This window comes from Staurois parvus, unplaced genomic scaffold (genome assembly GCF_062004578.1).
Source record: "Staurois parvus isolate SC_StPar_1 unplaced genomic scaffold, SC_StPar_1.0 ptg000422l, whole genome shotgun sequence".
NCBI classification, from domain to species: domain Eukaryota; kingdom Metazoa; phylum Chordata; class Amphibia; order Anura; family Ranidae; genus Staurois; species Staurois parvus.
The window spans coordinates 11,505,049-11,640,729 of record NW_028318218.1 but is presented as its reverse complement, the minus strand read 5'-3'; the positions used below and the strand labels follow the sequence as shown (position 1 = coordinate 11,640,729).

Sequence of the window (135,681 nt, the reverse complement as noted above, 5' to 3'; positions counted from 1 at the left end):
GCTTCTCTCGAACGGGCATGCTGGAAAACCAGCATCCGACCCGCGCCTTCACGCTATATGCAGTGACAGATTTTTTTGTCACATGGTAAAACGTCTGTCATCACAGGGACATACAGGAAACAATTGTTTGTGTCCCATTCACACTGCAACACACTGTAGCACTGTACTGCAGTGTGCAGCTTTAAAATGCAGATATGCTGCATTTTATTGCAGAGCACCGGGCCAAATCGCACTGCAGTGTCATGCAGCGAATGCGTGTCCATTTTGTACGCTTTGAATAAAGCTTGTACAAAACAAGAAAAGGAGTGATATGATGCACTGAATTGTGCACCACACTGCCACTAGTGCACCTGGCAATGCAGAGCAGCCGGAGCGGTCAATCACTCCTGGTGATCTGTGTACTCAGTGTGAATTGGCCCTAAGAAAGTGAAGGAAAGAGGAGTATATTGTGGTGCTGGGGAGGCTCTTTCCAGAGACCCTGTCTTTTTCCCTGCATGGGAAAGGTGACAGTGCCTCTTTAATGGGGGAAATTCCAGGGATAATATCCTGTTGCTGGCTAGTAAAGTCTGCAAGATTTGCATGTCCCACCTGCATACTTGTTCTATCTTGCTAGATTACTTAATAGTGAAGCCAGGATCAGGATGACAGCCTCAGAGCCTGCACACCTAGAAGGGTGCAGTTGTGCTTATTTTGTAAACACCCCCCAGCCCCTCCTCCCAGCATTATACTCACCTGTGTATGATCTGCGAAATGTCATCCGTGTGGCATCTTTTTTGCCAGACCTGTGTGTGTGTGTACTGCATTCTCCATGTAGGCTTTGGTCTGGAGTATGATATTGTACGCTGGACTAACTCTCTATAGAATTAACTGAGGGATGCAGAGTCAGGGGTGTGGAAATTTTTAAAAAACGGACGAAATCGGTGCCCCAATCTACTTGTCCCTCATGATTTGTCCACATAAAAAAAAATTATTTTGAACCAAAACCATATTTAAATCTGAGGTGCTTTTAGGAATGTCTGGGGCTTTTAAAATCAAAAGGGGCTTTATGGCGACTTAAATGTGTAATAATTTTAACATTACGCTGTTTATCTCCTCCTCACCTCCCTGCCTGTCTCCAGCACCGCACCTGGGAACTAGCAGGGAGGGGAGAGACCTTGCAGTGTAATGAGCACCGATTGGATGCGCATTAGGAAAGGGGAGTGTCTGGCTTATCCTTTATCCCTTTCACTGCCAGAGCTGTTTTTGCGTTTTTTGCACACGTTTAAAAAATCATTTAAGGCCTGAAGATTACACAAAACCCCCAAAGATATATTTTCTGAAAGCAGAGACCCTAGAGAATAAAATAGTGGTAGTTCCATATTACTGCAAAATTTCAGTAAAAAATATAAGTTAATTTTATGGCCCAAAAAAAGCAATAAACGACGCAATTTTTTTGTAAAATATAAAAGACGTGGTTACACTGAGTAAATAGATATCCAACATATCAAACCTTACATTTGTGTGCACTCGTGAAGTGGTGACGATCATTAGTACCCCATATTTTCTATAGGCGACACTTTTAAAGCCCCTTCTAGATCATCACTATAGTGTTACAGGGCGTGGCGTGTGCGGCGATATGCAACATGTGTATCGCAATCAACGTTTTCATTCGTAGGCTCCCCAGCAAGTGCTTTTACGTTTGTACTTGTGAATATGGAGGGAGGGATGTTATGTGCTTGGGTGTAACTTTGATGTTTTACAATGAAAAAAAAAAAAATTAAGTAAAAAGAAGAAAAGTTTGTGTGTGGGTTTTTTTTTATCATCACATAGGGGACAAAGTCCTCTGTGATGATTTTTGATGACAGGTTTTCTTTATCGAGACATCTGGGGTCTAAAACACCCTAGATGCCTCCCCTGAATGTAATGCAGTGCACATTGCACTACATTGCATTCTTTCCCAGCTTCGATAGCAGGAAATGTTTGCATGGGGACCCGGAAGTGACATCATAACGTCACTTCCGGAACAGGACAAGAAGGGGAGGGGTGCGGATGTGTCTGTCTCCTCCCTCCCCTCTATCTGATGGTAGTGAGCCAGTCCCGGGCCTGCAGATGGGCAAGCAGAGCCCAAGAGACTGTGGGTGGTTAAAGCAGGGCGGGGGGGACAGAGGCTGGCACTGTGTGGAAGCAATTGGCGGCAGCACACCCAGAACATTTTTTTACCTTAATGCATAGAATGTGTTAAGGTAAAAAAAAACAAAACACCTGCCTTTAGAACCACTTTAATTCTACAAAGAAGGGCTCTAGGGTTGAAGATATTGAGTTAGTAAGCTGTAAATTATATTTACTCACAGTACATATATGGAGGGGTATCTCCATTTTCAGCTGTAAGTATATTGTTTGCATGATATCGGATGGACAAAGGTTGTGTTTTGTGGCATTTTACTAGGAAAAGGGAGAAAAGGTTGTCGTTATCAGTAAGAATGCCGTATACATACATACATACCTACCTAGATGGCTACAGGATCATGATTGGACACAGCTGATCACATGGTAAAGAGATGCTGAGACTGGCCCTTCACCTCTGTCTGTATCCAAAGAGCACTTCTGATGCGCGCCTGGTTCTTGGAGGACATCCATAGACGCCCTCCCAGAACCAGCCGACCACGCTATAGCCGTCTTTTGGCTATAGCCCAGTCGGAAAGGGGTTAATCATTTCTAAAGGCCCATAGAATCTGTTGTATTTTTATTGTCATATCAGACATTTGGCTTTGCCAGCATTCGGTTCTTCGTTCTGTCCAATTGACGTTATTTGAAAGAGAGCCATAAAAAATTTGTTTTATTAGCGTTTAAGAGCATTTAGTGTGTGTGGTTTTTTTTTTCTGTCGGAAAAATGCCCCCAAAAACTCTACAAAAACAATTTTTATTTTTTTGCTCCCAAACTCTGACATTTGAAAAACACTGCTAGCCTATAAGTGTGCATGGGCATATAGGGTAAATCTATTTAGCTTCTAGAAGCAAAAAAAAATACTGATAACAGCTTCTAGGCGCTTAAAAAAATGCTAGTGTGTGCATGGAGCCTCAGTGCAATCTAGAGCTTGATTTTAGAAAATTCTTAATTAGAAAATGTTTTTCCTGAATTCAGGTATGTCTCCCAAGTACAGAAATCTCACCTTGAGACAAATTTACTAGTCAGAGTTCAGTTATGTAAATTTTGTTACCAAATATGTCATCTTATCAGCTATATTATAAAAAATAAGATGATGGCCTTTGTGCTGAAATGTCTCTTTTAACTACCAACACACTGACTGTCGCTGTGCAAGGTTTTACCACGCCCATCTTGTGATAGTCATGGTTTTGGTATGGCAAAAATGATGCAAATTCCCTTTCCGGGTATTTTAGTAATTTATGCAAAGGGCAGCAATAAAGTACAGTAACAACTATACACCATTCAGATTACATGGGGTTATTCACACTTCAGTCTATTATTATAGGGCAGCACAGTGGCTAAATGGTTAGCACTTCCGCCTGGCAGTAATAGGGTCGTTGGTTCGAATCACAGCCATGGCACCACCTGCCTGGAGTTTGCATGTTCTCCCTGTGCCTGCGTGGGTTTCCTCCGGGTACTCCGATTTCCTCCTACACTCCAAGGACATGCTGGTAGGTTAATTGGATCCTGTCTAAATTGTCTCTAGTATGTGTATGTATGAATGTAAGTTAGAGACTTTAGATTGTACACCCCTTGAGGGTTAGGGACTGATGTGAATGTACAATATATATGTAAAGTGCTGCGTAAATTGACAGTGCTATATAAGTACCTATAATAAATAAATTATTAATATACAAGAATTGTATAGCTCCAGCAGTTTACACAGCTCCTTACAATATGAGGTCAGACAGTACAGTTGCAATACAATTTAATACTGGAGGAATCAGAGGGCTCTGCTCCTTAGAGCTTACAATCTAGGAGGGAGGGCCAAGAAATACAAAAGGTCATAACTGTGGGTGATGAACTGATGGAGAAAGTTGTTAGCTGGGGGCAGGATAGCCTTTTCTAAAGAGAAGGGTTTTCAGGGATTGTCTAAACGAAGACAGAGTAGGACATAGTTGGACAGATTGGGGTGAGGAATTCCAAAGGATGGGAGAGGCTCGGAAGAAGTCCAGGAGGTGAGTATGGGAGGAGGTGACAAGGGAGCTAGAAAGCAGATGGTCTTGGGAGGAACGGAGAGGACGATTAGGTTGGTATTTTGAGACTAGGTTAAAGGTGTAGTCGGGGGCAGAGATGTGCATTGCTGCGTAAGTTGTTGCAGTGTATGCATTAGTGGATCAATAAGAAGCAGAGGCTGGCGTTCATTTTTTAATGACCCTTCCCCCCCCCCCCTTTTCTCCTTCTGTGCTTTTACCATGTACTGTGGCGTCTAATGCACTGTATATAAATGCAGTCTCTACAGTTCGTTTTTTTTTAGATTACACACAAACCTGATTCATTGGTGTGGACTAAAACCATAGAAAATAAGCCCATTTTCCCTGTCCTTGCAGAAAGACAGCGTTAGGCAATGCCGCGTAACACTGCTAAATGAGTCTTTTATCTAGTCATGTCTGTGAAAGATGAAACCTGATTCATTTGCTTATTTATCCTTTATTTCTGAAGAGGACATCTGTTCTGCATCAGAAGAAAATATGCAGGCATGGCGTCAATTTTTCACATAAACTTAGAATACTAAAGATAAAAAAAATCTTCTTGCAGGGGATGCCTTTGATTTGATCTCAAGCTCTTTGCAGATGTCTAGAGAAAGCAGTGAGCAGGAAGACTGGTTATCTGGGAATGTCTGGAGACACAGACTAGAGTTGCCATGGTTGCTGGGATCAACATTATGAACAATTTTAGAAAATCTTGGTTGTCTGCAGGTTGAATTGGAAAGGTCCATTTATTAAATGAATTGTAAAGGCTCCTGTTTCTTTTTTTTTCCTCTTCAAAATAACCTGTGTGCTGTGATGAAAGGTGTGTAGGTGATGAAAGGTGTAGCAATTATATATTCTGATTTGGTTTTATTAGCAAGGGAGCCTGTGGTTCTCTATTCTTGAGCAGCACAGTTGTTTTCTGAGCAATCTGTGATAAGGAGCCATATGTCGGGTTTTGCTGCTACCTGTAGGATAAAGAGCTAGCATATGGGGTAACTGTCAGTCATCAGTGACCGTCCTCTGGGGGGTATCTCTGTCATTTTCTTCCCCCTTGTGTAATCTCAGTGCTTTTCACGGGAGAGAATTGGCAGAGGTCTAAGTGCTGTTTTTGAACACTGTGTAATAGGCTGTCTGTCTTTTTTAAAAAATATATTTTTTGTGATTTTCTTTGTTTTGACAATTCTTGCGAACACCTGTGATTGTCTGTTCTTTCCTTCTTTCAGTCCCTGGGTGAAACGTATTCATTAGCGCTCATGGCTTAGTTACACTGAGATATCTTTGTGAGGGATTTGTTTACAATCCGCTGTCTTAGATTTCATCCTGTACCTGCTAGAGATCTCCTGTCTTCTAACACTTACATCCACTCCAGCCAGCACTATTGCTGATAAGCGAAGGCCTTCAGTTTAATGCTGTGCCAGTTGAGCTCTTCATCCTCACTTCAGACACTTAAAGTCAAATGATGTGTGTTCTGTACTACAAGTATCGGACACACTTCATTCTAATGTACTGAAAAACTAAAACGTTGTTTTGGAGCAAGCACAGCTATGTAATCATGTTCCTTGTTTGTTATAATCCACAAATAACAGGAATATAAAGGGTTTTCTTTTATATATGTCTGTGGTAGCAACACCTCGGCTTATTGCTTCGATTACATGGTTTTCATGCAGATTTTTTTCATGCTTTACATATACATCATCTTTGTGTCCTTCACTGATCCAGATCAATGTTAAAAAGATGTCACCTTGCCAGCACTTCCTTGCTGAGCTAAGGTGTTTGGTGGGGGTTGACATCACTTCCCAATCCTGTGAGGCTATTGTAGTCAGCCATGATGAAGGGAGAAGAGGGGGTGTGCTGGTGAAGTGAATATCAGGAATTCAGGAGGGCACTTTAGGCTAGATTAACATTTGGTAATAAGGGGTTCAGTGAGCGCTAACTGATACAGCAGCTGATACACTAAAAACGAAAAACCATAAACCTTCAAATTGACAATATAACATAAATAGTGCAGCGCTAGATGATATATGACTGCACCAGTATTTATAAGATGGTGCAAAATCCCTTGGATTAATATCAAATAGTATAGGCCACATATATTGTATGTGACCTTCCCAAAAGGTGAAGTAATGACATGTACCCCACACGGCTTCACTTCACAATAGAAACGCACAATAAGAATGCACAGTAAAAAGTCCAATAATAGTCTAGTAGTCAAAAAAAAGCCACAGATAGATGTATTTTGATAAGATCCCTGTGACGCATATAGTCCGGCGTTGTGCGGAAAAAATGAATAAATTGCGCACTCACTGGAAGCACAATTTAATTGTGCGTTTATATCTCATACACCAAGGATCACTCCAGCTGTAGATGGAACGAAGCTCTGAACAGGTGATTCCGTGATGGGGGGTGCCACATCTGGGGGTCCCTTATGGTATCTGTGCTTATCTAAGATAAGCACAGACAAACACATGAGAAGGGAACAGGATTGCAGCAAGAAGCATTTAATCCCTCAGGACCACAAGGTGACTACCCCAGGGCCCAGAGTAATATTCAGCTGATCCTGTTTGGAGCCAGGTCTACCATAAGGGACCCCCAGATGTGGCACCCCCATCACGGAATCACCTGTTCAGAGCTTCGTTGCATCTACAGCTGGAGTGATCCTTGGTGTATGAGATATAAACGCACAATTAAATTGTGCTTCCGGTGAGTACGCAATTTATTCATTTTTTCCGCACAACGCCGGACTATATGCGTCACAGGGATCTTATCAAAATACATCTATCTGTGGCTTTTTTTTGACTACTAGACTATTATTGGACTATCTTTTTACTGTGCATTCTTATTGTGCGTTTCTATTGTGAAGTGAAGCCGTGTGGGGTACACGTTTATTACTTCATTTCTTCACCTTTTGGGAAGGTCACATACAATACAGTATATGTGGCCTATACTATTTGATATTAATCCAAGGGATTTTGCACCATCTTATAAATACTGGTGCAGTCATAGATTCACATTTGGGCGTTGTGGGAAAGTGTGCAATAGTTTAGTGGTGTACCCCAAGGTTAAGTGTTGGGACCCTTACTTTTTAATATATTTATAAATCCCATTTCAGTCTTTGCAGATGTCACCAAGCTTTGCAGTGGAATAACCTCCTTACAGGATGTCTCCAACTTACAAGTCGATCTCAATGCACTCTTTAATTGGGCAACTATGTGGCAAATGAGGTTTAATGTTGATAAATATAAGGTTCTGCACTTGGGGGCTAAGAATATGCATGCATCATACATACCGTATTTTCCAGCGTATAAGACGACCCCCTACTTTTCCTGTTTAAAATGTAGTGTTTGGGCTATACTCACCGTATAAGACTACCCCTCTTCCAATGCACACCAGTGGGAAGAATCGTGCCCCATCATTGGTATCAGTGGGAGGAATAGTGCCCCATCATTGGTGTCAGTGGGAGGAATAATGCCCCATCATTGGTGTTAGTGGGAGGAATAGTGCCCCATCATTGGTGTCAGTGGGAGGAATAGTGCCCCATCATTGGTGTCAGTGGGAGGAATAGTGCCCCATCATTGGTGTCAGTGGGAGGAATAGTGCCCCATCATTGGTGTCAGTGGGAGGAATAGTGCCCCATCATTGGTGTCAGTGGGAGGAATAGTGCCCCATCATTGGTGTCAGTGGGAGGAATAGTGCCCCATCATTGGTGTCAGTGGGAGGAATAGTGCCCCATCATTGGTGTCAGTGGGAGGAATAGTGCCCCATCATTGGTGTCAGTGGGAGGAATAGTGCCCCATCATTGGTGTCAGTGGGAGGAATAGTGCCCCATCATTGGTGTCAGTGGGAGGAATAGTGCCCCATCATTGGTGTCAGTGGGAGGAATAGTGCCCCATCATTGGTGTCAGTGGGAGGAATAGTGCCCCATCATTGGTGTCAGTGGGAGGAATAGTGCCCCATCATTGGTGTCAGTGGGAGGAATAGTGCCCCATCATTGGTGTCAGTGGGAGGAATAGTGCCCCATCATTGGTGTCAGTGGCAGGAATAGTGCCCCATCATTAGTATCAGTGGCAGGAATAGTGCCCCATCATTGGTGTCAGTGGGAGGAATAGCGCCCCATCATTAGTATCAGTGGCAGGAATAGCGCCCCATCATTCGTGTCAGTGGCAGGAATAGTGCCCCATCATTGGTATCAGTGGGAGGAATAGTGCCCCATCATTGGTATCAGTGGGAGGGATAGTGCCCCATCATTGGTGTCAGTGGGAGGGATAGTGCCCCATCATTGGTGTCAGTGGGAGGGATAGTGCCCCATCATTGGTGTCAGTGGGAGGAATAGTGCCCCATCATTGGTATCAGTGGCAGGAATAGTGCCCCATCATTAGTATCATTGGGGGGAATAGCACCCCATCATTGGTGTCAGTGGAATAGTGCCCCATCTTTGGTGTCAGTGGGAGGAATAGTATCCCATCATTGCTGTCAGTGGGGGGGGGGGGGAATAGTGCCCCATCGTTGGTGTCAGTGGGGGGGGGGAGGAATAGTGCCCCATCATTGGTGTCAGTGGGGGGGGGGGGAGGAATAGTGCCCCATCATTGGTGTCAGTGGGGGGGGGGGAGGAATAGTGCCCAATCGTTGGTGTCAGTGGGGGGGGGGAGGAATAGTGCCCCATCGTTGGTGTCAGTGGGGGGGAGGAAAAGTGCCCCATCGTTAGTGTCAGTGGGAGGAATAATGCCCCATCATTGGTATCAGTGACACCAACGATGGGGCACTATTCCTCCCACTGACACTTGCTGACCCCTGTTCCAGTACGGTGCTGCTGCAGCCAGCATATGTGGTTGCAGCAGCACCTAAGCACGGCACACTTACCTGCATCTCCACTCGATTTTCGCGGGGCCGCTCAGCTCCACCTCCTTGCCGGTGATTGGCCGCCTGTGTGCCTTTCCTGAGCTACAGTTCTGGCGGCCAATCACCGGTGAGGAGGCGGAGCCGAGCAGCCGCGCGAACATCCAGTGGACGAACCGAAGGAAGGAGCAGCCGCGCTTCCTGGACCGGATCGTCGTGGGACCGGAGCCAGGTAAGAGACAGCAGCCCCTGCCCACCCCTGTACTTAGTTTCCCTTCTGTTGGAAGGGGGGGGGCGGCGGCACCGCGCCGCCCCCCTAAAAAGTGTCAGCATGCCGTTACCGGCGTATAAGACGACCCCCGACTTTTGAGAAGATTTTCAAGGGGTAAAAAGTTGTCTTATACGCCAGAAAATACGGTACTAGGGGGCGAACAACTGGGGGAATCAATGGTGGTGAAGGGTCTGGGGGTTCTGGTTGATCACAAGCTTAATAATGGCATGCAATGCCAAGCTGCGGTTTCTAAAGCGAGCAAAATCCTCTCTTGTATTAAGAGGTATAGACTCCAGAGAGAGAGATATCATATTACCCCGGTACAAATCATTAGTAAGACCTCATCTGGAATATGCAGTTCAGTTTTGGACAGCAATTCACATAAAGAACATTGGGGAACTGGAGAAAGTACAGCGAATGGCAACCAAACTGATAAGAGGCATGGAGGAGATCAGCTATGAGGAAAGATTAGAGGAACTGAATTTATTCTCTCTTGAGAAGAGGAGATTAAGGGGGGATATGATCAACATGTATAAATACATCAGTGGTTCATATAGTGAACTCTGAGGTCATCAGAGGACAAGGGGGCACTCTTTGCGTCTGGAGGAAAAGAGATTTAATCTCCAAATATGGAAAGGTTTCTTCACAGTAAGAGCTGTGAACATGTGGAATACACTCCCTCAAGAGTTGGTTTTGGCCAGCTCAGTGGATTGCTTTAAAACGGAACTCCACTCAAAAGGGGAGGTTCCGCTTTAAGCCTTTGTCCCCCGCTCCCCTTTAAGCATTGGCACCTTTGGGAAGCGGGTACCTGAATTTGACATGTACCCTCTCCCACTTAGGCGAGGCGATTGGAAGCGGAAGTTGTCCTCTCTCGCTGTAGTCTTCTGGGACACGTGACAGGTGCCAGAAGCCTATGGGGCCCTTCACAAAGCACAGCGTCAGAGAAATACACAGCAGCATATCCGTGCTGGCAGGAGAGAGACCTGTTTTGTTTACACACAGGTCTCTCCCCTGTTAGTTCTACACAGCGATTGCCGGGTGCTGGCAGAGAATTTCTGGCCGGGACCTGGTGATTGACATGCCTAGCCTGCAATGGCAGCGTGCGCGCCCCCTATCCGGAAATGCAAATCACGTGTGAATATATACGTGATTTTGCGCAGCCCTTCCATCCTGTAGCAGTAGTTCTAGAATAGGGCAGTGGGCAAGCGGTTAAGGTAAAAAAAAAAAAATTACTACAAAGGCACCTTTAGAAATGTTTAGTAATGGCAGCAGTTAATTACAGATAATTGCAAGCTTTTTTTCTTCACATGCCTTTTTTTTGTTTTCCTCTTTTCATCACAGTGGCTATATTTTTCTATGGGCAGGAACAATTTGAGTACTGTCCGTGATACTTTTTTTATTTGCACTAACATACAGTTTTGAGGACAAGCTTTCGGGGAATGTCCCCTTCTTCAGGTCTAAGCAGTACTGCACATAAAGGTCCATGGGCAGGAGAATCCATCTCCCTTTTACTTTCTGGAACACTGGGTCTGCCTCCTGGAGTGACAGGAACCTCTCAGCTGCATCTCTGAGGCCAGGGTTACATCACCAGTGCCTCAAGATGTCAGGAAGTTGAAAAATAGCAACTGTAATTAAGACCTAGTTTACCCTTGCAGTTGAGGCAGGGTAAAAATAGTCCATTAAGTCGTGTTTTTACCACTCCTCAATCAAGCTCTTAGGGTGTAAAGGCAGCCGGATGAGGTTGTACACATGTCTCGATGCTTTCATTGCAGCATTGAAAAGTGATCCCCCTTCTCATGGTCAGTGGGCAGTATCACCTTTTGAATGCGAACTACTCAAGCGAATGGGGCTGTGCTGTGAGTGCAAAGCCAACATTAGGCTCGTGGTTCGCGGCATGATATTCCTATGGAAAAATGGTGTTCATTTATACAGAAAAAAAGGAGAATGCCTGTCAGCCGCGCCTGCATGCTCGGTGAAAAACGATCCACTGTTGATTGCTTTTCACAAACCGACACAGGTGTAAGAGAGGCTTGAAAGCAAACAATGTTAAAGTCTAACTAATGCAGGCCATACATGGTTCAAATTCCGAAAGATTTTTCGTCCGAAAATTGGAATCGTCGTTCGCTCGGTAATCTGATGGTGCCATCGTTGATTTAGAAAATTGGCCGACTAAGTCATAAAGTTCACCCCATATAACAGGCAAAACTTCTGTTCCTTCCAGGTCATGGCTTATGCGCATATTCTTTTCGGAAAAACGATCGTACGATTTGACCATCATTGAGTCAAAAATCAGTTGTTTTTCACGAATTTTCCAACATGCCTGATCACCGAAAAGGGGAGGAACCACAAAACTTGTCCGGTGTCATTGACCCACTAACAGAGTGAAAATTGGACGATTATTCTTCGGACAAAAAAATCGGTCGATTTTCGACCCATGTATGGCCGGCGTTATCCCTGTTGACACTGAATGCGGCTTCGAAATTGTTCTACTTCACTTAGTAGCGCTATTTCAAAGCCGGTGGCCAGTGCAATTTAATGTGCAGCTTGCCTGACATCTGAGCACAGATATCTATACAAGTTGCACATGAAATCCCCAAAAATAGTGCAGGAGCATGTTTTCAAAATCTGTGCCGCACCACAAAGTTGGAGTCACACCGATTTGAATGGTTCCATAGGCACACAAAGGGTGCAACTTGTCATGTTATTTTTGAACTGTCAAATCACATGATAAATTGCATTGGTGTGATTGGGGGCTAAAAGCAGAACTTTGTTTTTGGATAGAGTGGAGAGGGATTTGAACACCTGTCAGGTTTTTATTGCTGTCTATGCCCCTCTTAGGGAGATTCGCCCTCCCTATTTGTCCTGTTTACTATAATTCGAATTGTCCTCAGAACAGTAATAAAGGAGAACTCTTCCAATGGGGGCCCTAGTTCTGGGGACAACCAGGGATTTGTTTGACGGACTTCTCACTTTCTGGTTTGACTATGGGACAGGAAGGTCGAGGAAATTTCACCAATGCAACACAGATGGTAAAAACCAGGAGTTGTAACCTTCCCTTACCCAATCCAAAATGTAAAACAATTGCCTTTAGTTTACTTTAATGAATAGAATATGATTTCACATCGGTATTCAGAACTTTATGCTGATGTGTTTTTTAGTGAAAAGGGGGAAATGCCTTTTTATCTCTGAATAGTTTAGCAGCAGAAGCTGGTCATGATGTTTTATCTCAAACTAGTTCGGCTTTGTATATGTGAGCTCTGGCTGCCAACATGCAGCTGGCATTTGTTAGAGAGAAAAACGAATTGGATCATGCTGTAGCAGACATGCCAGAAAGCACTTGAGAACGTGCTTTTGAGTATTTGGTCTGGGTGTGAAAAAAAACCTTTTTTTTTTATCCTAAGAAAAAACACATTGAATTTAAATGCTGCATTCCGACAGAACAGCCCAACCTTGGAAGCCTGAGGCGGGTGTGTCGGGGCTTGTGGGTGCCTCCAGGATATGGTCAGCTTTTAGTTATTTTGGATTTTTTCTGGGAATTTCAGGACGTCAGTCATGGAGCAAATATGTGTAATGCAGTACTGCCGCTCAGTCATACATTTTTTTCATTTTTTTATTCTGGCAATGTTTAATGCCTCACAAAATAAATAATTAGAAATCCTTGCTCATGTGTTTTCTGCCCTAGCTGGGCAATTGGTCTGACTACATGCTCATAGTTACACTGCAGGCTTTTGTAATCTGCATTCATTTTACATAAACACAATCAAAGATCAGACATCACCAAAGCAGAGAATAAATCATAATTAGCAATGTGTCAGTAACTTAAAGTGGTTGTAAAGGCAGAATTTTTTTTTTTTTTTTACCTTTTATGCATTTTATGCAAACCTGAGTGCAGCTGCACAGGGGCTGTTCAGGAGTGAGCCTGCACTAGTGACCACAATAGGAAGCAGCTTGCTATGGTGCACATTCAGCATGGGGAGGGGCCAGGAGCGCAGGTGGGGGACCTGAGAAGAGGAGGATCGGGGCTGCTCTGTGCATAACCATAACACAGAGCATGTAAGTATGACCTGTTTAGGGGAACAAAGAAACTTTGCAATCCTTAATAGAACTTAGAATATTGTGTAAAACGGAGTAGTATGTAGGAAGACTCAAGCCTCTGCCTCATATAAACCCTTATATAGGGTATTGGTAAATGGTTGTGACATTCTATGAACCGTTTTCATATTTAAAGTGTAATGTCACGTTCACACAAACACTGAAAAGGTAGACAAACATCCCCTTCCCCCCCACAAGCCCCAGTCCCTGCTACACTTACATCAGTGGGTCATTACCTGTCACTGCCCACGCAGCTGGTGCAGGATTTTGACATTTCTTTCCCTGGAGCTACCAGGATGGATCAGACTAATTCTGATTGGTCATGTGCAGGCACCTGAATACAAATTGTTTTATTCACTTGATTTTTATATTTTAAAAAAAATATATAATTTTTAGCATTGCCCATAAATAACACAGTCATGTGATGAGATAAATACAGTTCATAGAACGATGAAGACTTATCAAATTTTGGTGAGATACAGTAGGCATTTACCGCACACAGTATTTCAGAAGGACTTCATAACAATTGTTAAGCTTGGTGGTAGAATGTCATGGGTTGGGGTTGCTTTGCTGCCTTGGGCCTGGCAAGTCGACTATACATTCTGCATCATATCAAAGTGTGCTTGATGAGAATGTCCGGCCATCTGTCCAAAAGGGAATGAGCCTTTTAAAACCATAATGATCTGAATCATGCTGGCACATCCAGCAAAGAATGGCTGAAAAACTAGAAATAGATGGTTATGGGCTGCACTAGTCAATGCCCTGATTTGGTTCCCCATGAAGTTTTATAAGGAGATTTTGAAAAGAGGCAGTTCATGTAAGAAGACCCACAAGCCTCTGATGGCAGCCTATAACAGCCTATTGCACAGAGAAGTAGGGAAAATATTTCACCGAGATGATGTCAGAAACAGGTAGGCAGCTATAAAAGCCTAAAGAAGTAATTTCTGCTAAAGGGGGATGTCAGCTTTTGATGCCAAGGGTGTACTTTTTCAAAAGTTCATCTTTTTCTATTGATAGTTTTGTTAAATAATCGAATTGGCACATTTTCTTATTTTTATTCAGTGATATCTCCTTTTTCCTGTAGGCACGGTCTAAATAAACATTGAAAGTTTGCCTTTTTTAAATATGTTGACTTTAAAAAAAAAAAAAAAGTCAGTTTCCATGGGGTGTACTTAATTTTGCACATGTAAACAGTAAAAATAAATATATATATAAGTTTAAACCAGACTTGTCAGGAAGGGTAAATAATTCAAATTACTTTTTTTTACAATAGTTTTTACACGTACATGTGTGCATAAATGATTCAGAGTGACGTTTTCTTTTATTCTGCACATAGCTATCCAGGAAATCCCGAACACAAGAACTTGCATTGGTACTTGGGGACTGGAATTGAAAAACATCCAGGATCTGTGAGTCAGCAGATGGATGTATTACAATGCCAGGGGAAGCTGCACCCTGTGTGTTTCGATCCCTTGTTTATTTAGAGCATGTTAACTTGCATTGACAGGTGCATGTTTTATTTAGCTTTTCCGTGGAATGGATGGGCTAATATTGACTGTAGCCTATAGCTGAGTCTGTACAATGGTTCGTTGCATAACCCTTGCTCAAAAAGCTGAAGAGGTGTTGGCACACAAAATATTGTTAGCACACACAAGTTGTATATTCGTAGTAATAGACAGGAACTGGAAATTTTAGTCAGTGATCAAGAAAGGATCAGCCTAATATAACTGGTATGCTGTTTACTGAACAGCCAATATCTTTTCTTTAAATCCTAACTCCAGGATTTCAGCCACTTTAAAAGCTATTTTCATCTTAGAAAAGTGCATTTATTTATTATTTTTTTTTTACATTGCAGCTTGTAAAGCATTGCACCCTTGATCACCTGATCACGAGTGCAATGCCTGGATCCAGCTGAGTCGTAATCAGCTGCCTGCCTATACCTCCCATATAAGCAGGCAGTTATTGAATGGCAGGAAGAATCGATGAACTACGAGAGTGCTCACCAGTGCCCTCAGTTTAGTGAGAACTACAAGCCATCTGTTGCAATGGCAGATGGTACTTGTAGTCCATTCACAGGAAACTGTGAATGAATGACACGGCCTTGTGGGCGGATTCCCACACCGCTGTGTTGTTTGAATTGTGACAGTGGGTGTGTGGAGAAGAACTCCTGCCTGCTGTCAGAGAGGAGCTCTGGTGGTGGGAGGTGGGTGTATGTTACAAATATGGGTGTAACATGCTCCTAAAGCTTAACTTATCCTTTTAAATAATTTGTTTGGGTCAAGCTGGCCCAAGTGATCTATTTCCTTTTACTAAGGAATGTGTCTGCTGTCAGCACTGTATAAACCTTATGTAGTATCATCTATGTACAGTATACTGCACTGTTTTGTCAGCGTCTCGGGAGACTTCTAATAGACCACAGATCTCTCAGTAAAGAGTACCTGTCCATGTTACTGCCCATGTTTTCACATGGTAACAGTTGTTTATCCCTTGTGATAGGAATGAAGTTGATAAAAAAAAATGTAAAGAGACGGTGTAAAAAAAAAAAAAAATTAAGAGAAAAAAATGTTTTAAAGGGCCCTGTTCCTCTGTGTTCACGTGCAGGGGCAAACACACCCATACATGAACAGCGATCTCACCACACATGTGAGTTATCGCCACAAATGTTAGATCGAGATAAATAATTTAGCACCAGACATCCTGTGTAAATCTAAAGTGGTAACCTGTAAAGGCTTTAAAAAATGTCCATATGGATAATTTAATGTACCATAGTTTTGCGGACATGCACAATTTTAAAGCATGACATGTCTGGTATCTATTTAGTTTGTGTAACATCTTTTATATTTTACCAAAAAATTGGGAGTTGTATTGTTTATGTGCACTAAAATTCATTAAATTGTATTTTTTCCCAAACATTTGGGTTTGAAAAACTGCTGTGCAAATACCGCATAACATAAAAAATTGCATCACCCACCATTTTATTCTCTAGGGCCTGTGCTTAAATGATATTTTACATATTATTATTATTACATCTATGTGAGAAATGTCAGAATAGGTCTGGTCTCACAAGAGGAATATGGAAATTTCACGGATGTGTTGGAGAGGTTGTGGGGAGGTGGGCACGTGGTATCATATGTGGTGGGAGTGTCCAGAAATACAGGTGTTCTGGCGAAGGATAGTTTATTTGATAGGGAAAATTACTAAAATCAAAATAGGATTGGATCCGGAAATATGTCTCCTCCGTATCTCAGAACTCTCAGTGAAAGCATATAAGAGTTCGGGGATATGGCATTACTTGACCGCAGCAAAAAGCCCGATACCCAGGTTCTGGAAGAAAAGAGGTGCCAACTGAGGAGGATTGGATGGGTAGAGTAAATCAGATTTCAGGGACAGAAAGATTGTACTATACGCATGAGGACAAGTTGGAGATGTATAATAAAAAATGGAAAGGCTGGGAGGAATACAGAGAAAAGGTGAAATATATGAAGAGATAATATCCCTGGAAGTGGGTTTAGAAACGGGTTTAGGAACAACAGAATAATATGGACTTAATCAGAGAAGAGAAAATGTGGAGTGGGGGAGGGAGGAGGGGAGGGGATAGGGGGATAGAGGGGGGGGGGGTCCGGGTGGGGGGAATGGTAAGAAAAGGAAGTTAAATTATGAGGAGAAAATACGGGTTTGATAACTATTTTAATAGAAATGTTGAATTGTTTTGTATATGACTTGAAAAATTAATAAATATTTATAAAAAAAAAAAAAAAGAATAGGTCTGGTCTTAGAGTGGTTAAAAATGTGATGTGTCGATAGAAGCAGGCCCATGGACACTGTATGCACCTTTGGAGATGTGAATCTTGTATGGCTCCACCAACTGACTCAGTTCAAGTATCAGCAAGTTGCAAGGGGAAGCATATGGTCTTTTCAGTAAACACATTTGTTTTTGCAGTGTTTACCTTTCAAAGTAATTCCGTCAGATCCTTTAAAAAGAAAAAATGAAGCGTGGGCAGCCTGTAAAAAGAAGCAGATTAGTGGCCTGTGTCAGCGGGCTTTGATAGACAAATGCAGCATGCTTGCATCAGTCTAGGATCATTCAGAACTAATTGCAGATACAATTGACCTGCTTTTGCATTCCCATAGACTTGTAAGGGGAGAAAAGCAGTTGATATGAAGAAAGGCTTGTTGACATCATCCATTATACCCACCTGACTGATGGGTGACAACTCACTTCTTCATTTTCTTCTAAAGATACTGGCACCAATATTTGATACCTCCAGGTTTGTTGGGTAGTGTGTCCCTGTGGCATTCTGTGATCCTTGTACAGGGTATAGTAGTGATGTAGGAGCCAGCAGAATGAACAAGATGGGGACCAAGAAATAAACAGTCCTGGATTCTGCATAATCCTCAGCTGTCTCTTTTGTTTTACTACACTGAGAGATCAGCAACACAGGCAGCAGGAGAGGCAAGTAGCCATGACTTTTTTTTTATAGGGAACAATTGTTTGGAACATTTTTTTTTTTAAGCTATAGAATCACATTTAAAAACTGTTGAGTTATGAGATTGTCCACAACAAAGCAATAAGCAATCATGGCAGCCACAGAGTACTACTTGAATATCAAAGAGGGGACTAGATCCCTAAAAGCTTGTCTGGGAAGATTAAAATAGAAAATATCATGGACTCTGCTCAGCTGTTTTGTTGCAAGTGCACAATACGGCTGCAATATCCTTATGCCTTAAAGCCTAACTCAAGGTTTCATTTAACTTTAAATCGTTTGCTGTAATGAAGTGTCCAGCTGTGTAAGTGCATTATGGTGTTGAGGGTCAAGCACAGGGCTCAGGGCTTAGGTATATGGGGCAAGCTTGGGTATATGGAGAGTGACCTTTTATACAAAGTACTGCCTCTGAGATGTGGAAGTTTGCCTGAAATATTAGGCGCTAGTAGTAAAATATTCTACTCCATGGCTGCTTGGTTTTAGGGATTTACCTGCTGGCATTTCTGCTGGAATAGGTGGAGGAGTGTTTGTAGGGGCCATTATACCGAATACTTGGGCTTGAGACCATGATGGCAAACTACTACTGCTACTACTACTACTTCATTAAAAACAAAAACAGGTCCCATTGTCATGTTGTGCTTCTTGTTCTCTGGATAAGGTATACAGACCATTCTCCTAAATACTGTCCAATCTGGACAATTCCAGCAGCTCTGAAGTCCTTATGAAGGTGTCCACATACTTTTAGCCAAGTTTGTGTATAATCTAGGTGCTTGGACTTTCTATCTGCAGCATATTTTGTTTTTTTTTAGAATGACAGGGTCTCTTTAACGTGAACTAAGATAATTATTTAAGAGGTTATTGGATAAATTAGCGTGTCACCCAATGTATGGTCTCCATTCAGTAGCCAAAAGAGGCATACCAAAAAAGAGGGTTGTGAAAAGAGATTCACAGAAAAGCGGCTACATAATGAACAGAATGTGACACTCAGGAAATAATTTCCAAAAATTATGCTTTATTACACATATATAGATATGACATATGGGCATTTGCCCTGGTTTACCATCACCTCAGTATGAGACAATACACACAGACCTAAAACCATTTAAAATGACACCAGAACCGGTCTAAATGTGTGTGTACAGCAGGGAAAATGGCTACATGAGTCTAGTGTCCCTGTAGCACAAACACATAGGTGAACACTTCCCTAGGGAGGTGTATCCAAAAATTATGCCATGGGCATACCAAAATGGAGGATATAAGGGATTAAGCAGTAACCATTATGGCAAATCCCTATCAAGGAATCCAAAAATTATGCTATAATGTGTATATCACATGTATGCAATTGAGCAAGCACAATATGCGTCAAAAAGGAGAGTAGCAGGCCTCAGGCCTGTATGAAGAAAGACATAAATGTCAAATATATTATACAATACATTCCTGTGCCGGCACAAGTGGTTGGGGCCCATTCATCTGTAATATAGATAGCTGTTTCCTAAAGCTCTTAGATGGAAATATGCCCCATTTATTTCCAGGATGGAAATACGTCAGATACGTCACTTCCGGTCATGCGCACTAGGTGGAACGCACGCTGACCCATAGGGAGGAAGCCATGAGGCAAGCTTAAGCATCACAAGCGCCGAGAAGGGGCTGGAACCCGCGGTATATCGGCGGATGTCAGCGGTGGTTCCTTGGCCGCCTTGGCCCTGTATGGCAGTACCTATGAAGGACTTTTCTTTCATTCCTGTTATCCATAGCACAGGTGGTGAGTGGATCGTTACAGGACATTAGATATATGGTCCTCTGTGATCTATATGACCTATATACCTTCCATAGAGTGTTAGCTCTGTCAGTGACTTCCCACATATTGTTTGTTTCACTACAGGATGGGGACATCATGGTGCTATGTATAGGAAACAAGATATACCATCATATATATCTCAACAGGCAGAAGAGTCTTTGGGATGTGTCGTATCTTTTCCTACAAAAAGAGGTGTATAGTCCACATGCAGTGGTGAAGAAACCATTTCAAGCAGAATGCTGCTGTGTGCATCTTTTCCTCCATCCTGGAAATAAATGGGGCATATTTCCATCTAAGAGCTTTAGGAAACAGCTATCTATATTACAGATGAATGGGCCCCAACCACTTGTGCCGGCACAGGAATGTATTGTATAATATATTTGACATTTATGTCTTTCTTCATACAGGCCTGAGGCCTGCTACTCTCCTTTTTGACGCATATTGTGCTTGCTCAATTGCATACATGTGATATACACATTATAGCATAATTTTTGGATTCCTTGATAGGGATTTGCCATAATGGTTACTGCTTAATCCCTTATATCCTCCATTTTGGTATGCCCATGGCATAATTTTTGGATACACCTCCCTAGGGAAGTGTTCACCTATGTGTTTGTGCTACAGGGACACTAGACTCATGTAGCCATTTTCCCTGCTGTACACACACATTTAGACCGGTTCTGGTGTCATTTTAAATGGTTTTAGGTCTGTGTGTATTGTCTCATACTGAGGTGATGGTAAACCAGGGCAAATGCCCATATGTCATATCTATATATGTGTAATAAAGCATAATTTTTGGAAATTATTTCCTGAGTGTCACGTTCTGTTCATTATGTAGCCGCTTTTCTGTGAATCTCTTTTCACAACCCTCTTTTTTTGTATGTCTCTTTAACGTAAGCCTACTGTTGCCTTACTACCCCGCTGACCTTTTTGAGTTAGAATTTTGAGTCACTGACCCAGAGCAAGCATTGTAGATCAGGACTGTCATTTTGTGGGTATTTGGGTCATGTTGTGACCCTGAAAATATTAAAGCTCCTTCACACGGCCATTTAGCTGTATACGTCGGATTCCACAGCAAGAATCTGGGGATTTTTGTGGCTGGAATGATGAATGCTTGTGAATAGCAGTTCTGCTCAGCCTGTACAATTTGAAAGGCTGACAGCAGCTGTCGCTGTACACATGTAGCTGTACACTAAGCGGCTACATGTGGTTGGAATGGGTGTCCAAGACTGGACGCATCTGATTCTTGCCACTGGAGTTTTGCGTATGCAGCTAAACAGTCATGTGCAGGAGGCCTGGGGTCATCCTTACAGCCTGGCAACTGGCATATACTGAAAGAGGGCAACCCCTTTAATTCTGTCAATTTTAATCAAGGAACTTCTATTGCTGACATAGTTCTCAGACATTTGTAGAGGCGAGAGAGTGCGAATAGTGTGGAAATGGTTAGCAGCTCTGTCAGATTTTATAGCGCTTAGATTCACCATTGAAGATTTCCCTAGTTTTTCTACCCCAATTATAGTGGTCACCAAGACTGCACGTGAATAAACTCACACGGGGATACATACAAATATAAAAATGCTTGATTAGTTAAAACCCCTGTAGGGTGTTTCCCGTTGTCTCCATCCCTTCTGAAGAGATTCTCCCTCCTCCAACACACACTTCTATACAGTTCCCTCTGCCTAGCAGACAGCAGTGAAAACCCAGCAGAGTTTCTAATAATTTCCCTTTCTGTCTAGAACAGGGGTGTGCAAACGTTCTAAACAAAGGGCCTGTTCACTGTTCTTCAGACTTTAGGGGGGCTGGACAGAATGGTACACAAGTGGGGGTAGAAAATATCCCAGCATCGGTGAAGTAAACAGTGCCCCTGGCTTGGTGGGCAGTAGAAATCAAAGGGGGAATAGTGCCCCGTTGTTGGTGTCGGAGGGGGGAATAGTGCCCCATTGTTGGTGTCGGAGGGGGGAATAGTGCCCCATTGTTGGTGTCGGAGGGGGGAATAGTGCCCCATCGTTGGTGTCGGAGGGGGGAATAGTGCCCCATCGTTGGTGTCGGAGGGGGGAATAGTGCCCCATCGTTGGTGTCGGAGGGGGGAATAGTGCCCCATCGTTGGTGTCGGAGGGGGGAATAGTGCCCCATCGTTGGTGTCGGAGGGGGGAATAGTGCCCCATCGGTGGTGTCGGAGGGGGGAATAGTGCCCCATCGGTGGTGTCGGAGGGGGGAATAGTGCCCCATCGGTGGTGTCGGAGGGGGGAATAGTGCCCCATCGTTGGTGTCGGAGGGGGGAATAGTGCCCCATCGGTGGTGTCGGAGGGGGGAATAGTGCCCCATCGGTGGTGTCGGAGGGGGGAATAGTGCCTCATTTCAGTGGAAGGACACTGCCTCGAGCTGGATAACAAAAAGCAAAAGGCCCTACATCTGACCCATGGGCCACTGTTTGGAAATCACTGCTCTAGAACAAAAGTTTTAGATATACTTCCAATTTAATGAGGACCATCATGAAATAAAGTCACTGATAGTTTGTGTCTCAAATTGGCTTCCCCTTTATAGTGTGGACCACCACACTTGAGCGATCACTACCTCTATACATTCTTTGACCATTCTTCTGGACTCATGTCAGTGAAAGGGATCCTTTCTTTCCCTTTGTTTCTTTTCAATATACTTAACAGACTTTTGTGTTTTATAAGTGTACATTTCACTTGTAAATGATATGCTGCTCTGTTCTCTATCAGCAGTGTGAATGCACAAGACATATGGCTGGCACACAAGACCACATTGTCCTGAAATAACTATGCATGTGGTCTATAGGTTAGAATACACTCTTTCAAAATGAAAACTGATTAGTACAACTAGTCTTTGATTGGAGTATTGGGTTTCGTGTGGTAACTACCAGAAAGAAACTGGAAGTTGTGTTAATGAGCACTTGGTAGAGGTCAGATCCCAAATATGTTGAATAATATAGATGCATCTCTGGTCGTAAGTGAGAGGGGGATGGGGTGTTGAATGTTTGATTGTTGGATCTTTAGAACAGGGGTCTCCAAACTTTCTAAACAGAGGGCCAGTTTATTGTCCTTCAGACTTTAGCGGGGCTGGACTGTGGCCAGTGAAAGTAGAAAATACCCCAGCGTCAGTGGGAGCAACAATTCCTCAGGCTTGGGAGTAATAAAATTACATAACAGTAGTCAGTGGGAAGAGGTATAGTACCCCCTAATCGATATTAGAAATAGCACCCTATCGATGGTGTCTGGGAGGACTATTGCACCATCATTGGTGTCAGTTGGAGGAACAGTGCCCCATCATTGGTGTCTGTTGGAGGAACAGTGCCCCATCATTGGTGTCAGTTGGAGAAACAGTGCCCCATCATTGGTGTCAGTTGGAGGAACAGTGCCCCATCATTGGTGTCAGTTGGAGGAACAGTGCCCCATCATTGGTGTCAGTTGGAGGAACAGTGCCCCATCATTGGTGTCAGTTGGAGGAACAGTGCCCCATCATTGGTGTCAGTTGGAGGAACAGTGCCCCATCATTGGTGTCAGTTGGAGGAACAGTGCCCCATCATTGGTGTCAGTTGGAGGAACAGTGCCCCATCATTGGTGTCAGTGGGAGGAACAGTGCCCCATCATTGGTATCAGTGGGAGGAATAGTGCCCCATCATTGGTGTCTGTTGGAGGAACAGTGCCCCATCATTGGTGTCAGTTGGAGGAACAGTGCCCCATCATTGGTGTCAGTTGGAGGAATAGTGCCCCATCATTGGTGTCAGTTGGAGGAACAGTGCCCCATCATTGGTGTCTGTTGGAGGAACAGTGCCCCATCATTGGTATCCGTGAGAGGAACTGTGCCCTATCATTAGTGTCAATCAGAGAATTTGTTCCCCACTGTTGGTTGTCAGTGGAAATGGCAGAATTATATGCCACTGTTGGTGTCAGTGGAAGGAATGGTGCCTCGTTGTTGGTGTCAGTGGGAGAAATTGTGCTTTGTATCATTGGGAGGAATGGTGCTCCAAGGGTCGGATAAAGGGCAGCATATGGCCTGTGGGCCACAGTTTTGGAGATTGCTGCTTTAGAACAAGTAACCCTGTTGTAAAAGAAATACAGGGGTGCCATTACTGGCTAAAAGCCCTGAACAATTACATTGGCTTCCCCAAAAGCATTTTAAATAGGGATGCATCGAAATTTTGGCCACCGAAACATATCTGCCGAAGATAGCCCTATAGGCATTTTGCAGATAGGAAACATTTAGCTGATACAGGTGCTGATACAGGGGACTGTGTGTACTGCAGATGAGAGGAGGGGGCAGCTGAGGAAGGCAGGAGAGGAGGATTGTATACAATGACTAGCTGTCACTGAGGGGTTTATTTACTAAAGCTGGAGAGTGCAAAATCAGGCTCACATCTGTATAGAAACCAATCAACTAACTTCAGCTTGTTCAATGAAGCTTTGGCAATAAAACCTGGAAGCTGATTGGTTTCTATGCAGAAGCAAGTCTGATTTTGCGCTCTCCTGCTTTAGTAAATAAACCCCTATATGTCAGTTCTGGTTTTTAAATGTAATTACTGGCTTTTTTTTTTTTCCTTTGCTATAGCTCACAAAATGAGCTTTCACTTTCCCCTACAGCTCAAAGAAACAAAGTTTCCTTTTAGTTTCCTTCCCGAGGGAAAGTGAAAGCTAATTCTGTGAGCTGTAGTGAAGAGAAAAAAAAAGCCGGCACCGAATTATAGTGACGGCCAGTGAGGGAACCTCTCTGTATACACTGCTCCCTCACTGCATACACTGCTCCTCTTCTGCCCCCTCCTTGCACACACTGCCCCCCCCCCTACAAAGAGGACCTGTCACTCATAATATATCACATAGGGGACTATTGGTCCCCTATGTGATGGCAATATTTATTTTTATTTTATTTTTATTTCAGGTACTTATATAGCGCCGTCAATTTACGCAGTGCTTTACATATATATTGTACATTCACATCAGTCCCTAACCCTCAAGGGGTGTACCATCTAAGGTCCCTAACTTACATTCATACATACACATACTAGGGACAATTTAGACAGGAGCCAATTCACCTACCAGCATGTCTTTGGAGTCTGGGAGGAAACCGGAGTACCCGGAGGAAACCCACGCAGACACAGGGAGAACATGCAAACTCCAGGCAGGTGGTGCAATAAAATCATAAGTTAAAAGAAAGAGAAATAAAAATATACATGAAAGTAGAAAACAATACAAAAACAAATTGAAGCCTCCCCACATACGCAGACATTTTGGTTCGGTTTTTGGCCACATGCATTCTGAATTTTCGGTATCTATTTCGGCAGCAGAATTTCGGTGCACCACTGATTTTAAATATACTTTTAGTTACTTTACAGGTTACCTTTTTAATGAAGCACACAGCTGTAAGAAGCACAAGGCTCAGACTTAATGTGGAGCTCCAGTCAAAATGTAAAAAAATAAAGGTCAGCAGCCAAAGAAACTGTAGCTGCTGACTTTTAAAAAACCGACTCTCACCTGTCCCTCAATCCAGCGATGTCCTCACCACAGCTGGTTTCACTAACTGTTCTCTCTCCCTGGTGCCAGCATCTCAAGTGTGGGCACCTGCCTGTGACAGCTTGCGTCTTCACAGCCGGGTGCCCACTGCGCATGTGCAAGTAGCGCTACTCCTTGTGAATGGTCCTGTAATCTTCTGGGACCGGTCACATGTCCCAAAAGACTATGGGCAGGACAACTTCTTCTTCCGACCACCTAGGCAATCGCAGCAGAAGTGGAAATCTGGTACCTGTCAAAATGGGTTACTTTATACAAGTAGAAAGTCGTACCACCATTGAGACGTAGAAGCGTGCCAAAAGGCGCTAGTTGTAAAATATGCCACTCCATGACTTGTTGGCTACTGTAGTCTTTATCTGTTTGCTTGTTTGGGTTCAGTGGCATAAAGTATTGATGGAAGCTTGTCAGCTTGACAGTCAGGCAATTGGCATTTTCAGAAGGAGAGATCAGAAGTGGCAGACTCCTTGTTTCTCTCATGAGGGTTTTACTGTAAGGTCGCTAGCTATCAGCCTGTCTTTTAACAGCCTGATTCATATTAAAAGAGCAGTGTTCCAGGTCTCTGGACAGGAACATACAAAGGAAAAATTAAGGTCCGTCCACACCAGTGCCATTGATTTTGAATGCCAGCTCTGCAGTCTAAGGCTGGCCATAGATGAGTAGAAAATCATTTGAAAATTTGTGCGTATTGATCAATAATGATCTTCTGAATGAGTGTGTCATAACACCATGGTCAATATGACTTTTTTCCCCCATTTGTAGACATATTGTCATTCATGCACAACATAAGGATTTTTTGTCAGTTACAGGGTAAACGCTTGTGACTACATTTATTGTGTTATTCTTGATCGATTCCGCTACTCATGTTTTGAAAACTGTTTGCTTATTCTAAAACAAATTCCAACATAATAATTTTTTTGTTTGTGTTTTTTTTTTTTTTTGTCATAGATCTTTGCATTTTGAGAATTGATATGAGTCCGTTAGAATTTAGAAAGTCGAATGATTGGGCATTTCAAATGAAATTTTGAGCGATTTTATTTATGGCCAGCTTAACCCAACACGTGGCGCATTGCGGTCTGATGAAAGTCTAAACTACTACTACTTGTTCTCTTCATTTTAAAAGGAGGAGACTGTAGGAGGATGAATATGCAATCTAGTGAATGGAAGCTTTCATCCCACTTTCATATCATTAGAACTTGAAAGGATAAGTTCACCTCTGGGAACATGTTGCATGTTTCACCTGTTTTTAAGGTGTAACATGTTACATGTGCCCAATGCTGCAGCCGCTGCCTGATTCCCCCCTCCCTCCCTGTGACAGCAGTACAGAGAGAAGTTCCTGATACTAGCTGTCAGTTTTTTTTAAAACAGCGCAGCCATGCTGGTCTCTGCCCACAAGGCCACATCATTCTTTTACCGAGTTCTGTGAATGACTACATGTCCTGACAGCTTTTTCTGCTGTCGGCTTGTAGTTCTCAATGAACTACCACGGTGCTTTTGAATCCTTTGGTAAGTCATTTAGTCTTCCTGTCAGACTGTACCTACATGCCCATATGGAATGTACCGGCAAGCAGATACAGTACACTTGACAGTTTTTAGGAGTCCTGCATGTGAATGTACGTTTTTTTTTTTTTTTTTTTTACATGCCAAAAAAGGTCATTTATGATTTCTTTATTTTTTATTTGAAGTTATCCTTTAATGTTTGTGATCTGCTCTTAACAGGAGCTGGAAGGGATATAGTCTGTATTTTTGTGCATGGCTTCAACAGCCAATAAGTTGCCATAGTAAGCACACACTATAGATGTCATACAATTTATAATATGCCATTCATTTTCATGTTAGGAGAACTTTTGCATCTCCTTTTTGTTTTATCATGTACAATCTGAATAACCAATGAAGGACCATGTACAAAGTATCGTCACTGTGAATTTTTCTGGTGCTGCATGACAGGTCTTTAAAAAGTTTGCTTTTGTCTTCATTCAGCGATTCTATAAAGAGTTCTCTGTAAAACTGTGCCTAATCAGTTTTCAACTTTATTTACCTTGTAGAATATTTGTGGAGTATTTGGTGTCTATTACAGAAGCAGACTAAGCTGTAAGGGTGGCCTTAATAATAACTTTGGGTGCTGACACCTGTAGGCTCCCGCGAGGTATCGTTTCGAGCACCCCAGAATCCTTGAACTAGCAAAAGATTGTAATGACTACAGAGACACAATTTTGTCTAGATTCTTTTCTGACAAGCGGTGTATATTTGCTTTTGGCATCAGTTAACACCTAAAAGAAAAAAATGAAAAAATTACATACTGTACATGCAATTGTCTTTAAAGTAGAACTCTAGGAACTGCTAATAAAAAATACATTTCCCCTCCCCAGCTGACCAAGAATATACTGCTTGGTTTTCTAGTAGATGAGACATTGATTTGCAGACCTTGCAGAAGAATGCATTGTCAGCTGATTAGATCAGGAGCCCCATCTACCTTTCTAAATGGCTATATATGGGCCCTGTTCACATTTGCGATTTGGGCCATGTGCAATTACATGTGGCAACCCCAGCAGAGGTTCCTGGCAATTAGCTGCGGGAGGAAGCCCATTGAAAGCAATGGGAGGTTGACAGCTCTTGCAGCTAATTGTGACCGATTTGCATGTTCAAGCAACAATTACCCATGAATGATCATCCCTGGGTGCTGTCAAGGACTGATCATTTGCAGGTAATCGCTGCTAGGTGTTATCGGCCTCAATTCGCTGCTGGAGCTGTCAGCCTCCTATTGCTTTCAGTGGGGCCTTCTCCCTCAGCTAATTGCCAGGAATGCCCAGTGGTGTTCCCACATGTAATCGCTCATAGCCCTTTTCGCAAGTGTGAATGGGGCCTAATAGTACTAATATGTATCTGTTGGGAACAAAATTAGAATGAATATTTGCTTAACCCTATGACTTAACACAAAGGAACATATCTATAAAGCAGTGTAGCTGACATTCAATACACATTCTCTGCTGGAGAATCTTCTAGGTCTGTGTTTTTAAATGAGTGATTCTCTCCCAGGGTATGTTTGGTGAAAGTCAGATTCACTGATTTAAAAATAGACTGCAAAGATCTAACCCTTAAAGTTAACCTTCTATATGACAACCCTAATCCTAATCCCTGAAGTACTGGATTTACCAAATCTGTGCTGCTAAACCTATGTCTTCCAAACAAGACGGCCCTGAAGATTAGGCAGTGAATCCATCTGTTTGAGAAACTGCATGTTATAGCTTATAGTAGTATTATTTTGCCTGTTTTGAATATTGATGTTTTAGATTTTTGACTACATATTCAAATCTTTTTCTAGGTTTATCGCTAGACCATGTGCGCTTCGACTGGGTCTTCAAGGGAATGGGCCACGCAGAGCACAACCAAATTCCATCCTAGAAAAAGTCTTTACCTCCATCACAAAGGTGTGTGTCTGCAGCTAAAGATCTGCTGTTTCTACACTGGGAAGGGTTCTTGTGTATGTTATTTATTTTATATATATATATATAGTGTTGGGGTAAGACTTATCCTAGGTGGTGCCAACCTTACAGCAGTACACAACTCACAGTAGCACACAGCTGTGAATGGAAATGTTGGCACTGATAAGAGACAAGTTGTATCTATTAAATTGTGATAATGTTACAGAATGACATGCTCAGTAATTATATGCCAGTGCACATAGAAAATATTGTATTTTAAAGGCCTAGTCCACCTTTGCAAAATTGTAATAGTTCCACCCACATTAATACAAAAATGTCACATTTATTAAGTGTTTGCATTCAAGGCTACAGAGCATTGGAGCCGCGACCAGTGCGTAGTTGGCGGAAATGCATCGGTCCTTGCACTGTTTATTACCACTTACAGACCTTTTGTTATGGGTTTGGAGGAACTAAACAGTGGACTACAAGTGTGATGGTGTCACTGTACTTGTGCTCCAGTGTGCTGTATTAGTTCCTCTGCTGTGGTGGCAGATCCTGTGATTAGAAGATGCAGCTGTGCGGGTAGACACAGCCACATTAAATTCAAATTGCAACAGATGTCTGCAGGGAGAAAACATCCCACAGATCGGGTAAGAAAAGGGGCAGTTTGAGGGTGGGGTGCTGGAGAATGTGACCATGTTACATATTAAAGTGATATTAAAGGCATGTTTTGTTATTTTAAAAAAAAAAGGTCATACTTACCTGCTCCTGTGCAAAGGTTTTTGCACAGAGCAGCCCGATCTCCTACTTCTGCGATCCCTCGCCGGTGCTCCAGGCTCCTCCACCCTGATGAGCGCTCTCAGAGCAAGCTGCTTTCTCCTAAGTCTGCTCTGTATGGCTATAAAACACACACTGTGTGGCTTAGCTCCACCCCCCGTTCCACCCTCACTGGCTGTAATTGACAGCCGTGGGAGCTAATGGCTCCTGCTGCTGTGTCTCAGCCAATGAGAAGAGAGTGAGCCGAGAGAGCTGCTGCTCTAGTGCACATTGCTGGATTGAGATTGGGCTCAGGTAAGTGTAAGGGGGCTGGGGGGGGGAGCAGCAGCGGACTGAAGGTTTTTTTTACTTTTTATGCAGAGAATGTATTAAGGTTAAAAAAAACTTCAGTCTTTAAAACCACTTTAAGCTGGTCATGCATGTATTGAAATTCAGCCGAGGCTTCTGTGCACAGTGCTGGATCGAGATTGGGCTCAGGTAAGTATTGGGGGGTAGCATGGGCTGTGGGGGGAGCAGCACACAGAAGGTTTTTTACCTTCATGCGTAGAATGCTTTGAGAGCAGATTCACAGATGTGCAGTGTGGATTGAAGCTCAGGCTTCACAGCTAATTGACACAGAAGTGGTTCAGTGGTTCATGTCAGGTTTACATCAGGTTCCCATAGAAGTCAATAGCCTGTAATCTGCACCTGAACTGGACCGCACTGCTCAGAAATCGTACAGGACTCTTTTCAGTCTGCGCTGCCAGTGCACTGGACATACTATGTGAACAGGCACTATAGGTAGCAATGTTATCTTACATGTCATGCAGATTGCATGCGGTTCAAACTGCACATATGCAAACTAGCACTGAATGTGAAAGGAAAAAAATCCTTCAACTTTTAAAACCACTTTAAGCCCTAAGGCCCAAATTCTGCCCGCCATTCCAAAACAACTCGCTCCACACCTGTTGAGGTGCTGTTCATTTTCAGTTGCACCAAAACGTGGTACAGTTCTACCTGGATTGTCTTGCGATAAATCGATGCACACATTATCATTATTTCAGGCGACAAGCTTTACGGCGGTGCAGTTTGCTGTGGTGTATCGCGCCAGACCACACAGTGTTTTGGAGCTATTGAGAGAGTACCTGAACAGGCATGGTGTGCTTTGTCATTTGTGCATAGCTTTTTGGGATTGCGAACGCTCAAATGTGAACTGGATGTAAAATTATTCTTAAAATGGTTATAACATCAAGCATGGTCACCAAAGTCAACTATGCCCTTAACAAACTGTTACTCAAGCTGATTTTAGAAACGCTTTACCCAAAACTGGTGTTGGATTTTGTATGATTGACAGCAGGTTGAACTGCTCATCTCTGCAGGACTCCCAAGTAGGGAGATTTCCCCAGTAGAATTTCCAGTTCCATCCCACCGACACAACTGTAGGATCAGAAAATGCTTCATGTAACATGAAAAAAACAATAACTGGAGACTCTAGAGCATGTTGCATGTTTATTATGGCCTTGATCAAAAGTCCTACAGGCAGGACTTTTGGTGCACTTTCAGAAAACACAGCAAAACCGTCCGATGCAATAGAAGTAAATGATCCTAAAGCATGTGTTTTTGCTATCCCTAATGGGACAGCACATGGGGGAAGGTTTACTAAAACTGATGCACACAGTTTCTAGTGGAGCTGTGCATAATAACCAATCACCTTCTAGGTTTTAGGACCAATTCACACTGACATGCGCTAAAATGTTAAGGCCTAGTTCACACTAGATGCAGTTCAGTGTGCTTTTTTTCTGTATCAAAAATGCATGCACAGTGTTTTTTTCATGTATTCCAATTGCCCTGGTTCACACTAGTGCAGTCAGTTCCAGTCAGTTTCCGGTGCAGAAAAAAAATATTAGAACATGCTGCATTTTTTTCTGCACAGAACCATACTGGAACATGGCAAACCGCACCAAAACTGCGCTTGAACTCCGTGTGGTGTGAACTGTAAGTAAAAATGTATCCGGAATGCATCTGGAGTGCATTTTTGTATTGTGAACTGGCCCTAAGAAAATGGATGTACATTTCTATCCATTTTAGTCACGTTCTGACATCCGTTGACATGCATTTTAGCGTGCGTTAAAGCATATGACCTTTTTTGACACAAAGTTTTGGTGTGGATAGGACACATTGGAAATTGTTTTTCAGATGTCCTTTCGTTGATCTGCGCTAAAACGCAGATCATTGCACTGGTGTGATTTGGCCTTTCGTAAATCTCCCTCATAGTGAAAGCATATCATGCTATTATTATTAAATAGGTATTTACAATGTGTACACCCTGTGGCTGTTGTGTAGCTCATGTTGCAGGTTTAAGAAGCTGCAGTATATGAAACTGAAATCATCGGAATGATCATAAAGACTCTAGACTGATCTGAGAGTGGCTTTCATCCCGTCAGTCATGTGGGGGACTGACTTCCAAGAAATACCAGCAACTGACTGCTGGAATCACATGTTATTTGTAGGGCTTTACCAGATCTTTGGGACACAGTAGAAAAGGAAACACACTTTTCACTGTGTTCTTTTCAGCCAGCTGGTAGAGTTGGATAGGTAAAGTAGTATTCAATCCAAAAGCAAATTTTTTTTATTTTTTTTATTTTGCAGCTTATTAATTCTTCGATGTGATGGCTGCATTACTTTTTTTTAGGTTTTCTTCTGGTTGTCCAGCCAGTCTGTTAATTTTCAAATATATTAGACTGAAAGTATATCTCATCTCTAATATGCAATACAAAAAGAAACAAAACCTAATGGGACTTTACTGATACATTAAGCAGACAACCTCATGTTGTACATTAAACATAAAGAAATAAGTGAGCGCTTTTTTTTAGAAATTAAAGCAGCTAGGCACACAGGATAACCAACAAAAAAATCCTCACAAGAAAATATATATAAAAGTGCAGCACTAAAAAAGTTATCATACATATATGAAAAACACAATGATTAAATGTGAATAAAAATAGTCCCAGCAAAGGTGACTTGGAGTAAAAGTGCACACTAACCAGATGTGCCCATTAAAAGTGCAATGTAGAGATCATAAGGCTCATGGGGTAATCATCAGAGTAGAAATGGTGTTCTCTTGGTCAGAGAGGGTCCCCGGGTGGTGCAGAGCTGGGCAGGAAGAGAGACTCCTTGATAACCGAGAACAGAACGATGATCCGCCTGAAGAAAACGACTCCTCCACTGGGCAAAAAAACGTATCTGGAAAAAGGTTGCTCCCTGGATTTGAGTCCCTGTAAGGCAGGGCTCAGACTTGGGGAGGTAGAAGCAGCACAAGAATCTGGTCAGTTCCTGTGCTATAATTTCCTTTTACAGGATATTTCAGGAGATGCATAGAGCCCCAGTCTGCAGTAAGGACCACAGTATACAGAGGAGCCTTGACAATGGCACTGCAGTTTACACATATATTTGGAAATGTGTGCAAACTAAACCCTGCTTTCAATGTGAATTGTTAAACAGGGTCAGTTTGGATTTTCTTTGCAAGGTGACTGGTTCTGTTCTTGGCCTGGAAGAGCTGGTGTCAGAGCACTGGGGCTCTATGCATCTCCTGAAATATCCTGTAAAAGGAAATTATACAATTACTATAAATCCAGGAGGAGTTCATGCAGTTCGCATACAAGGATTTATAGACACGGTTATCACACGCATATTAGCACAGGAACTGACTAGATTCTTGTGCTGCTTCTACCTCCCCAAGTCTGAGCCCTGCCTTACAGGGACTCAAATCCAGGGAGCAACCTTTTTTCCAGATACGTTTTTTTGCCCAGTGGAGGAGTCGTTTTCTTCAGGCAGATCATCGTTCTGTTCTCGGTTATCAAGGAGTCTCTCTTCCTGCCCAGCTCTGCACCACCCGGGGATCCTCTCTGACCAAGAGAACACCATTTCTACTCTGATGATTACCCCATGAGCCTTATGATCTCTACATTACACTTTTAATGTGCACATCTGGTTAGTGTGCACTTTTACTCCAAGTCACCTTTGCTGGGACTATTTTTATTCACATTTAATCATTGTGTTTTTCCTATATGTATGATAACTTTTTTAGCGCTGCACTTTTATATATATTGTACATTAAACATATTTATTGAAATGCATCTTCCAAACACATTATGTAAAAACAGTACTTGGTTAAGAAGCCCAAGAAGTTAAAGCATCATGTTCTATGACATCAATGTCCTCTAGAGGTCGACGTGTTTTGCTTGTTAGCTTCCTCAGGACCCCAAAACTGGAGGCGGGCAAATCAAATGTCTTAGCTAGAAGGTGTGTGTGTGTGTGTATATATGTGTGTGTGTGTGTGTGTGTGTGTGTGTGTGTGTGTGTATATGTGTGTGTGTGTGTATACATGGATATATATATCTATATCATTAATCGTGCAAATACAGTGTCACAAACACGTCATAAACCTTACAAAAACCATTCTCCGCAGACTCGCATGCCAACATAAACAGTGACGTGGGGCAACAGCACCCACATAGAGGATCAAAACAGGTCTTGGGTGAGCGTCCACATCCAGAGCCCTTCCCCCTCGTCCCCAATCAAATGGAACCCTGTAGAAAAAACAATAAAAACAGTCCCACTACAGAAAGAAAAAGGGCAGGGGAAAGAGGCAGAAGGAAAGGAGGGGGGGGGGGGGGGGATAATAACATCTGAAGCATAATCCAACAATTGTCCGGTCCTGCATTCTTCTTGCACCTTCCCTTTTGGATGGGATTACCAGGTAGGGGTTTGGGAATGGTTTGCCGGATATGGTTATGATTCCTTAGACTGTGAATATTTCCATACTGACTTTCATACATATTGTTATATTTAGATTACTTCTCGGAACGCATCCATGGAATATATTGCATATGGATAATACCCGCAACGAATATATCCGCTGCTTGTCTCTTGAGTCAGTGAGTGACCTACTGCTAGTTATGCTTGGGATGGTATTATCCCCCCCCTCCTTTCCTTCTGCCTCTTTCTCCTGCCCTTTCTTTCTGTAGTGGAACTGTTTTTGTTGTTCTTTCTGCAGGGTTCCATTTGATTGGGGACGTGGGCAAGGGCTCTGGATGTGGACGCTCTCCCAAGACCATGTTTTGCCCCTATATGTGGGTGCTGTTGCCCCACATCACTGTTTATGTTGGCATGTGAGTCTACAAAGAATGGTTTTTGTGACACTGTATTTGCATGATTAATGGGTGTGTGTGTGTGTGTGTGTGTGTGTGTGTATATATACTTTTTTTTTTTTTTTCAATAAAAGAGGGATAGGAGGGCCCTGCTCCTTGGAGCTTACAATCTAGGAGGGAGGGGCTAGTGGTACAAAAGGTAGTAACTGTGGCGGATGAATTGATAGGAGGAGTAGAAGATTCCATTATTAGCTGAGGGAAGGATAGGCTTCCCTTAAGAGAGGTTTTCAGAGATCGCCTAAAAGTGAGCAGAGTAGGTGATAGTCTGATAGATTGGGGTAGAGAGTTCCAGAGGATGGGGGAAGCTCTGGAGAAGTCCTGGAGACAAGGGACCTAGAGAGCCGGAGGTCGTGCGAGGAGCGGAGAGTATGGTTTGGGTGATATTTGGAGACCAGATTGGTGATGTAATTTGGGGCAGAGTTATAAATGGCTTTATATGTTATTGTTAATGTTTGAATTTTATCCATTGGGCAATGGGAAGCCAGTGGAGGGATTAGCAGAGAGGGGTGGCTGATACAGAACGGTTAGTAAGGTGGATGAGTCTGGCAGCAGCATTCATGATAGACTGAAGAGGGGATATGCTGCGATTAGGTAGGCCAATGAGAAGAGAGTTACAATAGTCAAGGCGAGAGATAACCAGGGAGTGAATAAGTTGCTTACTGGTTTCCGAGGTTAGGAAAGGGCGTATCTTGGAGATGTTGCGGAGGTGAAGTCTACAAGATTTGGACAGAGATTGGAATTGGGGCTGAAAGGACAGATGGGAGTCCAGGATTACACCTAGTACCCTGGCATGAGGGGAGGGACTGATGGTTGTGTTATTGATCTTGATGGAGAAGTCAGGGGAGGGGGCATGGGCTGGAGGAAATACTAGTAACTCAGTTTTTGAAAGATTGAGTTTGAGGAAGTGGAGTGACATCCATGCCGATATGTCGCTTAGTAGGTTAGTAATGCGAGAGGAGACTGAAGGGGTGAGGTGAGGAGTAGAAAGATAGATTTGTGTGTCATCAGCATAGAGATGGTACTTAAAGCCATGGGAGTTTATCAAGTGACCAAGGGAGGTGGTGTAGATGGAGAAGAGTAGGGGTCCAAGGACAGAACCTGAGGGACCCCTATAGAAAGAGGGAGTGGAGAGGTAACGCCAGAGTTATAGGTAACGCTGAAGGAGCGCTGCGATTGGTAGGAGGAGAACCAGGAGAGAGCAGAGTCTCGGAGGCCAAGAGAGTGGAGTCTTTTTGAGGAGGAGGGGATGATCAACAGTATCAAAAGCAGCGGAGAAGTCAAGTAGTAACAGTACGGAGTAGTGGCCGTTGGTGTTAGTAGATCATTAGTGAGTTTTAGTAGGGCAGTTTTGTGTTGTGAGCGAAAGCCAGACTGTAAAGGGTCAAGAAGGTTGTTGTCAGGTAGGAGCTCAGGCGATTGTAGACTAAGCGTTCTAGGAGTTTAGAGGTAAATGGCAGCAGGGAGATGGGTCTTAGGTTGTTCAGGTTGGTGAGTTCCAGGGAGGGCTTTTTAAGTATGGGAGTGATGTGTGCATGCTTTAGAGTGGAGCGGAAGGGACCGTTAGAGAGCGAGATTGAAGATGTGAGTGAGGGGGCATGGGATGGAAGAAGAGAGTGACCGTAGTAGTTGTGAGGGGACAGGGTCCAGGTGGCAGGTAGTGAGACAGACTTCTGAGAAAACCTTAGTGACCTCTTCGGTAGTAGCAAGGTCAAAAGAGGAAAGTGTTGAGGGAGGTTTAGTATAAGGTATGCTAAGTGAAATGAATGTTTGTGAAGTGGCGATGCCCCTACGAATTGCATCAATCTTATTTTTGAAGTGATTTGCAATCTCGTAAGCAGTGAGTGAGGTACTGGGTGGAGGTGGAGAAAGTAGAGAGTTAAAAGTAGAGAAAAGCTGACGAGGACTGGATGATAAGCTATTGATGAGAGTGACAAAGTAGGCTTGTTTGGCAGCATAAAGGGAGGAATTGTATGTTAAGAAAGCAGATTTATATAGGGTGAATGCTTGGTGAGATTTGGTTTTACGCCACAATCGCTCCAGCGCGCGACTATGTCTCTTAAGATTTCCGGTGTCGCCAGTCTGCCACGGTTGTAATGAACGGGGCCTGATGCTTTGTGTAGTTATAGGAGCAAGTGAGTCTAGTGTGGATGAAAGTGAACTGTTGTAGACAGCAGTGGCCAAGTCAGGGCAGGACAGGAGAGAGATTCTGTCATAGAGTTGGTCAGTTGCAGAGTGGAAAGGAGCAGGGTTCAAGTTGTGAAGGTTTCTGCGGGTAATTGTTTGCTGCTTGGAGGGATAGGTGTTTGGAGATGAGGACACTGTGAAGGCGATGAGCTTGTGATCAGAGAGGAAAGGGGGTGTTTGTGAGGTTGTAGGGAGTGCAAAGACGGGAGAAAACAAGGTGTAATGTATTCCCATCAGAGTGAGTGGAGGACTGTATCCATTGTGCTAATGCAAAAGATGTGGTTATGTTGAAGAGTTGGGATGTAGCCAGGATGTTCACATTAATGGGGATGTTAAAATCTCCAAGAATGATAGTGGGTAGTTCAGAGGAGAGAAAGTAGGGTAGCCAGGCGGAGAAATCATCAAGAAAGCGCGACTCCTGTCCAGGAGGCCGATAGATCACTGCAATCCTCAGAGAAATGGGAGAAAACAGCCGAATGCAGTGAGTCTTGAAAGAAGAGAAGGATAGAGAGGGAGGGTTAGGGAGGACTTGAAAGGTGCTCAGTGGGGATAGAAGAAAACCAACCCCATCATCTTTCCGACATCTGGGTCTGGGTGAGTGAGTCCAGAGGAGGCCTCCATAGGAAAGTGCTGCGGGAGAAGCAGAATCTGCTGCTTGAAGCCAGGTTTCTGTAATTGATAGTAGGTTAAGGAAGTGGGAGACAAAAAGGTCATGGACAGAGGTGAGCTTATTACAGGCAGAGCGGGCATTCCCGAGCGCACCTGAAAAAGGGAGGGTGGTTTTTTGGGAGCACGGGGACCGATATTAAATTGAGGGTATTGCGGCTATTCCTGGAAGAAAGAGGGTGCCTAGTGTGGGGGTGAAATAGTGGAGGACCAGGGTTTGGGGAGATATCCCCAGAGGTTAGGAGAAGAAGGGTGAGGAAAGTAAGATGGTAGAGGGATGTATATGAGTGCACATGCCTTCCAGTCCTGGTGTTTGGGTCAGCAGGAGAGTAAAGTATTAGCAGGAGGTGATGAGAGCAGTAGTAGGGAGATGGCAGCAGTGAGGGTGAGATGTATAAGTTTTGGGGTGGAGCAGAGGGGTAAAGAAATTAGATTTTGGGAACAGAGGATAGTAATATGAAAAGGAGGCGTAGAGGGGGGCATATTAAAAAGAGTAGTAGGAGTGGGAATCAGACTTGTAGGAGACGTTTCCCAGGGTTTTGCTTGCAGTCCATCCAGCTTGCAGTAGAGTTCATTGTTGTATCTTCCTGCTGCTTGAGTTATCCAGCATAAAACACACTCACCCCTGCACCTCATCTGTGACTGTACACACACGTACACACACACGTACACACACACACACACATACCTACCTCTTCCAGGTAGGGCATTTGAAGCCAAGAAGCGAAACGCGTCGACCTCTGAAGGACATTGATGCCATAGAACATGATGCTGTGACTTCTTAGGCTTCTTAGCCAAGTACTGTTTTTACATAATGTGTTTTGGAAGATGCATTTCAATAAATATGTTTAATGTATAACATCAGCTTGTCCGCTTAATGTACCAGTAAAGTCCTATTAGGTTTTGTTTCTTTTTGTATCTGTTAATTTTCAAAAGAACAAGCTCTCTTCCAGATGTCAGATATCAGTTTACAGGGATGAGATAAACTATTCAACACTGACAGGGGTGCTTACAATGATCATTTCTTATTTGTCTAAAACCTTTATCCCAAAAGGAAAAACTGTTGCTGTAACTGCTTAGAAAGGGTGAACAGGAGTTTGGTTGCAATTTTTATTAATGTATTTAAATCTGCTAGTACATCTGACACTCCCCACAGACTGACAATGCCGCTGCCAAATGTGTCCCCAGTGCTCCTTCATCCAGAATGGGGGCACTCTAATACAGGAGGTGTGTTACTGACCAGATCACCAGGTGAAACAGCCTAAAAAACACAAATGCTTTGACCACATCTAATTGATCAGCTACTATATATTACATTTTTGGTTTGGCTTTAATAATAATGCTGTTAAGATTCAGGTCTGCTATTTATGGGACATCCGTCAATCTGTGGGTAGCTGTATTTTGTTTTTTCAGTGATCAGGTTCTGCATTGGTAACATGTCCTGTAAAAGGTTTGATCGTTTTTACCACAATCTGAGTTTCTTCCAACATTGTGTGATATAAGGTGTATTGTTTTGCTGTTAAACTTGCATATCGCAGTGCTCGTTTCATGTGCATTGGACAAATCTATCAGGCCAGATATGGCCATTCCCCTCATTCTCAGAAATAGTATAGTGGGATGTGTACATTGAATCTGTGGACTGCAGACAAGAAGTTAATCCATGAATGTGACCTGAATGGTGTCATAGAGCAGGGAGATAACAAATCATCTGACCCAGAGACTTTTAGATAACTTATCACTGTGTTGTGCACCTTGTACACCTAATATCTTGTATAGTTGAAGAGCAACTCTGGAAAACAGAATCACTTTGCTATGTTTTAATGCTGTTCTGCACAAGTTCATTTGTATTAAAGCAGCCGTTCTCAACGGTTTTTTTTTTTTTTAATTTTTTTAATAGAGGAGCCCTTGAAATAATGTTCTGGGCGCAGGAGCCCCTGCTATCATTGCTATATCTACAGCACAGGGTACATTAATGTGGTCACTGGGAAGAATGCTGCTTACATTTGTTGTCAATGGCCAGAATGCTTCACTTACAGATAGCTAAAAAAGATCATTGGTTACTTTAAAGAATACGTAAACCCAAAATTTCATATTCTTGATATGTTCCTGCTGTACCATGTACTTGTATGAAAAAGTATCCTTGGCAGCACAGTAGCTAAGTGGTTACCGCGTCCTCCTGGCAGCACTGGGGACGTCGTTTCGAATCCCAACCACGTTACCTGCATGGAGTTTGCATGCTCTCCTTGTTCTCCAGGTACTCTGGTTGTATGAATGTGAGTTAGGGACCATAGATTGTAAGCTCCTTGAGGGCAGGGACTGATGTGAATGTGTAACAAATATGTAAAGCATTGTGTAAAATTGACAGCGCTATACAAGTACCTGTAATAAATAAAAATAAAATCCTGCTCTCTTTGTATTGCTTCCTTTGAGTGAAATCCCTGGTGTTCCTGCCAGTGCCTCTGCTGTGAAATCCCTGGTGTTCCTGCCAGTCCCTCTGCTGTGAAATCCCTGGTGTTCCTGCCAGTCCCTCTGCTGTGAAATCCCTGGTGTTCCTGCCAGTCCCTCTGCTGTGAAATCCCTGGTGTTCCTGCCAGTCCCTCTGCTGTGAAATCCCTGGTGTTCCTGCCAGTCCCTCTGCTGTGAAATCCCTGGTGTTCCTGCTAGTCCCTCTGCTGTGAAATCCCTGGTGTTCCTGCTAGTCCCTCTGCTGTGAAATCCCTGGTGTTCCTGCCAGTCCCTCTGCTGTGAAATCCCTGGTGTTCCTGCCAGTCCCTCTGCTGTGAAATCCCTGGTGTTCCTGCTAGTCCCTCTGCTGTGAAATCCCTGGTGTTCCTGCCAGTCCCTCTGCTGTGAAATCCCTGGTGTTCCTGCCAGTCCCTCTGCTGTGAAATCCCTGGTGTTCCTGCCAGTCCCTCTGCTGTGAAATCCCTGGTGTTCCTGCCAGTCCATCTGCTGTGAAATCCCTGGTGTTCCTGCTAGTCCCTCTGCTGTGAAATCCCTGGTGTTCCTGCTAGTCCCTCTGCTGTGAAATCCCTGGTGTTCCTGCCAGTCCCTCTGCTGTGAAATCCCTGGTGTTCCTGCCAGTCCCTCTGCTGTGAAATCCCTGGTGTTCCTGCTAGTCCCTCTGCTGTGAAATCCCTGGTGTTCCTGCCAGTGCCTCTGCTGTGAAATCCCTGGTGTTCCTGCCAGTGCCACTGCTGTGAAATCCCTGGTGTTCCTGCCAGTCCCTCTGCTGTGAAATCCCTGGTGTTCCTGCCAGTCCCTCTGCTGTGAAATCCCTGGTGTTCCTGCCAGTCCCTCTGCTGTGAAATCCCTGGTGTTCCTGCCAGTCCCTCTGCTGTGAAATCCCTGGTGTTCCTGCCAGTCCCTCTGCTGTGCAATCCCTGGTGTTCCTGCCAGTCCCTCTGCTTTCCAGCGTGGTCAGTTTTCTAGCTGTGCTGGAACTCTGACTGCGGTCTCTCTAATGATCAGATGTCTTCCGACACCCCCACCTTGCACAGCCATTAACTGGGGAGTTCATTACAGCCATTAACTGGGGAGTTCATTGTGCTGCTGTTTCTCTTCCCCAACTCTTATGCAGCTGAGAACAGAGGTTATGTGATCATTATAAAAAAAAAAAGGGGGGGAAAGGTGTTTATAATGTTTTTTTTTTTCTTTTTTCATATCTATATACAAATAGTTTACTTTTTCAATTTCTATTTTAAACTGAAAGGGTTGTTTTGTGCATACATTAACTGATAGGCAGAAATTGCCAGTTGCTCAAGGAACCCCTAGCAACCCAGAGGAGGAAGAAGAGGCTTTGAGAAAGGAGCTGGGCGGTGCCGCAGGCAGGGAAGCCCTGCGTTACTTTTATGGCTCCCAGACTGCTTTGGCGGGATATGCATCCCCCTGAGAAGTGACACCCTGGGATACCCAACATCCATCCAGGATGCAGTGGCATCTTACTGATGCTACAGTGATATGTGCATGATAGGTTTTTAAAGCGGAGCTCCAGTCTCTCCCCCCAAAAATTAAGTCACCAGCTGCAAATACTGTAGCTCGTTTGGCTGTACTTCACCTGTGGATCACGGGAGTGCAGTTCCTTCATTTCCTGTTTTCAGCTGACAGCGTGCTAAAGTCCACTGCGGGCTAATGGCGCCCAGCTGGTCCAGGCTGGGGAAAGATCCTGACTTTAAAGTTGGGATCCACCCAGATGTCTGGACCGGCACCTGGCTCAGCCTCTCAGTGAGCCAGAGCCAGTTGCCCCCTCCATCTCCACAGCCCAGCGCTCCAGTGAACTGGGGAAGGGGGGGGGGGCAGGCAGAGCAGACAGTGGAGACTGATGGTCACCTCTCTGTGCTCAGAGCGACAGGTAGAACTGATTGATCAATGGTGTCTGATCGCTCAGTTCTTACCCTTAGAGCTGGTGGGGGACAGATGCTGCATCCACCAAGGCAAAGGTTCATACACGCCATAAGAAAATCATACAAGCATTTCCGTATGACGAAGAATTGGCTGATTATCTGATAGTGTAGTGCTTTCGTCAGCCGATTTTCGTTTTTTTTGGACGACAAAACCCGAGGGTGGAAGCTAGAAAATTTTTATCGTATGTGAACACAACGTCTTATTTTTGTTTGAATATTTCCGTACAAATTCTGTACACATTACACTGAAAAAAAATGCTCATGTTCAGAAGCGTAGAACAACCCTACACTTCCTCTTCTACTATGCTAGTACGTAGCTATGTTTGCCTTTGTCGGACGAGGATTTTCTTACTAACTAATTAGCCAATACCATTCGGACTACATCATGATATGGAATCGTGGGAAAACAAAACGATCGCTCTTCTGATTTTCTTATAGTGTGTAATAGGCTTACGTTTGATTTAAAGAAAATAACACAAACACATACATCTCTTTTAATAAAGTGTCTGAGAAAAACTTTGTCTCAACTGTAGCATAGTTAGTCTGCTAATAAATTTTCATTTTCTAAGCTGTGGGGGGGGGGGGGACCCCGAAAGATAGAAGCTGATTGTTTGCTATGGGCAGTGGCAACGGTTGAGATAAAGAGGTGGCATGAGATACTGAAAAGTAGTGCTGATATGAAACAAAGAATAATGAAATATTAGAACAGTATTTTAGAGTATTTAAGAATAAAAAAATATTCAGTTTGGATTTACATCTACCTTAATGGCCGGTACACACCTGAATCACACAGGAACGCAGGTTTCCCGCACCATGTTCAAGTGAATGAGCCCCAAATGTTTGGCTGAATTCCCAGAAGTATGATCTCCATGCATCTCCCCATATCCCTCCCACAAGTCTCGAAAGCCTGAACTGCAGATTCTTGCAGGCTGGTCATACACCAGTAGAATTTAATTTTCAGAATCATTTTGCAAATGTTTAGTGGGCTCAAATCAACATTTAACCTTTGTGGCGAGAACATTGGAGCAGGATGGGTATTTATTTTCTTGAATGAACAACGTTCTGTGAATGTCTGTTTTGTTCTGGATAAATTAAACTTAGGGTAGCTTCACACTGACCTGCTGTACTTTTGGCTGAAGCGCAGCTTACTCACTTTTCTTGTCTGGGTTAGTGCTGCTTTCCCATAGACTTTGGTTCTGTCCTGCTGACTTGGTGCTCTTTGTGATGGTACACCACAACCACGGGGCATTGTAGAAGTCTATGGGAAAGCACATTTAATCTATGGTTTTTTAGCGGGTTAGCTGTGCTTTGCCCAAAGCACAGCTGGACAGTGTGAAGCTGTCCTTATTGTAATGAAACCTGTTTAATATGTTTGGAATTCCATTCAAATAACTGGTCTTGGCAAAATTTTAAGGGCATTTGAACAAAATTAGTTGACATCAAAGATGGGAAGAAATTATTCTGATAAATTATATTTCTATAAATGTTTGACCCAAAATATGACCATGTATGGCCAGCTTTACCGATGGTGTCTGTGATGGAGGGACATAATGACCGTCAATGCACTATCCTGATTATCACAGTAGGGAATAGCTGTAATTGGGACTGGCTTTCAAACCCACCTGATTAGGCCCCATGTACACGGGACACTTCTGAACAATGGAAACTGACTGCTGGAAAACATAGGTTAAAAACCGTCTGTTTAGCCGCGTTTGCATACCTCGTTTATGAGCGTTTGCGTTTAGAAACATTTTTTAAAGATAACCTCAAGAGACCTTCCAAAATTCCCAGAATGCACTGAAAAATAGTAAAAAAAATTTACTATTTTAGACATTTTGAGAGAAATGGAGAGAGCAGTATTTGTTGAGATTAGCTGTTTTTTTGTTTTTTTGTAGTGTTTGGATGTGTTCCAGCTCATTTCTGTGCAGAAATTATTGCAGCAGTGTCTAATATATTTTCTTTAATGCGAAACCTCAAAGTATGGTGTACCGGGAAAACGCTTTGCATGCATTTTTCATGATGAAAAAAGGCTCTGGATAGCATCTGGAAATAGAAGAATTAAAAAAAAAAATTGCAAACGCTTATGAACGCGGTTAGCTGCGTTTACAAGCGTTTGGCGGTTGAAACATTGATAAAATCTACTCCTGAATGCAAATTTTCTGCGTTCAAAAAAATGACTGTAAACTCAACTGCCTGTAAACAAAGATGTGTACATGGACACATAGGAAAACATTAGGGGGAGTTCAGGGGCTGCTGAAAAAAAAAAAAAAACGCTGAACAGATCCTAAACGTGAGTTTATCGGCTGCAGTGTACATGAGCCTTAGGCTTTCCTTTTTGAAAGCAATCATACATGGTCTGATGGACATGAAATGATCACCCAGGTGAGTTAGATCAGCTGTCATCTTATGTGTACTGGTATCCATATTTTGTATGCTGTTCAGTTATTGCTGTTGATGCATCACATCACTTCTGACTTTCCAGTTGTGTCAGTGGGTATTGTTTACACTGAGGAAACCCTCCCCCTCCTCACATCTGATAACATGAAGGTCTGAATTAATTGTCACCCAAGTGTCAGGTTATTGGTATAGACACGTTAGACACATCTGTCATGAGTTTTGTTTAGTTAGTGTGCTGAACATATATGCAAGGTATTTTAGTTCAGAGAATATTGGAAGAAAACTGAACACTTGAGGCTGGGGTTACACTCATGCGGTGCGGTACGTCGCATGTGATTCGCACAGGAACCGCACCGCATTCCTGTGCAAATCACATGCAAATTGTGTGCGGTGCGACTTGTGCCATACATTATGTTAAATCGTACCGTATCCACACCAAAAAGGTGCAGGACCCTTTTTTGGGTCCGCACTAGAATCGGATCGCATGGGTATTGACACCTATGCTATCCGATTCTGCACATCGCACCGCGTTTTGTGGATGAATTTCGGGGTGTTAACATACAGACCCACAGCGGTTTGCATGAGCTGGGTGTGATTCTGATGTGGTGCGGAATTCGCACAGAAATTTCCGGACCGCATCAGGATGGAGACATGGGTGGATGGGCAAGTTCACTTTGCATGTTAAAATCAATGTTTTTGGTTCATGGTGCCCAGATGCAGTGTAGCTCCACTTTAAGCACTACTTCTTGCTGTAGGTTGGTCTGTTAAAGTAGAACTAAAGGCAATTTTTTTTCAATTTAGGTAGAATAGGGAGGAGATATAACCCTATAATATAAATTTGAGATATTCACTGTTGGTGATGACAATAAACAGGATAAGTAGGACGAATCTCCCCAATGAGGGCACAAACAAAACAAAAAAAACTGACCAGTGTTCTGATCCCTCTCCAAAAAAAAAATATTTTGCCTTTAGTTACACCTTAACAACTTGCCCTCCTGAGGATTTACCCCCCTTCCTGACCAGGCCATTTTTTGCATTACGGCACTGTTACTTTAACTGACAATTGCATGGTCATGCAACGCTGCACCCAAATGATATTTACATCCTTTTTTCCCCACAAATGGAGTTTTCTTTTGGTGGTATTTGATCGCCTTTGCATTTTTTTTTTATTTTTTGCACTGTAAAAAAAGGCAAATTTTGAGAAACAATATTTTTGACTTTTTGCTATTAAACGTCCAGTAAAAAATCAAATTTCATCATAAATTTAGTCCAAAATGTATTTTGCTACGTCTTTGCTAAAAAAAAATCACAATACATGTAAATTAATTGGTTTACGTGAAAGTTATAGTGTTTACAAATGGTGGTATATATACTGGTAATGGGGCTGTTCAGCGACTTATAGCAAGACTGCGGCCTGCATTCTGACACTGGGGGGAACTGACTTGGTGTCACTGACATCCCCAATGACACCAATACAGTGATCAATGCTAATAAAAAGCACTGACACTGTACTAATGGTACTGGGCAGGAAGGGGTTAACTGTATGCTGTTTTACACTGTGGCTGTGTTTTGTGCTTCACTGTAAGCTCGCTGCTTTGTATGGCTATGCAATGCACAGCCATGCAAAGCAGTGTGCAGGAGCTGATGGGAGAGAACGGTTTTGTTTGCAATCTGATCTGATCCGCATCTAATGCCCTGAACACACTGTCAGTTTCTTTTTATTATTTAACCCAGCAGGCTGAACGAAAAAAAACCTGACCGATCGCTGTACTAGCACAAGCGGTGTTAGTACAGTGATTGACAGAGGGACTGCTCTACACTTGTATAGATGAATCAGAGTGACTTACGAGCCACAGGTGTGATAATTACTAGAGGATCGCAAACATGAAACATAACTACAACTGTGTTGGAAATATCTACAAATATATGTTGCACTCCTAAATACTTCTCAATAAATAATAATTAAATTATTACCGTTAAATGAATTCAAATTATGATACAAATAACTAATAAAAGTGTATAAATACCAAAAAATATTTAAATAGTTTCAACTAATCAATCTCCTCCAAATAAATATCAAAATAATTCCACATGACATACTCCTCTAAAAAATATTTTACCAAGTGCTCATAAATCATCTATTAGTGACATGATGTACTTACGAATACCCTCAATTTCATTTATATTCATAATACCCTCATTTAATATAATAAAAATAATAAACCAACTAATAACCCTCAACTAAAACGCATTTAGATGATCCCCATAAATAAAAATAACCAAATGCTCATAAATAATTAGTAGTGATTAGTATGAATCCAAATATCATCAAAATAATAGTCCCATTGAATAAACAATTGTTTGTATATAGTGACTTGGTGCTTGTTGTTCTTCAATTTGTGACTTTTGTGAATCCTTCAAATAGTGAAGATGTGCGCTCACCTCCTTTGATGCCTGCAATTAGGCTATACACGCTTTCGGTTCACTTTCCCTGGAACCTGCTGGACATATACTTTTGCTGGTGAAATAGGGAGATCCTTCTACACTACACTTACCACCCCCACCTCTCTTCCTTGCCAGAACACACCAGTCAGCTCTGTCAGTCATTGGCAGAGAGCAGTGATCGGAAGCTGATCGGCAGACCTTTTTTGGTCATGCCCCTTTGAGAGAAGCTGGACACTGGCTAAATGGCGGCTGGTTTGTGTACCTGGCTGATACCACCTAATGTTCAACTTATGTGTACAGGGCTTAAATCGCCGCAATAGAAAAGCACTATGTGCTTAAGCTGATGAACACACATACAATTCTAATATCCCATGACTTCATTGAACACGCCCATTTAAACATTCACAGTGATTGAGGAAAACGCAAGTGAACCCTTAGAATTATTACTTCAACGAAAGCTAATTGGAGTCAGTAGTTTGCTCCCTTGGAGTCTAATTAATGAAATAAGTTTGGAGGTGAGGTTTAGAGCTGCTTTGAAAAAAGACATGTTAGAGCGACTTCTGTACAACCAGGGTGCCCATATGTGAATCGAAATTTGGCTGGTCCCTGCTGCACTGGCCAGATTTTGATCCATGCATGGCCAGCTAAAAATGGTTCTAAAGCGTGAAGGTTTTTACCTTAATACATTCTCTGCATTAAGGTAAAAAACCTTCAGTGTGCTGCTCCCCACTCCAGACCCACCTTTTACTTACCTGAGCCTGATCTTGATCCAGCGATGAGCACGAAAGCAGCGTCTCTCTTTGCTCTCTTTCCTTATTGGCCATTGGCTCCTGCTGCTGTCAATCATTGCCAGTAGGAAGTGAGGTAGTTGCACAGAGCTGGCTTGGGAGCAAGCATGCATGATTGCCCTCATAGTGGCTTGCTATAGGGCACTTGGCAGGGGGGAGCAGCAGACAACGCTGGTGGAGGACCCTAGAAGAGGAGGTTTAGGGCTGCTCTGTGGAAAACCATTACACGGAGCAAGTAAGGATGACATGTTTCGTATTTTAAAGAATATAAAATGTAAACCTTCTACAATCCCTTTCCTGCTCCTAAGGTGTTGGTCCCTCTCTGACGAGCGAGATTCTGCCACCTTTAGACTAGAGAGTAAGTGTCTCCATAGAAGCAGATGAGTGTTCTCTTTGCTCACTTAGCAATCCTGTTGCTGGTGTGTTGCCACCAGGGACAGGATCAATAACAAGATGTTGCTCTAACACTGGAAGCTGCAAAGCTACAATAAGGAAAGCTGGTGTCACCACCTTAGCTATGTGATAATGATTTGGGTCGTTGAATCATAAACAAGCCCAGCTGTGCCATAACAAATTCTCAACACTGCTGAACATACACAATATTGAATATGGTAAAACGCAGCTATGTGGTACTTTATTTAGTGCCATTATCATTTTTTTTCAGTTTCAGCAAAGATTTCTAAACTATCCGACATATTGCTTTCCCATATTCACTATTGACATGTAGCTGTTAACCGCTTGCCAACTACATCGCTTAGATGTACGGCTGCAAGATGGCACTCCTGTACAGCTCTCTCAGGAAGAGGGCCCGTGCACGCCTGTCGCCCCACCTGCGTAGACATATCACAAGCCGATCAGCGGGTCCCGACCAATGATTGACTGCCAGAAACCGGTGATGGCAAAGAGGCTGACAGGACAGAGCTCTGTGTATGTAAACAATAGAGAGCTCTGCCCTGTCTGTGGGGATGTGCCGGTTTTTGTTTCTTTGCAAAGCAGGGAATAAAAAGCAGCTCATCCCCTAGTAAAAACACCACACTGTGTACACACAAAGCACTGTTACGCATACACTTAACCCTTTGAGCACCTCTGGAATGTTAAACCCCTCCCAACCAGCGCCATTAGTACAGTGTTGGTATATATTATTAGCACTGGTCACTGTATTAGTGTCACTGGTCCCACAGTGTCAGATTGATCACCTTACTCTTACAGTCCTGCTATAAGTTGCTGATTGCTGCCATTACTAGTATTAAAAAATGTAAAATAAATAAAAAATCTAGTATATATCCCATATTTTGTAGACACTATAACTTTCGTGCAAGCCAATCAATATACTTACTGGGTTTCTTTTACCATAAATATGTAGCAGAATAAATTTTGGCTAAAATTTGTGAGGAAATTTGATGTAATTTTTTTTATTGGATGTGTTTTATAGCAGTAAGTAAAAACTAAATAAATAAATATATATATATATATATATATATATATATATATATATATATATATATATATATATATATATATATATATATATTTTTTTTTTTTTTTTTTTTTTTCAAAACTGTTGGTCTTTTTTCATTTTATAGTGCAAAAATAGAAAAAACCCAGTGGTGATCAAATACCACCAAAAAAAAGGTTTTTTTTGTGAAAAAAAGTATATACATCTCATTTGTGTACAGTGTTGCATGACCGCGCAGTTGTTAAAGACTGCAGTGTGGTATAGTAAAAAAAATGGCCTGGTCGGGAAGGGGGTAAAATGTTCCAAATGGCAAGTGGCTAATCTTTGGGCTCCTTCTCCTTATGTTGTCCTATGGTCAGACAATTGCTGGAGTATTGGGGCTAACTTGGGGATCTCTGGTACAGACTTTCTCAAATTTGGTTCTGTGAAACTCTAGGTTTCCTCCGGAGGTTGCTAGGGGTTTGTAGAGAAAGGTGCAGTTTCTGCCTCTCAGATAAGTTCCTACTGACACCAATGATCTTTTTAGCTATTTATGAGGGTTGATTCTGAGAAATGACCACAAGTGTAAGAGGCATCCTTCCCACTGACCTTCACACTTCTGTAGATATAGTAACTATTAGTAGGGATTTTGAGACTGGAAAATAGTTTGCAGGGTTCCTCTATTTAAAGGGTGTAAAGGCTGCTCTGGTTGCGGACAATGAAGGCTGAAAAAAAGCCTTTTTTCTTGGTAGAACTCAACGATGTGTTGGATAAAAATGTAATAAGAGTTCTGATTATTTTTAGGTGTGGTTTTTTTTTTTTTTTGCACATGAATGTAAGTAACAAAAAATACTTTGTATTTGAAATCTGTTTGATCCTGTGTTATCCAGTGTCCCGATGGAAAGCACCTGGAGGGACTTTCAAAGCAGCTGGACTGGGATGCACGAAAGATCCAGAGGTGGTTCAGACAAAGGCGAAATCAGGATAAGCCGAGCTTAGTAACAAAATTTTCAGAGAGCATGTGAGTGAATTCGTCTTCTGTGTCTATTATTGTAATTAGAAGTGTTTGCTGGTAAAACACATGGTATTCACATGATATTTCCATCACATATTTTAAAAAATGGCATTATTGAATAAAGACTTCATATTTTTTAAACATTATGAATAGAATAAAGAAACACATGCAGTACTTCCCAGCAATACACATTTCCTTGTACTTTTGCTCTAAAGACCCTAAAAGTATAGAAAAATACCTGGTGCTGTGCCAGAAATGCCCACTTGTGGGCTGATAACAGAGTATTTATGTGGTCTGAGTGGTGTCAGCCCTAACCAGTTGTCTTTTTTACTAAACTACTCTAACCTTGTTTAGTTGTTCTCAACAACAGAGACTAATTGATCTTCAGACTCCATGCACACGGGACATTTTATTAGCACTGGTAATGTTAGCTGTGTAAAGTCATGTTAAAAACGTGAGTTTTTCAGAGTTTTTACAATAGCGTTTAGTGGCATTTTTCCACGTTTTGCGGTTTTAGCACTTTTTTGGCCCAAAAACAGTTTTGACGGGGGGGTCAAAAAAAGTCCAAAAAAGCTGGTTTGCTGTAAATTACCACGTTTTTCAGCATTAGAGTGTTTGTACAGCTAAAAAAAATTTCTCTAGAAACCTACTAGTTCTGAGTTTTTTTTCCAGCCAAAAATCGCCCCCTTTCAAAAAACGTTGATTACAGTCTGTGTGCGCATGGACACATAGGATAACATGCTGGGGAGTTTACTGGCTGTAATGTTAAACGCCAAAAACAGCAGCTGTAAAAACGTCCAGTGTGCATGAGGACTTGCTCCCAAGAAAGAAGCTAGATGAGCTATTTGGCCTCCTTGAGATAACACAGGAAGTGAGCACACGATGCAACAAGGCCTCATTCACACTATACGTGCAGAAAAACTGATGGAAACTGACATGCAGATTTCACTTGCAGAGACATCAGTTTTCATGCACGCTTCAATGAGTATTATACACGTTGCAGATTTCTGCGCCAAAAAATATCTGCATGTGATACTAGTGCTGCATAGAAAACAATTGATTTTGTTGTGCCCTTGCAGAACACGTGCAGAAAAACTGACGTCTCTGCACCACGGTGTGAATGAGCCTTAAAGCTTTGCATTTCAGACCTGGTCAACTGTTATTTTTTACACTTATTGAGCAGATGTAACAGAAAAAGACTTTCCTTAGTATATTTAACAGGCCAGATGGTAGCAAATAAGAGAAGTTTGCTGTTGAGGTTTACGTACATGTTAAAGTGGAATTAAGTATCGCAGTGTATATATATATTATTTTTCTCTTTAGTGGGCCCTCGGGAGGTTTATGCCACAATGTGCTAGTATGCACCAGGTGATAGCACATTATGGCAGACCTATCTGTCAAATGTAAGCCTCCATTGCTGCACTCAGCTCTGCAGCTGGACCCTGGCGGTTCCATCTTCTCCCAGGTTCGCTCTGTTAGACCGCTTGAATGGCAGGGCTGTGATGATGTCACTCTTGCACATGTGCACGGTAGGCATAAATGTACTCTTGAGCTGCACTTGCAGGGGGAAGTATCTATTGCAGGGTATCTTCTGTCATTACAACCCTACCTGTCTTTCAGTGTTGTGTTTTTTTTTTTGTTTTTTTTTTTTTAGTTTAATTCCACTTTAAATGTAGTGAACCAGAGCCATCAATCAGAATTCACCTTGTACTCATCTGACCTTGTGAAATGGGATTGGGTACTATGGGTTAATGCATTTGCGATCTTCATTGGATGAGGCTGAAATTGTTGATTCCTTTTTAGGGATAAAAGGCAGAGCCATGTAAATTATACCTTGTGCCTTAGTGGCCATCAGGGTTACCGACTTGTTTGTTTATTTGCTGACATACAGGACTCACCAGGGTTATGTGGCTGATTTAATCCAGGTAAAGATCTGATTTAAGCCGGCCATAGATGGATCAAATCTTAGCCAGTTCAGCAGGGGCCAGCCAAAATTCGATCCATCTATGGGTAAGCTGGTTGTACTCAAGTCAATCCATCGATCAAATTAGAGTACAACCAGCCAGTTGTATTGTTTTACACGCGATTACTGCCAGCAACTATAGCCACTAACAGTAATTGTGTTCTGTCGACTGGGGGGACTCTGCCGGCAAAACACAATAGTGGTGCTGGGGTGGATTACCCCATCAACAATGAGTGTATTGGAGGGAATCGAGTGATGGTCAATTCATTTACGGCTTGCCTACGTCCTTTGAGCCACAGGACATGTGTAAATTTGATTTAGCAGAAAATAAAGGGATCATCTAGCAAATGTTGTGACTAGAACTGGCCATACACCAGTAGATTTTTGTTCCAAAGTTTAAAAAACAGCTGCTCGTTTTTTGTTTTGTTTGTTTTTTTTGTTTTTTTTTAATCATTAGTGGGGTCCAATCGATATAAATTTTTAATTTCAATGATAAAATTTGATTGAACAGGATAGAAACATTTTTTTCAATACATTTCTAAGAGTGAATGTGGTTTTTGTTGAGAACATTATATTCATTCCACTAGGGGTGCACCGGTATCCGTATTGGTGCCAATACTGAGTATTTTCATGAGTACTTGTGAAAATACTCCTGATACCTTAACTGATACTTTGCGGTGCGATTTGCGTTAATAGAAGCAAATTGCACCGGAAAGATTAGCATGCGATTCCGGTCCAAATCTTATGCAGTTTCCACACTGCTCCTGTGTGAACCCAGGAGCAGTTTCCACACTGCTCCTGTGTGAACCCAGGCTTGTCATAGCCCGAGTTCACACAGGAGCGGTGCGGGAAACCTCCATGCAGGCATCCAATGCTGAGTCTCTGGTAGGAGAGGAGACCGCAATGACCGTTTGGGTTAGAGATCTTTTGCTCACTTCCGTCAGGCGGAGAGACGCTGAACTGTCATCGCTGCAAGGAGAGGAAAGAAAATGGAGGCGATTTCAAATCTCTGCTGCTTTCTCTCCTCTCCTACCACTGAGACTCTGCATGGGATGCCTGCAGAGAGGTTTCCCGCACTGCTTCTGTGTGAACTCTGGCTATGACAAGCCGTGGTTCACACAGGAGCAATGGGGAAACCACATGTGATTTGGACAGGAATCGCATGCTAATATTTTGAGGTGTGATTTTTCTTAATGGATGCAAATTGCACAGCAAAGTATTGATATCGGTGAATACTTGACCGAAAGTATTGTTACTGGCCGATAAAACACACAAAAAAAAAAACCTGTATCGGTGCATCCCTACATTCCACAATCAATTGCTAAATCAGAATTCTGAAGTACTTTCAAATGCCGTTCGTCAAGTTATTGAATGTACTGTGAATTTTTGTATGAATATTTGTACAAACAGTGTTTTGATTTTGAAGTGTTTTGATTTTTTCATCTTTAAAGGTACTCCTAGATACTTGCTGTATTGTCTGATACTTGCATGACAATTGAGCATTGTGTGAAGTATTATAAAAGGTGACCTTGAAGGACAGCAGGGAAAAACATGTCGGAGTGGAATTTTTGTACAGCTTCCCTTTGTGTGGTTCACAGCCATTGCAAATGATTGTAGGATGCTCTCAATATGTATCTGAAACAAACAAAATTATTATATGATGCAATCATTACCTTTTGCTGCAATATGTTTTAATGTAGATAATCAATGTTATTGGGAAGGGTGTTATTAGATTTTCTCTTGATATTAGTGGCTCTGAAGTTTTCCAAATCATATTTCTTCTCTTTTCACTCTATATTCTTTCTAGGTGGCGGTTTATATTTTACTCCTATATCTTTTCCTATGGAGTATGGTTTTTGTGGTCGGTGAGTAGTCCTATGATTTTTGTATTCAAAGCTAACGTTAACCAGTGTTATCTGTCGATATCCTATAAAAAATACCTGCACTGTGAGTTAGGCTCCATTCACACTCATACGGGAAATCGTTTGACTTTGGAGTACGACTTTGATGCGACTTTGACTTGACTGTACACTCTGTGGATCTAAGTCGCATCAAAAGTTGCACCAATTTAGTGCAGGCACTTTTTCAAACTCGCTGTGACTTTAAGTCGCACTGATATGGACAGGTGCCATTGAAAATAAAGGGCTGCAACTTGTCATGTCCAAAGTCCCATGACAAGTTGCACAACTGTGAATGGTACCTAAAAAAAAAAAAAATGTAATAAATTAAAATTATGATTGCTGCTGGTATACTGTGAAAATACACCTAAAATGCTGCACTATTAATCTCCAAATGCCTACAGTTACCGCCTTACCTCCACAAGCTAATGTCCGTGCTTAGTGACAGTAATACCAATGTATACACAGTAGTGCTTTTAAAAAAAAAAAAAAAGGGGGGGGGGGGTGCTCTTTGGTAAATGTCAGAACTGGGTAGAACATTATCAGTGGATTTTGTTCAATCAGTTCCACCTTTTACAATAACTGAAATCTAGAGAAAGTTACAGGCCAGCTGCTACAGAACCTCAGTCCTGTTCTGACATACTCTGATCTACCTATAGGGGAGACTGTGCCTTTATCCAAAAAGCTGGAGAAAGATTTATGGGAAACATGGAGGCTGTGATACCTTGGATCTGTGGTACATATGCTGTTTTTGACTCAACTGCTAACACATCGAGTCAAAACCATCTGGTGAGTTTGGTGTGAAATTCATGTGGTCTGTCTTTCTTGGAGAAAAACACTTTGGAGCACTTTTTTTTTTTTTTTTTTTTTTAAAGCACTATTGTGTATATATTGGAACTGTCACTAAGCACGGACACTATCCTGTGGACTTTCTTTATCTTTTTTTTTATATCCTAGCTTAACATTATATCTTTAATATTAGTTTTAAATTACACTTTGTAGTAGAAGTGTCAGCACTGTTACCCTTTGGAATAATATTGTAGAACATGGCTAGGCAACCTTTGAGAGCTGGAGATCTACCTGAGCAACATGGAAGAGATTAAAAAAAGAGGCTCTTTTTTTTTTATATTTTTTTTTTATTTAATAAATTAACTAGCTTGGCTCCCAGAAAAGGATGGCATGAAGAAAACATTTATAAAATAAAAATAATTGTCACTTACCTATTTTTAGCCTGCCTTGGTCAGGTCATGTGAACCCCTGTGTCAGTTAGCGGTGGTTGTAGGGGAAGAGGATAGAGCTTTTGACAACAGTTTGTAAGGCCTGGAATTGTGATGTCATCTATAGGTTCCCATGTCCTAGCCATTGTCGGTGCTCTCCCCTCTCCCCTGCATATGCCACTGGCTGACACGGGAGAGAAAGAGACCGGATTGGAGCAGCCTGAAAATAGGTTAGTATAGGTGTCAGGAGGGGGCATTTTTAAGGCTAGTTAGGTTTAAGCTGGAATTCCACTTCAGTCTTTCTGCACTGATGGTCAGTGGTAGTGTTTCAAACTACCCCCATATTGGTGGGCAGCGGCAGCGTTTGTCAACTCCATTCATGCTTCAGCATAATGGGGTTAATTAACACTGACACTGGTGCTACTAATGCAGCACAAAGGGGTTACCACTGCCACTGGTCATTAATATATCAGTGACCAGTGGCAGTACATTAACCGCTTAATGCTGCACTTTACTAATATTCTTAATTAACCCTTTCATCCTCCCATCACAAAACACCATTCACTGTAACACATTACACTTGTCAACAAGTAAAGATCTGCTAGCCAGTGCCTTGTTAGGTTATTGCACACTTCCTCACAGCGTAGGTGCCACTCTCTACCTCTCTGAGGCCTCTGTATGACATCAAGTCAGAGGCTAGGACTTGAATTCGTCTGTCGGGTAGAGATCACTCCGCCTGACAGATGTGTGCATGCAAGAGTATATGCATTTTAGACTAATGCTGAGTGCAGGAGCACACTTGGCACACCGCGGCAGCCCTGCAAGTGTACTGTGTGAGCTCTGCTTTACATGTTGTAGATTGCTGGTCTCACAGGTGGCAGATGTGGTCAGGAGCTTGGAGATTGTCAGGATGCAATCTACCTCTGATTGCCACTATCTGCGGGTTGCTTGCCCTTGTTGTAGAATGTTCTCTCTGTCTGAAGCTAGCCGCACATGCTAAGGGCTCATTTACACGAGGGACTGGGGGGTTAGGGGAGGGGAGCAGTTTAGCACTATCCGCTCTTCCTTTACCTGCAAAGGCAGCAGCAGGTGGTGCTGCCACAATGCTTTACTTTGCCACAGGAATTATTCTCCGTGTCACATTCAGCTGGAGCTGTGCTGCAACCCCATTCAAAGCATGTGGGGTTTAGGGGGTTAAAACAGGTGGTGATGAGGTGCCTCTTCGCCGCCTGTTAAGCACTCCTGAAAAATGATCCGAGCACAGTCCTTACTGCTAGTGTAAAAAGAGAGAGATCACTCAGTATCCCATCTATGCTAAACATCGTAGATGGACAGATCTCCTCTGCTGGCTATAGTATTCTGACAGCTGGCTTAAAATGTATTTCAACCTAAACACTTGAACCACACATCATGTTGGGCGTGTTCTATATGATCAAAACGATTTAATTGCCTTTTTTTTTTTTTGTCATGCTTTGCTGGTATGATCTAAATAAAAGCAGATCTATAGACGCTTCCGTTCCTAGGGTGACATTGGTTACTCAGTTCACCAGCAAGCAGCTGTTCTACCAGAGTCACATTAGTGAAAACTGTGACATTCAGCTGCTGCTGGAGCTTGCGCACATCCACAGGAATGTGTTTATAGGACGTGCACAGTGTAGTGAGTGAAAATAATTAGCAGAGTAAGGGGAAGACTTAAAAATGAATAATTCGGTCATGTTTTATGTGGCTCTCTACAAAATCACACCACACAAGCGAGCTTTCACATGGTATCAATTAAACTTGAAGAAGGATGCTGATTGGCTGGTCCTGAATGAATGAACTTCTCTCTCCGCCAGCCCTTTTGGCGCCGACTACAGGCAGTCACATGATTAGTCACCACGAGTCTGAAGATGCAATTACTTTAGGATAGTTCTACCCTTCTGTTAGTCTTTATTTGCTCATTAAGATAGGTAACCTGTATTACATTAAAATAGAAGTAAATGCAAAGCTTTTCTTTTTTTTCCTTTTGAGTAGTATAAGGGAGGCTTATAAGCCTTGTAAGTTTGTTGTTGGTTGGTTTGTTTTTTTTTATTTTTTTGCCATTAGTGTCCCATTGGGGAGATCTCCCTTCACTCCTGTTCCATAGCCAAAACAGGACGTGAGATCCCTCTAAAGTGAAGGAATCCCTTGTCCCCCGATCACTAGAGCTAGTGTCCCCATTGGAAGATATCCCCACTATTCTTGTTTTGGGGACAACCCAAAATTTGGGACTTTCTTTTACTTTCACTTTCAGTGATAATGGTAAACAGGATGAATAGAGAGGGTGAATCTCAGACAGCAATAAACAGGTGTTCTAATCCCTCTCCACTCTATCCAAAAAGGAAAAAGTTTTGCCTTTAGTTATACATTACTTTTTGAACCTAAGGGGTCTGTCTATGTATAAATGTTTTTACCAAGATTTAAACAGCTTTCACCCAACATTCGCACACAAGAGTCTACTGGAGGAATTGGTGAATCTTGGATGAATACATTGATAAATTGAACTCTTCATACAGGTGCTGTCCAACCTTCAGAGCCTGTATAATCATTCCCCCAGCACCCTCATCTATGGCATACGACCTTCCATTGACATGAATTTGAAGATGCTGCTGTACAAGTTTATGCACTGGGGGGGTGCCTAAAATATGTGCATGAATGTATGCTCTCAACACAAGTATCTGCTTAAAGGTGCAGCTTCTAATTCATCACTATGGGTGCCTTAGCAGTCAAGCAACCAAACACTGGTATTTTATGGGTAATGCTGGTGCATTAAATCAATCTCCTTCCTGCTGTGGAGTCTTCCTTCGCTTTTGACATTTTCTGTAAAATAAAGGGAACACCCACCAGAGAAACTTAGGCCAGCCATACAGTTGCAAGAAAGTATGTGAACCCCTTGGGATTACGTGGAGTTTTGCATGAATTGGGCATAAAATGTGCTCTGAACGTCATCTAAGTCACAACAATAGAAGAACACCGTCTGTTGAACATAATACTACACAAACATTAGATGTTGCCATGGTTTAATTGCACATAACATGTAAACATTCACAGTGCAGGGAGGAAAAAGTATGTGAACCTTTGGACTTAATAACTGGTTGACCCTCCTTTGGCAGCAATAACCTCAACCAAACGTTTCCTGTAGTTGCAGATCAGACCTGCACAACGATCTGGAGTAATTTTGGACCACTCCTCTTCACAAAACTGTTTCAGTGTAGCAATATTCTTGGGATGTCTGGTGTGAATTGCTCTCTTAAGGTCATGCCACAGCATTTCAATTGGGTTGAGGTCAGGACTCTGACTGGGCCACTCCAGAAGGCGTATTCTGTGCTGTTGCAGCCATTGTTTTGTTGAATTACTTGTATGCTTTGGGTCATTGTCCTGTTGCATCACCCATCCTCTGCGGAGCTTCAGTTGGCGAACAGATGGTCGTACGTTTTCCTGCAAAATGTCTTGATAAACTCTGGAATTCATTTTCCCATCAATGACAACAATCCGTCCGGGCCCTGAGGCAGCAAAGCAGCCCCAAACCATGATGCTCCCTCCTTTATGTTTTACAGTGGGGATGAGGTTTTGATGTTGGTGTGCTGTGCCTTTTTTTCTCCACACATAGTGTTGTGTGTTCTTCCCAAACAACTCAATCTTGGTTTCATCTGTACACAGTATATTTTGCCAGTAGTGCTGTGGAACATCCAGGTGCTCTTTTGCAAACTTCAAACGTGCTGCAATATTCTTTTTGGACAGCAATGGATTCCTCCGTGGTGTCCTCCCATGTACTCCATTCTTGTTTAATGTTTTCCTTATTGTAGTTGTGTCAACAAAAATGTTAGCATGTGCCAGAGATTTCTGTAGGTCTTTAGCTGACACTCTGGGATTCTTCTTTACCTCATGCAGCATTCTGCGCTGTGCTCTTGCAGTAATTTTTACAGGACGACCAAGCCTAGGGAGAGTAGCAACAGTGCTAAACTTTCTCCATTTGTAGACAGTCTGTCTTACCGTGGACACATGAACATCAAGGCTTTTGGAGATACTTTTGTAACCCTTTCCAGCTTCATGCAAGTCAACAATTCTTGATCGTAGATCTTCTGAGAGCTCTTTTCTGCGAGGCATGGTTCACATCAGACAGTGCTTCTTGAAACCAGTAAACCCAAAACAGGTGTGTGTTTTTTAAGGGCAGGAAAGCTGTCAGCAACACATCCAATATCATCACACTGATTGGAGTCAAGGTTGGCTCACTCCTGGCTCCAATTAGCTCTGGGAGAAGTCATTAAGCTAGGGCCTCACATACTTTTTCCTCCCTGCACTGTGAATGTTTACATGTTATGTGCAATTAAACCATGGCAACATCTAATGTTTGTGTAGTATTATGTTCAGCAGACTGTGTTCTTCTATTGTTGTGACTTAGATGACGTTCAGAGCACATTTTATGCCCAATTCATGCAAAACTCCACGTAATCCCAAGGGGTTCACATACTTTTTCTTGCAACTGTAGATGGATTGAATCACTGCTGGTTCAGCAGGTACTGGCCAAAATTCGATTAGTCTATGTGCAGGCTGGTTGTACTGAAATCGATCCATTTATCAACTTCAGTACAACCACCCCATCTGATTTCCCTTCATGCGATCGCTGCCAGCTGTGATCATTGTGTTCTGCCACAACACAGTAGCACTGCAGAAGGGACTGTGTTGATGGGAGATTATACAATTTTCTTTCCTTCCACCATGAGTGAAAGGAAAGAAAATTGCTCAATCTATTGCTTGCCTTATAATATCTTGTAATAGGCGTGGCAGATGGGCTGACCTGAGAATGTCCCCACTCTTTCACCAATGGAAATAAAGAAGTGAGTGGGTGATCCAATCAACTAAAAAAATCACTATTGGGGGAACTGGCCAATTAAAGTATAACTAAAGGCAAAACTTTTTTTTTTTTGTGTGTGTTTTAGATAGTGGAGGTGGATTAGAATACCTGTCCATTTTTATTACTGTCTATGCCCCTAAGGAGATTCACCCTCTCTATTTGTCCTGTTTACCATTATCATTGAAAGTAAGAGAAAATTCCAAATTTTGGGTCGTCCCCATTACAGTAATAGAGGGGAACACTAGTGTTGTTGACCTGGGGGTCCCCAAGAAACTTAATGTGCAGGGATTTTCTCTCACTTTTGTTTGGCTCTGGTACTGCAAATGAAGGTAAACCTCTGCAATGGGACCTAGATGGTGAAAAAAAAATCTCACAGGGCTTATAACCCTCTATCCAAAATGAAAATGGTTCTACTTTTAACTTGGGGAAAAATAATTCCTAGACACAGCACTGTTTGAAGTGGAACAGAGCTCTTGCTATCCTTTGGAAAACTGATTAGCGAGTGATTTTTCCACAGTGTATTCAAAAATGAAGATTCTATTTTGACAGTGTATGGAATTTTGGCAACTTTTACAGAGTTTGATTAAAATAAGCCAAGCAATGTGTAATCCTTTGTCTGGCAGAATAACCAGCCCAACTGGAAGAGATGCACAGTATTTTTTTCTCAGCATTATCTCTTGCCAAGTTCAAAGTGCAGATGCTTCCAGGCAGGAAGCTAATATAGCTGTGTTTCATTCTAACACTCTTTTAACATCATTAAATATTAACTCCGGTTCCACAAGTAGTGGAATCATGGCATGCAGAATTACTGGGATCAGCAATGCCAGTGTGTTTATAGATTGGCCATAAACTCCAGATTTGGCCTGCAACAAAACATTTTCAGTAAACAGAACCATAGGCTGGTTACTCACAAACTGTGGCTATGTAGTCCATGCCCAGTTCAGCAGCTCTCAAGCTACCTATTGCACAATTTATATCGACAGTTGAGAGTGATTGAGAAGACACCTTTTTTTTATTTATTTTTTTGAGACGTTATTCTTTGTAGGATCTGAGGCTCTGTATTACTTGTGCTCACTTAAAGTGACATTAAACTCTGATTTAAAAAAACAAACAAGCATACTTACCTGCTCTGTGTAATGGTTTTGCACAGAGCAGACCTATCCTCCTCTTCTTGGGTCCCCTGCCGTCACTCCTGGTCCCTCCCTCCTCCTGTGTGCCCCAATAGCAAGCAGCGTGCTATGAGAGAACCCAAGCAGGCTTGCTCCCAAACCGCTGCTCTGTGTGCACATTCACACACTAGCATGCCTCGGCCCTGCCCCCCACTTTCTCCTCATTGGCTCACTGACTGTGATTGACAGAAGCGGGAACCAGTGGCTCCTACTGCTGTCAGCTGATGAGGAAGAAGAGTGCCTGGAGAGCCAAGCTCTCATGCAAATTGCTAGATTGGGGGGGAGTAGGGGTTTGCTGCACACAGGTTTTTTACCTTCATGCATAGATTGCATGAAGGTGCAAAAAAAACTTGAGTCTTTACAACCACTCCTAAGCTATTGTCATCATTATGGGAATAGGTAGAGGTTTAGTAGGTGGTTTTTAATCGTATGTAAAGAGAGGCTTACATTTATCCTCTTGTGTCTGGTTTTCTGAACATTTTTGCCAACATTCAGGACACTAAATGTAGTTTTAAGTTGTTACTCGTCTCTCGAGCTGCCTTTGCCACTGATCACTGCAGTAGTAGTGTCTGATCCCTGGTCACCTGTCCGTGGTCCAATCTGCCACTGCTTTGTCCTCTAGTGACCTGAAGGTTGGCAAAAGCATCCACAGAGATCAGCAGGGAACTAGGAAATCAGCAGGAAGTCTCTTTATTGCTGGAACACCTTGAACAGTAGGAGAGGAAAGTACCTAATGTCTTCTGGCAGGTAGCTCTTTAGTTTGTCTTGTTTTAGAGACCGTTGCTTTAACAAACTGTCTGCAAGAACCTAGACATGTGAAAGATAATATTCATTAGTTTTCCATATTTCTTCTTTATGGTGGTGGTTAATTTTCTTCATTTTTTTTTTTAATGAACCTTTCATTGAGTTAACACTTCAGAACCTAGTACTGAGACATTTCTCCTAGTCACCAGTTTGTTTTAAAGTGATTGGGGATCCAGGACACAGAGAAATCTACAGAACACTTCAGAAGGTACACTCTTGGGAGGTCTGACAGCAGGGGATTACAAATTAAATTGGTTCTAAAGGTAGAAGTTTTTTTTTTTTTTTACCTTGATGCATTCTCTGCTTGGAGGTAAAAAACCTAAATGCAGCTCCTCTCCGGCCCCCCCTTATACTTACCTGAGCCAGATCTCAATCTAGAAATGTGCATGAGAGAAGCAGCTCTCTCCTTCCTTATTGGCTCAGAGATGGCAGCTGGAGCTATTGGCTCCTGCTACTGTCAGTCACAGCCAGTGAGGAGTGGACACACACAGACAGTTTGCGAGTGAGCATGCACGAGTTCCCCCATAGCAAGCCTCTTGCTGTGGGGCTATTCAGAAGCGGGAGAAGTCAGGACCACCGGTGGGGAACCCAAGAAGAGGAGGATTAGGGCTGCTCTGTGCAAAACTATAGTACAGAGCAGGTAAGTTTGACACTTTTTTTTATTTTAATAAAAACAAAATAAAAAACATTTTACAATCACTTTTTAGGCAAGCTGAGTGCATTTTCTTCTTTTGCCACATATGCAGGGTTTGCTGGCTTGCATTAGTAGTTGTTACTTGGACTTGCTGTTGAGCACACATAGATAAGATTCTTTACATTAGGCTGATATGCCACATATTTTTATATTTAGAAAACAATTACTAGAATTTCCTTTAGACTCTTGTAAAGTGTAATTAGCCAGTTTGGATCCTCAGTTTGACTTTTTTTTCCCTAACATTTAAAGAATATGTAATCCCAACATTTTATATTCCTGATCTGTGCCTACTGTACCATGTACTTGTATGAAAAAGTATCCTGTTCTTTGTGTTGCTTCCTTTGTGTGAAATCCCTGGTGTTACTGGCAGTGTCTCTGCTTTCCCATTAAAAACTGACCACACTAGGCGTGAGAGCACAGTGTGATAAGCGTTCTGCTTGTTTTGACATGACCCCCACCTCCATTCCTCAACCCCAGATTCACAGAGGCAGTAGCTTCAGCCGGTCAGCCTGCAAAAAACAATAACAGGTTGACAGTGGCCGTAGCTGTCGTCTGTGTTGCTGTGTAATCACACATGGACCGATTACCTGTAGGACAGATGATCACCCCTGGATGCAAACAGCTTCCACCCAAGCCAATCATATATCCCTAACTGAAGGTAATGGCTCTGGAGGCTGCATACAAAGTACAGTAGTCCATAGGCTGAATGATCTGAATTAATATGTGTATGGCCAGCTTTAGTATCCACGTTTGGTGGCTGAGTCATGGCTGCACAGCCAGCTGATGTTGTATGTACACAATGTAAACAATGTCAGACAACTCCTGTTCTGTCATGGTGGGTTGTGTAATGTTTACACATACATACATTTCTGAGTGTTATCCGTAGTCTATTCATGCAGACAGTGCAAGTATGGATCCTCTGATAGCTGGGTGTGATTGCACCTTCATTTTAAATCACACCCTTCGCTTTAGTACTCTGATTTAGCCATGTGGGTGTGGACTTGGTAAATGTAGATGTGCCTTAAAGGATTTGGGGAATGGGCAATGTGTTATTGGAAGGTATGTAATGTTAAAGGACAAATGTACTTTTACTTAAAAAAACTACATTCGTCAAATTTCCATAGCACCCAGACTGGCTGTGCCTGAGGTACAGTGGATATAAAAAGTCTACACACCCCTGTTAAAATGACCTGTTTCTGTGATGTAAAAAAATGAGACAAAGATAAATCATTTCAGAACTTTTTCCACCTTTAATGTGACCTTGAAACTGTGCAATTCAACTGAAAAACAAACTGAAATATTTTAGGGGGGTGAGTAAACATAAAAAACTAAAATAATGTGGTTGCATAAGTGTGCACACCCTCTTATAACTGGAGATGTGGCTGTGTTCAGAATTAAGCAAACACATTCAAAATCATGTTAAATAGAAGTCAGTACACACCTGCCATCATTTAAAGTGCCTCTGATTAACCTCAAATAAAGTTCAGCTGTTCTAGTAGGTCTTTCCTGACATTTTCTTAGTCACATCCTACAGCAAAAGCCATGGTCCGCAGAGAGCTTCCAAAGCATCAGAGGGATCTCATTGTTAAAAGGTATCAGTCAGGAGAAGGGTACAAAAGAATTTCCAAGGCATTAGATATACCATGGAACACAGTGAAGACAATCATCAAGTGGAGAAAATATGGCGCACCAGTGACATTACCAAGAACTGATCTGGGAGGCTGGCAAGAGGCCTACAGCAACATTAAAGGAGCTGCAGGAATATCTGTTAAGTACTGGCTGTGTGGTACATGTGACAACAATCTCCTGTATTCTTCATATGTCTTGGCTATGGGGTAGAGTGGCAAGACGGAAGCCTTTTCTTACGAAGAAAAACATCCAAGTGCAGCTAAATTTTGCAAAAACACAGCTGAAGTCTCCCAAAAGCATGTGGGAAAATGTGTTATGGTCTGATGAAACTAAGGTTGAACTTTTTGTCCATAATTCCAAAAGATATGTTTGGCGCAAAAACAACACTGCACGTCACCAAAAGAACACCATACCTACAGTGAAGCATGGTGGTGGCAGCATCGTGCTTTGGGGCTGTTTTTCTTTAGATGGAACTGGGGCCTTAGTCAAGGTAGAGGGAATTCTGAACAGTTCCAAATATCAGTCAATATTGCCAGGAAACCTTCAGGCTTCTTCTAGAAAGCTGAACATGACAACAACATAACAACCCAAAGCATACATCCAAATCAACAAAGGAATGGCTTCACCAGAAGAAAAGTTTTGGATGGCCCAGCCAGAGCCCAGATCTGAATCTGACCGAAAATCCGTGGGGTGATCTGAAGAGGGCTGTGCACAGGAGATGCACTCGCTATCTGACAGATTTGGAGTGTTTTTGCAAGGAAGAGTGGGCAAATATTGGATGAAGGTTAGCAGTGACAGCCCCATATTTTTGCTCATGCAAGATTCACTTTAAGTCACTCTTCCAGCTTAAATGCTTATAAAACAGAATTGTTCTCAAGATTTTAAGGCTTTTTGTATGATTCCACCTAAATCTGACTTTAACTGAAACTCCTGTGCTCAGCTAAATAATGCACACAATTTAATGTGATAAAGCAGTTGGTAAAATCCTGCATCTCTAGCATGCGTTTGCTTTTTAGAAGCAGTATTAGTGTTTCCACACATGTGACGTTGCCCTGGTGATAATGGACATCACCACTAATATGGAGGCTGCTTTGCACCCATGTAGCTCCGTGGTATGGCGAAGGCTGTAGAGCAGCTGCATTGTTCCTGCTATAATTACTTTATCATTCACAACAGACTTGTCTTTCACTGTGTGAGGCATAAGGTTGCCTGAGTCTAGGTGAAAAGCTGTGAGTGACGCAGGTTCCTCATTCAGAGATGTGTCCATTTAGTAGAGAGCTTTTGATTTTCAGATGTTCACTACACATACCTGATATAGTCATTCTCCAAGCTTGTCTTGGCTAGTCACAATGGTAATGTTTTTGTTGCTAAGGAAATAACAAGCCTATAAGGCTGAGTTCACAGTGATAAAATAAGGAAATAAGTATTTGATCCTCTGCTGATTTTGAATGTTTGCCCACTCACAAAGAAATGATCAGTCTAAAAATCAAATGGTAGGTGTATTGTAACACTGAGAGACAGAATAACAACAAATAATTCAAAAGAAATGCATGTCGAACAATTATCACCGTAGCTTTGCACAGGGGCTTCTGGAGAGAAGATGGATGTCCGCAGTATTTTAACATTTTTATTTAGATTTGTTTAGTTGGCTTTCTGCAAGACAGGGTCATTTGTGGGTTTTATTTATTTTTGCAGTGGAAACATGGATTTACTTTTTTGGCTTTCAATTTGATATTGAAAATTCGCCATTGTGTATACAGGATTGAGTGTAGCTCAGGGTTCGGCAACTGCCGACACTCGTGCCAGAGAAGGCACGTAATCCCCATTCTGCTGGCATACGACAGAGATGCACAGCGAATGCCTGCCAATCCACCTCTTGTGTCCATCCCGAGCACTTTTATCTGACATCTCATACAAGTGCCTGGGTGGGAGGTGGATCAACAGAGACTAGCATGTCAGAACAGGTAGCTATGTCTCGCTGCTGCTTCCTTGCACCACTTTGTATATGGAGGGTGTAAAAACAAATCAGTTTTGATTGTGCTGTCACTGGGGGGACATAATAGCCTGGGGTTTGTGCAGAGTCACTAATAATTATACAAAGAGAGCTTGTGAGGCAGTAACAGAACCTAGCCAATGCAGAGCCAGCATGCTGTATACAGGGGGAAACTGGTTAGCGGGGTTGTTTCAAATACACACAGGTCTTTTGGGCCATACAAAGAAGTGGACAATGTCTGCACTCTTCATTATTTACTCTCGACCCCTGAACTCTTCATTATTTACTCTCGACCCCTGAACTCTTCATTATTTACTCTCGACCCCTGAACTCTTCATTATTTACTCTCAACCCCTGAACTCTTCATTATTTACTCTCGACCCCTGAACTCTTCATTATTTACTCTCGACCCCTGAACTCCATTAACTGCGCCCTGAATTACTTATTCCTCACTACTGCACTCTGCTTTACAAGTTACCGAACCCCACATTTTCTGTTACATTTGACTGACCCCTGCACTGTACATTACTTCTGAGGCCTGTACTCTGTGTTACATACTACTGATCATTGTACTCTGCAATTACTTTTTGTTGACCCCTGCATTCTGCATTTCTTTTGGCCACTGAAGTCTGCATTGAATACTACTGCCCTCTGAGCTCTGCATTACTGACTCCTTACAACTGCACTCTTCAATTACTCCTCACCTCTGCACTGCGCTTTAATAACTACGAACCCTTGCACTGTGTGTTACATATTTCTGACCCCTGCACTCTGCATTACATACTCTGACCTTTGCACTGTGCATTACAAACAACCAACCTCTGGTCTGTGTGTTATATAGTGATCCTGTCACTCTGTGGTTTGCTCCCTGATATCAGAGCCATTTTTACCTACCCTGACATCATAGCATTTCTTTTGACCAGCATCATCAGGCATTTTTCTCCTACTGAGCAATGATTATGGACAGTTTTAACTTTGCTTGGCTTCATTGGTCAGCAGAAAAAACACGTGTTTTTTTTTTTTCCTCCCACTGGCCACCCACACCAGAACATTTTTATTCCCTTTTAGTGACCAGCAGTGTACAGAGTACACCATTCAGTTTTTATTGCTGTCTGTGCCCCTTTTAGGGAGATTCAACCTTTCTGTTTGTCCTATTTACCTGTATCATTGAAAGTGAAATAAAAAAAATCCAAAATTTTTGGTTGTCCCCAGAAAAGTAATAGAGGGGAAATCTTCCAATGGGTCCCCAAGGAATTCCCTTAATGTTCAGGGATTTCCTCTTCCTGTTTGGCTATGGGTCAGGAAGTGAAAGGAAATCCCTACAATCGGAAAATTTGATGGGTTATAACCCTCCCTTCAATGATGGAAGATATGTTATTGCAGTCACTGACAACAGTCTTTGGGGGTTATTATTGTAGACCTTGTCCAATTTTGGGGATTATTTTTTCAAAGTTTAGTTTATGGCACCTCAATTTAATTGCTAAATATTAGTTTTCTTGATTTTATCTTGTCAAGTAGACCTTTTTTTTATTTATCTGGCCCTGTCTATTTTTTACAAACCTTCATCAACACACTATGCTAAAAAAAAAAAGGTTGCCTATCCCTGGTGTAGCCTCTTATGGCAGCTGAATACTGAAAAATGCTAGTTGGCCATATAATCAAGAGCCACTGGCCTGGAGCCAAACATGCAGCACATAAAGTCAAATCTATTGATTCTCATACATGTTCAGTGACTCAGAAACTATTGAAGTCTTTAGATCTGCTTGACAGTCGGGGAGCAATCATTTTCAGTGAATGCATATATTTAGGGCTGGTTCACACCATGCCCGCATCTGAATTGCATAGGAACGTGCAAAATCCACTGCTGTTGCGATCTGCAAAGGAGGTCAATAAAAATTTAATAACTAATTTAATTTAAAACGCAGTGCGTTTGCCCACACCTTCCTGCATGAGATTTGCATGTTAATTTTGTACCATGTGATCCGGTTGCATGCACTACTTTTGGTGCGGTGTGATTTTTCGCTCATTCAAAATGAATGTGCTTGAAATCGCCCCACACAGAGCAGCATGTGAATCGATTCAGCTTCAGTCATGATGTGAACTGACCCTTAAGATCTCATTCACATAATGATGTACTTAACTGTGCACATGTGGAGGGCCATGGTTACCTGCACAGGGATGGACAGGTGCTCTATGCATACTCATATAGGCAGTCCCTGTAATGTCAATTGTGATGTAGCTGCCGCATGGAAACAGCTGCTGCTCACAATGCCTCATTGTGAAGCCGAGTTCTGGTTTCTGGCTTCTTCGGCACCGCTGCTGAGGTGACAGGTGCAGGAGAGGTCCGCTCTCCTCCGCTGAGAGGAGACACCCTCTCCACCGCCGCGGGGGACTCAAGGAGTAAGCACTGTATACATGTCATATCACTATAATGGAGTACAGGGGAGCTGGGATATACATTACTCAGTTATTTACCCAGTAATTATAATTCATGAGTGTTGTGTTACCTCCAATACTGCTGCTTTCAACACAGTAGCTGCTTTCAACACAGCAGCTGCTTTCTAAACAGTAGCTGCTCTTTACACATCGGAAATGTGTTTTCTGATGGTCTTAGGGGACCCCTGTGAAAGGGTCGTTCGACCCCCAAAGGGGTCGCGACCCACAGGTTGAGAACCACTGCAGTAATGTATATCACAGCTCCCCTGTACTCCATTATAGTGATGACATGTATACAGTAATGATTACTGTATACATGTCATATCACTATAATGGAGTACAGGGGAGCTGGGATATACATTACTGTGTACATGTCATATCACTATAATGGAGTACAGGGGAGGGGGGATATACATTACTGTATACATGTCCTATCACTATAATGGAGTACAGGGGAGCTGGGATTTACATTACTGTGTACAGTTTTATATTTTGGACTCTTTATTCTAAAGAAAAATGTAATTTCATAAGCTTTAAGGGGGCGTGGTTGGGGGCAGGCCAGGGGTGGGGTTGGGTGGGGCAACTGGTGGAGAGAAAGGTTTGTGCCTGGGTAGTAGGTCTAGACTCGAAATTTTAAGCCCTGTCCGAAGATGAAGATGAAGCTCCTATTAGAAGTTCCTTGAAAAGCTCACTGAATCTGGCTGCAAAGAGTAATCTAAAAGCTTGCTTGCTGAATTTTTGAAGGATGCAGTTGAATTGAATGAAACAATGTAGATCAAAGCACACCAAATGCCGCATGTATTGGAAAATTAAGAATAAGCCAGTATAATGCAGAAAGCCATTTTTTCATAGTGCATTTGAGGTTAACCTGTATATTCTTTGGAAACTGCAGTGACCACTGGAGTTTTTCATGTAAAATGATTGACTGTGTCCTAATTTTTGATTATAAGTAATAAAGGCAATAGGGTGAATTAATTGTAACTTTTTTTTGTTATTCATTGCAGACCCCGTGGTTATGGGATACACGACAGTGCTGGTACAATTACCCATATCAGGTATAGTTTTCATGTTTGAGGACTGTTTTGTAGACCTGGGACATCAGATATCCCAGTGACATTTTGTCAAAGCAAGTGGGGAGAAAAGTTGCTTAAAGTAATTCAAAACTGAATCATTAGGCTCACCATACTTAACTGTACAGTTCCATTTCTGTATAGTCTCCATTGGATTTAACACAGAACCTATCTAGCCATCCAGTCAATTTGAATCTAATCTGGTAAGCCCTTGCACTACTTAAAGTGGTAATAGGCCCAAAACCAAGAATGTAAAATATAGCCGCGTATGAACCCTTAAATATGGTGGCTGCATTTGTTTTCCTTTTTTAGGCTTTTTTTTTTTTTTTTTTACCCTTCATTTCACCTTCCTGTCTTAGGCTGTCTGTATTCTGGACTAAGTGGAAAAGCAGATGCCTTTGGACAGCAGAATTGTCAGTCTGGGGACTGTAGTAGTATTAGACTAGCAGATTTAGATGGACTTTACCTGCAAGTTAAATCTGAACTTAAGCAAACGCCTTATAAGCTGATATGGCAACATTTTTTCCTTCTGGGACAAAGGTTTTACATGAAGCAAAGCTGACTACTGTAAGTACCCCTGTCAGTGGTAAATGATTTTTCACAATCCTCTAACTGCTATTTTGTTTTGACAGTTTCCTTGCTGAAAAAAAAAGCATAAAAAACCCCCAAAAAAACGAATGCAGCCACCACATCTAAGAATTCGTAAGCTGCAATTTAATACGTTTTTGTTTTTTGGGTTAATAGCGATTTAATTTTTGGTGGATCTTAACCTCTTCCCGTCAGCCCATTCTACATAGACGGCAGACGGGAAGCAGTGCTGATGCAGGCTAACATTCCTGTATGTCAGCCTGCATTGATGTCTCCTGTGCGGTTCACAGAGCATGCACCTCGGAGCCCAGTGATCGGTGTGTCCGCTCAGGCACAGCGGGTCACGTTTCCACTGTTTTTGGGTGATCACGTGATATTTTACCATGTGACTGCTGTGACAAATCATAGCACTCACATAGTGAACAATGAAACTGAAAGTAAAGATCGCTTCTGTCTGCTCTCACACTGACACCTGTCAGGCTGCTTGTCCACTCACTGCAGTGCCAGCCACCCCAGTGCCCCAGTTTAGTGCCCGTGTCCCTGATCACTGCCCCAGTATTTACATAAATAATGCAGAGAGGCCCTGTCACCTGTCCCAGTTCGCACAAAAAACCCCCATACCAGGGTCCCGATCACCGCCGTGCCCCATACCAACGTCCCGATCACCACCGTGCCCCACACCAACGTCCCAATCACCGCCGTGCCCCACACCAACGTCCCGATCACCGCCGTGCCCCACACCAACGTCCCGATCACCGCCGTGCCCCATACCAGCGTCCCGATCACCGCCGTGCCCCATACCAGCGTCCCGATCACCGCCGTGCCCCATACCAGCGTCCCGATCACCGCCGTGCCCCATACCAGCGTCCCGATCACCGCCGTGCCCCATACCAGCGTCCCGATCACCGCCGTGCCCCATACCAGCGTCCCGATCACCGCCGTGCCCCATACCAGCGTCCCGATCACCGCCGTGCCCCATACCAGCGTCCCGATCACCGCCGTGCCCCATACCAGCGTCCCGATCACCGCCGTGCCCCATACCAGCGTCCCGATCACCGCCGTGCCCCATACCAGCGTCCCGATCACCGCCGTGCCCCATACCAGCGTCCCGATCACCGCCGTGCCCCATACCAGCGTCCCGATCACCGCCGTGCCCCATACCAGCGTCCCGATCACCGCCGTGCCCCATACCAGCGTCCCGATCACCGCCGTGCCCCATACCAGCGTCCCGATCACCGCCGTGCCCCATACCAGCGTCCCGATCACCGCCGTGCCCCATACCAGCGTCCCGATCACCGCCGTGCCCCATACCAGCGTCCCGATCACCGCCGTGCCCCATACCAGCGTCCCGATCACCGCCGTGCCCCATACCAGCGTCCCGATCACCGCCGTGCCCCATACCAGCGTCCCGATCACCGCCGTGCCCCATACCAGCGTCCCGATCACCGCCGTGCCCCATACCAGCGTCCCGATCACCGCCGTGCCCCATACCAGCGTCCCGATCACCGCCGTGCCCCATACCAGCGTCCCGATCACCGCCGTGCCCCATACCAGCGTCCCGATCACCGCCGTGCCCCATACCAGCGTCCCGATCACCGCCGTGCCCCATACCAGCGTCCCGATCACCGCCGTGCCCCATACCAGCGTCCCGATCACCGCCGTGCCCCATACCAGCGTCCCGATCACCGCCGTGCCCCATACCAGCGTCCCGATCACCGCCGTGCCCCATACCAGCGTCCCGATCACCGCCGTGCCCCATACCAGCGTCCCGATCACCGCCGTGCCCCATACCAGCGTCCCGATCACCGCCGTGCCCCATACCAGCGTCCCGATCACCGCCGTGCCCCATACCAGCGTCCCGATCACCGCCGTGCCCCATACCAGCGTCCCGATCACCGCCGTGCCCCATACCAGCGTCCCGATCACCGCCGTGCCCCATACCAGCGTCCCGATCACCGCCGTGCCCCATACCAGCGTCCCGATCACCGCCGTGCCCCATACCAGCGTCCCGATCACCGCCGTGCCCCATACCAGCGTCCCGATCACCGCCGTGCCCCATACCAGCGTCCCGATCACCGCCGTGCCCCATACCAGCGTCCCGATCACCGCCCTGCCCCATACCAGCGTCCCGATCACCGCCCTGCCCCATACCAGCGTCCCGATCACCGCCCTGCCCCATACCAGCTTCCCGATCACCGCCCTGCCCCATACCAGCGTCCCGATCACCGCCCTGCCCCATACCAGCGTCCCGATCACCGCCCTGCCCCCATACCAGCGTCCCGATCACCGCCGTGCCCCATACCAGCGTCCCGATCACCGCCGTGCCCCATACCAGCGTCCCGATCACCGCCGTGCCCCATACCAGCGTCCCGATCACCGCCCTGCCCCATACCAGCGTCCCGATCACCGCCCTGCCCCATACCAGCGTACCGATCACCGCCATATGCCATACCAGCATCCGGCATTTTAAGATCTCAACTGATCAATTTTCAAATATAGATCCCATAGTTTGTAGTCTCTATGGCTTTCACACAGACTAAATATGAACTGTTTTGGGTTATTTTTACCGAAAAAATGTAGAAAACTTAACTATTTGTAAAATTTTATTACAAAAACTAAGCAAAAAATTGTTTTCAAATTTTCGGTATATTTTAATTTATATAGCAAAAAAAATCAAAAAAATCCAGTGGTGATCACATACCACCAAAAGAAAGCTCTGTCTACAAAAAAAAAAAAAAAAAAGAATAAAAATGTCATATTAGTGCTTTGTTGCATGACTGAGTAATTGTCACTCATAGTGTGATAGTGCTGAAAGCTGGCTTGGGCTGGAGGGGGGTGAAAGTGTCCAGACTTGATTAAAGGAGGTTAAAGGGGATTGTATAGCCAGCTTGACTTCCTGGTATTTTTTTCTATAGAGAGGTGTTGTGGGGTGTGCGTGCGTGTGTGCGCGCTATCATGTCAGTACATATGACCCTCTTTGTTTTGTAATGCTACACTTTTTATGGTCTGTTACAAACGCTGCAAATTTTAGAAAAACATTTTCCCTAGTGTCAGGCAGCACACAATTGTATGTAATATATTAGAGCATTTGCTGGTACATGTTTTTACATTTAATTGGCAGCACATCTATCATATGTATTTGTTTTCCATTTTCAGCCTCTCACGTTGGGCTTGTACTACTATTATATTCAGGAACTGGCCTTTTACTGGTCTTTAATGTTCTCCCAGTTTACAGATATCAAACGAAAGGTAAGCTTTTCTTCAATAATTATGGTAATTGTGTTCTCTCATGTTTAAACTCCAAGTGTAGAATGTTAAAAGAAATGTACTCTATGAATTTTGGTCTAATTGCTAGGCAGGAGTGATGGTAAAAGGAATCTCATTCTCACTAGTGTATTCTTTAAGGTTCCTGTCACACAATTGGCCTGAGGGAAGTAAAAACAGGCAATTGATTTGCATTTTTTCCCACCACCCACTTACAAGCACAAGCAGACAAGGTGCCCTGGTCGTGCTGCTTTGCATCATGGTACAGCAATTCTAACACACTGTGCTCTACCATGGAAGTGAATGGGGCCATGTGGCTGCAGCCACAAGATGAATTCTTGGCTCAAAGTTGTGGCACATTCCAGCAATGCAAACTTCCTTTCACCGCTCTCTAGAAAAACGTTCCAATATGGGTCACTTTTCAAGGTGAGGGGAGGTTAAATACCACCACTAATTAACGGGAGATAAGCAGAAATGACTTTCATTGGTGACAATAGTAGCTAAGCACAAAGCCAGCCTTTCACATACTTATTTTCGCTCTGGAATCTTAGATAAGCTCCTGATATTAGGTGACAATCAGATGCAGTGTTATAATTTGCTGCAGATATTTTTTTTTAAATGAGTATTGAATTGAGATGTACATCAGTAGGTAATGCTGTGGCGAGAGTGGCCATACACACCCTGACAAAGCAGACACTGTGCAATGGGACATGTTTATTTTTTATGGTAGGTTATCTGTGCCATCACATATATGAAGTGACTTCAAGTTCTAGTAGATAGAGAACAGCACTTAACACATTGTTTAGTACACAATGGCTGCACAGTGTGGTTTGATGGTATGTGGATCTCCTGGTTTGTGCTAGAATTCTACAGTCAGACTTGTCTTATGCTGGAAATTTACTGTATTATTCAGTTCTAATTGAAGCCAGTGGGACACAAGTCCTGTTTGCCTTCAGTCTCATGTCCTTTAATTGTATTTAGACAGTCTCTAATAAAAGCTTGAATTTCGTTGTTCTGTGCTATAACCAAGGTAAAGTATGCCGGTTGTGTATCTATAAACAATGTAATATACATAGAATAGGATGCTTAATAATGCTACAGGACAGTTATTGCCACAGGCAAAGTTTGTGATCTAACCAGTTTTAAAACTTGCTCAAAAGAAGCTTTTATAACAATGACATGCGGCTTCCCAGTTTCATTAGCCAATAACGGTGTTCTGTTTCTTATAAATGCAAAGCTTGCTGGTGAGATGTGTTTGCATTTATAACTAGTTTCTCTAAATATAGGCAAATGTATGGAAACTTGTAATAAAGAAAAATGATTTATTTGTCCATCACGGGACACAGTAAACTTTTCATGACTATGTGGGTTATATACCACCTATGGGTGAATGGACACCGGCCAACCAATCAGAGACGAAGTCCCCCCTTATATAACCCCTTCTACACAGGAAGTACTTCAGTTTTTCACTAGTGTCTGTAAGGCGGATGGTCACTGAAAGTGTTGCTTGTGCTCCAATGAGCATACCTAAGGTCTGGATGGGTTTCCAGGGGAATTGGATCAAATCAGAAAGCTGCTTAGCCAAAATGGATGGTACATGAGCCTCACTGGATAAAGAGAAGAATCCTTGGGGGTTTTGCCTGTAATGCAGCCTTATGGCGCTGGACCCTGTGTAACCCTGTGCAGTAGAGACTGACCAAGGCATTGTTCTGGTAGGGTGCTGTACAGGTCTGAGGCAGTGGCCCCATTTAATAGGAGACAGAGTCCTTGAGGGTCTATGACACAGCCCGCCGTGATGGATGAAGGTTGGTACCTGACAGAAGTCAGGACCTACAGCAGGACTGGTAAGCTGCCTCTGTACTTTCATAAAATCAAATTGTGGTTTTTGAGGGAAAGGAGGTGTATTTCTGCTGCAGTGGGCTATGGTACTACTAGGGGGAGTGCTTGCTGTGAACCTGCCATTATGTCTGCATGTGTTGTTTTTTGGAGGCCACTAGGGGGAGCAGAATGCCTGGAAGTGCAGCTGGCCGCAGGGCATGCGCACAAGTATCATGCGCAGTAGAGGTTGGAAACGGAAGTTGGCCATGTTTCTTTATCTGGCATCCTGGACACTGTGGTGGGGACACAGAGCAGGCTATTTGGTGGGGGCATGTGAGTACTCCCCTTGGTGGGGACAGTAGGCCAGTCAGTCAGAAAGCAGGGAGTAGCGGTCTCAGTGAGTGTTTGTTTACCACACAAAGTGCATAGCTGTATTGGTCCCTGTGTTGCTCTTTTCTTGGCATACAGGGTAAAGCACTTAATGAAGTAATGTCTTCCAGAAAGCGGAGTGGGGGAGGCACGGCAGGAAGGGTCACTAATGCACCACCGTCGGGTCCTGAGGAGCCTAGTCGGAGTTCTGTGATATCCTCTCCTGAAAGGCCAGAGTTAACTGAGAAGGCTGAGCAACTGCGGTTGTCTGGCATTGTGGCTGGTGCTTCTGCATCAGCATATGTAACCAAAGACTATCTTGCTTCTGCCTTAGGCAGGCCATAGATGGGCTGTTTATCGGACGAATTTTTGGCCGATAAACGAAAAATCGGTCGGCCCCGTTGCCGATGCCGCCACCAATGTCAAAGAAAACTGCCGTTTTTCGTGGATTTTCCAGCATGACTGATAAAAATAAATGACAAGATCCGTGAAAAACGTCTGACGGGCTGGCCCCACTAACTGCGTGAATATCGGACAATTTTTTGCGCGTCGCTAGAGCCACCAATCCTGGAGCAGGAATGGGTGAAACCTGAGGATGAGGAACTGGGGGAGGGTCAAGCAGTAGAAACTCTATCGGAGGGGTCACAGCCTGAAGAGAAGCAGGCAATTTCTGCATCTCAATCACAGAGGTTATTTTTGCAGTACCTCCGTGACATGGTACACTGGTTTCAGGGTACCTCCAGCAGAAAACTTTGAGGTTATTTATTCCTCTCTGGGATCTTTGAAACCTCCGCAGAGGTTCAGGCCTTCCCAGTAAATTCTCTTCTGGAACAAATTATGTATGCTGATAGGGATCACCCAGACAGGGTTTTGGTTCTGCCAAAATGGTTTTCCTTTTTGTATCCCATGGAAGAGATGTTTGTTAAAGTGTTACTAAACCCATGACCCTGCATTCACTTTATCTGATCTCCCACAGTACACACACTACATGGAAATGCAATTGTTTTAGAAAAAATAAACTGCTAAATACCTTTTCTCATCAGCAGTTGGAGCAGTCTTGTGACTTCAATCAGTGTCCAGTAGAGCACTGGTTAAAGCTTGTAGGGGGGAGTTTTCTTTCTGCTCTAGGAGGATGCAGAACCCCTGACCTCTGTCTGGACATTGCTGATTGGCCCTGTGCTGATCACAAGAAAAAAAAAAAACCTCTCTAGCAATACACATAAAACTGAGCATGTGCAGTGTGTCTCCACATGATATGTCTTATCAGAAGATAAGAGGGAGACACTGGAAGAAGGGGAGGATCAGACAAGTCAGGATCAAATAGCATTTTTACACAATGCAGATGATTAACCTCTTAGGTTTCACAGTGAATATAACCATCATGCTTTACTGTATATATAGACTGGGTTTTCTGTTGTAGGATTAGTAACACTTTAAGAAATGGGGTATGCCTGTAGTGGATGCGGCTGTTTCATCCCTGAATAAGTCTTTAATATGTCCTGTAGATAATGTCCAGGTCTTCAAGGATCCAGCAGATAAGCTGGAATCTCCTTAAGGCCTCTTTCTTCCTGGGCAGGTTCTGCCACACAGTCTGCAGTGGCAGCTATTGGCATTTGCCAGAGTCTTTCTGACCGTGTCAAGTGGTTTCTTGGAAGGTCTTCAGGGCAGGGGGATTATTTGGTTGAGAATTAGGACGATGTTCCATGTGCTTTGTTTTGCGATTTGATGCTCTTAAGGATTCAATTCAGCACATTTCTTGCATGGCCCTCTTATCAGTACAAATGCGCGCAGGGTTTTGTGACTGAAGTGTTGGTCAGCAGAACTGCCATGCAAGAAGTTGTTGGCAGGTTTTCCCTTTGATGGGGAGAGACTGTTTGGGGAGGATTTAGACAAGTATATTCAGAAGATTTCTGGGGGAAAATGTTCTCTTTTACCCTTTTTTGAAAGGAAATCCAAGCGCCCTTCTTTTATGGTGGCGTCATTTTGCCGCACACAGGCCTCAGTCTCCAGGGGTAGGACTCAGATTCAGAACCCAAGGAGGCCCTGGGTGCAAAGGTTAGCCAAAGCGGATCCAAAATCTGCCTTCTTATGAAGGGGCACCCCACTCATTCGGGTGGGGGGGAAGGCTGTAATCCAAGACAAGTGGGTAGTTTCCACAATTTCCTTAGGGTACAGACTGTAATTTCGGATTCTTCTCCCACCCCGGTTTCTAAGGTCAAATGTATCAACAAATCCAAAGATAAGAAGGCTTTTACATGTGCTCAACCACCTATTTTCTCAAGAGATGACCACAAAGGTTCCAGTGGACGAAAGGTCATGGGTTTTATTCAGACCTGTTCAGTCTCAAAGCCAAATGGGGGATGTGAGGCCTATTTTGGACCGGTTTCTAAATGTCCGATCCTTTCGTATGGAATGCGTTAGGCCGATAGTGGCTTTGCAGGAAGGAGACTTTTTAGCATCAATCGCCATCAAGGATGCTTACCTGTACATACCAATATTTCTCGCTCATCAAAGATTTCTGCGTTTTTGCAGTAGGGGCTCAGAATTTTCAGTTCATAGCAATTTTGGTCTGTCCACAGCTCCTCGAGTGTTTACAAAAGTTCTCACTGTGGTATTGGTGCTGCTGAGAGCTCAGGGGATATCGATCATAGGATATCTAAACAATCTGTTGCTCTGGGGTCAGTCTATGCTAGATCTGAAGCAGGATGTGGCTTTTATGGTTCACATCCTGAAATGACTGGGCTGGGTGCTCAGCGTCTAGAAGTCGGTTTTGGAGCCAGTACAGAGCCTGGAATATTTGGGGATGGTTGTAGACACTGTTAAAGCAAAGGTGTTTCTGCCTTCAGGAAATTGCTGTGCCCTGAAAGAACAGGTCTGCAGTTTAAAGGCCAAGAGGTATCCTTCAGTTTGCCTCTGTATGAGGTTGCTGGGAAAGATGGTGCCTTCATTCGAGGCAGTTCCTTATGCGCTGCAAAGAAGCATTCTGGCTGTTTGGAACAAAATGATTCCAGCCCTGGATTATCGTATCTCTTTTTTCCAGTGGTACTGCGAAACCTGAATTTGTGGTTGATGTCTCAGAATTTTGAGAAAGGGAGATCCTTTCAGGCAGTGGTATGGAAAATGGTAACCACCGATACTAGCCTCTCGGATTGGGGGGGCTGTTCTGCAGGAGGCCACAGGTCAGGGAGCATGGCTTCCACGGGGGGAGGATGCTTCCTATCAGTGTCCTGGAACTTTGGACAGTATGGCTTGCCTCTGAGTATTGGACTTCCAGGCTTCAGAGTTGGCCAGTAAGAATTCAGTCTGACAATGCCACAGCATACATCAACCACCAGAGTGGTACCAGGAGCAGAGGCGCTCAGGAGGAGGTAAATTACATTCTGAACTTGGCAGAAAGATATGTTTCAAGTTTATCAGCAGTATTCATTCCGGATTTAGAGAATTGCAAGGTGGACTATCTCAGTAGCTGACAATTGGTTCCAGGGGATTGGGCTTTGCATCCCGAAGTTTTTGCGACAATCTGCCAGCGATGGGGTTACCCAGATGTAGATCTTTTGGCATCCAGGTTCAACAACAAGGTTGACCATTTTGTGTCCAGGGTAAGGGACCCTTGTGCGGCAGGGGTAGATGCCTTAGTGATTCCTTGGAACCAGTTTTCTCTGATTTATGCATTTCTTCCGATTCAGCTGCTGCCACGTCTCTCATGCAGGATTCGGGTGGAATCCGTTCCGGTGAAACTGATTGCCCTGGCATGGCCCAAGAAGGCTTGGTACGCAGACATAGTGAAACTGGCAGTGGGTGATGTGGTCCTTTTGGATCAAGGAACTATATTGCACCCAGCTTTACGGTCGCTAAATTTGACAGCACGGCTATTGAGACTCAGATCCTGAAGGACAGGGGGGTATCGGATTCAATCACCCCATTATGTTGAGTGCTAGAAAAGTAGTCACTAGGAACATTTATTACAGAACTTGGAAGGCTTACATTTCCTGGTGTGAGATCTGGAAATGGCACCCACGTAAATGTAATTGGTATGATTCTGTTGTTTCTTCAATCAGGGTTGGAGAAGAAATTGACTGTTGGTACTATTAAGGGCCAGCTTTTAACATTACCTGTTTTTTCCCAGAGGCCTGTAGCATCTCACTCTTTGGTTCACACTTTTTTAGAAGGATTAATACATGTATTGCTCCTCCTGTCAGGTTACCTTTGTGTCCTTGGGATTTGAACTTGGTTTTGGAGGTTTTGCAGAAACCACCATTTGAACCTATTAAGGAGAATCCTCTGGTCCTGTTGACTCGAAAGGTTTTGTTTTTAGTGGCAATCACTTCTGCAAGAACAGTGTCGAAGCTGGCAGCTCTTTCTTGCATAGAACCATTTCTGGTTTTGCATCAATAAAAGGTGGTGGTGTGACCCAACTTTTTTTTTTTTTTACCAAGTGTGGTTTCTAGTTTCATCTCAATCAGGACATTGTTCTGCCTTCATTCTTTCCTAGACCTCAGTCAGCAAGAGAAAGATCTCTGCATACCTTGGATGTGGTATGTGCTATAAGGATCTTCTTGCTAAGCTGAGGGCACTGGTCAGGAGGTCAGATGGTCTGTTCATGCTGCTGGAATGGCCTAGGAAGCTGCAGGCGGCATCCAAGGTGACTATTTCACATTGGATCCGCCAATTGATCATTCAAGCCTATGGTTTGAAAGGTAAGGTCCACTCCACCAGGAGTGTGGGGGCATATTGGGCAATCCGCCATCAAGCGTCAGTGGCTCAGGTTTGCTTGGCTGCTACATGATCTTCAGTTCACACATTCACAAGGTTCTACCAGGTGGATGTTGGAGCCGCAGAGGATTCTGGCTTTGGCCGCATTGTTTTACCGGTGGCTGAATAGATCCTGAGGGATGGTGTCTCCCCTCAGATGTCTTTATTGCTTTAGGACATAGTCATGAATAGCCTGCTCTGAGTCCCATATTGTACGATAAAGAAAACTGGATGTGTGTGTGTATACAGTTGTGGCCAAAATTATTCAACCCCCAATGCTGTAAAGGGGTTTAGGGACTATAGTGTACATTTGGAATTGTATTCAGAATCAAATCCTACAAGGACGTTGTAACTACCCAAATGCAACTAAAATGACATCAATTGTTTATGTAATACAGTAGTAAATGGTTCTTATGTGGTTTCTTCATTGCCACAATTATTCAACCCCTTAAAGACTACCACTCTGAAGAACAGAGGTTCATACAGGTGCTTTCCATCAGGTATTGAAAACACCTGTGGATGTCACCGAGCAGCAATCAAGCATAATAAGCACCAATTAGGCAGCTTTAAAATGACTGTGATACTCAGCTCCTTCTAGACATTTACTGGTGTGGTTACAAACATGGTGAAGGCAAGAGAATGGTCCAGGAAGACAAGAGAAGAGGTGATTTCTCTTCACAGGAAGGGCAATGGCTATAAGAAGATTGCAAAGATGTTAAACATACCAAGAGACACCTTAGGAAGCATCATTCGCAAATTCAAGGCAAAGGGCACTGTTGAAACGCTACCTGGTCGTGGCAGAAAGAAGATGCTGACTTCGACTGCTGTGCGCTACCTGAAGCGTAGAGTGGAGAGAAGTCCCCGTGTGACTGCTGAGGAACTGAGAAAAGATTTGTCAGATGTGGGTACAGAAGTTTCAGCCCAGACAATAAGACGCACACTGCGTAATGAAGGCCTCCGTGCCAGAACTCCCAGGCGTACCCCCTTGCTGTCTCCAAAGAATAAGAAGAGTCGACTGCAGTATGCCAAAAGCCATGTGGACAAACCACAAAAGTTGTGGGATAGTGTTCTGTGGACTGATGAAACAAAATTAGAACTGTTTGGGCCCATGGATCAACGCTATGTTTGGAGGAGGAAGAACAAGGCCTATGATGAAAAGAACACCTTGCCTACTGTGAAGCATGGTGGAGGGTCAATCATGCTTTGGGGCTGTTTTGCTTCTGCAGGTACAGGGAAGCTTCAGCGTGTGCAAGGTACCATGAATTCTCTTCAGTACCAGGAGATATTGGATGGAAACGTGATGCAGTCCGTCACACACCTGAGGCTTGGGAGACGTTGGACCTTTCAACAGGACAATGATCCCAAGCATACCTCCAAGTCCACTAGAGCATGGTTGCAGAGGAAAGGCTGGAACATTTTGGAGTGGCCATCGCAGTCACCAGACTTAAATCCGATTGAGAACCTCTGGTGGGACTTAAAGAAAGCAGTTGCAGTGCGCAAGCCTAAGAATGTGACTGAACTGGAGGCCTTTGCCCATGAAGAATGGGCGAAGATACCCGTAGATCGCTGCAAGACACTTGTGTCAAGCTATGCTTCACGTTTAAAAGCTGTTATAACTGTAAAAGGATGCTGTACTAAGTACTAAGATTGAATGTCACTTGGGGGTTGAATAAAACTGATAATGCTGTGAGCACAGAAAAGACATTTGTGGTTATTTCATTATAACTGTTATGTTATATTTGTCTGACCTACAAGTGCCTCTTTAATGTAAATGTAAGCAAGATGACTGAATGATCAAAAGCAATGTCAAACTGGCCAAAACACTCAATTTCAGTGGGGGTTGAATAATTTTGGCCACAACTGTATATATCCTTTTAGAATCAACATCTCTAGGGGACACTATACTACAAAATACCCCCACAAATATGGGCCATTGATTGCAAACAAGATTTGTTAATTGCACACACAAAGTATTTTTCCTAACAAATTCATTCAAGACAGTGTTGCAAAAATGAATACACCCCAGTGAAAGTCTTAGGAGCAAAGTAAATTTTAGACAACAAAATCCTAATTAACAAGAATTCAACTACAGGTGAATCTAATTATTCATTAATCATTTGCCTACCGGGCACTTATACCCCCTTCATCCCCAGGCCAAGTTTTAGCTTTCAGCGCTGTCGCACTTTGACAATTGTGCGGTCATACAACACTGTACCCATATGAAATTTTTATCATTCTTTCAAACAAATAGAGCTTTCTTCTGGTGGTATTTACTCACCACTGGATGTTTTATTTTTTGCGCTATAAACAAAAGAGCAAAATATTTTTTAAAAAAAGAAACGTTTTCCTTTGTTTCTATTATAAACTTTTGCAAACAGGTAATTTTTCTCCTTCACTAATGTGCGTTCATGAGGTTGCACTGATGGGCTGCACTGATAGGTTGCACCGATGGGCTGCGCTGATAGGCTGCCTTGATGGTTGCTGATAGGCGGCACTGATGATGCTGCACTGATATGCAATGATGGTGGGCACTGACGGGTGGCACTGATGGGCACAGGTGGGTGGCACTGCTGGGCACTGATCATCTGTGCTCTGATGATTGGTACTGATCCGTCCTCTGACATTTGCCGGTTATCAGCAGTAATTTCCTCATGCTGTGGCAGCGTGAGAAAAGTGCAGCCGATAACCAGCAACTGCATTTACCGGTGATCTGCTGTGTCATTGGACACAGATGATCACATGGCAAAAGGCCGCTGTGACTGGCCTTTCACCACATCATTATTATGATTCCACAAGATTTATATAGCGCCAACAGTTTGCTCAGCGCTTTACATCACGTGATTAGCTGTGTCCGTAGGACTCAGCAATCACAGAGATCACCAGGGTTGCGCAGGACGGCACGTTCTGGGTGGACATCATATGACGTCATTCGGCTATAGCGTGGTTGGCAAGTGGTTAAACAGGTGTCAAACAGACAGTTGATTATAAAAGGGCATTACCTAACAACAAAAAAAAACCCTTCCCATGTCATGCTGTCAGCAGTGGCACCACATGGAAGAAAAATATCACAAGGCCTGAGGAAGAAAATAATTTCTTTACACAAGTGAGGTGAAGGCTACAAAAAGATCAGCAAAGCTTTACCTATCAGTCAGAATACTGTAGCAAAAGTGATACAAAAATTTAACAAAGATGGAACTGCAGTCATCTTACAAAGCCTTCCATGGACGTTAACACTTCGACAGGAGCGTCTTCTGATGAGGAGGGTTGAAGAAAATCGCCATGCAAGTTTACTGCAGTTAGCTAAAGAAATAGAAAGCCAAACTGGGGTGATTGTTTCCTGTGACACAATACGGCATACACTGCAGAGGAATGGCATACACTGCAGAGGAATGGCATGCATGGGTGTCGCCCATGAAGGAAGCCTCTCCTAAAGCCCTTGAATAAAAAAAGCCCACCTGGAATTTGCCAGGGCCCATGCTGCAAAAGAAGACTACTGTGACCCTGTACTCTGGAGTAATGAGACCAAGATAAACTGATGGCTTCAAAACTGATTTGGAACTGATGGCTTCAAAACTGTATGGCGTCACAAAGTTGAGGAGTACAAAGAAAAATGCATGGTGCCCACAGTGATACATGGTGGTGGCAATGTCATTCTGTGGGGCTGCATGAGTGCTGCTGGTGTTGGGGAGCTGCATTTCACAGATGTACTGCTCTGTATTGAAAGAGAAGATGCTACCATCACTTTGTGCCCTTGGTCGTCGTCGTACTTTTCCAACATGACAATGATCCAAAACACACAACTAAGGCCACTGTTGCATTTCTGAAGAACAGGATGAAAATGATTCAGTGACCAAGTATGTCTCCTGATCTGAACCCAATCGAACATCTATGGGGAATTATAAAGAGACAGGTTGAGCATCACTCTCCATCCAGCATCCAGGCTCCAAAAGAGGTCGTTCTTGAAGAATGGAAACAGATCGATGTTGCAATATATTGCCAGCTTGTTCATTCCATGCCTAGAAGACTTGGTGCTGTCCTTACAAATCATGGAAGTCATACAAAATACTAGATGGAGTAGTTTTTGTTATGGGGTGTATTAGTTTGAGTAAAACTGAAGATTTTTTAATCTAAGTTATATTATTAACCTTACTTTCATGTAATGAGCTAAACAAATGTACTATAAAACATAGTTTTGTCAAAATTTTGGAAATTGTTAACCTACATATGTAGGTAAAATGCGGCTGTATATAAACAGGTACAACTTATTTAGGAGGATTTCTGTCATCTCTGTGTGTCATCTAAGGCCAGTCCGTTCACTGAGTGAGGGTTTACAGCCACTTTAACCAGTTATACCAAGCAGGTGCTATTGATCATCTGTTTCATATGAAGGTTCAAACACGGTCATTACTTGAAACAGAAACAACTTTGTAGGAGGCTTAAAACTGGTTGAAGAATAGCCAGACTGTCAGACACCGCCCAGCGGGATCTCTAGTGATCCACAGAACGGGATTCCCCAGGACGCGGAGTCTTAAGTCCCAGTCTGCCTTTTCACCAGAGCCCCTGATGGTGGGGATGGACTTGGCGCAAGACTGAAACCAGGTCGCGACCCCTGAGTGCACCCAACTGTGGTAGAGGGGTCCCTGCTGAGGGTATGTGCCAGGGGTGAGCCTGAAGTGAAGAGGATGACAAGTCCAGGTCCCGAGCGGGATGGATGGATGACAGTCAGGAGTGAGCGTAGTCAGACTAGCCGGGTCGGTGACAGTGGAGGCAGATAGGTACCAAGCAGAAGACAGAGTAGCCGGGTCACGAGCCAAGGTTCAGCAACGGGAGGTGCAGTAATAATATAGCAACAGGCAGAAGAGTAGTCAGGGACGAGCTGGGGGTCAGAGCAGGAGAAGGTCAACATAATTCAGGACAAGCAGGATCGGCAACAGGAACGTACTTCAGAAACACAGGAACTAGACCATGCGGCAACCTGATCACCGCCTGGCCAGTTTAAATAGTGCGCCCTGCACTGTCATTGGTGCCAGGCGTGCGCGAGTGCGCATGCGCGGCCGCAATTGCCGCCGCGGACGCCCAGGTCCCAGTGTCTGCACATTAGTGCGCCTAGGCAATCTGCGCATGCGCAGACCTGTGCGCCGCGGCGAGACCCGCAGTCCCTGACACAGACTCTGCTACTAACTAAGGTGAGGTTGTGGAAGATGGTGTCATGTCACAGATCATACACCATGGCAAGACAGCACAGCAACAAGACACAAGGTAGTTATACTGCATCAAAGGTCTTTCCCAGGTAAAGATTACAAAGCAGACTGGGGTTTGGAGATGTGCTGTTCAAGTTCTTTTGAAGAAGCACAAAGAAACAGGCAACGTTGAGGACCGTAGACACAGTGGTTGGCCAAGGAAACTCAATGCATCAGATGAGAAGACACCTAATGCTTACATCCCTTCGACATCAGAAAAGGTCCAGCAGGGACATCTGCACAGAATTTGCAGAAATAAGTGGGACCCAGGTACACCCATCTAATGTCCAGAGAGGTCAGGCCAGAAATGGTCCTCATGGAAGAATTGTGGCCAAAAAGTCATACTTCTTAATTGTAAACTAGACTAAGCGGCTTAACTATGCACATAAACATAGGAACTGAGGTGCAGAAAAATGGCAGCAGATGCTCTGGAGGGATGAGTCAAAATTTGAAATGTTTGTTTGTAGCAAAAAGCAGTTTGTTCGTGAAGGACTGCAGAGCGGTACAATAATGAGTGTCTGCAGACAACAGTGAAACATGGTGAAGGTTCCTTGCAAGTTGGATCAGTCTGGATCAGTGATGTCCTCAATGCTGATAAATACAGGCAGATACATATTCATCATACCATCAGGAAGGCAGGTGATTGGCCCCAAATTTATTCTGTAGCAGGACAATGACCCCAAACATACAGCCAATGTCAATCACTTTCTTCAGTGTAAAGAAAAACAATGAGTCTTGGAAGTGATGTTTTTGCCGCCACAGGCAGCCTACATCCACAGAAGATCTGTGGTTAGTTCACCAAGATGTTTGGAGCAATCTACCTGCCAAGTTCCTTCAAAAACTGTGCAAGAGTACCTAGAAGAATTTGTGTTGTTTTGAAGGCAAAGGGTGGTCACACCAAGTATTGAGTTGCTTTGGATTTCTCATCTGTTCATTTACTTTCCATTTTGTTCATTGATAAAAATAAACTATGAACACTTCTATTTCAGAAAGCATTCTTAATTTACAGCATTGTTTTTTCACCTGCCTGAATGTTTTTCACAGTAGTGTGTGTGTGTGGTACTAAAACCTATAGTGCAACACACCTAAAAAGTATACACATTAGTGCGAACAAAAACATAAACATCAGTGAAACAATTAAATAATGTCCATAAAGTGTAATATATGGGTGCTAGTGTAAATCACAATGACAATGTGACAAAGGATAGTCCATACAATAAAGAATGTGTCAGTGATTATGCAAGACACAAACAGCAAGGTGTCCAGCTTCAAAACAGTGCCAGGGGATCCAGTGAACACTCCACCACCACTATGCATTCACCAGAATGCTACTGGTATAGTAGCAATGATCAATGGTTAATCAGATACAATGTTCACAATCCTTGGCCAGAGATCTTCCTAGAGGAAAGCTCACCACACTGAGCCCAAAAGAACGTTTTATAGTGCAGTATTTATTTAAAAAAAAAAAAAAAAAAAACAACAAAGTAAAAACTTTCCACTTGGAGACAATGTATACATGTGTGAATTCACATACCAAGATGGCTGCCGCTCCGGATCGCGGACGTGATGGCATGATGTCAGCGGGTAGGCTCCACCCAACGCGTTTCGTGCACATGCATGTCCTCGGTTCTGACGTCACGCCGCAGTGTCTGCATCCGGAGCGGCGGCCATCTTGATATGTGAATTCACACATGTATACATTGTCCCCATGTGGAAAGTTTTTACTTTGTTATTTTTTTAAATAAATACTACACTATAAAACGTTCTTTTGGGCTCCGTGTGGTGAGCTTTCAAGGCTTTAAGAGGGAATTCCAATTTTTCAATGCACATACATATAGGGGTTGATTTTCTAAAGGTAAGTAGACTGTGCACTTTGTAAAAGCAGTTACTCCAGAGCTTAGTAAATGAGGGGAAGCTTCACTTTGCAAAGAATACCAATCATGTGCAAGGTAATAAAAAAACAGCATTTTTGCTTGCACATGATTGGAAGATGGAAGGTAGCAGAGCCTCTGCTCATTTACTAAGCTCTGGGGCATCTGCACCTGCAAAGTTCAAAGTCTATTTGCCTTTAGTAAATCAACCCCTTAGAGCAAATCTTTTATTTTTGTACAAGGACCACAAATACAGGCAGTTTAGAGTACACTGCATCCCAGTGCAGCTATATTGACACCGCACAAGGTTTCCTTTCTGTTCTGATGTTGCTAGTCTGCTTTTAGTAGGTTGGTACAATGAAACCACTGAAGGCTGCTCTCTGAGTTTCTTGGGGTCAGTTTACCTTGCCTTGAAAAAGTATTCATACCCCTTGAAATTTTACACATTTTATTTTGTTATAGCCAAAAACATAAATGTATTTTATTGGGATTTTATGTGATAGACCAACACAAAGTGGCACATAATTGTGAAGTGTAAGGAAAATGATGAATGGTTTTCAACATTTTTTACAAATATCTGAAAAGTGTGACGTGCATTTGTATTCAGCCCCCCTGAGTCAATACTTTTGTAGATCCACTTTTCGCTGCAATTACAGCTGCAAGTTTTTTTTCGGGGATGTCTCTTTGCAGACTCTAACAGGTTTTCTTTTAAGATCGCCTTGTATTTATCTCCACCATCAACTCTGACCAGCTTCCCTGTCCCTGCTGAAGAAAAGCATCCCCACAACATGATGCTGCCACCACCATGTTTCATGGTGGGAGGGTGTGTTCAGGGTGATGTGAAGTTAGTTTTCCGCCACACATAGCGTTTTGCTTTTAGACCAAAAAATTCCATTTTGATCTCATCTGACCAAAGCACCTTCTTCCATATGTTTGCTGTGTCCCCCACATGGCTTCTCGCAAACCGCCAACAGGACATCTTATGGCTTTCTTTCAACAATGGCTCTCTTCTTGACACTCTTCCATAAAGGCCAGATTTGTGGAATGCACGACTAATAGTTGTCCTGTGGACAAATTCTTCCACCTGCTGTGGATCTCTGCAGCTCCTCCAAAGTTACCATTGGCCTCTTGGTTGCTTCTCTGATTAATGCTCTCCTTGCCCGGCCTGTCAGTTCAGGTGCACGGCCATGTCTTGGTAGGTTTGCAATTGTGCCATACTCTTTCCATTCTAGGATGATGGATTGAATAGTGCTCAGTGGCATGTTCAAAGCTTGGGATATTTTTTTTATAACCTAACCCTGCTTTAAACTTCTCCACAGCTTTATCTCTGACCTGTCTCGTGTGTTCCTTATCCTTCACGATGCTGTTTGTTCACTAATGTTCTCTAACAAACCTCTGAGGGCTTCACAGAACAGCTGTATTTTTATACTGAGAATAAATTACACATACATTTACTAATTGGGTGATTTCTATAGACAATTGGTTCCACTAGATTTTAGTTAGTGGTATCATAGTAAAGAGGACTGAATACAAATGCAAACCACACTTTTTTTCAGATATTTGTAAAACAATTTTGAAAACCATTTATCATTTTCCTTCCACTTCACAATTATGTGCCTCTTTGTGTTGGTCTATCGCAGAGGTCTCCAAACTTTTCAAACAAAGGGCCAGTATACTATCTTTCAGACTTTAGGAAGGCCAGATTAGGGCCAGTGAGGATAGAAAATGTCCAGGCCCCAGCATCGGTGAGAAAAAACATGGCCGCAGGTTTGATGATCAGTAGGAGGAGTAGTGCCCCATCATTGGTATTAGTGGGAAGAATAGTGCCCCATCATTGGTTTCAATGGAAGAAGTACTGCCCCATTGTTGGTCTTAGAGGAATAGTGCCTCAAGGGCACTGTACATGATTGCCCTTTCTTCCATCACACCCTACACCCTTGAATGAGGTGATTCTGAAGCAGTAGGTTCTTTTCAACAATTTATGCCATAATACAATTTTTTTTTTTTTTTCTTCCAGGATTTCCTACTTATGTTCATTCATCATCTGGCCGCAGTTAGCCTCATCTCATTTTCCTATGTCAATAATATGGCGCGAGTGGGGACTCTGGTCCTGTGTTTGCATGACTCTGCTGATTCCTTGCTGGAGGTGAGGTCATGTTAAAGCGACTTCTAAAGGTTCATTTTTTTTTTTTTTTTAAATAACAAACATGTCTATACTTACTGTGTGCAGTGGTTTTGCCCAGAGCAGCCTGGATTCGCCTCTTCTTTGGTCCCCCGCAGGCTCTCCTGGCTCCTCCTGTCTGTCGGGTGCCCCCCACAGCAAGCAGCTTGCTATGGGTGCACACGCTGCCCATTCACACACGGAGCTGCGGCTTGGCACTGCCCCCTCTCTCCTCATTGGCTGACTGGCTGTGATTGACAGCAGTGGGAGACAAAGGCTCCCGCTTGCTGTCTCAGCCAATGAGGAGGCAGAGACCCGGGACAGCCGAGGCTGTCATTCACATTGTTGGATCACGATGGGGCTCAGGTAAGTATTGAGGGGGCTGGTGGAGCTGCTGCACACAGAAGGTTTTTTACCTTCATGTATAGAGTGCATGAAGGTAAAAAACCTTCAGCCTTTACAACCACTTTAACTTGCCAATTATTAGGTATTTAAAGGTAATCTCCACTCTCTACCCTGTTTTCTATAATCCAGCTTCATTTACAGTGGGACATATCAAAGTTTTTGCTCCCCCAAAACCTTCACTATATGGCCTGCCTGGCATTGCACAACCTCCTGCTTTAACTTGCTTTGGCACTGTGACCTCCATTACCTTCAGTGCAAATCCCTCTGCAGCCTGACAGGCCGAATAATAGCAGTGAAGGCCATGGCGGGCATGTTCAGGTACCAACCTGAATTTTTTTGTCCAAAAGCATTGTGGCACAAATCGGGCCATACAGTGAATATCTCAGTATAGCTGGGTTGTAGATGAATATAAAGTATTAGAAATGTGTAGGGAGAGGGAGTATAAAAGGAAAAGCATACTCTGACCAGAGGACAGGAGCTTGCAAATAATGAACTCTAACCAGTTCCTGTATGAGAGCTCATACTACATAGAACCTTTTAGTCCCGAAGGCAGCACTGTTGAGCTGTGCTCGTATCTGCGTGTTTTAGGTAAGGTGTGATGTATAGGAAAGAGCCCTACTTGCTGCGGTGTGGTTTTCAATAAACATCCATTAAAAGGAGACTCACAATTTGGAAAATTAGAGCACCCTCCTCTGCTCACAAAGCTTAGTATCTTGCTGTCTCCTGAGCAGAGCAGTCTGCACCTGAAATATGCTGAGGAAATGAAAAGCCATCACTTGCTGATTACATCGCTGTATTTAAATGTTTATTCCATAGTACAACCTCAGCAGTAGTCCTGGTCTAAAGACCGCTTTCTCTAACAGGGCTTAGCCGTAGAGATGAACCTAACCTTAACCTAACAAGCCCCCTTCATACCTCTGGGGGCTAAGATTTCCCTCCATACAGCCCCACAGGCCTCTTCTTACCACTTCTTTTACACTTTCATATTTCTATAATGTGTAATGCTTTAAGGACTTCACTAGCTGACCGTTCTGTGAAACATTCAGTCTGTTCTGTAATGGGATGTTATGTATGTTCCTTTTCTTTCCCTGTTATGTAAAGGATAAAAACCTATAAATAAAAAATACATGAATAAACCCTATTGGTTGAAATATGTTAGAGGGAGGTAGTCTTCAGATGGGAACTACTGCTGTTGTGGAATAAAATGGTGCATACGATGGCATCACCGGTGTGTTATTTCTTCATTTTCTCAGAAGAACATGAAACACTCAGTGAGCATAGAGTACAATGCACCCCTAACACACCTTAAACTCAAAGATATAAACAAGGGCTTTGTGAAGGAAAAGTGACAAATATGTGCTTTTTTCCATCAGCGCTGTGTTTTCACTTGTCAGAGCTAATGAAAAGCTACAATAATTTTCCACTACATCACTGCCCATACTAACCGTGCTGTCTCTGGGATTTTTAAGCTCTATAGACCATCCACTGCCTCATTACACAAGGACTCATACATGATGTCAACAAAATAAATTCAAGAAAAAAAAGTTTGTCTTTGAACAATAAAGTTTATCAAGTTTTACAATAAAGGTATAGGTCTGACATGCATAAGCATTCAAGACAACGTTGTAGGACCCTTTGAATAGAATCCTAAGGAAAACGAAAACACTTATGTTGATGAGATGCTTATGATCTATCGCTACACTTTTATTGTGTAATAATGTCATTCATTTTGGCAGTTTAACTAAAATAAATGTATTTTTATATACAACTAGCATAAGTATGAATCTGTCCTTATCGGATTTCTGTCATCCTCACACAACACACAGGCTGGGAGCCAATCAAGCTCAGCTGCATGCACATGTGAGCAGAATCAATTACTTACCACTGTGTTGCTTCTTCAATAGCCAGTTAGTAGATTGCAGGCAGTGAGGTGACAGCACCGTATTCCTTAACTGTAAGAATGTGATGTCGCCTTTCTGGCTGTGTTGTCTGGCAGAGGTAAATGAATCACAAAAGTGGCTGGCCAGACACATATGCATATTCAGCAGTTTGCCCAGAGTTGTTCCGGAAGTGTGTGTCTCTGTCTGTCTGTCTCTTTTAGACTTGATAAAGGGGTATAATAACCCGGGAAATGTCAGTTTCAGCCTCTCCTCCCTGATTACAGCTGTCCACTGCTTTAAACATCTCATTAGTTTTGTGTTCTGCTATTGTACGTTTTTCGCATTCATTCTTTCCATTTTGTTTTATATTTGTTTAGCTGCTAGCCTTCTCTGTTCCCCCGTATAGTTCAGGAGCAGTGATGATGGAAACTTGTGTTTTACATTCTATTCTCTAGACTTTGTATCTGTTTCTTGTACTTCTACGTATATTAGGCCTCTTGCACAATTCAGCTTGAAAAAGTTTAGAACATCATTTTTTTGTGTGTTGTTGTTTTATTTTGTTTTTTTTTTTTTTTTTTTTTAACTAATCAGCCCATTTTTTACAATGTGCCTGTACACACAGGTAGGTAAACATGCACTGCATATTCTTGAGTAAAAAAAGAAAGGAAAAATTTGCATTCCTGCGCAGTATTTTGTGTCAGTGCATGCAAATGAGCATAAATATTCATGTTTTTTTGCCTAGGAATGTATTGTATGCACAAATATGGGCAAAACAAACACCTTAAATTACACCCAGAAATGCTGATGCTCAAACATCAGAACCATGTGCAAAAAGCCTTAGACTTTTGTACACGATTTATAGGACATGAATTTGACAAAATATATGCATATTTAAAATTTCAATGCTGTTTGATGTGTTGACTTTTTTGCTTATCACCTTTTAAAGGAAACGTTTAAGCTACTCTCCCAGTTTATGTTGAATTAAAATCAACTTTTTATCATTTTTATTTAGATAGATTAGAGAAGAATTGGGGAGATTATCCCTCTGTTGGGGAGATTATCTCTTCCTTCCTGTTTCTGTGATGCCCATTCAATAAATGGTTGGTGTGAGAGTCACAGGAACTAAAATACAGTATATAGGCAGCAGTAAAAAAAAAAAATAATTAAGAGTCCTTCCTTTTCTCCACACTGCTACTTGTGTGCTGACCATGTCACATAAAGGTTTGCACTGAGTATCTGTGTCACTGCAGCCAGAATTTTGAGATATGCCATGGGTCAGTTCAGCTCTTCTGAGGTGTTAAGGAAATGGAGATTGATGCAATAAATGCACTGAAGAAGAACTTATTGAAGCTGATCTCCGGGTTTCATCTAAGAGGCAGAGAGGTGGGCTGATGATGTCATGAACTTTGCCTCAGCCAATAAGAGGAAGCTTTGTTATGATTAAGTGCTAGTAAGTGAAACTCGTCAACGATTTCTCCCCTACTGCTGTTTTTGCTTTTATGAAAATTTAGCAGTAAAGATGGTTATCAGTGCAGCTGTCCAGAAGTTTTTTTTGTTTTTTTTGCTACATAAATAATTTGTTTGGACTAGTTTGATCCAAAGTTAAATGAAATATGGGGGATCAGCTTTAAGGGCTGGTTCATACCAAAACGCAGTGTGAGAGAGGAGTGCTGCACCTGCAATCTGCATGTAGGAGCTAATGAATTGTTAGTGGCACTCCAAACGCAGATTGCAAACGCAGTGCATTTGTGAACACCAAATCACATGGTACTTCAGTTCCATGTGGTTTGGTGCAGTACACTTTAAAAAAGTAATGCTTGCATTACTTATTTCCATGATTCAATGTGTTTTGCAGTCCATTCAAATGAATGGGCTTTCAGAGTGCACTGCATAGCAATTCTGTCACAACGGCATATTTTGGTATGAACTGGCCTTGATCACTGACAGGTCAGTCAATATAAAGGAGATGTGAATTGATTTTTTAGTGATCATTTTCTTTATGAATCTGATGTTTAACACTGGCAGTTGACATTAATGCTCCATTGTGGATTGCATTAAGCTATTAATATAAAAAGGAGCACCAATAAAACCCAATCTGTGTTTTGCAGTTTTGGTTTGCAGAGCAGTTTGCTTATATTTGGATGCGTTTTTCCTACGCCTCATGGATGTCATAATTATTACAGTAAACTGAATGAAGAATGTCACGGTGATATGCCTAGCATGGTTTTCATAACATGTTGTCCTTTATGTATTCCATAACTTAATGGTGCTCTTTTCTTTTTCTTTTCTTTTAAAGGCAGCAAAAATGACAAATTATGCAAAGTACCAGAGGTTGTGTGACACTTTTTTTATGTTGTTTGGGCTGATGTTTGTCATCACGCGTCTTGTCATTTATCCAACATGGTAAGAGCTGTATAAATTCTCTTTATTTGTGTTTAATGTAGTATTTACAGTGTTAGTTGTGGTGATTTGTGAAGTTATGTATGTTTGTTTGTGGTTAGTTCTCCTGCATAGTACTTAAAGTAGTTCTAAAGGCAGGACTTTTTTTATTTACCTTAACACATTCCCTGCATTAAGGTAAAAAATTTCTCATTGTATCGCCCCCTCGCTTACTTAAATACTTACCTGAGTCCTATCTCGATCCATTGTTGTGCCTAAGTTCAGCAGCACTGCCCTCTTTCTCTCCTCACAGGACTCACTGAAAGCGGCAGGGGCCATTTGCTCCTGTCAATCAAATCCTGTGAGGAGGGAGTGGGGGGGCGTGGCTGAGCCACGCTGTGTGTCAATAGATGCGCACATCCTGGCTTGGGAATGAGCCCACAGGTATGCCCCCCCTAGGAAGTGGTTTCCAATGGTGGTACACCAAGAAGAGGAGGAGCCGAGAGATCTGGGCCGCTTTGTGCAATACCATTGCACAGAGCAGGTAAGAGAGATCTGGTGTTGGATGCAAGAAGAGGGAGTTCAGGGCCACTTTATGCAATACCATTGCACAGAGCAGGTAAGTATAACATCTTTATTTTATTTTTTTTTAAAAAGCTTTGCAGTTACTTTAATTTGCTTTAACTTGAGGTGGTTATTAGCAGTGTCTGTTCAATCATTATTCCTTGAGGTGAGTTCTCCATTAGACCCGTTATGACCTGATTGCTGTCTTTCCCCCATTCTTATTGATTTCATCCAGCCTTACTGTTCTGGGTGGCCAGTGTTAGACTGAGCCCTCATGCTCTGGATTGCCCTGTTTTACTTTGCTCCCTTAATCATCCACCTTGATCAATCTTTAGTTAACCTTGTTAATATGAGCAGCCCATTTTAGAGAAGTGCACAGCTGCCTATTTCCTCTAGTGTAGCATTTATATATCTTTCATACAATCTTTCGATGCTGCATCCACCTAATTGAGTAGAAATGTTTTTTGTTTTTTTAAGTCCATACTTGTTTAATGTTGAATAATGTAAAGTAATGCACATGAGGCTAAAAATATGAATGTAATTTACTTGCTAGGGGCAGACCCTCTGGGGGAAATTTAGGATGCATAAGGATTTGGGAGTCCTAGTAGATCACAGGCTCAGTGATAGCATGCAATTCCAGCCTCCCTGGAGAAGAGACACATAAGAGGAGGTATGATAGTGATATACGAATATCTCAGTGGTGATTCTAGCATAGTGGGAAAACTTTTCATTCTCTCTTCAAATTTCTCAAGAGGAAACGTGGCCTCTTCATGAAGTTGGATGAGAAACAGTTTAACCTTAAACTGTGTAATAGGTTCTTTACTGTCAGAATGGTAAGTATGTGGAACTCCCTTCCACAGTTGGTGGTGTCAGTGGGGAGTGTCGACCATTTAGTTTAAAAAAAACTTTTAGATGGGCTGAAGCGAATGGACTGGTGTATTTTTTTTCATCCTTACCAACTATGTAACTGGTTCTGATAGGTGTCAGAACACACAGTGCATCTCAATTTGTTGCGTATTGGACTGTGTAGCCGGTCAAGATGCCCATGCTAACGCATGTCCACAGCCAAAAGTACCTACAATGAGCATGCGAGCATCAGAACTGGACCACGAAGCAATGGAAGAAGATGGCCTGGTCTGATGAATCACATTTTCTCATACGTCATGTGCATTACCTGGGGAAGAGATGGCACCTGGATGCACTGTGGGAAGAAGGCAAACCGGTGGAGTCTTAAAGGATCTGCTACTGATGGTGGAATGCATGGTGCAGAGTCTAGTCTCTGAAGACTCTTGTGGGGGCATGCCCACTGCGAGGGCGAAGCCAGGAATGGGTTGTATCCCCATGATTTCTGCAGCTGAGTGGTAAGTCAGGGCAGAAGCTGTTTACCACAGCATACCTTTAGAGTTCTAGTGGTCCATGCCTCAAAGGATCAGGGCTGTTTTGGTGGCAAAAGGGGACCTACTTGATATTAGATAGGTGGCCATAATGTTATGGCTGAGAGGTGTATATTGCTCATATTTTACCTGTAGTATCATACATGTGTTTGACATGCTTCTGATATTGCTGATACAAGGGGTCCACAAGCACTGTGGTGCCAGTGAACATCCACAATATTTATCGTTGCACATAATTGTGTTTATTAGTTTTATAAAAGGTCTTTCCTGATTGTACAATACAGGACACAAGCTTCTTTAAATCCTTACCACTGGGTTATATGCAGCTGCCTTCAGGTGACATTGGCAATAAAAAGCTAATGCGATCCCCCATATAACCCCCTCCTCTCCAGCTAACACCCCCCCCCCTCCATTTTTTGTTTGTGTCTTTAGGTGATGGACTTCTTCTCTCTACTGAGAGTTTTGTTGCTTTTACGGATTTTTTTCTTCTCTTGGATCTTTTGAATGGTAATTCTTCTATGAAGACTTGAGTGTGCCATAGCCCCTGCAGGTATCTGGATTGGTTGACTCCACGGCAGAGCGTTGGGTAACTGTATCCAGACCCCAACACATGGAAGACATGGGACCAACCTATAATGTTGCTGCAGCAATTGTATCTGCTATGGGTGTTCTGTTTGCCATGTATTGCAGTGTGTGGAGTTAGCCACAGGATGTTTTACAGGGCCAGAGCCATGGTCTGCCTGGTGCAAAGCCTAGTCCCTGAAAACTTCTGTGGGGGGCCAGGAAGGGGTTGAATCTGCCCATTTTGTGCAGCTGAGTGGTAAGTCAACGGGCCGGTGTAGTGATATGTTATCGGCAGTGTCCCGTGAACACAGCTGGTGACAGATCGCACCGCTGTGCAGTAGCGTGAGCGGCTCATTTTGACAGGACTTCCCCCATCCTCCGGAACTCACTACCCCAATCCATCAGACTGTCACCTACCCTCCTCACCTTTAGGCGCACCCTGAAAACCCATCTCTTTAGGGAAGCCTACCCCGCCCTCACCTATTAGCCGATCTCCTCCACTCCTCCTACCACTCCATCCATCACAGCCACTTCCTCCTGTACCACTATCCCCTCCCTCCTAGATTGTAAGCTTGAAAGAGCAGGGACCTTGAACCCCTTGTGTTTTGTTTTGTTACTGTATTGTCTTATGTTCTGTCCCCCCACTATAATGTACAGCGCTGAGCAAACCTTTTAGCGTTATATAAATACTGTATAATAAAAATATAACAGTAACAACGGCGAGTGTCCCTCCAGGCCATCAATCTGCTATCGGCTGGGTGGGAAGGTGTTAAAGTGGTAGCAAAGTCACTTTGTATATTTTTATCTACAGGTAAGGTTATACTTAGTGAACAATGGCATGTGGTCTACAGTAGTCATGGAAGAGTAGGACATGGTCTACAGTAGACACTGAAGACTAAGTCGTGGCCTACAGTAGACGCTGAAGAGTAAGAAGTGGCCTACAGTACTCCTTGAACAGTAGTATGTATAATTCAGTAGTCACTGAACAGAAGGATATTCTCTACAGTAGGCACTGAAGAACTGTACAGTATAGTGGTGTTTTAAAAAATACATCAAGGATATCAAAGGGGGTAAGATTACTCTCCATCACAAGAATTAAAAAAAAGCTTGCATTTCTACCAGTAGGCCTTCCACTCCTGATGTTATGGTCGGTTTTTTTCAGTACTCTTAACTTCCATGCTAAGTCTAAAGCCAGATGTACACTAGGTTTAAAAATTAACATTTGTCCAAAAATTCTCAGTACATTCGATGACTTCACAAACATCATTCATCGATAAATGAAATACTTGAAGATTTTGTTTTCAGTTTGTGCACCCCCACTGCAAGGGATAATTTTATATTTTTCCAGAGTTGGGCTTTAACATTAAATTTTTGAGTGACTGAACTTTCCTAAATTTATCCATACTGCTTCTTTTAATTTTCTTGTGACTGTGGTAGAAAACTGTCAGTTTGACCCCATTAACAATTGGAATATCAAACAAATATTCTTTAGAATGAAAAACTGATTTAAATTATACTTGTGTATGGCCAGCTTAAGACGGGAATATTCTCTCAAGTAGATATGGCCCTCCAAGCCAGCTAAATCTGGTGCCAAGCCCCCTTCTCAATAATGGAACACCTACACTTTCTAGCCTTAACACGTTTTGCACCTGTGGGTTCAGAGTGTCATTTCCCAGGGCTAGAAATTGGAGTTTCACGCTCCTACTCCCTCTCAATTCTTCTCAACCAAGCCCTGTTTCCCATCTCAGCTGGTGGGTTTCCTGACTGCAGTGCAACAGCTTTTGTCCCAGGGAGTTGTCACCCCAGTTTCTACAGCAGAACGTTTTCAAACCTTGTTACAGTCCCAAGACCCAATAAGGAAATGTGATCTAGACCTATAAGTTCTAACTTGCTCCTATGGCTACAAAAGTTTTGCATGGTAAATGCCATGTAGGTCTTTGCCTTCCTAATTGCTGGGCATTTTCTAGCTTCTGTAGACATCAAGGATGTCTACCTGTTCATTCCTATTTTTCCTCAACACCAAAACTCCAGTTTGCTATAGGTGACCAGCACTGCCAGTTTGTTGCCATTCCATCTGTATATAGCCCCTAGGCTTTCACCAAGATGCTTGTTCTGGTTATGGCTCTTCATTGTCCTCAAAGGGTTCATGTTGTGGGGTATCTGGATGATTGTCTGCTGAAGGACCAGATGCTCCAATCACTAAAGAGTTTCGGGTGGATTCTCAATCTGAGAAAGTCATTGCTGGATCCACTTCTCAGGTTGGAGTATCTGGGCCTACCTCTAGACACGGCGCTGTGCAGTTTTTTTTCTGCCCTGGGACACACTTCTATCTCTTCACTCTTGCACCCGGAATATCTGGGCTTAGAAGAAATACTCGATTAGTGACTGCATGAGGGTTCTGAGTCTCACAGTTGTCTCCTTCGAGGCTGTGTTATATGCTTAACTCTACCCCATACAGTTGCAACTCAACATTCTAGCAGCATGGAACAAAAGACTTGGTCGCCACGTGGCCTCACGCATCTGACCCCTTTACCAAATTCTCCTTAGTGTGGTGAATTTACAAACTAACTCTGGAGTTAGGGAAAACCTTTCCTTCTCAGTCATGTAAAGTTGTATTGATGGATGCCAGCTTGTTGGACTGGGGTACAGTCCTGCTCATCATCTCAGTACAGGAGACATGATTGTTGGAAAAAGCTTGCATCCCTATCTACATTCTGAAACTCTTACGAATTCTTTTTGCCCCTTCAAGGCTGGACTACTCTCCTACAAGTACACCCTACGAGAACCTATTTGGACAGTGCCACAAAAGTGGCCTATATCAATAATCGAGGAGATACTAGGAGTCATGCAGCTCAAACGGAAGTAGACTGAATCCTCTCCTTTGACAGAACTTCATGATCTGACCCTGTCCAACATTCACATGCCAGTCATCAGAGTTTGAATCTGGGGTAATGGGCACTCCATTTTAGAAGTCTTTAAAGCCCTTTTCCACAGATGGGCTTCTAGTGATTCTCATTGCATCAAATTAGCCCAGGAGGGCTATTACTCAGACGTACTTAGACTTCTGGCAGATCCTCTGTGAGCACTTCCAAGCTTTTTATTTGTAACCTGTCTGATGAATTCACGGTCCTGAAGGACAGGGCTTCTCAGATTCTGTTATCCCTTCCCTGAGGCTAACTGGGAGTGGGATGAGTTATTTGTGGCATGTCCCAGCAGTTTTGCCACTGTCCAGACACCTGAAGGTAGCTCCATATAACCTGGTGGTAAGGATTTAAAGAAGCCGATGTCTTGTAATGTACTACAGGAAATGAATATTACTGGTAAGTCAAAAATTCTATTTTACCTAGTCTAAGTTATTACTATAATTTTGCTGTAAAATGTCCTAATTCACTAAAGACATTTTGCATTCCATATAATGGATACAAAAACGTTTTAGGTAATACACTGACTTTTTGGTTTTTTTTTTTCATCACAGGGTCTTAAACACAACATTGTTTGAGAGTTGGGAGCTGATTGGTCCATACCCGTCTTGGTGGCTGTTTAATGGTATCCTTTTAATCCTCCAAGTTCTCCACATCATCTGGTCTTGGCTCATTATTCGTGTAGCGTACAGATCACTGACAAAGGGAAAGGTGTGTCTACTACTTTGTCCTTCTTGGAGAATGTGGGGCAACTTTAAGATGATTTTTTTATGTTTGGCTCTCTTGGCTTCATCCATTTTGGTGTTTTGAGGTTCTTATCGCCTTGCATTTCCAGATCTGATGATACTACTGCTTATTTACCTGTGCTCTGCCCTGACAAGGCGACCTTGTCAGGAGGGGGGTCTTTTGATGTCTTTGCACTCCCTGCCTTACTCTCTTTCCCTCCTTTTTCTCCGTGTCAGGTTGGAACTGGAAAGTGTCACCCTTTGCCTGTAAGTTTTCTCTGTGCTGCTTCCGAATTCTTTATACCACCTTCCTGCCTGCTGTCCCTGTACCCTTCTGCATGTTCATTTCTTTCATCCAGTACCAGATCCAGGAAACTAAATCGCATGTCCAAATAATACATCTAATGATGGGTCTTGGGCATCATCCTATCAGCTCTAACACTCTTAAACGGACATTACCCAGTACATTTTAGAAAGGTTTGTTTAACACAGATCTTCCAGAATATAAAGTGTACCTGTCAGTTACCTGTAATGGCTGTTGGCCTGATAATGCAGATTTTATATATATATATATATATATATATATATATATATATATATATCTATCTATCAGAATACAGCTAAGCTGCAGAAATTCTCTCACATTTAGACAGGAAGCAAAGTGTTTTTCAGCTGTGCAGGCAGCCAATCAGCTTCTTTCCTCAGCTTTTTCAGTTAAGCTTTAAAAATGAAAGATAGAAGTGACTGGTTGCCATGCACAGATTCTGGCTTCTCCAATTTTGATAAGTGCCCCTTCATAAATCAACATGACAGAGTGGGCAAAAAGCCTTTTGAGTAAAAAAAAAAAAAAAAAAAAAGGCCAGCAGTGGGCAGCTTTTCTTTCTCTGCACAGGTCTCCTTTAAAGTGTATATAAACCCTAAATCTATTTTTGTTTGGTTTCCTGCCTCACTGTATACAGATTTTTTAAAGTTGAATTCCAGGATTCTCTCCGCTGGCCCAATGAAACTGCAGCAAAATTTTATCAGAAAAGGGCTTGCTTTTTGAGATCTCTGTGACGGTATAACTTTTTGTGATGTCATAGATGAAATCGCTCTGCTTCTGAGCACCAGGAAGAGCACTTTAGATATAGCCGCACATCACATTCACGCCGCTATAGAAAACTACATTTCCCTTTATACTAAGGGAAATGATGAGCGCATGTGTGGGCAGAGCTGAGGGCAGAACTGAAGGCTGTGAGTGTGTCTGCAAATGGAGTTGAGGGACGGATGGAGATAAAGTGTGTGGCAAAGACGGGTAGTTTGATACTGCCGGGTCCACCCACTATGGCGAGTTGGGTGTATTTACGTCACCGCTCGCTGTTTAAAGTACGGCAGTGGGGAAATTACAAGACTGGTGGCGAAGGGGATAGATAGAATAGTGTTCTTCTGGAATTCAAGGGGAAGGAGCACTGAGTGAGGGTGGGAGGACTACAGCCGCTTCTGATCACCTAGGTGATATCAGTGGGAGCGGGTACCTGGCAAAATAGCAGCATCCATCTCAGCTCACACTGGCATACAAGCCTCCAGCTGACAGCTCTGATTAGTGGATTACACAGGCTGTAGCTGCTGCATATAGGAATCTCTACTACTCTGCTTTTACCTAGTAAATACTTATAAAACTACAAAAACCAAGTGTTTTGAAGAAGTCAATCACTAATGTAACCTGTAGGGTAGAGCCTTCATAATTTTGTGAGTGGTGGGAACGCCTTCTTGTACAGCGGTAGTAGTTTTTACAAGCCCGGCACTCTGAGCTGTCAAGACTTCAGGGCCTGAAGTTGGTTGTGGTGTGTTCAAAGCATACTTATTTTTTAGTTTTATGAGTATTTACTAGGGATGAGCAGGGTGGTAGAGATCCCTGTATGCAGCAGCTGCAGCCTGTGTGAACTGGTATTCAGAGCTGTCAGCTGGAGGCTTGTATGCCAGTGTGAGCTGAGATGTATGCTGCTATTTGTTAATTTTGCTGTATGCACACCTTACTGCTCTGATAAGTGTTTTGTGGATTTTAACAAAAATACCTAAATTTTATGCAGAGTACACTATTGTGGTTTTTTTTTTTTTAATATATGTCATGATCTAAAGCTATCTAGAACATTGCTCCAAGCTATATCACCAACTTCATCTGCAGATATCGCCCAAATCGTCTTCTCGGCTGCTCCCAAGACATCTTGGTCTCTAGCTCCTTTGTTACTGCCTCTCTCGCCTTCAGGACTTTTCTAGAGCCTCTTCCCTCCTCTGGAACTCCCGTACCACAGTATGTCCGGTCAGCTCCTACCCTGTCCACCTTTAGGGAATCTTGAAAACTATTTTTTTTTCCAGGGAAGCCCACTCCACCTAAAAAGCTATACTTGAGTCACCTCCAGCGTTTATTCATATAGTTATAAGACCTTTTCCCAAAAGAAAAAAACCGTTATTAATCATAGTGTCCTGGACACAGGGCATATATTCATAGACCAGGGATTATATGGAGGCTACCTTCGGGTGACTGGACTAGTGTCTTTAAGTGATGGTCCTCCTCTCCTATGGAGAAGGTGTTTTGTTGTTTTTTTTTTTTTTTTCGTCTGACACTTCAAAAGACACACATTTAGGATCTGACTACTTATTGCCCTCAGTGTGATACGTTTGGACCACACTGTGCCGGACTGGCCAGTTATGTTTGCTATAGGTACTGCTCCCCTTGGCACAAAGTACATTGAGTGTATTTAGCTGCAGGGTGCTATATAGGTCCAGGGCTGTGGTCCATCTCTGTTTCTCAGACCCTGAAGACCCCTATGGGGGTCAGGTGACAGGTGAAGATGGGACCTTACGGGTCCCATCAGCTTGGATAAGGTTGCCTTCCTGGTGGCCATTATGTTTGCTAGGCAAATTTTTTGAGCTTGCAGTACTTTCTTGAAAGAACTTTCTTGTATTACATAGGGACAAGGTGGTCTCTCCTTTCCGCCTCAGTAATGATATTATTTTCCCTTCCTTCGATCCTGCTCCAAAACATGCCAGGGAATTTTCCCAGCACTGTTGGATGTTGTCAGTGGCTACCTAGCAGCCACAGTTTAACAAAACCACATCCTTTTTGTCCCACATACAGACTTATACAGCACATCCTGCCTTTGCTCCACCATTGCCCAGTGGATCAAACAACTTATTTCCAGTGCCTACGCCTTTACGGAAAGGTGTTCCTCGATTCTCTATCACAGTTCATTACAAAAGGTTTGTTGGTGTCTCTTGGTCTTTCCAGCATCAAGCATCTCTCCTAGATTTGCAAGGCTGCCACCAGGTTCTCTATTCACACAATGTATGTTTAGGCCTCAGCTAATGCAAGATTCAGCCATAAGATGCCTAAGGTTGTCTTCTGAATGCTTTTGGATTTTTTTAACCATTGTTTGTTGTGTGCCTGTTAGCAGTTTTGTTTGCTATGTTGTTGTCCACCAGTTTGTTTTGGGATATCCCATGATATATGAGCACAAGCTGGTTGTCCCATACTGTACAATTAAAATTATGGGAATTTTAACCTGTATATTCCTGATCTTGGAGTGCAGTACAGGACACGGGCTCCTCCACTCTGACTTCTGTGATCATTCCTTATTGCTGGCATAAAAACTGGAATGTTTATGGAGTTGGTGGGGGATATATAACACTGCACTAGGAGTGGCTCTAGAAAACATTTTGCTGGCTTCCATCCACCTTAAGGTAGCCTGCATTTAACTCATGGTCTTTGAGTACAAGCACTTTGTTCTGTATTGTACTCCAAGATGAGGAATTATTGGGCAAGTCAAAATTCCCATTTTCTAGAAAGACTTAACACTTTTGCTACCAGAGCCGTTTTTGCATTTTTCCAACACATTAAAATGCATTTTCTAGGCTTGAAGTTTGGGTAAAATATCTTCCCGTTTATACAGTATATTTTCTTAAAGCAGATTTAGTATTTAATGTGTATCGTCAATATAACACTATCCTCTTCACAATTCTGCTGTCCAGGGGTGAGATATGTTGCTCCTCTATAGATACAGTGGAGAAGTGAGCATAGCCACTGTAAAACAGAAGGCATAACTGGTTGGATCACAAAGGAAAATAAATACAGTCAGATCAAAGGAATTTAAAGGTGCAATATATTACATTTTTTATTCGGGGCTTAGATGCGCTTTAGGAAAACTGTATACAATTGAACTTGCCAAACTTGAAAAATAGATTTGGAGGTTTACATACATTTTGAAGGGCTAGTGATGAATTGCGGTTCCAGGAAAATCATGCTCACATTCTAATTGTTTCATTTAGTTCTCGGCATGGGGCTTTCACTGCTGAAAACATACCGGCATTCCCCATAATCTGAACTTGTACATTGTCTACAGCTGTTTGTATTGGCATCCATCCATATTGTGGATGTCATCAGTTCAGTACTCCAGTATGCCATGTTGCTGTGGTCTGGTAGTGATATCTAGTGAATGCAATCCTAGCACATACCGTTACATAACTCAGTTTGGAGACGTCAGGCTACTGTAGTGCTCCCAAATATGGGGCCTCCTTCACATTGGTGTATGTTAGTGTACACCAGTGCAAGGGCTGTGTTTTTCCTGCACTGGATGCATAGGTGTTAATTGCACCCACATGCAAGCAGTCTTATTCATGTCAGTTAAGACACCGCTGCTGCACAGGCACTGCTCCCAATTTGACATCCGTGTAGGACCTCGAAACAGACAGTGTGAGTTCGGAGACCCGCACCCACACAGATGTCAAACTAAGAGCAGCAGCTGTTTCCCTGAAGCTGTTGTGTCCCCAATTACATGAATGGGACTGCCTGCCTGCAGAAGCACGGATCACCTGTGCATCACATGCAGGCAAAACATGGCTCTCACACGGGTCTACACATAAGTACACCCATTTGAACGAGTCTGTTGGCTTTTAGTTCTCAATGAACTACCACAGTGCTGTGGAGCACCATGGCAGTTTGATTCTTCCTATTAGTATATCTGCTTGTCTGTACAATCCTGCACAGGCAAGCAGATATACTGAAAGGATTGCAGGAAACCTGCGTGGCACCAGCGATTTGTTGATTGCTGGTGCAATGGTTTACATGCTCCTGCAACAAAACTTAAATGCACATTTTTTTTTTTTAATCTGAGAAATGTGCGTTTTATTATGTTTTTATCAAAAGGTGAACTTATCCTTTAAAGATCAGCCAGGAATTTGGTTGCTACAGGAGACTGCTGTTTTTGTAAATTGGCTTCACTGACTGTAGATGTGAACAGTCGTTAATCTTCTGTACAAATAGTCTGAGGTGAGCCTTGTTTACTTTTGTGCTTCATTCTTGTCAATCTTGTCATTCTTGCTGGTTATTTTTTTTTTTTTAATGTATTCTGTTTTGTGCATGATGCCACAAGTTAGTCATGTTATGAATTAGAAATTTGGATGTTGTGTAGTGCTGGTTTGTACAGTCACATGAGCCTTACTAATCTCAAAACCATCTCTGCTATTCAACCCTCCCTGTAAAAGTTTTAGATCTTTCTGACTGCCTTTTGTTCCCATTTTGCTGTGCAGACTGAGCTGGAGAGGCTTTTAGTACACATGTTTTGGGCAATGATGGTTAAATATTGGCTGACCCGAATCTATCGGGCCTTTAAATGAAGTTTTCTGTCCTAGTCTGAGTTGTCCTTGGCAGCAAAGGAGATGGGTTCTTTTAGTACAGTTTTTTAGAATAGTTCTACTGTAAATATAATTTATACATTTTATTCTATTTGTCCCTTTTTAAAATGGCACTAAACTGGTTCTAATATAAAGTATTGCAGAGTTATTGGCAAATGGGGAAAAAAAGTGGATTCTTAATTGTACATCATAGGACACAGAGGACTTCATATTCATGACTACTTGGATTATGCTGCCTCTTTCAGATGAATGGACACTGGCAGGAATCCACGCTCAGGAAAACCTTTCCCAGCTCAGTTAGAACTGTTTTTTTAGCTAGTGCCCTTCAGCCTTCTTTTTTTTTTTTTTTTTTTTTTTTTTTTTAATACCTAGGATGGTGTCTTCGTTCCACTTGAATCAGCACCATGTTTTGCCATCTTTTTGCTTTAATTCCAAGTATCATAAGGGGAAGGTGCTTTACTCTTTTGGTGATAGAGTTTATCTGAAGTCTACAACTTGCTTTCACCAATCTGATTCCCTGTTTGTTCTGGTTGAAGGTCCTCACAAGGGTCAGGCTGCTTCCTGATCCACTATTTCTGGCAGATTTATTTCTATTTTTTCCCAAGCCTATAGTCTCAAGGGCAAGATTCATCTTTTCCCGGTTGAGGTCTATTCCACCAGGTGTGTCAGTGCATCCTGTGCTATCCAGCATATAGCTTCTGCTGTTAGAGCATGCTAAGCCAGTCACTGCCAGAAAGCTTGTCTCTGCTCACCATTAAAAGCTACAGATGAATAAAAGACTCAAGAGTCTGCTCTGACATTTATTTAGCCATCAGCAATATATAGCTGCATCCATAATGTCACCACTTTAATTGGCTTGATTACTAGGATAGCTTATGTTCAAGTTTGTTGGCTGCTACCTCCTCTTCTCTAAAGCCAGCCATATATGAATTGAAATTCGGCCAGTTCATCAGGGAGCAGCTGAATTTTGATCTGTGTATGGGCAGGCTGGTTGTACAAAAGTTGGTCTGTCGATCGACTTGTATACAACCAGCCTGTTGGAAAATGTTCTCTTGATCAGTGCCTCCAGCTATGTGCGATGGTGCTGATCAGTTATTCTGAAAATGAAAAAGTCTCCCTGCTGTCAGAATAGAGTAGCGCAGCAGGAGAGGGATTCACTCAATGTTGATGGGACAATAAAGTCATTTTCGTTTGTTCCACCCCCTGGTTGAAGGAAAGCGAATCGCTCATGTATGGTCAGCCTAACATGTTTATGAAGGTTTACTTACTTTAGTCAGACCCCAGACCTTCTCACCAAACTCGTGACTGAAGGACTAGCCGATCTAAAACCACGATGTCACGTGCATAACAATGCCACACCCAGCTGTACCCTGCACAATGATTTTCCAACTAATTGGACCACAATCGATATACCGGCAGCCTGAGCGATTGTTACTGGGTGAGGTTAATTACGCAATTAACCCTTCACACTGCCACCACCTCCTTTTTGTACAGAGAAAGAGGAAACTCAGGGATATCAGTTATAACACTATAATGGTTGAGATAATCGTCTGCATAATACGGTCACAGCAGGCCGATTATGCAGAGGGTTAAACACACACAGTAGCGTTCTCTTTAGAGGCAGGAACTCGTAAATTGCAATAAAGTGCTATAGAAACAGTTCAACACTTTCAGAAGGAAAGATTTTTTCCTAAAAATTCAAACTGGTGAAAAAAAAATTTACAGAAAAAAAATGCAACTAAGATATATAGATATAGATAGATAGATAGATAGATAGAGATATATATATATATATATATATATATATATATATATATATATATATATATATATATATATATACAGAGACTAACAGCACAGCAAAGAGATATCAGAGAGCGGTGAAAGGGTTAAGGTACTTGCCAAAGTCCTGGGTTAGCAGATACAAGTTTCAGAGCAAAAGGGCACGGGTCTCCCCAGTTAGTACTGATGTTAAAATGGGAGACGTCTTCAACTTTACTCTCTTAGGCCTGACAGCCCAATTTGTAGTTCCCCAGCAGGGGGTGTCTCTGACTTCAAGGACCAATACCCTGTGTAGGCGTAGAGGTCTGGGTGTCGACCTAAACTAGAGCCAAAATCTCGTGTAGTTCATATTTGGGCTCATAACTTTTCCTATGCACAAGTGACATTCCACCCGCGGGTAGATTATTATGCAGGCACATCTGAGGATTGATTAGAGATGAAATATGTAGTTCTATACTGAACGGTTCACAAGCTCTACTTTTCTGATTTCCTGTGTATTCGAGACAAGGCAAGTGACCCATCAAATTGTTCGTCTTTTCTTAGCCAATCTGACGATATGTCTAGTTTTTATGTAAGTCTCTCATATTCCAAGATTTGAGACATAGGGGAAAAATGGATTTGAAAAGTGTTTATCTGATTCTGTCACATACGCTGAGTTAGGTTTATTAGGTTGGAATCTCTTTCAACTCCTTGGAAAGCTTGCCTTATCTCTTACGCGGTGTTACAATTTGCAGGTTCTATGGACAGGGAGGCCCCGGCTCCCTTGGGGGGCTTTATAGCTCCTTTATAGCACCCTTCTGTGACACACATACACACTGGCCAAATGTCGCTGGGACTCTCAGAAAGGGAGGGGGGAAGAATGAGGGAGAAATATATTTGTCAGGATGGTTAATCCCTTTGCCAAGATGGAGGTTGAAGCCAAAATGGTTGAACCGCGTCCATCTCTGAGTATACGCTGTTACACTCATACCTAATGATGAAGTCAGTTTTGGGTGAAAGGTCTTGCAAGTGGCTATGTAATGGGTTTCCTTCCTGTTCTGTTTTGGGATTTGGGTATGTGGACTGCCCCTCATACTTAGTGTTTTGGGACATCACAAGTAGTCATGAATTTGAAATCTTCTTTGTCCTGTAAATGTACAATTAAGTAATTAGGATTTTTGGTTTGCCTGTAAAATCCTTTTCTTGGCATACCTCATAGGATACAGAAATCCCTACGTTTTGTCTGTTCCTCACTACTTGCTACAGAACTGAGGCTTAGCTGACTTGGGAGAAGTTGTCTTTGGGCAAAGATTTGTGGGGATTTTTTTGCCAGTATCTATTCATCTAAAGGTGACAGCATAAGCCAAATAATCAGTAATATGAGGTCCTCTGTGTCCTGTGATGTGCTTCAAGAAAAGGATTTACTGTTAAACCAAAATTTTGAAATAAAGAAATAAATGGTAAAAAAAGGAAATAATGCTGCCAAAAAAATAATGGCCAAGGATGTGGTGGTGAGGTAGTATTTGGGGTTGATTAGGGTAGTGGTGGCAGTGGGAGACTAGCTGGGAAGAGTTGAGTATCTTTCATTGTCCTCAAGTGTCTAAAATCTTGTGAGTTTCAGTAGTTTCCCACAGCTTAGAAAACACCCTGATCCTAATGTGAGCTCTTGAAAATAAATGTATTCAAAATACTTACAGCTACAGAGATGAATGAGAGAATGAAACGATTTTACTGTTCAGAATATTTAAATTCTTGGCCTGTATGATCTTTGCACATGTTCATTTTGAACTTGAAACTCTGACTTGTAAGAAGCAGCAGAGGAACACATATAGACTGATAATACCTTAAGAACGAATTGAGAGTTATCCTATTTCCAATTCCAAAAAATGCTGATCTGGAGATTTATCCAATTTCATTGAGCAGCTGGAGGGGAATATATCCCTGTTAAAGGAAATTGGACCCTACTGTGAGGGTTTTCTGCTTCCCTTTTGAACTAGGGTTTGTGGTTCTGAAGATGCAATATTTTCTTTCATTGAGCCACATTGATGTCTTTTTTTTTTTTTTCTATTTTGTTGTAAAAGAAATTGATGCCAAAAATGAATGCAACACTTGTGGTGACTAAGCTACACAAAGGGTGACAATAAGCACTTTGATTGCCAGTTGTATAGATTTCTTTGAAAGTAGATTTCAGTGCACAAGGGAGGGCAGATTTTTCAGCTCGTGTAATTTCCTATAAAGGGTCACCCATTCCATGGCAGTACTGTTGAAGATTCTACATCTCTTGGTCTTCTGTTGCTGCTTCGACTTCTTTAGTTAATTAGCACGTGTAACCTTACCAAATTACTCATGCTGAAATTGTAACCTTTGGTCTTCATTCTGAGAAGTTTGTGCTACTTTTGGTAACCAAGCCAAAGACATGAGCAGACATTGAAAAAAGCTGAGAATATTCTGTTGTACTCATGCTGACGTGTTTTGTCACAGTCACGCCTAAGTGAACGCTATTCATTCTTTCTTCCTTTTACATCTTTTTCCACCATCCTTGCTATTGTAAGCATAATTTCCTGTGTTTTTTGTACAGTCAGATGTTTAGTAAAGCGTTTCTCCACTTGTGTAACAGTATTTCAGAGAGGAAGCCTTTGCAAAAAAATATTAGTTCCCCTTAAAGCGAGCATTCATTATAATGGTAAACATTGGTCACAAAGCTTTCACCCCAAGCCCGTTTGTCAGGTGGTCATCTAGTGTTCCCAGAAAGTGGGGCCTGGTTTCTCTTGTGTCCTGTTATGTGACCTAACATTGGCCATAAGCCATATAACACGTCTTGGGGGAGGTCAGGTCCTGCATCCTGGCGCACCTGTTCCTGTGCACAACAGACTTTCATCTATCAAGTAAGTTGGAGCAGAGGATTTTATGGAAAAGACATTTAAAGACAAACTAAAGTGAAAACAATTGCAAGCACACAGGCTCTTTATTGCAGAAGGGACATGTTATGCCATGCCACGTTCTACAACAAATTTACATACCTGTTTGCAATTTTCTTTACAATGTGCACTGAGTTGAGCATGCACAGCACACTCTCGGCTCTGGAATGAATTAACTCCTGTGTGCATCTGCAGCTCAATGTACATTTTCAGCACACCTCCATATCTGAATGAATGCATTTTCGTGCACAATAGTTTCTTCATTCCTCGTCAGCCAATTAAGAGGGCCAAAGACCCAACATCCGGGAGAAGCTGTTGGCTTTGGTGAAGGGAGGGATTTTTTTGACTTTAGGTCCACGTTAATGCATCTCCTCTTCTGCAGCAATCCTACTGGGAGAAGGGCCAGCAGTCAGACAGTTCGCTTCTGTTGAATGCAATAGTGCTCCCGAGGACCATCCTGACAAGAATGAGTTGAGAGATGACCTCATCAGTTTGCTGCTGCTCTTTTGCTGTCCAGTTAAAGAGGGCAGAGAGGCAACCAGGCTTTATTGCTCAACTGCAGCAGATAAGTCAGACTACCAGCTTCAGTTGTGCTGTCTGTAAATCTCAGGACAGTTACAGATCCTTTGGCTTCCAAAAGGGTCTCATATATGTTTTGTTTTACTGTGTATTAAGCTGTTTGCATGGAATTTGGTTTCACATTGTATTATTTAAACACTGGACAATTTATAATACTAACAAAAACTATTTAATAATTTACATTATTTGTATTTTTTTGCCTAACTTACTTGTGATCTTGGAGTGATGAAATGCTGATTGTCATTGTGATTTCCTTTTTTTTTTTTTCTTCATTGTTTGCTGTGATTGGCTGATTAATTATGCCCATAGCTTTGTGGTGACATAACATTGTGTCTTGTTTGTAGTGTATAGTACAAGGCATACTGTATGAGAACATATGAGCCAACCTGTCAGTCATAGAGCAACCTAATCTAGTGGTGGTCCACTTTCTTGATATGGGGGGGCCTTCAGAGCTGCGTCACCAAAGGGTTACGCATAAAATTAAATGAAAATTTAGTCTCAGAGACAGCATACACATTCAAAAGAGTATAGTCATGGGCATCATACAAGAGATGGTCAGAGACTGCAGACTCCTGATATAGGAATTTTTGGAGATTGGGAATGTGCTTTAACGTGACAGTAAACTTTTTTTTTTTCTTTAGTTTTATTAACAAATGTGTCATACTTACCTGCTCTGTACAACAGTTTTGCACGATCCTCCTCGACTGGGGTCCCCCACTGGCACTCAGTGTCTCCTCTTCAGCGAGTGCTTTCAATGGGGGCATCCGTGTGGGCTTGCTCCTCAACAACCCATTGATCGTCAGAGCATTCTGCTATCGGTCTACCCAATGAGGAGGGAGACAGCAGTGAGAGCCGCTGCTCTTGTGCACATCGCTGGATCGGATTGAGCTCCAGTAAGAATAATTGGATGGGCTAGGGGGATCCTGCAGCAGAGAAGGTTTTTTTTTTTTTTTTTTTTGTTTTAACCTTCATGCATTAAGGTAAAAAACCTAAAGGCTTTAGAATCACTTTAGGAGACGATCATATTATTATTATTATTATTATTATACAGTATTTATAAAGCGCCAATAGTTCGCTCAGCGCTGTACATTACAAAGGGAGACGGAACATGTGACAGAACAATACCAATACAATGCAAAACATGAGGGGATCGAGGGCCCTGCTCTTTCGAGCTTACAATCTAGGAGGGAGGGGGTGGTGGCACAGGAGGAGATAGCTGTGGGGGATGGAGTGGTAGGAAGAGTGGAGGAGGGAGGCAAGTTAGCAGGGGGTGGGGTAGGCTTCCCTGAAGAGATGGGTTTTCAGGGTGCGCCTAAAGGAGAGGAGAGTAGGTGATAATCTGATGGGTTGGGGCAGGGAGTTCCAGAGGATGGGTGACACCCTGGAGAAGTCCTGGAGGCGGGCATGGGAGGAGGAGACCAGGGAACTAGAGAGAAGGAGGTCTTGTGAGGAGCGGAGTGTGCGTGCTGGGCGGTACTTGGATATTAGGTCAGTGATGTAGTTCGGGGCAGTATGGTGGACAGCTTTGTACGTCAGCGTTAGGATTTTGAATTTGATCCGTTGCGCAATCGGAAGCCAGTGGAGGGATTGGCAGAGGGGGGTGGCGGAGACAGAGCGGTTGGAAAGGTGAATGAGTCTGGCAGCCGTGTTCAGGATGGACTGAAGAGGGGATAGCCAGCGGCGAGGCAGGCCAGTGAGGAGGGAGTTGCAGTAGTCGAGTCGTTATATGATGAGGGAGTGGATGAGCTGTTTAGTGGTTTCTGGGGTTAGGAACGTGCGGATTTTGGCGATGTTGCGGAGGTGGAGTCTGCACGAGTTTGTTAAAGATTGGACTTGGGGCTGGAAGGATAGGTTGGAGTCCAGAATGACACCCAGTACTCTGGCCTGCAGGGCGGGTTTGATGGTAGCGTTGTTGGATGTGACGGAGAAATCAATGGGGGGTGGTGTCCGGGCTGGGGGGAAGACAAGAAACTCGGTTTTGGAGAGGTTCAATTTAAGGAAGTGGAGCGACATCCAGTCTGATATGTCGCTCAGTAGGTGTGTGATTCGGGCTGAGACCAAGGGGGTGAGGTGGGGGGTTGAGAGATAGATTTGTGTGTCGTCGGCATAGAGGTGGTAGTTGAAGCCGTGAGAGTGTATGAGTTGGCCAAGGGAGGAGGTATAGATGGAGAAGAGAAGGGGCCCGAGGACAGAGCCTTGAGGGACCCCAACAGAGAGGGGGAGTGAGGGGGAGGTGGTAGCATTATAGGTAACGCTGAAAGAGCGTTGTGACAGGTAGGATGAGATCCAGGAGAGAGCAGAATCTCTGAGGCCGAGGGAGTGTAGTTTTTTGAGGAGGAGGGGGTGGTCGACTGTGTCGAAGGCCGCAGAGAGGTCAAGGAGTAGGAGCACTGAATAGTGTCCATTAGCTTTGGCGGTTAGCAGGTCGTTGGAGAGTTTGAGTAAGGCAGTTTCGGTGGAGTGTAGGGGACGGAAGCCGGACTGTAGGGGATCGAGGAGGTTGTTGTCGTTGAGGTGAGAGCATAGGCGGGTGTAGACTAGGCGCTCGAGGAGTTTAGATGTAAATGGGAGCAGGGAGATGGGTCTGAGGTTGTTCGGGTCATTGGGGTCCAGGGAGGGCTTTTTAAGTATGGGGGTGATGTGTGCATGTTTCAGAGGGGAGGGGAAAGTGCCTGAGGAGAGGGAGAGATTGAAGATGTGGGTGAGGGAGCGTAGGATGGAGGAGGAGGAAGGTCGTAGGAGTTGTGAGGGGATAGGGTCGAGGGGGCAGGTGGTGAGGCGGGCATCAGAGAGGGTCTTGGAGACTTCCTCGATGGTAGTAAGGTCAAAGGTGCGGAGTGTGGGGGGAGCTTCAGTATGAGGAATGTAGGGTGGGGTGGAAGAGGAGGTCAGAGCAGTGGTGGGGCCGTGGGAGAGGGGTGATGAGGGGGTAGCTGAGTGAGGGTGAAGGGGGTTGGAGAGAGTTTGAGCAGCGACGAAGTCCCTGCGGGTTATGTCGAGGGGGAGGGGGGATAAGGGGGTAGCTGTGTGAGAGGGGACGGGTTGAGAGGGCGTGTGAGTTGCGGCAATGTCCTTGCGAATTGTGTCAATTTTGTTTTTGAAGTGATTGGCAATCTCAAGGGCAGTGAGTGAGGTGCTGGGTGGAGGTGGGGGTGGAGAGAGTAGAGAGTTGAAGGCAGAGAAGAGTCGGCGAGGATTGGAGGAGAGGGCCTTGATGAGGGTCAAGAAGTAGGCCTGTTTGGCAGCATGGAGGGAGGAGGTGTAGGTGCGGAAGGCAGATTTGTAGCGGGTGAAGGCTTGTTTGGATTTGGTTTTGCGCCATAGTCGCTCCAGGGCACGACTTTGTCGTTTGAGGGTTTTGGTGTGATCAGTCTGCCAGGGCTGGAGCGGTCGGGGTCTGGTGTTGCGTGTGGTTAAAGGCGCTAGTGAGTCAAGGGCTGTTGAGAGCGCATTGTTGTAGGCGGTCAAAGCCAAGTTGGGGCAGGACAGGGGGAGGATGCGGTCGTGGAGTTGATCAGCTGCAGAGTGGAGGGAGGCAGGGTTAAGGTTGCGGAGGTTACGGCTGGTAGTAGTGTGACATTTGGAGGGGTAGGCGTTGGAGGACGAGGAGATAGAGAAGGTGATCAGGTTGTGGTCAGAGAGAGGGAAGGGGGTGTTAGTGAGGTTGTGGGGAGCACATCGGTTGGAGAAGACAAGATCAAGGATATTTCCGTCGGAGTGGGTGGTGGATTGTATGCACTGTGCAAGTGCAAAGGAGGAGGTTAGGTGGAGGAGACGGGCTGTGTCCGGGTTGTCGAGGTTGACAGGGATGTTAAAATCCCCAAGAATTATGGTGGGTAGCTCAGAGGAGAGGAAGAAGGGCAGCCAGGAGGAGAAGTCATCCAGGAAGCGGGGTATGGATCCAGGAGGCCGGTATATCACAGCAATCTTCAGGGGGGTTGGGGAGAATAGTCGGAGGCAGTGGGCCTCGAAGGAGGAGAAGGATAGGGAGGGGGGGTTTGGGAGGACTCGGAAGGTGCTCTGCGGTGACAGGAGCAGACCAACCCCACCACCTTTACGACCGTTAGGCCTGGGTGAGTGGGTCCAGGTGAGACCTCCATAGGAGAGTGCAGCAGGGGAGGTAGAGTCAGTGGGCTGGATCCAGGTTTCCGTGATCGCCAGGAGGTTGAGGGAGCGGGAAACAAAGAGGTCGTGGATGGCGGTAAGCTTGTTGCACACCGAACGGGCGTTCAGGAGTGCACATGAAAACGGGGGAGAGATTTTAGGGAGCAGGGAGACAGATACTAAGTTGCGGGGGTTGCAGTAGGACGTGGAAGTGGGAGGGTGTTGAGCGGGTGAGGGAGGTGGAGGGCCAGGATTTGGGGAGATGTCCCCCGCGGCTAGGAGGAGAAGGGTGAGAAAGGTGGCATGGGAGCGGGATGTGCAGGAGCGTGAGAAACTCCTAGTGGAGGTGTTGGGGTCAGTGGGAGAGTGGAATAATAGGAGGAGGTGGTGGGTGCCATAGAGGGGTGAGGGAAGCAGTGAGGACACGATATACAAATGTTTGGGAGGGGCAGAGGGATATAGTGAATGGAATTTGGGAACGGAGGAGAGGAAAATGAGAAGGAGGAGTGGAAGAGACATTTTGGGGAGGTGAAGAGAGCAGTAGTAGGGAGATGATAGCAGTGAGGGGGAGATGTACAGGTTGTGGGGTGGAGCAGAGGGGTAGAGAAATGAGATTTGGGAACAGAGGGTAGTAATATGATGAGAAGAGGGGCGTATTATATAAAGGCACACAGAGTGGGTCTCAGGCATGTAAGAGGTTTCCCAGGGTGTTTGCTTGCAGTCTTCCAGCATGCAGTAGAGCTTCTAACTGTTGTTGTGTCTTCCTGCTGCTTGGGTTCTCCTGCTTTAGTTCAACTGCTGCGTTTAACTGCTTCTTCTATGCACTCGTTCGAAGCCGCACCCCCATCAGAGACTGTGCCCCCCATCAGAGATCTCCCCCATGAGCTGATCTAAATTTATAGGGAGATGCTCAAATGAGCATTCAACTCCACCCCAATTAGAAGCTGATAAGGATCACATGAGGAGTGGGGGATGATTCTCTCAGGAAACAGACACCGATCGTAAAACGGGTGCAGCTAAAGGTGAGAACTGGTCAACATATACAAAAATATAAATACACCATTTGTTCTGAATATAGCAGGAGTCAATGCGTTTTGGAGTTAAGAGTGGAGGTAGGTGAAAGGAGCATTTACCCAGGAGGAAGGCAGCAGGAGTCAATGCGTTTTGGAGTTAAGAGTGGAGGTAGGTGAAAGGAGCATTTACCCAGGAGGAAGGCAGCAGGAGTCAATGCGTTTTGGAGTTAAGAGTGGAGGTAGGTGAAAGGAGCATTTACCCAGGAGGAAGGCAGCAGGAGTCAATGCGTTTTGGAGTTAAGAGTGGAGGTAGGTGAAAGGAGCATTTACCCAGGAGGAAGGCAGCAGGAGTCAATGCGTTTTGGAGTTAAGAGTGGAGGTAGGTGAAAGGAGCATTTACCCAGGAGGAAGGCAGCAGGAGTCAATGCGTTTTGGAGTTAAGAGTGGAGGTAGGTGAAAGGAGCATTTACCCAGGAGGAAGGCAGCAGGAGTCAATGCGTTTTGGAGTTAAGAGTGGAGGTAGGTGAAAGGAGCATTTACCCAGGAGGAAGGCAGCAGGAGTCAATGCGTTTTGGAGTTAAGAGTGGAGGTAGGTGAAAGGAGCATTTACCCAGGAGGAAGGCAGCAGGAGTCAATGCGTTTTGGAGTTAAGAGTGGAGGTAGGTGAAAGGAGCATTTACCCAGGAGGAAGGCAGCAGGAGTCAATGCGTTTTGGAGTTAAGAGTGGAGGTAGGTGAAAGGAGCATTTACCCAGGAGGAAGGCAGCAGGAGTCAATGCGTTTTGGAGTTAAGAGTGGAGGTAGGTGAAAGGAGCATTTACCCAGGAGGAAGGCAGCAGGAGTCAATGCGTTTTGGAGTTAAGAGTGGAGGTAGGTGAAAGGAGCATTTACCTGTGAAAGTAGAGAAGGCATAATTAGATTGCTGCGTTTAACTGCTTCTTCTATGCACTCGTTCGAAGCCGCACTCAATCTGAAGCAGCACCCCCATCAGAGACTGTGCCCCCCATCCAAAGACCCGCTACACAAGACTGTTAGTGATCACTGCTATAGCAGAGCAATAGGGAAAGACAGACTGGTGTCTACAAGGGCACTGAGGGCTGCACAGAAAGTGCCAAAAGTCTGCATGTGGCCTCTGGGCTGCAGATTGGACACTAGAGGCCTAATCTGTCTGGGAGTTCAGCACATGTATAGAAGTTGTGCATTGCACAGTTACTGTTAGCAGTAGGTTTGCATCATGCTCAGTGTTTGTCCTAATGTGATAATCTGCATTGCAGAGCCCTGAAGCCATGGCTGCATTCAGTGCAGCCCAACAGGGTCCATATTGAACTTCATCCATTATTGAACACTAGAGAATTGTTCAGACCTGTTGTATGTACAGTACGCCTAATGGAATCTCAAGAGGACAAATTCTTGTTCAATACTTTACTATGCAAAACAGACTAGTACTGCTGTACAGTGCATGAGTGCTGGTCATAGTGTTCATCGAGCTGTAGAGGCTGTGGAGAGGGATACACATAACTGTATCTTCAATTCCCACCAATAGGGATGTGTGAATTGATTCACAGATCGGGCAACCCCCATATTTTGATTCACATAGTCCTATTCATGCTAACTTGGCTAGTTTGCAGAGAATCGTATAATTTGTGACTCTTGACTGCTCTAATTCATGACCTGCTTACCAATATGTTGATTCTCCGATTTTCTTGGAGATGTGTCTGATGTGCAGAGAATCTTGCAGTTCAGGAATCCCAGTAATGGTGATTCAGGCATTGCATAACTCTCTGCAGAGTAGATGAGTCATTATGAACATATTGAGGAAAATCAAAAGAATTAGCAATTCATCTGATTTGGGAGTTGGGTTCCTCATCCCTTATCTGTCGAACAGCTTGACGCTAATTATAACGCTGTCTATTTTGCCTTTCATCTCCAAAGTCATTATTTTCAAAGCAATCTCTATAGAAACAGTGTGCCTAAACTCCAGCTGCCTTACAATGGTTTTTTTTTTTTTAGGACATCCCTCCAAGCGGTCTGTGGAAAGTGCTAGTTTTAGTTAAAAAGTATATTGGAGAAATTATTTCCCCAAAACATGATAAACAGAAAACCACCTCTGTGCTTTGAATATTAAAGTAAATGATTTTTTTCCTATTATGTACTGTATGGTTTGCCATAGATGGCTAAAATGTTGGACAATTCCTCCTGAAACTGGAGCTGTGGAAGGTCCTACAAGCACCAAGTCGGGTGGGACGCTATTGGCTGAACAGTGACTGCATCTGATCAGATTTGGTGGTTGTTTGGTAGTCAGGCATCTGGGGTAAATACAATGGCCGGCAGTGGAGTGTTTTCCATCCACGCTGTTGGCATTGATGGGGGAATTGTTTGATTTTCTGTTGATCAGCCATTTTCAGAGAAAATAGAGCTGTGCGTGGCTAGCCTAAGGTTCAGTGTATGAGAAAGAACAAGAAGAGTGCACCAGCCTTGTTCATTACCTAAGATACAATTTATTAAAAGAATATACCAATGGTTATATTCACAATGCAACTGAATCACAAGCTTGTAAAACCCATAGGAAACCAGCCTCATAGCAGAGCACAAACCGTAAGAATAAGCAGACCTGGGCGACATTCCACGGCTGAAGCGAAGGCTAATGTTTTGAGGGATATACCCTCTTCCTCAGAGCTCCGCAATGAAGCTGGATTCCTAGTCATTTTACAGGTGTGTGAGTGAGCTGGTTTGTGAGTATAACCATTTATGTATTCTTTTAACCACTTAAGGACCAAGCATTTTCTGGCACTTTTTGTTAAATTCAGTATTTTTTTACTAGAAAATTACTAAGAATGCCCAAATATATATATTTTTTTAGCAGAGAACCTAGAGAATAAAATGGCGAACATTGCAATTTTGTATGTCACACAGTATTTGCGTAGCGTTTTTTCAAACACTTATTTTTTTTTTTTTTTAAAACTACCCCTCCCGCTGCTTCTAAACGTGATCCAGCGGCCACTCAGATCACTTTTGAAAGAAAACAAGAGTGACTGCTGTAAATTTTAATACCAGGGTTATGGCATCCAGCTGCACCCATAACCCCGGTATGCCACTTCAAATCCGCAATGTATATACAGTCTCTCACAGAAGTGAGTACATCCCTCACATTTTTGTAAATATTTTATTATATCTTTTCATGTGACAACACTGAAGAAATGACACTTTGCTACAATATAAAGTAGTGAGTGTACAGCTTGTATAACAGTGTAAATTTTCTGTCCTCTCAAAATAACTCAACACACAGCCATTAACCACTTCCTGTCCGGACACTTTCATCTCCTTCCTGTCCAGGGCAATTTTCAGCTTTCAGCGCTATCACACTTTGAATGACAATTGCGCGGTCATGCAATACTGTACCCATATGAATTTTTGTTACCTTTTTTTTGAGACAGATAAAGCTTTATTTTGGTGGTATTTATTCACCGCTGGGACTTTTTTTTTTTTTTTACTATGTAAATGAAAATGTCCAAAAATTTTGAAAAAAAGTGTTTTTTTTTAAATAAAATTTTGCAAATAAATAATTCATCATAAATCTTGGCCAAAATTTATTCTGTTTTTTTCTTAGTAAAAAAAAAATCCAAATTAGTTTATAACCAAAAATTATAATTTTTAAACATTTTTTTTTACATTTTTATTTTATTTTTTTTATATTGTTTATTTTTATTTTATTTTTTTACATACTGTCACCCTAGCAGTACAGTGTCACCATGGTGACACTGTACTACTTATGGGGGGTGATGAAGGTTTTTTTTTTTTTTTTTTTTACACGGATTGCTTTTACACCCATATAGGATGTAAAAGCAATCATTTCTCTTTCTCTCTGTCTGCATTCTTGCAGTCATTGAGAAGTACTGAGTGAGCTGTGATTGGTCACAGCTTGTCACATGGTACAAGGCTGTTGTGAATAGCCTTGTACCATGTGACCTCTGTGATCATTCACAGATTTCACACCTAGTAAGCAATGATGTCACAAGTGACATCTTGCTTACTACTTTGCATGTGATCACTGATTCGCTAATCAGTGATCACATGATCGGGACCTCGTACAGAGGTCCCGTCCGATCGGTGTTTCACTGTGTCCGGAGGACACAGCGGGCACCAGATCGCGGTGGTGCGTGCTCCCAGGGAGCGCGCACAGCTAGAAAAGGTGGGTGCTGTTTATGAACGGCAACCCGCCCCTGGACTGCCACCGCCCTGACGTTTATAAACAGCAGGCGGACGGCAAGAGGTTAAGGTCTAAAAATGTGAGGGGTGGACTCACTTCTGTGAGATACTGTATACATATTGCAGTCTTGAAGTGGTATATTAGGTAATGCACGATCCTGGTGCACACTTCTTGTTGTTTGTTGTTTAGTTCTAAGGATCCCCCCAATCTGAAGAGGGTAGCAAAGCTCGGAGTCCTACCTGGTTACCTGTGGAAGTATGAAGCCAGCAAGATGGACTACTATGTGACTGATGTACACATTAGCCTCTGACCCGTTACACTTCAGTGCTGAAGTTGTGCATTCTTGTATATATGGTCAGTGTATGTACAATGTGTGGATGGAGGAATTACTGTTGACAGCTGTTGTATTCTGTAGCCATGGCGGCTGCCAAACAATCACTGCTTCTGATAGAATGCAGTCCCTGTTTGGTTGATAATTCTCCACCTGGCTCAGTTAATTTTTAAATTTAACTTTTGTCAAGCCTGGCTGGCGGTACTTGCAGGCCAGCTATGGTTCAATTTTTGTTAGGATATCTTTCAAGCATGTGGGAGCGGCACAGTGGCTTAGTGGTTAGCACTTCCGTCTGGCAGTACTAGGGTCATTGGTTCGAATCCCAACCACGGCGTTTGCATGTTCTTCCTGTGCGTGCGGGGGTTTCTTCCGGGTACTCCGGTTTCCTCCCACACACCAAAGACATGCAGGTAGGTTAATTGGCTCCTGTCTAAATTGGCCCTAGTATGTGTATGTATGAATGTGAGTTAGGGACCTTAGATTGTACACCCCTTGAGGGTTAGGGACTGATGTGAATGTACAATATATATGTAAAGCGCTGCGTAAATTGACGGCACTATATAAGTACCTGAAATAAATAAATGTTCTGTTGTAGCATGCATGCTGATGTAACTGCTGCCTCTCTGTCTGCCAAAAAGTACATTTGCTTTTTTTTTTTTTGGGAGGAAGGTGTACAAATTTATACTCCATTCAGGTCTCATTCGGCAATGTGTTGGGGTGACCTGTGGTGCCGTCCACAGCAAGCCTGCGTTATTCCGCAACGCACATCACACAAGCCTTGTGTTGTAAACTTGGCGCACATGTTTTCTATGTGTCCCTGCAGTGACTGGCAGAAAAAATGGCAGACACCACACAATATGATTTGACCCCCTAAAAAAGAAAAAACTTGAGCAGTAATTCCCCACTTACTACTAGTACTATTGCTGAGAATACTGTATATAGGAATTCTTTCTCCAGTCCTCACAACCCCTTCATGTCCACAGGCCTTTATTCGTTCATTACCTCATATCCAAGCAATTTCCATAGCCAGAAAACAACACAAAAATGCTAACAATAGCTTTTAGTATGGGTCATTGTCTGTGGCTAACTTTATTGATGTATACCATCAAAAATATTCATCGGCCTAGGAGTGAGCGGCCCAGAAATATGTTCATACATAGATCACCTGTGACCATGAATCCAGTTACTGATCTCTGGAATGCATCCTTCTCTTTAATATCTGGTAGTTCAGTTTGCTTAGCTGTTACCTTTGTTGATATAACAACCTTTATTTTAAGAAGTGAGAGCTGAAATTAACAATCACTATGGCAAAGAACATGAACCTAATGGCGATTATTTATTTTCCTGGTAACATGAGGAGGTTGCAGGAAAGAAATTTGCACCATCTATGGCCTGCTTTATTTCATAGTTTCTACTAATCTCTCCTTCGGTCTTCAGGTTTGTGGGATCTCAGTGTGACAGTGCACAGACCATATCTTATGGGATGATTCAAACATGGCTTGTGGCAGTAGTGTTTAGGAAGGCTTTGGAACTCAGGAGGTGTCTGGGATGCTAGTAATTACTGTTAAGCTCCCTGGAGATGTATTTGGCTTATCAACAAAACATTAATGAAGGAGGGTGCCCATGTGATGACCTGGTGACGGCTATTGTACTCATTAGCCAGGAATACTCAGGGGTTGTACCTGGGATGCCAATTAATGCCGTTGAGCTCTCTGGAGACGTAGTGGGCTTATCATTGAAGGAGCCTACCCACGTGCAAACACTGATGATATAAATACCCCCCTTACCACACCAATCCCAACCCCAACGTCAAAAATGCTAATTTAACATAGGGGTGAAACATCAAGTCCTACTAGCTCTACTTCAGGGGTTATGAGAAACATGCAGATAGCCATTGCTGAAAATGTTAGTTGCTGGGTTGGCACGCTGGCCTTCTGGCGTCACTAATGTGGAACAACTATGCAGAAATGGTCATCTGACTCTTCTGATCTGTGTACTTGTTGTAGGTCTGTAACTGCAAAATGATTAAAGCGGCTGTAAACTCTTAAATGTACCAAGTGATGTGACTAGCTTGAGTTCTAGCAGGAAGGGGGCAGGGACCCGATGTCACTCACTGCAAGGAGCGGAGTGTAATCTGCGACTTGAGTGGAGGGAATGGAAACCCACCCTCTACAAAGTCTTATAGGGAAATATGCACAGCTGAGGCAATCACCCTCTGCGTGCTTTGGAGGGGGGGCATGCCCTGGGTTTCTGTTGTCGGCTTAGACTGTCCGAAGTTACTCATGCAGTTAGGAACCACATTAGGTGCTGTGGATTGAGGCAAGTACACACTGTAGAGGGATATTAACAGTTGCAGCCCCCATAACTCAATCATAACTGGTAAGGTGTAACATGCACTACTGAGCAGCAAAGGTGTTTGCAGTTGTGTATAGATTTTACAATACATGAACAATCTTTTTTAATTTCACAGCAAAGGTGTCCTAATGATACCTGAATTTGGGGAGAAAAGCAACACAGGTTCAGTTTGGTTGTAAAAGCAAAAAGATTGTCAAATCACTTCCCACCTGTTCACAGTAAGTGTTTGGCTCGTACCTGAGTAGCCTCCAGTAACATGAACATGGATGCAAGTTTACACAGCTTCTTTGTCAAGTACAGATGTACTGGGTTGTAGAAGTGGTTACCATGTAAATGACTAATTACTTACTAAGATCATTTTATAAACTCATTTATAGACGACATGTAGAAAGCACTGTTGGTAAGCAAGCTCATTTACATCCTCTCATTTTCCAGGTACTAAAAGATGAAAGGAGCGACATAGAAAGCAGTTCAGAAGAAGAGGATACTACAGTTAATGGCACCAAAGGAATACACAACACATCCAGCAATGGGGCAAACAGAGTGAACGGCCATGCAGCAAACGGCCAGTGGGCTGATGAATAAATGTGTGAGATGTTCAGCGACTTAGTAGTATGTCACCTTTTTTATAAAAAAAGACGTCATAAGACTTGGCCTAAGTCATTCCTCACTTAAACCTGTCCTGAACTGAGCCGCCCCTGGAGGGTGAAGCACGCCCTGCATCAGACAACAGCCGGATACAATCCTAGCCATTACTTGACAGTTTGCTATGCTGGATCAGGATTGCCATGCACTGGCTGCCCTATACTGTTTGACCTGATAGCTCTGCACCTTTCATAAACTGTGTGCTGAATGCCCTCCACTCCATTCATCCACTTTGCAAGAGAGACTGCCATTTGCACAGGCTATGTTGAGGATTGTGGTTCTTGGACCAATACAGCCCTTGGATTGGAGATAGCTGAACATGGGCCTTTTGAAAGAGGATGAGATTTGGCCCAGAGCTTTCATACAGTTGTGCTAGGTACAACGGGTGGCGACCCTAACGCAAGCTGTGTGTGGAATCTCTAAAGTTTGCGCCTTAATGTCATATTTTATGTTATTGTTTACTTCAGTTTGTGAAGAAAAAGTAAAGAAAAATTAAAAAAAAAAATATAAACTACACCAAGAGTGGACACGGGTCTGGGTTTTTCTGCTCTTAAAGGCACACTAACTTCCCATAGAAACCTGCACAACACCAATATCTTTTTTTTTTTTTTTTTTTTTTTTTATATACTGGGCCAGGCTCCAGTATTCTAATAATCAATCCTCTGATGAATAGCCTTTGGAGCTCTGAGAGGAGATACGTTTTTGGAACCCTTTTAGTTATAGCTTAAAAATATAATCTAGTGCACACTGCACACCTCATCTTTGTAGTTCACCAATGCATGCGTGATTCCACGGTAGGTATCCAGGTAATGGGGAAATCTCCAACTCCACAGACGAGTCTTCATTAAACAAAGGTCCCTTTATCAAGGCGTAGATGTATTTGTCATGTCTATGGCTTGTTAAAGGGACACTGCTGCTCTAAAATATTGGTTTGTACATTTAAACAAACCCAAATTTATGAAGACAGCTCTGTGGTGCCGGCTATTTCTTTTTAAAACTTTCTTAGTACTTTAAGCTTAACTTTGAAGAAAGCCTGGACGTATCATCATGTATGAAGTTAGTCCTTAGTTATTCACCAGTCATATGGCCATTAGGTGCTGGTGTTTATCAGGCCTGCAGCACAACACTTGCTGACTATTGGACAATGCAAACTGCTCATATTTAGGTGGTTTTATTCCCGGTATCCTGCAGAAAGCAGTGTTTTCTATTGTGGAGAGCTCTGAAATTTGCAGTTTCAGTAAGCTTTTCAGTAAGATTTTGGGAGGGGAGGTTCAGAGCAGCCTAGATCAGCCATTCTCAACATAGGTTCTGTGCAATCCTAGGGTTCCTGCTTGAGTTGCTAGGTGTTCCTTGAGCTGTGGCTGACTGACCTCCATCTGATGGTACCTGCACCCTTCTATTGGATCAGACTACACAGGTCAGCCTTCGCTCCCCACGTGCATCAATGGCCCTGACCACCTATGACCCTGTCGCCAGTCTTTTGGTTTTCCTTCCTTGGACCACTTTTGTTGGTCCCGACATCACTGCAGACTGGGAATATACAACAAGAACTGCAGTTTTGAAGTTGCTCTGACCCATCTAGCCATTACATTTTGGCCCTTGTCAAAGTCGTTCAGATCCTTGTGCTTGCCTTTTTTCTGCTTTCAACACATCTTCAGGAATAACATGTTCACTTGCTGCCTAATATATCCCACCCACTTTCAGATGCCATTGTACTAAGATAATAAATGTTCTTTTTACCTGTCAGTGGTCATAATATGGATGATTGGTGTAAAATAAAAGGAACAGAGGTGCTTGACATAACTTTAAGGGGAAATTACACCACTCCTTCGAAATATCAATAAACTCTATATAAACTGTCCAATCTAAGTACATAGACAACCTGTGAAACATCAATAGCATTCCAAAGTAAGAGTTGTGGCTACAGTTGGACCTTTTCTGCCGGAATACTGTGGCCATGAAATTATTGCTCTGGCATGCTATTGATACTGTATCATGAGATCTACAGTTGTGTTCAAAAGAATAGCAGTCAGACATCACTAACCTGATCAATCACTGTTTTTGGTAGAAATGATATTTCTACATGGCAAATCATTTACTAGCAGGTGTAGTAGAGTAATAGAAATCCAACAGACCCAACAGTCATGACATGCATGCTGCTGATTCTGTGTAATTGAATCACTAATTGAAAGGGGCATGTTCAAAATAATAGCAGTGTGGAGTTCTATTAGTGAGGTCATTCATTCTTTGAAAAACAGGTGGCAATTATTGCCCTTATTTAAGGAAGGAAGGCAGCAAAGGTACATGCTGGTTACAGTGCATTTCTCTCTGAAATTCTGAGGAAAATGGGTCGTTCCAGACATTGTTCAGAAGAACAGCGTACCTTGATTACAAAGTTGATTGGAGAGGGGAAAACATATATAAAGAAGTGCAAAAAGTGATAGGCTGCTCAGCTAAAATGATCGCAAATGCTTTAAAATGGCAACCAAAACATGAAAGACGTGGAAGAAAGCGAAAAACTACCATTCGAATGGATAGAATAGCCAAAATGGCAAGGACTCAGCCAACAATCAGCTCCGGGAAGATCAAAGAAGGTGTAAAGTTACCTGTGAGTACTGTTACAATTAGAAGACGCCTATGTGAAGCCAAGCTATCTGCAAGAAGCCCCCGCAAAGTCCCACTGTTGAAAAAAAGACATGTGCTGAAGAGGTTACAATTTGCCAAAGAGCACATTGACTGGCCTAAAGAGAAATGGCGCAACATTTTGTGGACTGATGAAAGTAAGATTGTTCTTTTTGGGTCTAGTGGCCGGAGACAGTTTGTCAGACGACCCCCAAACACTGAATTCAAGCCACAGTACACTGTGAAGACAGTGAAGCATGGTGGTGCAAGCATCATGATATGGGAATGTTTCTCATACTACGGTGTTGGGCCTATTTATCACATACCAGGGATCATGAATCAGTTTGAATACATCAGAATACTTGAAGAGGTCATGCTGCCTTATGCTGAAGAGGAAATGCCCTTGAAATGGATGTTCCAACAAGACAACGACCCCAAACACACCAGTAAACGTGCAACATCTTGGTTCCAGACCAACAAGATTGACGTTATGGAGTGGCCAGCCCAATCCCCGGATCTTAATCCAATAGAAAACTTGTGGGGTGACATAAAAAATGCAGTTTCTGAGGCCAAACCAAGAAATAGAGAAGAACTGTGGAATGTAGTCCAATCATCCTGGGCTGGAATACCTGTTCACAGGTGCTAGAAGTTGGTTGACTCCATGCAACACAGATGTACAGCAGTTCTCAGAAACAGTGCTTATACAATGAAATATTCATTAAGTGATTCAAAGGAAAGCAAAATCTTCAAACATTTTTCAGTTTATATAGTGAATGTTTGAGTTTTTAAAGAATAATACAAACACTGCTATTTTTTTGAACAGTCTAATCACTTTTCTTCAATTTTTTTAGAGGAACAACACAAATTTGATATATTTTTCTTCATGTTTTGATTTGGAATAGAATGTGTCGTGTTCCCAATGCATTTGTGTGTATGGAAATAAAAGCTATTAGAAGGATTTTGAGCTTTATTCACTTTTTTCAACACACTTCTATTATTTTGAACACAACTGTATGTACTTGGATTGGACAGTTAGTAAAAAATTGCATGCATGTTACATTGTTCTCATATGTAATATGTCTTAGATCCAATGGATGGGCACCACAGTTTGTTGTGTATGGGGCTGCAGACTGGTCAGGGTGCCCATGCTGACCCATGTCCACAGCCAAAAGCCCCTGCAATGGGTACATGAGCATCCGAACTGGACCACAGAGCAATGCAAGAAGGTGGCTTGGTCTGATGAATCCCTTTTTCTTTTACATCATGTGGGCTGGGTGTGTGTTTATGCTTGCCTGGGGAAGAGATGGCACCAGGATGTACTATGGGAAGAAGGCAAGTTGGTGGAAGCAGTGTGACGCTTTCAGCAATGTTCTGCTGGGAAACCTTGAGTCCTGCATTCATGTGTTGGCTTGCCCCTTGGTGGCATGTTTTAATGAATTGTTAGTGAGTGATGTTTAGGAAATGCTGTCATCCCAATACCTTTTTTTTTTTTTTTTGTTCCTTCTTTACAGTGACAGCTCACACAGGACTTAAGGCTGCACAGCAAATTTTGAAATCCCTCTGAACAAAAAAACAAAAGGAGACTGTAAAACATTAATTGACAATTTTGTTTTTCTAGTACTGCTAATACCTTAGACTGCCCTGGAATAGCCCAAATGCACATATTCGCCTGTACACCACAGATCATCAGATACATCCAAATCTTTATTGAAGAATGATCACATCATAGAAGACATAGAGCAACGTTTCGGAGCCGTACAGGGCACCTTCGTCAGGCATTTTAGGTTCTAAAATGTGGAAAAAAAACCTAAACTTATAGTTTTACATAACTCGGCAGCATCCACACATTTGGGACACCCCATCGTTAGAGGTGATTTATTCTTCCAAAGCACACTGGTACTGACTAGTATTCCAATGTTTCTCCTCTCCTTCAGTTTCTCTCCATCACTCAGCTAATGTGACCCCAGTGCTGATGGAAAGAGGCAGGGGAGGGAAAACAAGGATGCTGTGCAGGTGCCCAACTTCCTCCTTATCAACCAATGATATCATTGCTTGTTAGGATGGCGGTAGCTAGAAGGTTGTAATGGTGCGCAATGAAAATCTAATGTATAACTAAATGGCAAGTTTCATCCATCCACAGCCTTGCTTTTAGGCATTTTGCCAAGGCACAAAGTTAGCCTACAATATAACTTTCCTGGATTATATGGTGAGATGTGGATAAAGACATTTATGGCAAGTATTCCAAAAACAGAGGCGTTTGTTTTTTGTTTTGTAGTTACTGGGTTTTCTGTTCCTGAACGAGAAGTATGGGCTTTGAAAAAAACAAATGGCAGACATACTATATTATAGGAGTACATGGCTGCATGTTTTTCGTCCGCTTATTTTAACACAAAAGTGGCAGAAAAAGTGGATGGGTGTGAAAGACGACTTACAAGGAATGAGGGACTATCTCCCCAATTGTGAGAGATGGCAATAAAACACTAGCAGAGGTTTTAATCATTCCTACACTCTGAAACCATATCTGGTGAAGTTTAAGGAATTGGCCAAATTAACCACTTCCCGTCCGGCCATTGTATATAAACGGCCGGACGGTGGCACTGCAGGGTCGGGTGGCCATTCATAAATGGCCTCCCCGCACCCTGCTTGTGCGCGCTCCCCGGGAGCGCGCATCACCGTAATCCTGTGCCCACTGTGTCCTCTGGACAAAGTGAAACACCGCTCGTCGGACAGGACCTCTGTACGAGGTCCCGATCATGTGATCACTGATTGGCCAATCAGTGATCACATGCAAAGTAGTAAGCAAGATGTCACTTCTGAAATCATTGCTTACTATGTGTGAAATCTGTGAATGATCAGAGAGGTCACATGGTACAAGGCTATTCACAACAGCCTTGTACCATGTGACAAGCTGTGACCAATCACAGCTCACTCAGTTCTCAATGGCTGCAAGAATGCAGACAGAGAGAGAGAGAAATTATTGCTTTTACATCCTATATGGGTGAAAAGCAATCCGTGTAAAAAAAAAAAAAAAAAAAATCTTCCTCACCCCCCCAAAGTAGTACAGTGTCACCATGGTGACACTGTACTGCTAGGGTGATAGTATGTAAAAAAAAAAAAAAAAGTTTAAAAATTATAATATTTGGTTAGAAACTAATTTGGCTTTTTTTTTTTTTTAACTAAAAAGATAACGGAATAAATTTTGGCCAAGATTTATGATGAAATATTATTTATTTGCAAAATTTTATAAGAAACACTTTCTTTCAAAATTTTTGGACTTTTTCATTTACATAGCAAAAAAAAATAATCCCAGCGGTGAATAAATACCACCAAAATAAAGTTTTATCTGTCTCAAAAAAATGGTAAAAAATTCATATGGATACAGTGTTGCATGACCGCGCAATTGTCATTCAAAGTGTGATAGCGCTGAAAGCTGAAAATTGCCCTGGTCAGGAAGGGGGTAAAAGTGTCTGGACTGGAAGTGGTTAAAAAAAAAATGTGTCTCATAGGACCTTTCACACGGGGTGGATTTTGTTCCAATCAGCTGACAGATTCCCTGCTGCTTGGAGCAGAGCGGATGGATGACACATCCCTGTCCACTCAGTTTCTGCAGAGCATATACGGACTAAGCCCATTCTGCTGTATGGGTGGCTGGGAGTAAGCAGACTCTGTTTTCTTTTTACACCTGATTTCCCTCCAATCTGCACCATCGTAACAAGAGGACAGATCAGACCTGGAGTTAGACAAGTCTGTTTACACCTGCCTGTCCATTGGGGTGAATGGACCTTCTAATCAGGTACACCCAAAAAACTGACAAGCAGACCTGATCAGAATTGCTGTGTGAAAGGGGCCTAATAACACTTCAAATACAGTCTTATCCTGCCAGAAGCTGGAGTGCATCTAACTTCCTGTGCTGCACTGAAATGCAGAGCAGTGCTGTTAGCCCTGTCTGGCATGCCATCCCAAATACCTGAGCCTGATCTCAATCGGGCACTGCTCTCTCTTCCCCCCTGCACAGCCATTCAGTGGGGAAGATAAGTGTCCTGCTGTTTCTCCTCCCCCAGCTCCTTATGCAGCTGGGAACAAGAGTGTATGTGATCACTTATAAAAACGGGGGAAAAAGTATTTATATTTTTTTTATGTTTTAAATGTTTTGCTTTGCATTTCTATTTTAAACTTAATGGATTATTTTCCAAGGTGAGTGTTTGGTTTTTTTTTGTAATTTAAGGTAAAAAGAAAATAAACTTCTACCTTTACAACCACTTTATCCATTTTCCCACTGCCCTATAGCAGAAATACTGCTACAGGGCGGCACGGTTGTGCAAAAGCACATGTATATATAGTCCGGTCCATAAATATTGGGACATCGACACAATTCTAACATTTTTGGCTCTATACACCACCACAATGGATTTGAAATGAAACGAACAAGATGTGCTTTAACTGCAGTCTGTCAGCTTTAATTTGAGGGTATTTACATCCAAATCAGGTGAACGGTGTAGGAATTACAACAGTTTGCATATGTGCCTCCCACTTGTTAAGGGACCAAAAGTAATGGGACAGAATAATAATCGTAAATCAAACTTTCACTTTTTAATACTTGGTTGCAAATCCTTTGCAGTCAATTACAGCCTGAAGTGTAGAACGCATAGACATCATCAGACGCTGGGTTTCATCCCTGGGGATGCTCTGCCAGGCCTCTACTGCAACTGTCTTCAGTTCCTGCTTGTTCTTGGGGCATTTTCCCTTCAGTTTTGTCTTCAGCAAGTGAAATGCATGCTCAATCGGATTCAGGTCAGGTGATTGACTTGGCCATTGCATAACATTCCACTTCTTTCCCTTAAAAAACTCTTTGGTTGCTTTTGCAGTATGCTTTGGGTCATTGTCCACCTGCACTGTGAAGCATCCAATGAGTTGTGAAGCATTTGGCTGAATATGAGCAGATAATATTCCCGAAACACTTCAGAATTCATCCTGCTGCTTTTGTCAGCAGTCACATCATCAATAAATACAAGAGAACCAGTTCCATTGGCAGCCATACATGCCCACGCCATGACACTACCACCACCATGCTTCACTGATGAGGTGGTATGCTTAGGATCATGAGCAGTTCCTTTCCTTCTCCATATTCTTCTCTTCCCATCACTCTGGTACAAGTTGATCTTGGTCTCATCTGTCCATAGGTTGTTGTTCCAGAACTGTGAAGGCTTTTTTAGATGTCGTTTGGCAAACTCTAATCAGGCCTTCCTGTTTTTGAGGCTCACCAATGCTTTACATCTTGTGGTGAACCCTCTGTATTCACTCTGGTGAAGTCTTCTCTTGATTGTTGACTTTGACACACATACACCTACCTCCTGGAGAGTGTTCTTGATCTGGCCAACTGTTGTGAAGGGTGTTTTCTTCACCAGGGAAAGAATTCTTTGGTCATCCACCACAGTTGTTTTCCGTGGTCTTCCGGGTCTTTTGGTGTTGCTGAGCTCACCGGTGCGTTCCTTCTTTTTAAGAATGTTCCAAACAGTTGTTTTGGCCACGCCTAATGTTTTTGCTGTCTCTCTGATGGGTTTGTTTTGTTTTTTCAGCCTAATGATGGCTTGCTTCACTGATAGGGACAGCTCTTTGGATCTCATCTTGAGAGTTGACAGCAACAGATTTCAAATGCAAATAGCACACTTGAAATGAACTCTGGACCTTTTATCTGCTCATTGTAATTGGGATAATGAGGGAATAACACACACCTGGCCATGGAACAGCTGAGAAGCCAACTGTCCCATTACTTTTGGTCCCTTAACAAGTGGGAGGCACATATGCAAACTGTTGTAATTCCTACACCGTGCACCTGATTTGGATGTAAATACCCTCCAATTAAGCTGACAGTCTGCAGTTAAAGCACATCTTGTTCGTTTCATTTCAAATCCATTTCGGTGGTGTATAGAGCCAAAAATGTTAAAATTGTGTAGATGTCCCAATATTTATGGACCTGACTGTATGCGATCTTGCATTTCTGGGTTGGGGGCGTGCTGCCATTGGTGGCCTCACCTGTCACTCACCACGTCCCGGCCAGTGATTCCCCGCCAGCGGTTGCCATGTATCATTGACGGGGGAGAGACTCGTAGGTAAACACAGATCTCTCCTCTGTCAGCTCCTGCACATTGCTGTGTATGGCTCTGCATAGCAGAGCCATACAAAGCAGTGTGCTTACAGTCTAAAGCATGCACACACAGAGCACACAGTTAAACCTTTGATTGCCATAGATGTTAGCCCCTTCCTGCCCAGTGCCATTAGTACACTGTCAGTGCTTTTTTTTTTTATTAGTATTGGTGTCAGTCAGTTCCCCCCAGTGTCAGAATGCCTGCTACAGTCCTGCTATAAGTTGCTGATCAATGCCATTCCTAGTATTAAAAAGAAAAAATTCAATATATATACTGCCGTTTTCTAAATGCTATAACTTTCACATAAACCAATTAATTTACATGTATTGGGTTTTTTTTTAGCAAAGGTGGCAGAATAAATTTTGGTCTACATTTATGACGAAATTTGATTTTTTAAGTTTTTTTACTGGACATGTTTAATAGCAAAACGTAAAGAATATTGTTTTTTTTTTTTTCCCCTCAAAATTGTCGGTCTTTTTTGTTTATAGCGCACAAAATAAAAAACACAGGCAATCAAATACCACACAATTATCAGTTAAAGTAACGCAGTGCCGTATGGCAAAAAATGGCCTAGTCAGGAAGGGGGGTAAATCCTCTGGCGGGCAATGATTAATATCACTTTCAATTTTCAGGTCTTGTTTCCACCAGACATTCCCAATGCAAGAATAAGGCAGTTTGCCTTTTGTCCTTTGTCTTCAGTCCTACAGGGCATGTTGTAATTTTTGTGGAGCACATTCCAACTTCCTAGAACAAATTGCAATTCTCTGCCTCTAACAGTATTACCCAGAGATTTAACCACTTCCTGACCGCAGATAGCCGAATGACGGCTTTACTGCGGCTGGCCAGTTCTGGGTGTACGTCATATGACGTCCTCCCAGAACATGCTCTCCTGCACAACCCCACCCAGCGATCTCCATGATCGCTGTGTGCTACGGATACAGCTGATCACGTGATATGGTAAAGAGCCAATCACAGCAGCCTTTTACCACGTGAGCAGCAGTGTCCAATGACACGTTGATCACCGGGAAATGCAATTGCCAGTTATCGGCTGTACTTTCCTCACGCTGTCACAGCGTGAGGAAAGTACTGCTGAGAACCGGCAGTTGTCAGAGGAGGGATTGGCACTGATAATTGGTGCCCATCAGCGCTGCCCACCTGTGCCTGTCAGTGCTGCCTATCCATGCCACCTCATCAGTGCAGCCACATCAGTGAAGGAGAACAATTACCTGTTTGCAAAATTTTATAATAGAAACAAACTTTTTTTTTTTTTTTTATAAATAGCGCAAAAAATAAAACGCCCAGCGGCAAGTACATACCACCAAAAGAAAGCTCTATTTGTGTGAAAAAATTATAAAAATTTCATATGAGTACAATGTTGCATGGCGGTGCAATTGTCATTCAAAGTGCGACAGTGCTGAAAATTGGCCTGGTAAGGAAGGGGGTATAAGTGCCCAGTAGGCAAATGGTTAAAAAAAATAAATAATGAAAAATGCAAAATAAACCCGTGAGGTGTGAATGAGCCCTCATCCTGCAATTTACATCGGTTTGTCTGCAACAGTTCTTCCTTTTTGATAATTGTGCAATAAAGGCTGATTAAAAGACCAGACTAAAACACACTGACATCATAATGAGTCACTGCTGTGCTGAGCTGATAGAGAACTGTACAGAGAACAATGAAGAGGAAACAGGATAGTACTTTATGTAACAACTTTCTGGGATCTTGACAACGTGTCACACCATAATTAAAATTGCATTTATCATGGCTAAATGTTCCGGATGTCATAAATATTTACAAAGGTATATACACCTGGCAATGTAAGGCGATATGACTTGAGAATTTAGGCTGCAGCTCATCGCACTAATTTGATGAACATGTTTCATCAGTGTTTCCAACAGAAAACCCATGTGAGCTCATAGAACCTGGAAAGCCAGTGGTGATGGTACCTTACACAAGGTAACTGCGTACACAGTGCAAGACTTAAAGTGTTACTAAACCCAGGACCCTGCATTCACTATATCTGGTCTCCCACAGTACATGGAAATGCAATTATTTTAGTAAATATAAACTGCTAAATCCCTTTTCTCATCAGCAGTTGGAGCAGTCTTGTGACTTTCTACCAGTGTTCAGCAGAGCACTGGTTAAAGTTTGTAGGAGGAGTTTTCTTTCTGCTCTAGGAGGATGGAAATCCCCTGAACCTCTGTCTGCACAGTGCTGATCACATGCACTCTTTCAAGAAAAAACCCCCCACCTCTAGCAATATACACCAAACTGAGCATGTGCATGTCTAGGGTTCAGTCTGCAGATAAGTGGGGATCACTTGAAAAAGGGGAGGAACAGAGAAGATAGGATCAAACAGCCTTTTTACACATTGCAGAGGATTAACCCCTTAGGTTCCACAGTGAGTATAACAAGCATGCTTTACTGCACATACAGACTGATTTTACTGTTGTGGGTTTACACCGTGTTCCAAATGATTATGCAAATTCTATTTAAGTGTCACAAAGATTAAATATTTTGTTTTTCAGTGTAACTCATGGATGGCATTGTGTGTCAGGGCTCTTTTGATCACTGAAAACAATTTCGGACACCTGTGATAATTAGATTGACAGGTGAGCCTAATTTAAGGAAAAACTACTAAAGGATGATGTTCCACATTATTAAGCAGAGCACCATTTTCAAGCAATATGGGGAAGAAAAAGGATCTCTCTGCTGCTGAAAAGAGTGAAATAGTTCAATGCCTTGGCCAAGGTATGAAAACATTAGATATTTCACGAAAACCTAAGTGTGATCAGCACACTATTAAGAGA

At 43.0% G+C, this 135,681-nt stretch overlaps 1 protein-coding gene across 1 annotated transcript; it reads left to right on the top strand.

Annotated features, from left to right (window-relative positions):
- The first annotated feature begins 14,131 nt into the window (after positions 1–14,131).
- On the top strand, positions 14,132–124,621 carry CERS5 (ceramide synthase 5). Its single transcript, XM_089687251.1, has 11 exons — positions 14,132–14,265; positions 28,484–28,589; positions 49,758–49,888; positions 53,653–53,710; positions 69,563–69,613; positions 73,373–73,465; positions 89,548–89,676; positions 94,273–94,379; positions 100,353–100,509; positions 100,761–100,790; positions 123,896–124,621. The coding sequence occupies exons 1-11, from the start codon at positions 14,132–14,134 to the stop codon at positions 124,043–124,045; spliced, it is 1,146 nt and encodes a 381-aa protein (XP_089543377.1). The 3' UTR covers positions 124,046–124,621.
- Positions 124,622–135,681: the final 11,060 nt, after the last annotated feature.

Coding starts and splice junctions, on each gene's coding strand:
- CERS5 (XM_089687251.1), top strand. CDS start 14,132: ATGAAGTTTTATAAGGAGATTTTGAAAAGAGGCAGTTCATGTAAGAAG. Junction 53,711..69,562: donor GAGTATGGTTTTTGTGGTCG/GTGAGTAGTCCT, acceptor TATTCATTGCAG/ACCCCGTGGTTATGGGATAC. Junction 89,677..94,272: donor CTGCTGATTCCTTGCTGGAG/GTGAGGTCATGT, acceptor TTTCTTTTAAAG/GCAGCAAAAATGACAAATTA.